Source organism: Schistocerca americana, chromosome 9, assembly GCF_021461395.2.
Source record: "Schistocerca americana isolate TAMUIC-IGC-003095 chromosome 9, iqSchAmer2.1, whole genome shotgun sequence".
NCBI classification, from domain to species: Eukaryota; Metazoa; Arthropoda; class Insecta; order Orthoptera; family Acrididae; genus Schistocerca; species Schistocerca americana.
In genome coordinates, this window is record NC_060127.1 from 161,214,467 (window position 1) to 161,358,645 (window position 144,179).

The 144,179-nt window shown below is 41.1% G+C and overlaps 1 long non-coding RNA gene across 1 annotated transcript; it reads left to right on the top strand.

Annotated features, from left to right (window-relative positions):
- The first annotated feature begins 28,254 nt into the window (after window positions 1–28,254).
- Window positions 28,255–91,115, top strand: LOC124551205. Its single transcript, XR_006967794.1, has 2 exons — window positions 28,255–28,389; window positions 90,610–91,115. It is a non-coding gene; the product is annotated as an uncharacterized LOC124551205 (long non-coding RNA).
- Window positions 91,116–144,179: the final 53,064 nt, after the last annotated feature.

Genomic DNA, 144,179 nt, shown 5'->3' on the forward strand with positions numbered 1-144,179 from the left:
TTATAGAAAGTTTGGAGAAAGCATTCAATACACCAGTTGCTTCAAATTCTATTAATTAATTAAACCAAACAAGCAATAAGCCACCTAATTCAGGCGATAGCAAGGAAAGGTGTTTGTATCATTCTCACTAACCACTTTTTCGCAATAAAGAACAGCAGTAATTATTTCCTATTGTACTTCAACGAAACGTGAGTAATTCATAGTCATACCAACAGTGTTTATCGGTATTTTGCGAGATATTTGAAAGTCCTTGGGGAGATGTATTGATTCACGAGCTGCGATAGCGTAATGGTTAAAGTGTATGGCTGCTAAGTGAAAGGTTCTGAGTTCAAATAGCCGCCATGGTAGCTCAGCGTGTTAATGTCAGCGCAATTGAAATGATCAAACCGCTTTGTTTAAATAACTACATGTATGTTTAACTTAGTATGTATTTGCAATGTGTAACATTGTTTTTTTTAAATAAAGGTTTTATAAAAAAAAAGCGTGTTCGGTCAGGGAGCCGGTTGGCCTCTGTAATAAAAAACTGAGTGGAAGGATCAACCACCGAACTCGAACAGGATGTCTTGCGACGTCCGCAACGACCAAACACAACAAAAAAAAAAAAAAAAAAAAAAAAAAAAAAAAAAAAAAAAAAAAAAAAAACCTTGATCGGTGCTTAATATTTTCTTTATTTAAAAACAATATCGAAGTGTCTTACTTCATGAATTTTATTCGTTTTATTCGTTTTAATGTAATTTTTTGAAATTTTTAGTCGCAACTAAAATTGACCATACGGAAAGTATACACTATGTACTTTACCTCTGCAAACTCTTCAGAATTTCATGCAATGATTTACTACATCTAATGCTCCACAATAACTGCGTTGAACATCGAAACATTTATGGGGGGAAGGTATCAGTCAAGAAGATGTGTAAAAATCAAATTTTTGGGCCAAATAGTTTTTTGTGAAATCGAATGATAAAGTGCGTCAAACCAGTCGAAACACCATGTGTCTGCACAGGCGAGCAGGGCAGTGATGACAAAATCGCGCACAGCGCGGAATGCGGGAAGCACGTCTCTGTAGCAGCGAAAGGGTTAATGCGGCCATGGTGGCTTTACTTCATAAACTGCGCGCTCCCCCCGATTGTGATTTCTGGCTACAGGCAGAAGCTATGAAGACCTGAAATACAGCTGTGCCATTTCATCTCAGCTGCTTGGAAAAATCATCCCCGAAACGTGTTGGGCCATCTTTGACACACTGCAACCAATATATTTAAGAGTAAGTGGATCACATTTTATTCAAATTAAAAATAATGTTTTAAATATTTGCAGCCACTTCCACCAGTTGCTATTTCAGTTGTGCTTCATCATATACATAAGAAAAAACTTATTTCGTTATTGAATGTTTCAATTATGTGTACAAACATGTTTCGCCTATTCACGTTAAGCATTTTCAGTGGTCTTACTGGTCTCCGTCGTTTTTGAGGCCGTTGTTTTATAGGCTGATTCTTAATATTTCATGCACGCTCAAATAAAAAATGTTTTGTTGAGTCAGGTCAGGTTTTATTGCTATTTCATTTTTTAAATAAGGCACTTAAGAAATTTTTCAACATAAATATGCGGATTATGGTTTGAAAACTGTCTTACATTTGGATGAAGTCTAAATCATGTATACGAGATCGTACATTAACATCATTTTATGGAAGAAATGCTCTATTCAAAGACTTTCGTATGTGTTTGGTAACTGGAATGTCTCTCTTGAGGCACCAAGAATAGTCCAGAAGCATGTTCTCATCCTAGCGAACCTGGTAACTTTCCTCCATGACTCTGATACACTTTATGAAGCTCACCCTGCCCCTGTCTATAGTCTCCACAGTTGTGTCAGCGAAGTAATCTAATGTGAGCTGAGAAAGTGCATTTTTATTGACGTATGAACACCATGTATTTTGAAGTTTCGCCGAAATTTCTAGGCTGTTTTGGGCTCATACAGATGCCAAGAAAGATTTTTTATTATAGATTTCAATACCAGACAGGCATCTATCACTGTATCCTCCATACTCTCATCGAATTGTGAGTCTTTCATAAGCTCGCTGATCTGAGGGCATTAAATTTAGCCTCAATGAAACATGGAAATTTGTTTTAACAAAGTAAAAGCCCTAGTTCTTTGTTCACTGCCATCATATAGAACCTCATCAAACCAACTTTAATGTGCAGCAATGAAAGTGGAATTTTCTGAGGATTCAGGAGGGCTTGTGACTTGACGTTGTGCAAACCAGATGAAAGAGAAGGTCTTGCTTATTAGATGCTTTAGCTCCAAAGAATTCAACATACATTTTCGTCACAAAAGGAGTGGTGTTTAACTTCTAGTGTGGCTTAATGACTTATCCAATATGCAGCAAAATCGTCAGGACAATTCTTGCACTTTCGATTCATTTTGTAACAATATTGCTTTCACTCAGGAAACAAGTCATGCTACTTTCCAGCTTACTGCAATATGTCATGGAAATAATTCTGCCTTGTGACAAACTTAAAAATTTCGAACGCTTGAATCGTTTATGTACTTAATAGGCCACTACCTGAAAATTGAGGTAGGGAAGAAACCTGACCTGATTCAGCAAAGTGAGTTACATTTTTTAATTCGGCGTGCACTAAATATGCAAGATCACCTAAAAATAACCGTGACCTCAGAAAAGAAGTTTTGAAATACAAACTAGTGTAATATAAAGAAAATAATTTTCTTTTCAGAATATTTATAATTTTCTAATTTCCCTTTTGTTATTGAGCACTCAGAATGCCTAGCATGAGTAGACGAAACGTGTTTGGTTCACACATATGAAATATTTAGTTAGTAAAGTGAGAATTGACATATAAATTTGACTAAAACGTATAGGGTTGCTTACGGGACCGAGTGGTGCAGTCGTGCAGCAAACACGCTTTCTTCCAACTATCTGATGGCACGCACAACAAGACGTGCGCCGCCCTGTAAATCAGACGGCACCACCGCACGAGGAAGGAAGAAGAGGGCTACAACTCTACAAAACGGAGCAGAGAAAGGAGACGTGTTGCGCCAAGGCAAAACCAGAACCCAAACGCCCACCTAACCGAAACGCCCACCTAACCGTCATGACGACATTTAACGTCGGCCACGAGAGACGTCGCCGATGGGGGCCTGTCGCACCAAGAGACGTGCATCCCACACGCACACCAGACCGCTGTCACCAGACTGTGTCTGTGTCGCTACACTGAGACGACAAACTACGAAGGTACTGTCAACCTCCAACAGCAGTCCATTCTACTGCTACAGAGACAGGAGACACGAGATGCAACCGGCGACTTTTCGGAGGAGAAGACCCGGGCGTGACAACGAACGTTACTCCAAACGCCCACACACGTGTCCCCAAATACAGTGTCGTTTTAGATTAGATTAGATTTACTTTCATTCCAATTGATCCGTAGTGAGGAGGTCCTCCAGGATGTGGAACATGTCAGAAAAACAACAATACAAGACAAATATTTACAACTAGAACAAATAAGCTAATGTACCATTCCGCAGGTACCAAGTGGAATGATCGTCATTTTTTATTCAACACTATATGAAAGAGTCATTTTGCAAATACTAATGCACTGAGTTTAAATTTAAAAAGTTTTTTATTTATTTATAAGGTAAATAGTTTGGACAAGAAGAGAATAGAAGCTTTCGAAATGTGGCGCTACAGAAGAATGCTGAAGATTAGATGGGTAGATCACATAACTAATGAGGAGGTATTGAATAGAATTGGGGAGAAGAGGAGTTTGTGGCACAACTTGACAAGAAGAAGGGACCAGTTGGTAGGACATGTTCTGAGGCATCAAGGGATCACAAATTTAGCATTGGAGGGCAGCGTGGAGGGTAAAAATCGTAGAGGTAGACCAAGAGATGAATACACTAAGCAGATTCAGAAGGATGTAGGTTGCAGTAGGTACTGGGAGATGAAGAACCTTGCACAGGATAGAGTAGCATGGAGAGCTGCATCAAACCAGTCTCAGGACTGAAGACCACAACAACAAGGTAATAAACATGTAATACAACTACTGTAATACTTATTTGCAATGAACACATTACTGCACTGAAATTATGCAGAAGTTATATTGTACTTTATATATATAAAAATCAGTTGGTTTTACTGAGAAATTCATCAATGGAGTAGAAGGAGTTGGCCACCAATAAATCCTTTAGGCTTCTCTTAAAGTGAATTCCATTGGTTGTTAACTTTTTTATGGCTGCTGGCAAGTTATTGAAAGTGTGTGTTCCTGAATAATGCACACCTTTTTGTACAAGACTAAATGACTTTAAAACCATGTGAAGATTATTCTTATTTCTAGTATTGATTCCATGGATTGAGCTGTTGGTTTGAAAAAGTGATATATTTTTAGTGACAAATTTCACTAAGGAATAAATATATTGGGAAGCAGTAGTTAGTATCCCTAGTTCCCTAAACAGGCTTCTGCAGGCTGTTCTTGAGTTAAAACCACATATAACTCTTACTCCACGTTTTTGTATCTGGAAGACTTTAGCTTGGCTTGATGAATTACCCCAAAAAATAATCCCATATGACATTATGGAATGAAAGTAAGCATAGTATGCCAGATTTTTCATTTTTATATCCCCTATGTCTGCCAAAATTCGCATTGCAAACAGCGATTTCTTAAGACGCTTCAGCAGTTCTGTGGTGTGCTCCTCCCAGGTGAATTTATTATCAAGCTGTAATCCCAAGAATTTAACACCGTCCACTTTTTCTATCTTCTTGTCATCATATGTTAGACATATACTTGTGGGACACCCCTTACAAGTTCTGAACTGCATGTAGTGTGTTTTTTCAAAGTTTAGTGACAAGAAATTGACTAGCAACCAGTGATTAATGTCCACAAATATTTTATTAGCTGATCTTTCTAAGACTACACTTGATTTTCTATTTATTGCAATGTTTGTATCATCGGCAAACAAAACGAACTTGGAATCTGGTAATGTTACTGATGAAAGGTCATTGATATACACAAGAAAAAGTAAGGGCCCCAAAATGGAACCTTGTGGGACCCTAGATGTAATTAGTTCCCAGTTGGATGATGCCTGGTAGCTTGATACATGTCTCTTTCCTAATAACACCGTTTGTTTCCTGCCAGAGATATAAGATTTGAACTATTTTGCAGCATTTCCTGTTACACTATAGTATTCTAATTTACTTAAAAGGATATTGTGATTTACACAGTCAAATGCCTTTGACAGATCACAAAATATACCAGTTGCCAGCAATTTTTTGTCTAATGAATTAAGCACATTTTCACTGTAAGTGTAGATAGCCTTCCCAATATCAGAACCTTTTAGAAATCCAAACTGTGGCTTTGACAGTATGTTATCTGAGATAAGATGGTTATAAAGCCGACTGTACATTACTTTTTCTAAAATTTTTGAGAATGCTGGCAACAGTGAAATTGGACAGAAATTTGATGCTATTTCTTTATCTCCCTTCTTAAACAGTGGTCCCCTGGTAGTCAATCCTCCAAGTCGCCTTAAGAAGAAACGTCCACCCCAGCACCCCTGATACACCCAGTGAAAACCACGTGTGACGAAGACTGAAGCAAACAGGACCTCATCAGTGTACATAAAATTGTTTCATTATTTTGATGCGTTTCTGTGTTCAAAGTGTGATGTTTCAAATTTTGTGGTCACAAGCACCATGATGCTGTGACTCAGTAAACAGTTTTAAACTATTATTTACCTTTGTGTTGATGAATTCTATTATATAAAAACTGTGCTTATATGAGCCCTTGCAATAGAAATCACACATTTCAGTGTCAATTGGTGTTTTTCTTCAAAGTTTACCACTAGGTATTTTTAAGTATCTTGTGCAGCGCTAGGGACCATTGATCCCATCTGACCTAAGTTCCTTGCCACATTTCTATTTTATGTGCCCCATAATAAATATCACAAAGTCATAAACAATTATGCTGTGAAGCAGCAGTCCTAGTATAATTATTCCTATCCATAAGGTGATCCATTTTTTACAGAGTTTAATTAATGTGACTAGCTTTAAATATTGAATGTCTTTATTATTAGTGTCTATGTGCTATATCTGAAAACGTTCGCTTAATGACCAGCATCACTGGATAGTGAACATATGATGATTTTATGCCCTCAAATGAGAGGACAAAATGTAATGTATGTCATATGATTTTCTATAACTATGTAAATTTAAATTTTATTTTCATTTTTTGAGGACTCTTAATGTTCAGGAGAAACCTACCTGAAAGGCAAGCAATGTATTTGTGTATTATTATTATTTATGTTTGTACAATACTTCATTTCTCTTTTTCACAATTGTAGTTCGTAAGACTAATTGTAAATGTCAAATATTTTGTTTATTATCATTATTAGTACCATCTGTGACTCATATTAGAAAAGGTTCATTTAATAACCAGCTTCACTGGAAATACAGATTTTAATGTTTGTTTGAAATCTCATCCTGTCATCAATTGTGTAAACTTAAATGTTGTTTAGTTTAAGTGTTTGTCTCCAAAATGTTAGGGAGAAAACCCACCTGTAGTGATATTTGCCATACTGTTAGGCTACAAGACCCCTTCAGGGTGCCTATAGGAAGATAATGTTTCAACTTTGATTGCACTCTCCACTTTATTTTTGTTGTTTGGTTTAACGAAATGGACCGAAACTGTCCTCCCACTGGCAGAACATTCCGGATCATTTCGTTCCATCTACGCATGGAGTAATGAAACGGTACTGTATGTACCGTACCATGATTAAATATGATGTTTTGCAATCGTATCTTCTTAAAAGGACAGCATGAACTTGCCGTTTTTCTCTCTCTCTCGTAACGCGGACCCACCGCGGGCGCCACGAAACTCCCATGATGTAGGATGGAACGTTGATTTATTATGTTGTAGAATATTTATTATGATGTAGACTATTTATTTAATGTTAATATGTTCACGCACGTGAAATATCCTTTACAACCTATTCCCATCCTTCCTGAAGCAATGTCAGCCATTAGTTTGGAAGCAGACAACTCTTGGTAGACTGTAGTAGTGCCAACTTCGTTTCCTTGGGCTTGAGTGGCAGAGATCGACCACAGGCAAAACTTTGTCAAAGAGAATGTGAGAACATTGGGTTTAGCGGGGAGAGGATGGCCAGGCTACCCCCTCCACCGTATACCAGAGCCTCTCAGGAGCTCCGCCATGATAAGTGGCTGTTCTGCAAAGAAAGGGTAAGCGAGTGGACGTGCCTTCAGCATGTCCGTCTCGATTGCTAATGGAAAAAGGTATTGGAACACTAGATATTTGTGACTAACCCACTCTTTTTCAGCCCAGCGTTGAATAGGGAAAGCAATGATTCCGCTCATGGTTATTTTGATTATTTTCTGTTGTATGATTTTTGTGTATTGAGAGTGATATATGTATGTCTTTGTGTTCACGCCACGGGGTAGGCAACATTAGGCTTGGATAGTGAAATTGTCCATCTATACGATAGAGTTAGGTAACAAACTGTGTGACTTTCAGTTTATTTGTGTTAGGAATTTTGGAAGGGTTTATTGATTTTTTAATGTGTGTTTTCTGTGTACAAATAGGGGCCACGTGCTCCACGTGTGTCGAACTAGTAACAAGGCAGCTACGCTCACCTATATAGAAACTCGAGTAGAAGCAATAGATTATTTAAATAAACTGCTACCGCCTCACGGTACAGGCATTTACACAGTTTCAACCGTTTGATTAAAATCTTGTAAGCATGTGGAAAGCCACTTTGAACCCACGTGGTCGTAGCTACCATGCACACATGCAGTATCCTTTGATACTGGTTAAATTCTAACTGAAGTTGCTATTCAGTACAGAATAGGAGTATAGAAAAGAAAGCTTCATCGTCTAATGCTAAGCCGATATCTTTCCTCACCCCATTGCATGCTATATTGAATCTGTGCACTAGGTGCAAGTTTGAGCTCTTGTCTATCCTGTTCTATGTGCTTTAATATTAAAGTAGCGGGAAAATTACTAGTGTCTGATAAGATGCAATCCTGTCTGTTAAGAATTCCACCTTCCCCAGAAATAGCGTGCGTGTTGCTTGCAGTTGTGTAAAGTAATAAGAGGCTTCACCTCCACCCAGCATTATATTAAATTATGAAAGAAATAAAGCTAATTTATTCAGAATAACTTCAGTAAGCTATGCCTGAACGAATCCGATACCCCTTTAACAATTATAAATATTAATGGCACAGACTGCCAATAGTTATGCTGCGTTCTATGACGGAAAACTCCTTCATTGATCCCTACAAAAGAATCCGTTGTGCATTATTCGTGTTCAAAATCCACACCCATAGAGGGCTGTAATACAGATGAAGGAGGTTTCTGAGAACCTATGACATAAGAAAAAGTAAAATATCCCTAAACATACCTATAACTAAGAATAGATAATTTCGCCACAAACAGATAACTTTTAATGAAGGCAACTTCTGCCAGAATCTGTTTCACATAATATACCCCCAGCGACGGCCCCTTTTCATTGCTTAACAGCCTAAAATCAGTTAGCCAGCTAACAGATATTGTAGAATATTACAGCTGTCTGGCGTCTTTCATTGTTATTGTGCTGGTGTAAGCTGTCAGCAGCACACCTGTCAGCAAAGACAAAGTACGAAGATCGATTAGTAGGCACTGGATCAAGAGCACCTATCACAACAGAGGCCAGAGACACCCCCACAAGCAACGTGCCGACAACGCCCTCTCGATAGCATGTATTTAGGCCGCCGCCGCTCACCAGAGAGTCTCACTCACTCATCCAGTTTGACGTCAGTATACTTGCAGAGCAGGTTTAGTTCATCACAGGCTATGACACTACATAGTGACAAGATCAGTGAATATAGTGGACTATTACTGATGAGCTTGTACCACAACACATGGACTCCATTCAAGTTAAGTAAAATTGCCAGTTTGTGTAAATAAAGAACCATACAACCTGTGATCAAAACTACCTGGACACCTGGCTGAGAATGACTTACAAGTTCGTGGCGCCCTCTGTCAGTAATGCTGGAATTCAATATGGTGTTGGCCCACCCTTAGCCTTGGTGACAGATTCCAATCTCGCAGGCATACGTTCAGTCAGGTGCTGGAAAGTTTATTGGGGAATGGCAGTCCATTCTTCACGGAGTGTCGCATTGAGGAGAGTTATCGGTCGGTGAGGCCTGGCATGAAGTCGGCGTTCCAAAACATCTCAAAAGTGTTCCATAGGATTCAGGTCAGGACTCTGTGCAGACCAGTCCATTACAGGGAAGTTATTGTCGTGTAACCACTATGTCACAGGCAGTGCATTATGAACAGGTGCTTGATCATGCTGAAAGATGCAATTGCCATCCCCGAATTGCTCTTCAACTGTGGGAAGCGAGAAGGTGCTAAAAACATCAATGTAGGCCTATGCTGTGATAGTGCCACGCAAAACAACAATTGATGCAAACCCCCTCGATGAAAAACACGACACCATAACACCACCGCCTCCGAATATTACTGCTACACACGCTGACAGATGAGGTTTACCAGGCATTCGCTATACCCACACCCTGCCATCGGATCGCCACATTGTGTACCGTGATTCGTCATTCCACACAACGTTTTTCCACTGTTCGGTTGGCCAATCTTTACGCTCCTTACACCAAGGAGTTGGCGACCCTCTGCTCATAGCTCCAGGCTGCTTTGGCTTCCGTCACACAGCTTGAGGCTGCTGCCAAGGGGTGTCACTGTGGGGGATCGAGTACAGGGATGAGGGGGACATCGAGCACATCCCACGTGTCCTCCAATCGGTCCACTGCTGCGGCCTCCCTGGGTACTGCCTGCACTGAGGTTGACGCCTCACCCGTGGTCGAGTGGGAGATCATTTCAAAGTCTGGCAGGCAGCGAAAAACTTTCTGAGGGGCCGATCATAGGGTCTCCCTGGTTCGTTTGACGAACAGGTTTCGGGCGTTATCCGTGGCTTATGATGTCTCTGAGCCACATGCAGTCGTCCACCCCGTTCCAGAGGAAGCTTCTCGGCCCACAAGGTCTGGGCATTCACAGAGGGTGGGTTTGCTGGTAGTTGGGAGCTCCAATGTTAATCGCATTATGGGGCCCCTTAGGAACATAGCTGCCCAGGAGGGGAAGGAAGCCAGTGTGCACTCTGTGTGCATTCCAGGGGGAGTCATTCCGGATGTGGAAAGGGTGCTTCTGGATGCCATGAAGAGTACAGGGTGTGGCCAACTGCAGGTGGTTGCTCTTGTCGGTACCAATGACGTGTGTCGCTTTAGATCAGAGCAGATTCTGTCTGGCAGCAAGCGGAAATGGTTAAGACTGCCAGTCTTGCTTCCGAGATTAAGGTGCAGCTCACCAGCTGCAGCATCGTCGATAGAACCGATTGTGGTCCTTTGGTGCAGAGCCGAGTGGAGGGTCTGAATCAGAGGCTCAGGCGGTTCTCTGACCATGTAGGCTGCAGATTCCTTGACTTGCGCCGTCGGATGGTGGGTTTCCAGGTTCCACTTAATAGGGCAGGAGTCCACTACACTAGAGGTGTACATGTCCCGCTTCTAACCCGCCCATGCTTGCCCGGTGGCCAGGCGGGCAGGCCGCCGCGCGTTGTCAACAGAACGGGCAGGCTGCTTCACTCCCAGCCAAGCCAAGCAGAACCCAACCCGGGCAGGCTGCGGGAAACTTGCTTGCCTGCCCATATTACTGCTGAGCTGCGCTACGCAGCCGTTTAGTCTGCGCGCGTCATTGTCGTATTATGAACGTTAATTAAAAGTTTTTATTTTACCTGAGCACCAAAAGACAAACCCCAACATTATATATATATATATATATATATATATATATATATATATATATATATATATATATTAATTTCAGGCAAAAAAATATTGCGTTTTATTTGTACATTCTTCCTTTACGCGTATATTTCGGGCTTATTATCTATATAAATAAAAATGAATTGTCAAATATGTAGATAAGCATAAAACTCGAGAACGGCTGGACCAATTCGGCAATTTTTTTTGTTGTGTTCGTAATTCTCAGGACAAGGTTTTTATGAAATAAAATTTTTGGAAAATCGAGCGAAAAATTGAAAAATTTGAGAAAAACTGAAAGTGCGTTTTCATTGTGTCCGTGTGTTTGTATTGCATACAATCTTGATAAAATTTTGCACACTATACCTTGAAACCAAGAGGAAGGTCACAGTCTACATAAAATTTCGTAGGGTACATGGCAGAGGTTACTTTACCTAACGGAATTCGACAAATTGTACGTTTTTATTCCGACCTTGATGAAATTTGGCACACTTGATATTCAAAGCAGGATGAAGGGCGCTGTCTGCTTAAAATTCTCAATGGTGCATGGCGGAGGACACTTTACACACTTCTACACCAACCTACAGTTTTAGTCCGATCTTGAAGAAACTTTGCACACTTGACCATCAAGAGGAACATCACTGTCTACATAGTATTTCGGACAGTCCATGGAATAGAGTACCTTACAAAAGATTTTGACATCGTTTGCGGGTTACCATGAAAGTTGGCTCCATGTTTCCATGGAGAAGGTTTTTGAATTTTTCCATGTACATCTTTATATATATATATATATATATATATATATATATATATATATATATATATGTGTGTGTGTGTGTGTGTGTGTGTGTGTGCATGCGTGTATATATGTGTATATACATACATTTTTTAAACGAAATGTCTATGATCTTTTTGAAATTTGAGAGATGTCTGACATATTCACTGTCATCGTGTTTAACAATTCGCGCACAGCAAATGTTGCTTAACAGTTGCAAACCAGTTTTGGTTGAGCGAATGTGTTATATTGGATGCAAAAAACCTTGATGTTAACGAAATGAATTTTCAGATTCAAAATATGATACCTGGCAAATTGATGACATACAAGTCGGTTTATTCCGTTACTAACCAAGATGATGTACTCAACTATCCTACGGAATTTTTAAATTCGCTGGATCTGCCCGGATTACCGCCTCCCAATCTGCAATTAAGTCGGATCGGCAATCATTATGTTTCGAAAGGTAAACCAGCCACGTCTTTGTAATGGCACCCGACTTGCGGTGAAGAAATTAAAGAACAACGTAATCGAAGCCACAATTTTAAAAGGAAAGTACAAAGGTGAAGACAGGTTGATTCCACGTATCACTATGATTCCGACCGACATGCCATTCGACTTTAAACGGCTATAATTTCCAGTGCAGCTTGCATTTGCCATATCGATAAATAAATCGCCAGGGCAGTCGTTATATGTTTGAGGCATCAATCTTGAGAATCATGTTTTTCACATGGCCAATTGTATGTCGCATATTCCCCTGTCGGGACACCTTCAACATCATTTGTTTACGCACCAGAAAACAAAACTATCAATGCTGCGTATCAAAAGTGTTACAATAAATGCTGCCTAGCAATAAACTTTGACACTGCTTCACTGATCACCACAAAAGTTGACAGATATATATGAGTTTTCATAGATAGGTGAAGAAGAGATGAACTGAAGTGGAGGAGTCCAACAGAGAGAGAACGAGGAGAAGGATAGAGGGTGGGGGGAGATGGGCCAAGGCATGGGGAGGGAGGGCGGGAGGTGAACATAGAGATAGTGGGAGAGGAATAAATGGATAGAGGGAAAATAGCGGAGGGAAGATGGACTACGAGAGTATGGAATAAATAAATGCCCAGGCAACGCCCGGTTTTCAGCTAGTTCTCAGATATAAAAGGATTTCTTCGAGACTTCACAATCTCTCAGTTTTGGAAATTCTCAATTCAAACCACCATCAGATCACATCTCAAACAGGTTTGTGTAGCAAGCGGAACAATCACTGAAAATGGAGCTCCTTTGTACACTAAAAGCTACAATTAACCACCAGGGGCGTAGATAACGGGGAGGGAGGGGGCAGGGGTACCCCCCCCCCCCTGCCGCCCCCCCCCCCCCCAGCCACTGAACATAGTGTTTTTTGTTTTAGTGGAACGCAATGCAGTCTGTGTTGCATGTTTCAACAGTGAAATGGATGGATATTTGTACTAAAGAAGCGAGCCTCCAACCCCCAAAAACATAAAGAACATTGGTCCCCTCCTCAGAAGAATAAATTATCTACGCCCTTGGTAACCACTGTACTGCAATGAGAACCAAATTAAAATTTTGGAAGTCTAGATTCTTGAACTTCAGTATGTTTCAGCCAAGTATGACACCAGTTATACAAATATTTAACTACTTTTCCAGGATGTATTTTACTGGTTCTGTGAATTCATTCAAAGTTGTCAAAATCATTCTAAATTGCCAAAATGCATTTTAACAAAATCGAAGCACTTGTTACGTATCCAGTTCGTCTAAAAACTATAGTACTGGGAATATAATGGCGACTGTAAGCCATTTTTCGCGGCGTCTACGTTTGCGTCATGAGAGTCCACACTTGTTGTCTAGGTCTGCGTCATAGGGACCATAGTTCGGACCCTCATGATGCAGACTTAGACGACGAGTGTTTACTTGCATGATGCGAACCTAAACGACGACTGTAGACCCTCATTAGACAGACCTAAACGACGAGTCTGAATCTTCATGACGCAGACGTAGATGCTGTGGAGAGTGGCTCCGAGTTTCCATTATACTCCTACTACAACACATTCGTGGAAAAAGACGCTCTTCATTTTAAAAGCATTTGTAGTGTCTAGGTCTTCAGCATCTTGACCCTGCTTGTGGTATTCCCCTTAATATAGAAATACAGGAATAAAATTACATTTCGCAATGTGTGTGGAACTCAACAAAATGAATTGTAATTTAAACTCATAATGTGTATTGCCTTAATCCACAGATGAATATTTTATTTTGCAGAACACTTTTCAACATAAAATATTTACAAATTTTCCTTCAGTTCCCCTGAAAGTATTATTTAGACCAAACCAGATACTCCTAAAAATATTTGGCTACTCTTGCAAACACAAGTAACAGAAAATGGTTTACGAACAATAGTAAATGTCACTTGGGAGGATTGAAATCAAAAAGTTTAGTCTAAAATAAAAATGAACTCTATGCATTACAAAATTTCTATCTCAGAAATTGACGCCCAGAAAGCACAATTAGAAAAGTGCACTCTTAATTAGTAAATTTGCACTCAAACTCATAGTTTCCTGTTTAATGTTTTACTGTATTCTTAATGTGTATGCTGATTAGTGTTTGAATTAATTATGACGAGATCGTTAAGTCTATCTGTATTAAGACGTGATCGTTTATAGCTAATTAGGTTTCCAGCGCAACCAAAAATTCTCTCACTAGAGGCACTAGTGGCTGGTAAATTTAATATTTTTCTTGCCACACACGCAAGTCGAGGAAGTCGTTGGGAGTTACTTTTCCACCACTGTAGAATATCTCCCGCGTTCACACAGTGTTCTTGCAAGTATCTGCTGACTTCATCATGTAGGAGAGGAGACTCTTCTGCCCAGTCCTCAAATTTCGCCGTTTTGTACGGTCCTGGATTTGTTTCTTTGGTGCTGTGATTGGGCACTTGTACTGAAACTATACAGGTTCCAGTTAATATTTGCAGAATAATGTGAAGATCGTACTACACATAGTTGACATTATAATAGTTTTTAGATTATGCTATCATTTATCGTCCAGTAAAGTCACCAGAAGATCAAAACTAACTGCAGGACTATTTAAATAATATATATATTTTTGGTGTGAAAATTGGCAGTTGGCAATAAATCCGTGTGTGTACTAAACTAAGTCCATTAAACTTCGTTTACAAGATCAACTAGTCAAATCTAAAGGCTATAGATTCTACTTAATACCTCTGATTACAATTACGACCTACTTAAATAGGAATGGACACACAGAAAATTTTGTAGGCGTTTTAATGACAAAACACTCTTTTGGAGCATTGCTACGCAGTTGGAGAGCCTTTTCTGGTACGATTGATGGAGGAGGTCGAAAGAGTCTAAAGAAGGGCAGCTCGTTTGGTATTATCGTGAAGCAGGGGAAAGAGTGCCGCGGAAATTATACAGCAGTTGGGGTGGGAATCATTACAACAATGGCGTTTTTTGACGTGGCGCGATCTATATTTGAAATATCGATAACCAACTTACACCTCCGAATTCGAAGATATATTGTTGAGTCCCATCTACATTGGAAGAAATGATCATCAGAATAAAATACAAAAAAGCAGCGCTCAGACGGAGAGATGTAGGTGTTTTATCCCGCGCGAAATTCGAGAATAGGAGACAAATAAGTAGAAAGTGGTGCGATGAACCCTCAACCAAGGACTTGCGTGTGACTTGCAGAGTACCCATGTACATGTAGATGAAGAATATATGCATTATCTTAGGAGCTTACCTTCAGCACACATCTGTCGTGCTGCTTGGTAAACATCAATCTTTTCATCCTCGGTTAACTTTCTTAATGTGCGGTAGTTAGGCACCATAAACGTTGCAATTTTATGCACCATACTAACGCACATTTTCTGTTCTAGGAAGGAACCGGCGGATTGTTCAAAGGTTTCATGTCCTGAAAATACATTTTATCAACATACATATTTCACAAGTGGTTCTATAATATTCAGATGGAATAAAATTTCAAACCTCTTCATCGTTATCCCGTACAGTACAGTGAGCTTTTAAGGCATAAAACCACGGTAGAACTAAATGTAGGGTTGGCTCCTTGTCACCCTCTAGATCAACTATGGCGTCTTTGAACGGCTTAAGAAACGCTATAAGCTGGCCAGTTATATGGTGGTCATAACCCAGCATCTTATCAGAGGCACCTTCGTTATGTACGACAGCCTTCACTGAATCAATCTGAGAATGGATTGATACAAGCATGTCAAAATAACTATTCCAACGAGTTGAAACCCACTGCTTTAAAGATGAGTTCAGTCTCACACACAGACTTGAAGTAGGAAACCGTAGCCCGCACTGTATTAAGAATGGCTAATATATTTGGAACATTATCTTTCAAAACCTGTTCGCTCAGAACGTGTTTCAAGACCGTGTTTATACTATGAGTCATGCATGGAAGACGCTGATATATTTCGAGAGCTTTGACACTGTTACTGCCCGTGTTGTGACAAACGTGATTTTGGCAATGTCTTCACGAGAAACACCCATAGTTTCTAAGCGATCTTCCAATTCGTTTCGAATATTCGAGCCAGTTTTTGGGCAGTCAGGAAACGCAGAGCACATCAGTACATAGTTATTCAAACGCCAGTCTGAATTTACGTAATGCATTGTCACGGACATGTAATGCACCCCTTTGTAATTGTCTGTCCATAGATCAATTGTACTGGCGCATATACCAGAAAGAATCGCATGCACTAAATCTGGGAGCATTTTGCTGCGCACTTTATCAGCTAAGGTTTGAACTTTCCTAGCTACTCAGGAAGGCATAATATTTTGTAATATCAACTGAGCCATATTTTTTACATATGTCGATCAGTGTCTGCCCTAAATTAAGAAATCCTTCTCCCTCTATACTACTAAATGGTCTCAGGTCCTTCACACACATTTCGACGCACATTTCGGCCACTAAATCTTTGTCCTCCTTCAAGATATTTACGGAGTGAGGGAACTGCTTGTCAAACTTGCACTCATGTCGTAACATACTCGAGGTTCCCGAATAAGTACTTAAGAGCTTTTTACATAGTTTGCATTGAGACACACCTACCGATTTATTTGAAGCGGCATCATAAACACACGAAAACGTTTCCCATGCGGCACTTGTGCTCTGTTTAGTTACCAGCATGTATTCGCCAGTTGTCAATTTTTTCTCAATCTCACTAAAGTTCGACCTATTCATTGTGCCGCCCCCACCTTTGCGATAAATGAACTGCGGGCTAACTACCTGGCTACCCTACTCACGGTAGCTTGACAGCGCAACCTGTTGTTAGGCGCAGCAAGCTGAGCGGGTCCCGTGTAGCTTGGCAGGCCTGCGGGAACCCAGGTAGCTCGGGCTTGCGGGAGCCCAAGTCGATTGCATTACCCACTATGCCTCAGTACACGCGCACTCTTGTGTTTACGTCGCGGCAGGCTGACCTGCATGAATGGTTGCAAAGGAGCTAGGGGCAAGCAGGCTGCAAGGGGAATTTGTACACCTCTGCACTACACACAGGAGGCGGCTACACGGGTAGCGGGGGCTGTGTGGAAGGGACTAGGTGGCTTTTTAGGTTATAGGGTCTCAGGGAACCACAGAAGGGACGTCCGTCTAATAGTGGGCAGGTAAAAGTAAGGTAGAAACGATTGGTATTGTAGTTGTAAATTGTCGTAGCTGTGTTGGGAAAGAACCAGAGCTCCAAGCCCTAATAGAAAGCACTGAAGCTCAAATAGTTGGAGGTACATAGAGCTGGCTAAGGCCGGAAATAAGTTCAGCCGAAATTTCTTCAAACGATCTAACAGTGTTCAGAGAGGATAGATTAAATACATTTGGTGGTGGAGTATTTATTGCTGTTAAGGGTAATTTGCCTTGTAGCGAAATTCAAGCAGATAGATCGCATGAAATAGTATGGGTAGAGGTTATACCTGACAATCAGACTAAACTACACTCCTGGAAATGGAAAAAAGAACAGATTGACACCGGTGTGTCAGACCCACCATACTTGCTCCGGACACTGCGAGAGGGCTGTACAAGCAATGATCACACGCACGGCACAGCGGACACACCAGGAACCGCGGTGTTGGCCGTCGAATGGCGCTAGCTGCGCAGCATTTGTGCACCGCCGCCGTCAGTGTCAGCCAGTTTGCCATGGCATACGGAGCTCCATCACAGTCTTTAACACTGGTAGCATGCCGCGACAGGGTGGACGTGAACCGTATGTGCAGTTGACGGACTTTGAGCGAGGGCGTATAGTGGGCATGCGGGAGGCCGGGTGGACGTACCGCCGAATTGCTCAACACGTGGGGCGTGAGGTCTCCACAGTACATCGATGTTGTCGCCAGTGGTCGGCGGAAGGTGCACGTGCCCGTCGACCTGGGACCGGACCGCAGCGACGCACGGATGCACGCCAAGACCGTAGGATCCTACGCAGTGCCGTAGGGGACCGCACCGCCACTTCCCAGCAAATTAGGGACACTGTTGCTCCTAGGGTATCGGCGAGGACCATTCGCAACCGTCTCCATGAAGCTGGGCTACGGTCCCGCACACCGTTAGGCCGTCTTCCGCTCACGCCCCAACATCGTGCAGCCCGCCTCCAGTGGTGTCGCGACAGGCGTGAATGGAGGGACGAATGGAGATGTGTCGTCTTCAGCGATGAGAGTCGCTTCTGCCTTGGTGCCAATGATGGTCGTATGCGTGTTTGGCGCCGTGCAGGTGAGCGCCACAATCAGGACTGCATACGACCGAGGCACACAGGGCCAACACCCGGCATCATGGTGTGGGGAGCGATCTCCTACACTGGCCGTACACCACTGGTGATCGTCGAGGGGACACTGAATAGTGCACGGTACATCCAAACCGTCATCGAACCCATCGGTCTACCATTCCTAGACCGGCAAGGGAACTTGCTGTTCCAACAGGACAATGCACGTCCGCATGTATCCCGTGCCACCCAACGTGCTCTAGAAGGTGTAAGTCAACTACCCTGGCCAGCAAGATCTCCGGATCTGTCCCCCATTGAGCATGTTTGGGACTGGATGAAGGATCGTCTCACGCGGTCTGCACGTCCAGCACGAACGCTGGTCCAACTGAGGCGCCAGGTGGAAATGGCATGGCAAGCCGTTCCACAGGACTACATCCAGCATCTCTACGATCGTCTCCATGGGAGAATAGCAGCCTGCATTGCTGCGAAAGATGGATATACACTGTACTAGTGCCGACATTGTGCATGCTCTGTTGCCTGTGTCTATGTGCCTGTGGTTCTGTCAGTGTGATCATGTGATGTATCTGACCCCAGGAATGTGTCAATAAAGTTTCCCCTTCCTGAGACAATGAATTCACGGTGTTCTTATTTCAATTTCCAGGAGTGTATTAATTGGATCGTTTTACCGACCCCCCGACTCAGAAGATATAGTTGCTGAACAGTTCAAAGAAAACTTGAGTCTCATTTCAAATAAGTTCCCTGCTCATACAATTATAGTCAGTGGTGACTTTAGTCTACCCTCGATATGCTAGAAAAATTATACGTTTAAATCCGTCGGCAAGCATAAAACATCATCCGAAATTGTACTGAATGCTTTCTAAGAAAATTATTTCGAACAATTAGTTCATGAGCTCACTCGAAGCGTAAATGGTTGCGAAAGCATACTTGACCTTTTAGTAACAAATAATCCTGGACAAATAGTATTGTGACGAATACAGAGATTAGCGACCACAAGGCAGTTGCTACTAGGCTGAATACCGTAATACCTACAACTATCAAAAAGAAATACAAAATATATCTATTTAAAGAAGCTGATAAAAATGCTCTTAACGACTGATCCCCCATGGTACACAAAACTGGACAGATCGTTGTTGCGGAAGCAACGAAAAAAGCATGCCAGATTTAAAAGAACGCAAAATCCCCAAGATTGGCAAAGTTTTACAGAAGTTCGAATATGGCACGTACTTCAAAGCGAGATGCTTTTAATAATTTCCACAACGAAACTCTGTCTCGAAATCTGGCAGAAAACCCAAAGAGATTCTGGTCATACATAAAGCATACCTGTGGCAAGACGCAATCAGTACCTTCACTGCGCGATAACAACGGTGAAGTCACTGGTGACAGTGCCGCTAAATCAGAGTTATTAAACACGGTTTTCCGAAACTCCTTCACCAAAGAAGACGAAGTAAATATTCCTGAATTCCAATCAAGAACAACTGCCAAGATGAGAAACATTGAAGTAGATATCCTCGGTGTAACGAAGCAGCTTAAATCACTTAATAAAGGCAAGGCCTCCGGTCCAGATTGTATACCAGTCTGGTTTCTCTCAGAGTATGCTGATAAAATAGCTCCATATTTAGCAATTATATACAACCATTCGCTCACAGAAAGATCCGTACCTAAACACTGGAGAATTGCTCAAGTCACACCAATACCCATAAAGGGAAGTAATCAGCTGAATTACAGGCTTATATCACTAACGTCGATTTGCAGTAGGGTTTTGGAACATATACGTATTCGAACATTATTAAGTACCTCGAAAGAGACGATTTATTGACATATAGTCAGCATGGTTTCAGAAAATATCGTTCTTGTGAAACACAACTAGCTCTTTATACTCATGAAGTAATAAGTGCTATCGACAGGGGATGTCAAATTGATTCCCTATTTTTTAATTTCCAGAAGGCTTTCGACACCGTTCCTCACAAGCGTCTTCTAACCAAACTGAGTGCCCACGCAGTATCGCCTCAGTTGTGCGACTAGATTCGTGATATCCCGACAGAAAAGTCACAGTTCGTAGTAACAGACGGAAAGTCATCGAGTATACCAGAAGTAATATCCAACGTTCACCAAGGAAATTTATAGGCCCTCTATTGTTCCTGATCTACACTCCTGGAAATGGAAAAAAGAACAGATTGACACCGGTGTGTCAGACCCACCATACTTGCTCCGGATACTGCGAGAGGCTGTACAAGCAATGATCACACGCACGGCACAGCGGACACACCAGGAACCGCGGTGTTGGCCGTCGAATGGCGCTAGCTGCGCAGCATTTGTGCACCGCCGCCGTCAGTGTCAGCCAGTTTGCCGTGGCATACGGAGCTCCATCGCAGTCTTTAACACTGGTAGCATGCCGCGACAGCGTGGACGTGAACCGTATGTGCAGTTGACGGACTTTGAGCGAGGGCGTGTAGTGGGCATGCGGGAGGCCGGGTGGACGTACCGCCGAATTGCTCAACACGTGGGGCGTGAGGTCTCCACAGTACATCGATGTTGTCGCCAGTGGTCGGCGGAAGGTGCACGTGCCCGTCGACCTGGGACCGGACCGCAGCGACGCACGGATGCACGCCAAGACCGTAGGATCCTACGCAGTGCCGTAGGGGACCGCACCGCCACTTCCCAGCAAATTAGGGACACTGTTGCTCCTGGGGTATCGGCGAGGACCATTCGCAACCCTCTCCATGAAGCTGGGCTACGGTCCCGCACACCGTTAGGCCGTCTTCCGCTCACGCCCCAACATTGTGCAGCCCGCCTCCAGTGGTGTCGCGACAGGCGTGAATGGAGGGACGAATGGAGACGTGTCGTCTTCAGTGATGAGAGTCGCTTCTGCCTTGGTGCCAATGATGGTCGTATGCGTGTTTGGCGCCGTGCAGGTGAGCGCCACAATCAGGACTGCATACGACCGAGGCACACAGGGCCAACACCCGGCATCATGGTGTGGGGAGCGATCTCCTACACTGGCCGTACACCACTGGTGATCGTCGAGGGGACACTGAATAGTGCACGGTACATCCAAACCGTCATCGAACCCATCGGTCTACCATTCCTAGACCGGCAAGGGAACTTGCTGTTCCAACAGGACAATGCACGTCCGCATGTATCCCGTGCCACCCAACGTGCTCTAGAAGGTGTAAGTCAACTACCCTGGCCAGCAAGATCTCCGGATCTGTCCCCCATTGAGCATGTTTGGGACTGGATGAAGCGTCGTCTCACGCGGTCTGCACGTCCAGCACGAACGCTGGTCCAACTGAGGCGCCAGGTGGAAATGGCATGGCAAGCCGTTCCACAGGACTACATCCAGCATCTCTACGATCGTCTCCATGGGAGAATAGCAGCCTGCATTGCTGCGAAAGGTGGATATACACTGTACTAGTGCCGACATTGTGCATGCTCTGTTGCCTGTGTCTATGTGCCTGTGGTTCTGTCAGTGTGATCATGTGATGTATCTGACCCCAGGAATGTGTCAATAAAGTTTCCCCTTCCTGGGACAATGAATTCATGGTGTTCTTATTTCAATTTCCAGGAGTGTATATTAACGACATAGGAGGCAATCTGAGTAGTCGTCTTGGATTGTTTGCAGATGATGCTGTCATTTACCGTCTTGTAAAGTCATCAGACGATCAAAACGACTCGCAAACTGATTTAGATAAGATATCTGTATGAAGCGAAAAGTGGCAATTGACTCTGAATAAGGAAAATTCTGAAGTTATTCACATGAGTACTAAAAGAAATCAGCTACATTTCGATTACGCGGTAAGTCACACAAATCTGATGGCTGTAAATTCAACAAAATACTTAGGGATTACAATTACAAATAGCCTAAATTGTAACGATCACACAGATAATATTGTGGGTGGAGCAAACCAAAGACTGCGATTCATTGGCAGAACAAAGAAGTGCAGCACGTTTTGTACTATCGCGAAACAGGGGAGATGGTGTCACAGACATGATACATGAACTGGAGTGGCAATCATTAAAACAAAGGCGTTCTTGGTTGCGACGGAATCTTCTCATGAAATTTCAATTACCAATTTTCTCCTCCGATTGCGAAAACATTGTTGCCACCCACCTACATAGGGAGAAATGTTCTTCACGTTGAAATAAGAGAAATCAGGGCTCGCACAGAAAAATTGAAGTGTTCGTGAGTGGAACGGCAGAGAGACAGCATGAAGGTAGTTCATTGAACCCTCTGCCAGGCACTTCGTTGTGAATAGCAGAGAAATAACGTAGATGTAGATGTAGAAGCGTCGTTCGACATTTACCGGCGTGATGTGTGGCTTATGAGCAGCCGCTCGACCATGAAAGTCAAGTTCTCTCACACAGACGAGATCGGCCTGTACGGTTTTCTGCTGTACGTGTCCCTACACGTTTCCAGTTCAGTATCACATCGGAAACAGTGGACCTAGTGTAAAGTCCCCTCCCTCTTTCTTCACCCGCCGGGAGGAGACGCGACCCGTAACGATGTCGGTCCCCGTCGGCATGACGTGGAGCAGCACGTGCAACTCTCGTAAGAACACAACACCTCGCGTGGTTTAGAAATATTCTGTTATCTGCCCGCAACATTCTTCTCAGCGTGTGCGAACTGGTAAACTGCAATCGTTTATTTTTATTTGTATGCCCGGTTAGTTCCGTGATGAAATAAAATCTTGATTCTTGATTTGATCATTACCGTTGTTTTTCACATCATACATAGCGAGGACGAAATTTTGCTGTCTACTACTCCGCTGCTACGTCAAGTTATTAACAACGGTCCGACGTAACTCCAGAAATAACTTACGCTGGAGTAATTTTTTTTTATCTGTTGATTCAGATTTTATTGTTCTTTCTGTAATTGATTGTTTGCCCCTACAACACACGCACACCGATATATCATCCAAGATTAACTTCTGTTCAGTTCAGCAATCGTGACGCTGACGACAACTTTCGACAAATCGGCGTACTTGTCTTCCTTCGTGTCTTCGTTTTATTGTGTTTCTCTGCCTCGTGCCCCCCCCCCCCCCCTCCCCAAAGAACCATGGACCTTGCCATTGGTGGGGAGGCGTGCGTGCCTTAGAGATACAGATATGCCGTACCGTAGGTGCAACCACAACGGAGGGGTATCTGTTGAGAGTCCAGACAAACGTGTGGTTCCTGAAGAGGGGCAGCAGCCTTTTCAGTAGTTGCAGGGGCAACAGTCTGGATGATTGACTGATCTGGCCTTGTAACAATAACCAAAACGGCCTTGCTGTGCTGGTACTGCAAACGGCTGAAAGCAAGGGGAAACTACAGCCGTAATTTTTCCCGAGGGCATGCAGCTGTACTGTATGGTTAAATAACGATGGCGTCCTCTTTGGTAAAATATTCCGGAGGTAAAATAGTCCCCCATTCGGATCTCTGGGCGGGGACTACTAAGGGGGACGTCGTTATCAGGAGAAAGAAAACTGGCGTTCTACGGATCGAAGCATGGAATGTCAGATCCATAATCAGAAAATTTAAAAAGGGAAATGGATAGGTTAAAGTTAGATATAGTGGGAATTAGTGAAGTTCAGTGGCAAGAGGAACAAGACTTCTGGTCAGGTGAGTACAGGTTTATAAACACAAAATCAAGTAGAGGTAATGCAGGAGTAGGTTTAATAATGAATAGGAAAATAGGAATGCGGGTAAGCTACTACAAACAGCATAGTGAACGCATTATTGTGGCCAAGATAGATACGAAGCCCACACCTACTACAGTAGCACAAGTTTATATGCCAACTAGCTCTGCAGATGACGAAGAAATTGAAGACATTTATGATGAAATAAAAGAAATTATTCAGATTGTAAAGGGAGACGAAAATTTAATAGTCATGGGTGACTGGAATTCGAGAGTAGGAAAAGGGAGAGAAGCAAATCTAGTAGGTGAATAGGGATTGGGACTAAGAAATGAAAGAGGAAGCTGCCTGATAGAATTTTCCACAGAGCACAACTTAACCATAGCTAACACTTGGTTCAAGAATCATAAAAGAAGGTTGTATACATGGAAGAAGCCTGGAGATACTAAAAGGATTCAGATAGATTATATAATGGTAAGACAGAGATTTAGGAACCAGGTTTTAAATTGTAAGACATTTCCAGGGGCAGATGTGGACCCTGACCACAATCTATTGGTTATGACCTGTAGATTAAAACTGAAGAAACTGCAAAAAGGTGGGAATTTAAGGAGATGGGACCTGGGTAAACTGGAAGAACCAGAGGTTGTACAGAGTTTCAGGGAGAGCATAAGGGAACAATTGACAGGAATGGGGGAAAGAAATACAGTAGAAGAAAAATGGGTAGCTTTGAGGGATGAAGTAGTGAAGGCAGCAGAGGATCAAGTAGGTAAAAAGACGAGGGCTAGTAGAAATCCTTCGGTAACAGAAGATATATTGAATTTAATTGATGAAAGGAGAAAATATAAAAATGCAGTAAGTGAAACAGGCAAAAAGGAATACAAACGTCTCAAAAATGAGATCGACAGGAAGTGCAAAATGGCTAAGCAGGGATGGCTAGAGGACAAATGTAGGGATGTAGAGGCTTATCTCACTAGGGTTAAGATAGATACTGCCTACAGGAAAATTAGAGAGACTTTTGGAGAAAAGAGAACCACTTGTATGAATATCAAGAACTCAGATGGAAACCCAGTTCTAAGCAAAGATGGGAAAGCAGAAAGGTGGAATGAGTATATAGAGGGTCTATACAAGGGCGATGTACTTGAGGACAATATTATGGAAATGGAAGCGGATGTAGATGAAGATGAAATGGGAGATATGATACTGCGTGAAGAGTTTCACAGAGCACTGAAAGACCTGAGTCGAAACAAGGCCCCGGGAGTAGACAACATTCAATTAGAACTACTGACGGCCTTGGGAGAGCCAGTCCTGACAAAACTCTACCATCTGGTGAGCAAGATGTATGAGACAGGCGAAATACCCTCAGAGTTCAAGAAGAATATAATAATTCCAATCCCGAAGAAAGCAGGTGCTGACAGATGTGAAAATTACCGAACTATCAGTTTAATAAGTCACGGCTGCAAAATACTAACTCAAATTCTTTACAGACGAATGGAAAAACTAGTAGAAGCCGAGCTCGGGGAAGATCAGTTTGGATTCCGTAGAAATATTGGAAGACGTGAGGCAATACTGACCCTACGACTTATTTTAGAAGCTAGATTAAGGAAAGGCAAACCTACGATTCTAGCATTTGTAGACTTAGAGAAAGCTTTTGACAATGTTGACTGGAATACTCTCCTTCAAATTCTGAAGGTGGCAGGGGTAGAATGCAGGGAGCGAAAGGCTATTTACAATTTGTACAGAAACCAGATGGCAGTTATAAGAGTCGAGGGGCATGAAAGGGAAGCAGTGGTTGGGAAGGGAGTGAGGCAGTGTTGTAGCCTATCCCCAATGTTATTCAATCTGTATATTGAGCAAGCAGTGAAGGAAACAAAAGAAAAATTCGGAGTAGGTATTAAAATCCATGGAGAAGAAATAAAAATTTTGAGGTTCGCCGGTGACATTGTAATTCTGTCAGCGACAGCAAAGGACTTGGAAGAGCAGTTGAACGGAATGGACAGTGTCTTGAAAGGAGGGTATAAGATGAACATCAACAAAAGCAAAACGAGGATAATGGAATGTAGTCGAATTAAGTCGGGTGATGCTGAAGGAATTAGATTAGGAAATGAGACGCTTAAAGTAGTAAAGGAGTTTTGCTATTTGGGGAGCAAAATAACTGATGATGGTCGACGTAGAGAAGATATAAAATGTAGACTGGCAATGGCAAGGAAATCGTTTCTGAAGAAGAGAAATTTGTTAACATCGAGTATAGATTTAAGTGTCAGGTTGTCGTTTATGAAAGTATTTGTATGGAGTGTATGGAAGTGAAACGTGGACGATAAATAGCTTAGACAAGAAGAGAATAGAAGCTTTCGAAATGTGGTGCTACAGAACAATGCTAAAGATTAGATGGGTTTTATCACATAACTAATGAGGAGGTATTGAACAGAATTGGGAAGAAGAGGAGCTTGTGGCACAACTTGACTAGAAGAAGGGATAGGTTGGTAGGACATGTTCTGAGACATCGAGGGATCACCAATTTAGTATTGGAGGGCAGCGTGGAGGGTAAAAATCGTAGAGGGAGACCAAGAGATGAATACACTAAACAGATTCGGAAGGATGTAGGTTGCAGTAGGTACTGGGAGATGAAGAAGCTTGCACAGGATAGAGTAGCATCGAGAGCTGCATCAAACCAATCTCAGGACTGAAGACCACGACAAGAACAACAACAGTTTGATAAAGAATCTATGATGATCCTTTTCTTTTATCCCCCCTTTTTGTATGCTATTCTCAGTATTTGAACGATATACGTGTTAATCAAAATATTAACAGTGTAGATTTTATCGTCAATAGCTGCTGTGGTGTCAACAGAGCAGCTGATAAGAGCGCTCCACCTACCATCTTCGAAGGTTGCCATGGGTCTGATGATGGCCATGTGATATGACCGAAACCGGTCACATATGTTCTTGAAGCATACGTGGTGTGATCAAGACTGAATTTTTGAAAGAAAAATTTTGTAAAATTTTTGATCACTGTTCCAAAATTGTTTATTAAAATTACTAATTTATAAAATTTGCCAAAAAAAAGGTAACAGGCGATGGTGTTATAAGTGGGCGGGGGAGAGGGGGGGGGGGGAGAGGAGTCCCAGATCATACCACATAAGACTAACAGGGGATACTGAATGTATTAACACAAAATATTTGATCAGGCGTATATCTGAAAAAAAAAAAAAAGGCTCTCAGCACTATGGGACTTAACATCTGAGGTCATCAGTCCCCTAGAACTTAGAACTACTTAAACCTAACTAACCTAAGGACATCTCACACATCCATGCCCGAGACAGGATTCGAACCTGGGACTGTAGCAGCAGCGTAGTTCCGGACTAAAGCGCCTAGAACCTCTCGGCCACAACGGCCGGCAGGCGAAAATCTGCAACTGAGAAAAATATTAACAGAAATGGTGTTGAAAAAGGAACAGCACAAATGGACACAGACTTATTGGACGATAGTGAAGTCATGATGGAAATGCTGAAAAACCAGCCACAGCGGCCGACAGGCGAATATCTGCAACTGAGAAAAATATTAACAGAAATTGTATTGAAAAAAGAACAGAACAAATGGACACAGACCTATTGGACTAAAGTGAAGGCATCACGGAAATGCTGAAAAACCAGAATTGGCAGATGCTTGAAAATAGAAGCAAATATCCTACGAAAGCCTACTTACGAAGTTTCGGGAATCAGTTTCAAGTCATTTTAGCAGTCATTCGTATTGCGGTGCATACGCAATTGTAACAGGAAGAGAGCACTACATGTGGCCCAATTCTAAATATCCTCTGCCATGGGCTTCACGGTGTTTTGGGTATGCATGTAGATGTAGATAACTGTTGCGAATCTCACGAAGTGCGTTCTCGGTAGCTCTAAAGATCTAAATTTAGGAAGAAAAATAAGACAGTGTCGTAATACTGCAGCCTTGAATGTTACGGCTGACGTCGGCGCTTGGACAGGGAAGAACTGAACGCGTGGATCAACAGAACTGATGCCACAGAAGGATGGATACGCTAGGGTCCTCTAGTAGTCGAAGTGAAAAGTAAAGGCGACGACAGCGCGGCACACGGGTCCGGATCAAACTACTACGTCTTGCAAAGAGCTTTATTTATTGGTATGTACTTACAAAGAAAACAACTAATGAATTCCAGCAGAAACAGACATAGGTTATTACTGCTTGTATGCGATACAGTCAGTTCGGGAATTATACAGTTGCCCCTTTGCCACTTAGAAGTGCGCAGAACCGACAGGGGAATCCCCGTTGCTGCGCTCAGCACTTTCAACTGCCTCGCAGCTGCAGCGTTGGGTCTCTTTCTGTGTGCTAAGGGAAACGGTAAGACGTGTTGTAACGGGCACGCAAGAACAGATCTGGCACCGTTTTCAGTCCATCGGTAGAGTGTTGCCGCAGCAGAACGGTCGTAGAGGTAACGCTTCTCTCACGTAGATATAGTATATCGAAAGATACATTTTTTTTGTTTTGTTTTTAGTCGTCCAGTTCTCCAGCTGGTTTCGTGTGGCCTTTCATCTTGCTTTTGTTTGCTATATCCATCATCTCAGAGGAGCACTTCCACCCATCGTCGTGAATTATTAGTTTTGTTTGCTATAAAATAATATTTGCTATTGCCAGCAACGATATTCCTTTATTGGTTTTCTGCATGGCGCATTTCGGGGGTTAATTGTAATTATCAAGTGCGTTTCTTCGTGCATAGGACATTTTAGAAGCGAGGTTTACGACCTGTCAGCTTCTGTATTATTTAGGCTACAACCGTGATGTAAACAGGCGTAATCTTGTAATTACAAATGTATCCTTCTGTACAGATAATGGCGGATTTGTAAATAACCATTGCAAAGTTCCTTCAGAATTCAAGTCTTCATTCTCAAGTTTTAGGAAAATAAAGTGAAATGCGTTGTTCTGATGCTGTGGTTTACTCTTTGTTTAGTTTCGTTGCTATCCAAGCTAGCAGTAAAATAATTACAACCGCCGGTTGTAACTTCGATTGCTTTTTCCTATCCATGGCCGTTATTTTATAGACGAAAGTGTGGGAAATTTACGTGCTTGTTTCTACTGAATATGATGTAATATTCTGGGACAGTTCTGCGAAGAAGCGTAAAATATGCTGTATCCATGCTTTCTGGAAACAATTTTTTATAGCATGTATAAGTACTTGTTTTAGTACGTTATATGTAAGCACTAAACTGCATTTTATTCACAGTATGTAAGTTTCCTATTATTGGGTGAGAAGACCGCCCTTAGTTTAAAAAAAAATGTATCATAATTTACAGATCCGAAAAAAATTCACTTATCTGACTGTTGTAATGTTTTACTGCGCTATCCTCGTTCTTTTTCGTTCACTTCGCAGTGTGTTCTTTCCATTTAGATTTCGCTGGGTTTTTCGCCAGGGTACCGATTTTCCAGCAGTGTTTTATCTACATTGTGCAGAAGTTGGACGCATTATAAATATCGACTAATGTGAAAATTCGGCACATCCATATTATCCGTGTTTTGTTTACGTTTTTAGCTCATTTTTTCCGAATTACCTCTATTTTGTTAATACTCAGCTACGCACTGTGTTACCAAACTATCAGCTGGTTTTCGTGTTTGTTTTATTACTAAAAAGTGTATTTTCAGCATACTGATTTTGATGCCTTTGAAATGTTAGGTTTTTTTGTTTCAATTATCCGAGAATTACGAACCAATTTTACATCTGGATGATTTTTTACTTTCTTTTCACTGAAAATTCTGTTATCATTTCGCTGTGTCTTCTACTCCAGTTACTTCCTATTACCGTTTCCACCCAAGAAAATTTATGCTTTTAACTCATTACGTTTTGAAATGATTCATTTTGTTTCTTCTCTTGTATTGTAGTATACGTGGTGATGTATATTTTCGATTTATATGATCTAGGTTGTCTATTTTTTCAGAGGTACTTAAAGATGCCTTTTATTATCTTATTGTAAACTGTTCTGTTTAAATGCTCGTAAATGATTAATCCATTCATGATTGCCCTTGTTACATTTTCTATATTCCGGTACGTTTCAGAGTTGCTTTTAAATTTACAAATTTCTGTATTTCTTAGAGGTCTCAAATTTTCAAAATGGTTCAAATGGCTCTGAGCACTATAGGACTTAACTTCTGAGGTCATCAGTCCCCTAGAACTTAGAACTACTTAAACCTAACTAACCTAAGGACATCACACACATCCATGCCCGAGGCAGGATTGGAACCTGCGACCGTAGCGGTCACGCGGTTCCAAACTGAAGCGCCTAGAACCGCACGGCCACACCGGCCGGCCTCAAATTTTCCCTTGTACTTCGTGGATTGGAGAGTGCTAGGTCTGTTAAATTTTTTTTATTTTGATCGCCTCCTTTCTTTGAGGGAGAATAATTACAGCATCGTTCCAGTTTTAGGGAAGTGTATCTGTCACAGCTATTCCGTAAAAACTTATTTGAACTGCTCTTATACGTATCAGTCTTCCTGCAGCTTTAATCATTCTTCAGGAATGTTACCTATCTTTACATTTTGAACTGTTTTATACACCTCATTTCGTATTACTTGCGGAATTTCATTTTAGCTGTCAGTGCCTGTGTTTCTTACTCACTCCTTCAACTGCAAATATACTAACATAGAGACCTAGAAGAATAATCATTTGCCATTTGTAGTATAAAGTTAGTGTTTTGTTTTCAAACACTTGTTATTTTCAATTATTTCTCTTAGCATTTGTTTGCTGTACGTTCGCATATCGTATTGAAGAAATTTACAAATTTTGTTGTTTAATGAATCATATTCTCTGAGAGTTCCGTCATTATTTACATGAAATTCTAGCCTTTCTTTTCAATGTTTCCTTGCTGCATTTAAGATTTTTATTTCTTTTGCTTTCATTATAGCAACATCACTTACTGTTTGCCATAGAACCTATGTCAAATATATGCACTTGTCAGTCTCTGCTGTGTAACTTCACTATTTAAAAGGCTGTATAAGTTGCTTAATTTGATCTAATGTACCTCTTCATTCTTAAATGAAATCTCGTGTCTTAGAACTCTGACTTGCTGCCTATTGAACCTCTTCATCTCAGAGTAGCACTTGCAACCTACGTCCTCAATTATTTGCTTGACGTATTCCAATCTCTGTCTTCCTCTACAGTTTTTGCCCTCTACAGCTCCCTCTAGTACCATGGAAGTCATTCCCTCCGGTCTTAACAGATGTCTTATCATCCTGTTCCTTCTCCTTATCAGTGTTTTCCCTCATATTCCTTTCTTTTCCGATTCTGCACAGAACCTCCTTATTCCTTACCTTGTCAGTCCACCTGATTTTCAACATTCGTCTGTAGCACCACATCTCAAATGCTTCGATTGTCTACTGTTTCGATTTTCCCACAGTCCACGTTTGACTACCATACAATGCTGTGCTCCAAATATACATTCGCAGAAATTTGTTCTTAAACACCTATGTTCGATTTATCAAACATAGGCAACTTCCTGGCAGATTAAAACTGTGTGCCAATTCGAAACTCGAAATCGGGACCTTTACCTTTCGGGGGAAAGCTACCAACCCGTCCTAACAGCTTCAATTCCGCCAGTACCTCGTTTCCTGCCTTCCTAACTTCACAGAAGCTCGCCTGCAGACCTTGTAGAACACTCCTAAGAAAGGATATTGCGGAGACATGACCTAGCCACAGGGGGATGTTTACAGAATGAAATTTTCACTCTGCAGCTTAGTGTGCGCGGATATGAAACTTCCTGGCAGATCGAGGCTTGAACTCGGGACCTTTCCAAAGGTTCCGAGTTCAAGTCTCGGTCCGGCATACAGTTTTAATCTGCCAGGAAGTTGACTAGGTTCGATACTAGTAGTCTTCTCTTGGCTAGGAATGCCCCTTTTGCCAGTGCTAGTTTGCTTTTGATGTTCTCCTTGCTCCATCAATCCTGATGTTAATTTTCTCGCTGTTATCATTTCTGCTACTTCTCATTACTTTCGTCTTTATTTCGTTTACTCTCAGACCATATTCTGTACTCATTAGACTGTTCATTCCATTCAGCAGATCACGTAATTCTTCTTCACTTTCACTCAGGATAGCAATATCATCAGCGAATTCCACTCCTGAACTTTTATTTCCATCATTGCTTATTCGATGTACAGATTGAACAGTAGTGGCGAAAGACTACATCCCTGTCTTACATCCTTTTTAATCCGAGCACTTTTTTCTTGGTCGTCCACTCTTATTCTTCCCTCTTGGTTCTTCTACATATTGTATATTACTCGTCTCTTCCTATAGCTTACCCCTATTTTTCTCAGAATTTCGAAAATGTTGCACCATCTTACATTATCGAACCAAAGAGGCAATTCTGACGTTGCGGTTGATAATAGAAGCAAGACTAAAGAAAAGTCAAGACTCGTTCATAGGATTTCTTTCTTTAGTCTTGCTTCCATAATCAACCACAACGCCAGAATTGCCTCTCTGGTGCGTTTACCTTTCCTAAAGCCAAAATGAGCGTCATTTAACATATCCTCAATTTTCTTTCCCATTTTTCTGTATATTATTCTTGTCAGTAACTTGGACGCATGAGCTGTTAAGCTCATTGCACGATAATTCTCGCCCTTGTTAGCTCCTGCAGTCTTCGGAATTATGTGGATGATATTTTTCTGAAAGTCAGATGGTATGTCACCAGACTCATACATTCTCCACACCAACGTGAATAGTTGCTTTGTTGCCGCTTCCCCCAATGATTTTAGAAATTCTGATGGAATGTTGCCTAACACTTCTGCCTTATTTGATCTTAAGTCCTCCAAAGCTCTCTTAAATTTGTTTGTAATACTGGATTCCCTATCTCTCCTAAATCGACTCGTCTTTCTTCTTCTATCATATCAGACAAATCTTTCCCCTAGGCCTTCAATGTACTCTTTCCGCCTATCCGCTCTCTGCATTTAACAGTGGAATTCCCGTTGCACTCTTAATGTTAAAACCCTTTCTTTTAATTTCGCGGAAGGTTATTTTGTTTTTTCCTATATGCTGAGTCAGTCCTTCCAACAATCACGTCTTTTCGATTTCTTTACATTTTTCATGCAAGCATTTCGCCATAGCTTCCCTGCACTTTCTGTTTATTTCATTCCTCAGCGCCTTGTTATTTCTGCATTTCCCTTTAATAAATATGGATTTTAATTCTCTCCTATAGTCACGGAAAAAACTAGAAAGAAAGCCAGATGATGGTGAAAAAAGTCTTTCTTCCTGACGGCAGCTAAGTCACTCATTTGCTAGCAAAATGATATTAAAAAGAAGCCAGAGTTAGCTGTGAAAAAGCTGGTTTAGCAACACTCTCGATAGCACAGCAGTCACATGTCCGAGCTGGTACAATATTGTTTGGCTTTTGTTCGGAAGTTCGGGTCGTACGTACGCGACTTGTTATTGTTTTTTCTGGTGAGTGTTTTGTGTACAGCAATAGAGAAGTTGTGAAACGAGAAGTCTATAACTTTCATAAACGTGACTCATTAATGATCAGGGCGGTGGAACGTACAAGGTAATGTATATAAAGCTCCCACTCAGAAAATTAGGGCTGCCATGCTGTTGCAGATGAAATCGGAAACACTCTTGATTTTTCTTGTGAACTGTATCATGTCTTTCCGTGCGCTGTGAGAATAAAGAAAATATAAACAAAAAATTTATTTCAGACTTAACCGTAATGAAATCGTTGTCCGTCTACCAAAGCTTTGCGCACTTATTGGTACCGAGAGGCTTATTGATGACACTAAACTTATGTACAAACCACCCGCAGCTAAAAACCGAAGGCTGATCGGCAATCGGGTTGTAACTGATATGCAGTCTCTCACTTTTGTACTGGTTTTAGCAGTTCTCGTATCAATTGTAATTTGTGTTTTCACATTCTGGTAAAATTCTGGGAATGATTTGTATTCAGCATCAGTTCACGATTTGCATTTTTTGGCATTCCGCTAACCCAAAAAGCAATGTATTCACTTAGCCCTATTTCTCTTGTTCTTTCTGACTTGATTCCTTTTATGGTGTACGAGAAGTGTTCAATAAGTAACGCAACACAATTTTTTTCTGAAAGCAGGTCGCTTTCATTCAGGATTCCAATACTCCATGTTATTCAGCACACTTTTGGAAATAAAAATCTATTTTTAACGTAATTTCAGTTCAATGCGACAGCTTTACGCTACCATACTGTCATGGCCTGTATGCCCGCATAGTACAACTCTACTGGTTGACGTCGGAGCCAATGTCTTGATGCATCAAGATCCTCCCAATCATCCACGTACTGCTTTCCACAAAGTGCATCCTCAACTAGGGCAAAGAGATGGAGGTTGGAAGGTGCGAGATGAGGGCTGTAGGGTGGATCCCAACGGGCACATACCTTTCAGTACCCCAGCTGGTGGACAGTTGTGTCCGCTCTACCAACAGAGACGTCCAGTTGTGCAGCGAGGTGTTTGGTTGTAATCCGTCTGTCACCTCGAATGAGAGTGTCCACACGTTCCAACATGCCAAGAGTCACGCAGATCGGTCAGATTTGTGTGACCTTGCAGTGATGTCAGATGCCTCGCCCCAACGACTAACCGTGCGTTTGTTCATTGCCAGATCCCTGTAGACGTTCTGCAAGCGCCTAAGTACATCGGCGATGCTCTGGTTTTCCGCCAAAAGCAAGTCAATGATAGCTCTCTGCTTGGAACGAACATCTGTTACAGATGTCACTTTGAAGGCTATACAGGGTGGTCCATTGATAGTGACCGGGCCAAATATCACACGAAATAAGCATCAAGCGAAAAAACTACAAAGAACGAAACTCGTTTAGCTTGAACGGGGAAACCAGATGGCGCTATGGTTGGCCCGCTAGATGACGCTGCCATACGTCAAACGGATATCAACTGCGTTTTTTAAAAGTAGGAACCCCCATTTTTTATTACATATTCGTGTAGTACGTAAAGATACATGAATGTTTTAGTTGGACCACTTTTTTCGCGTTGTGATAGATGGCGCTGTAATAGTCACAAACGTGTAAGTACGTGGTATCACGTAACATTCCACCAGTGCGGACGGTATTTGCTTCGTGATACACTACCCGTGTTAAAATGGACCGTTGGCTAATTGCGGAAAAGGTCGATGTCATGTTGATGTATGGCTATTCTGATCAAAATGCCCAACGGGCGTGTGCTATGTATGCTGCTCGGTATTCTGGACGACATCCGGACCGTTCGCCGGATAGTTACATTTAAGGAAACAGGAAGTGTTCAGCCACATGTGAAACGTCAACCACGACCTGCAACAAATGATGATGCCCAAGAAGGTGTTTTAGCTGCTGTCGCGGCTAATCCGCACATCAATAGCAGACAAACTGCGCGAGAATCGGGAATCTCAAAAACGTCGGTTTTAAGAACGGTACATCAACATCGATTGCACCTGTACCATATTCTATGCACCAGGAATTGCATGTCGACGAATTTGAACGTCGTGTACAGTTCTGCCACTGGGCACAAGAGAAATTACGGGACGATGACAGATTTTTTGCACGCGTTCTATTTAGCGACGAAGCGTCATTCACCAACAGCGGTCACGTAAACCGGCATAATATGCACAATGGGGCAACGGAAAATCGACGATGGCTGCGACAAGTGGAACATCAGCGACCTTGGCGGGTTAGTGTATGGTGCGGCATTATGGGAGGAAGAATAATTGGCCCCCATTTTATCGATGGCAATCTAAATGGTGCAATGTATGCTGATTTCCTACTTAATGTTCTACCGATGTTACTACAAGATGTTTCACTGCATGACAGAATGGCGATGTACTTCCAACATGATGGATGTCCGGCACATAACTCGCGTGCGGTTGAAGCGGTATTGAATAGCATATTTCATGACAGGTCGATTGGTCGTCGAAGCACTATACCATGGCTCGCACGTTCGCCGGATTTGACTTCTCCGGATTTCTTTCTGTGGGGAAAGTTGAAGGATATTTGCTATCGTGATCCACCGACAACGCCTGACAACATGCGTCAGCGCAATGTCAATGCATGTGCGAATATTACGGAAGGCGAACTACTCGCTATTGAGAGGAATGTCGTTACACGTATTGCCACATGCATTGAGGTTGACGTACATAATTTTGAGCATTTATTTCATTAATGTGGTATTTACAGGTAATCACGCTGTAACAGCATGCCTTCTCAGAAATGGTAAGTTCACACAAAGGTACATGTATCACACTGGAACAACCGAAATAAAATGTTCAAACGTACCTACGTTCTGTATTTTAATTTAAAAAACTTACCTGTTACCAACTGTTCGTCTAAAATTGTGAGCCATGTGTTTGTGACTATTACAGCGCCATCTATTACAAAGTGAAAAAAGTGGTCCAACTAAAACATTCACGTTTCTTTACGTACTACACGAAGCTATAGTAAAAAAATTAGGGTTTCTATTGAAAAAAACGCAGTTGATATCCGTTTAACCTATGGCAGCGCCATCTAGCGGGCCAACCATAGCGCCATCTGGTTTCCCCCTTCAAGCTGGACAAGTTTCGTTCTTTGTAGTTTTTTCGTTTGACGCTTATTTCGTGAGATATTAGGCCCGGTCACGATCAATCGACCACTAACCATCGGAACTTCATGAACCTACAGAGACAGAAGCAGGAGTATTTCACGGTATCGCACAACAAGTTCCACATTTTTTCGACCAAGGCCGAGAAACAAAAATTTCTTGCATCAGTTATTGAACGCCTATCGTAAAAGCAGTAGAGCCGCTATCACTCTATGTTGGCGTTCCTTCATTCTGTGGCAGTAGCGTGGTCCCTTTGTAAACACTGCTGGCCCGGAAATGAATTGCTACAAACATTACCGGGCACTAGTCGCCGGTAATGTTACAGTACTTGTGGCTACAATTCGTATGGCCACAATGTTGCTGGACAACTTCATCGGGATGTATTGTCAGCAAAATGCATTTTTGTGCCTCTTGAAAACATGCATTTACGATACCAGCAGTTCGTCTCTGAATTTGTCACATCTCTATTGTCATGATAAGGACTCCAAACACGGGAACATTGGAATCGGTCGCACTGGACTGTTCATTCCATTTAACAGGACCTGCAGTTCTTCTTCAGCTTCACAGATGACAGCGTTGTTTACAGGGTATCTTATCATTGATATTCTTTCATCCTGAATATTAATATATAGCTCTGACCTGAAATGTTGATATCAATTTTTGATAACTTAACAGAAGCTCTCCTGCGAACCTTGCAGAACTAGCAGTCCGCCGCTCGTGGTCTCGCGGTAGCGTTCTCGCTTCCCGAGCACGGGGTCCCGGGTTCGATTCCCGGCGGGGTCAGGGATTTTCACCTGCCTCGAGATGACTGGGTGTTTGTGTTGTCCTCATCATTTCATCATCATCCAGGACAGTGGCGAAATTGGACTGAGCAAAGATTGGATAATTGTACGGGCGCTGATAACCACGCAGTTGAGCGCCCCACAAACCAAACATCATCATCATCAGAACTAGCATTCCTGAAAGAAAGGAGAGCTTCTGTTAAGTTTGGAAGGTAGGAGACGAGGTACTGGCAGAAGTAAAGCTGTGAGGACGGGGCGTGAGTCGTGCTTGGGTAGCTCAGTTGGTAGAGCACTTGCCCGCGAAAGGAAAAGGTCCCGAGTTCGAGTCTCGGTCCGGCACACAGTTTTAATCTGCCAGGAAGTTTCATATCAGCGCTGCAGAGTGAAAATCTCATTGTGTACACAGGGCATGTGTCCACACACCTTTAAAGTGTCACAGTCTGGTACATAACCAAGGTTGATTCAGGTCCTGGAGCCAATGTGCTGACGTGCTCCCGTTTCGATGTTAATCGAACGATCCTCGGAGTAACGAGGGATCGAATCATGGAACTTACGAATCGTACGACGTCATCAGCTGCCCACGAGGATTTGTTTTGCGAGTATTTTATGTTGTTCTCTTGTCCAGGGAAGTGGTCCTGGAGCCTATGTGCTGACGTGCACCCGTTTTGATGTTAATCGAATGATCCTCGTAGCAACGAGGGATCGAATCACGGAATTTACGAATCGTATGACGCCATCAACTGCCCACGAGGTTTTGTTTTGCGAGTATTTTCTGTTATTCTCTTGTCCAGGGAAGTGTACCAAAGCGCCAGAGAACGTGAGAGAACCTCTGCGCGCACCAGCTCGTAAGTAAATCCTGTTGCGTCCTTCTGACAGCCAGCGAGGTGCTTTAAAGCATGATTATTTTGTACACAGAACGTGCGACGCTACATCTCTGCGCTAGTATGCTGTTTATTACCGGAAAATAAGCAATACCACAGCCAGTGGCGCCTCGTGAGTATACATTCCGGCTGTACGGAATTTTGTAGATTCAGATACATTTTGGAGTGTGAAATTAATAGCATCAGCTGTACAACAGTTATGCTTATCAACAGATTTATACAACTACAATGCCAATAATAATAACAGTAATAATAATGATAATATCTGGCAAAAGAAAGAATGGTTTTGCGGAATTTTTTTTATTTCGTACATAATTAAGCACAGTTTAGCGCAATAACGAAATAATGTGTAAGCTTTCACAACTCTCCGTTTCGCATTTTTTTGTAAGTGGGAATTTTCGTGCTTTCCCTTTTTTTTCAGACAAATGTGCAAGATTCCTAACAGATGTATTAGTTCACGAATTCACTTCCGGGTTACAAATCAGATATTCTTACGCTGTACCCATCCAACAACTTGTGCTAACTGTAGATTTCCCTTGTTAAATATTCGCAGTCACTCTTATTCGATTTCGTCACTCTCCCAATCACAGGATGTGTTGTCAGAGGCCCTAGCCCCTTTCTGGCTAACTTCCCCAGATAATTTACTTCCCGAAATGAGATTTTCACTCTGCACCGGAGTGTGCGCCGATATGAAACTTCCTCGCGGATCAAAACTGTGTACCGGACCGGGACTCAAACTGCGGACCTTTGCCTTTCGCAGACAAGTACTCTAGTGACTGAGCTACCCAAGCACGACTCGCGACCCGCCCTCACAGCTTTACTTTTCTGTTAGCATTTAAAATAGATTCAACATAGCTCATGTTTACACTTTTCACGAAAGCCGATTCCCGCACAATAAACAACTAACTTCAAACACAAACTGGCGTTTGTGGAAATGATTAAACTAAAGTAGTAATGTCTACCAACATGATAACTGGAATAGAATACATATGTGGCGCTGAGATCCATAAGGGCCTTACACGCACAGCCGTAGATCTCACATGTAAGTGAATATCTGGGAAATCAGTGGTATAGCTTTTCGTGAATTTTCAGATATATGTTGTGGCCCTATAGCGCAGATAAACATGACTTAAGGTCAACAGATTTCAGAAACATGAATAAATGCAACAGTCTCACAACCGACGGTGATGTGCTTTGATTCACCCCGGCTCAAGTGGATTACTGTGTGATACAATTCACAACTTAATGTTCTATAGTTCATTCAGAAACCCACAAAGCAGGATTACTGTCAGTACAACTTTCAAAAATGTTCAAATGTGTGTGAAATTTTATGGGACTTAACTGCTAAGGTCATCAGTCCCTAAGCTTACACACTATTTAACCTAAATTATCCTAAGGAGAAACACACACATCCATGCCCGAGGGAGGACTCAAACCTCCGCCGGAACCAGCCGCACAGTCCATGACTGCAGCGCCTGAGACCGCTCGGCTAATCCCGCGCGGCAGTACAACTTTAATATATACTGACGTCCGATCTAATTTTATAATACAGTGAGTGAATGATACTCCGTTCGTCATAAGAATAAACCTCAAGGTAACTTCCTAGCAGATTAAAACTGTGTGCCGGACTCAAACTCGGGACCTTTGCCTTTCGCGGCAAGTGCTCTACCATCTGAGCTACCCAAGCACGAATCACGCCCCGTCCTCACAGATTTACTTCTGCCACTACCTCGTCTCCTACCTTCCAAACTTTACAGAAGCTCTCCTGCGAACCTTGCAGAACTAGCACTTCCGAAAGAAAGGATATTGCGGAGATATGGCTTAGCCACAGCCTGGGGGATGTTTCCAGAGTGAGATTTTCACTCTGCAGCGGAGTGTGCGCTGATATGAAACTTCCTCAGATGGTAGAGCGCTTGCCCGCGAAAAGGCAAAGGTCCCGAGTTCGAGTCTCGGTCCGGCACACAGTTTTAATCTGCCAGGAGGTTTCATATCAGCGCACACTCCGCTGCAGAGTGAAAATCTCATTCTGATTATACTGTGTATTCTTTCGTGTTTGCTGGAACCTCATTGGATTTCATTTCACGTGGAGCAGAAGTGAAGGTGTCCCGAGTACAGCCGAATACGATAATGAGGATACGTTTTATGCTGTGCGTTATGCGTACATTGACTCAAGATAATACGGGGCAACAGCTTTACCGGTGCATTTAACTTGAAAGCACTAGCCAGCTGCCTGGTCCAGCTCCAGCTAACCTGCAGTGATGTGAACAGTTGTAATAAAGACGCAGAAAGAGACGAGCAGAGAAGCCTTGAATGTCATTTAATTTTTGAACAGAAGCATATAATTATAAAACTCGGACACTTCTTAGGTGATCTACTGGAAAACATAAGATGCTCTCGATCTTAGCTAACGTAGTACTGTAATTAAAAACGAGAGTGATGAAAGTTCGTGACTTTAACAAGGGTAATTTTTCTGCATGAACTATGTGCGGCGTAAAAGTGCACTGCTGGGATTTCACTCAGTCGTCTGGTAACCTCCGAACTTCTTTCATATCGGACTCCGAGGAATGCGGTACATTTCAGTGCTGCTGTGAGGCGCTCAGCAGTAGAATCTCAAGCCACCAAATAGTCCACGTTTCCTCCTCCCCTTTTATGATGTGCCGTTCTGCAATTCACCATCGCTCGGCAGTGGACGAGTCACAAAGCTTTGTGCATTACTTCCAGTCAGGTTAGCAGCTTAAATGCCTTGTTATTTCTCGTGATATATCCATTAACTTGGTTCCAGATCAATTCTGATCGCAGTGTTAAAGGTGACGACTGTAAAGCTGCAGCATTTGTACCGTGTGCTCGACTGCGGGGAAATTATTGTTTTCCATCTTTTTTTCTCCAAAAAATTTAACTGTGTAATGTTTTCTTAGCTTCAAAATCTTTAACCTTATTTTATGATATATCGATAATTAAGAATGTGTAATTGCAATGAATGTAATATGCAATTAGAAACTACAAGACGTGCATCTTTCTTGATAAATTTCGTATTTAAATGATTTAGGCATTGAAACAAAAGAAATTGTAGATCACAACGGGTTTGGAACCGCCGCCCACCACTTCACTCGGTTATCAACTTACAACGCTACTGATTACGCCACGAAAGGAGTAAAATTCAGTCTCTTGCAATTACAATATTGTATTTCTCGAAAAACGTCCAAGCTGATTTTTCTCTGTAATGTTGTGAAAAACATTAAGAACAACTTGTTTCTAGCCATTAACGGTGTTCCGTGTGCGTGTTTCATTACGAAGCAGTGTCATCCATTTTCGCGGTTCATAAGATGATGATGATGTTTGGTTTGTGGGGCGCTCAATTGAGCGATCCTCTGCGCCCGTACATATTCCCAACCTTTGCTCAGTCCAATCTCGCCACTTTCATGAATGATGATGAAATGATGAGGACAACACAAACAGCCAGTTATCACAAGGCAGGCCGGCCGAAGTGGCCGTGCGGTTAAAGGCGCTGCAGTCTGGAACCGCAAGACCGCTACGGTCGCAGGTTCGAATCCTGCCTCGGGCATGGATGTTTGTGATGTCCTTAGGTTAGTTAGGTTTAACTAGTTCTAAGTTCTAGGGGACTAATGACCTCAGCAGTTGAGTCCCATAGTGCTCAGAACCATTTGAACCATCACAAGGCAGGTGAAAATCCCTGCCCCGCCGGTAATCGAACCCGGGACCCCGTGCTCGGAAAGCGAGAACGCTACCTCGAGATCACGACAGCGGAACAATCAGAGCATAAGTAGCGCTTACAGAGAGTGTGTGGCTGTATACGATTTATAAAAATTTGTAAAATAAAAATTACGTAGCCAAAGTGTGATTAAGATAAACTTTGATGGCTGTTAATACATCAGAATGTCTTAAAGTTTCATTTACAGTTTCGCAGTAATAAGATATCTAATACATAAGCTGGACCCACTTTCAAGATCGGAACAACACCAGTGTACGGAAGTTAGGCTGCTAACCAATAATCGTGTTTGTGTTTGTTTGGATCAGGTTTATCATAAGAATGTTCATCGTGAGAATGAACCTGATGTAAACATTCCGCCATGTATTCTTCCGCGTCTGCTTGAATCTCATTGGATTTCGTTTCACGTGGAGCGGAAGCCAAGCTGTGACCAGTACAGTCAAGTGCGATCATAGGTATACGTTTTATGCTGTGTTACACGCACATAGACTGAGCTATAACGCCGTAGAACAGCATTACAGGCGCATTAACCTTTGAGAGCACTGGGCAGCCAGCGGCCCAGCTAACCTGCAAAGGTGTGAGCAGTTGCATTTCACGAGACGAAGAAAGAAACAATACAGCTTCGAAAGTCATTTAATTTTTAAAAAGAATTAAATAATATCTGGCAAAAGTCCAGCATTACCGCGTGCTTCTTAGGTGACCAGACGGAAAGCATAAAATGGACTCGTTCTCTCCTGGCACAGTATTCTAATTACTAACAAGAGTTCTAATTTAAACATAGGGTAATTTTCCTGAGCGAGCTGTGTGAAATGCAAAAGCATACTGCAGCGATTTGACCGTACTGTTGAATACTGAAGCCACTGAATATATTAATTACAATCTGGTAATTTCTTAGCTCCTTCCGTATCCGAATCTGAGAAATACATTTCAGTTCTGTAAGTATCACCTGCTACGTTGATAACGAGCCTATCAACAACAGAATCCACGAAGTCAACCAAGCGCCGTATTTTCTCTTCATGACGAGCCGTTCTATAGCCCGCCAGCGTCGGCAGTTGACATGTGAAAAAGCTCCGTGCGTTACTTCCAGTACGTCAGGCAGCTCAACAGTCTTTATTTTTCGGACCAAATCCCTTAACTTGGCCCCAGATCAGTTCTGTTGGGTTCATATTGTACAGTGGGAAATGTAAAAAAGTCGCATTTGTATAGTGTACTCAGTCCTGTGAAAAAGATTGTTTTCCATGTTCCTACAACACTCATCTACATCTGTGGTATAAAACAATGGACGTAGTCCAAATAAAGAGTATTTGGTTTTTCATTTTTGCCTTCAAAAATTAAACTGTTATGTTTTCTTTATTTAAGCAACTTTTATCTATTAAGTGTCTTTCATAAAATATCGATAATTACGAATTTATATTTGAAATGAAAACAGGAATTTCGCGTGCAGTATGAAATAAGAAGACGTGCATTATTCATAAAAACATGATGATGAATTTTACAATTACGAGGTGTAGGTGTTTCAAATTGAACGAGAAAAGAAGTCAGGAAAGATTTAAACCACGGAATTATAAATTGCAGTAAATTATCAATCTATCACGCTCACATACAATGTGAGCTGGTGTCTCAACTATATGTAATATAGTCCCTCGAAAATCTTCAAAGGCGGTTATCTCTGTGAATTTATGAGAAACATTTCTCGGCACTTTTTAACCGTGTTACACACGCATGTTTCACTACGGAACACTACGCAGCTTGCTAGGGTGACCAGACGTCCGTAATAATCAGAACATGTCCTCCTTTTTAGCTCTTTGTCCGGGGTCCGGGCAGATTTTTACAGTGTCCGGCGTTTTCGCAAAGTTGAGCCTAATACAGTTATATCTACAATCCGTCCCGTTCTATTGCTCTTTTATTAAATACTTTAACTATTGGCACAGCCATCATGATAAACACGCACGAAGGCGGTGTTAGTAGGCGGCACCAGGATCGTCGATGTTATCGTTGATCGACCTATAAGCTAATGCAAATATCGATTATTTAAAATTTTCGTTTCGTATCTCCGCTTTGTATTGGCGTGGCTTCCTGTAGCGCACGTATGATTTGTGAGTGTAATTTTTAAGCGAGTTACGTAAAATATTTGGGTATGCCTAAACGAAATATCCGGCTTTCAAGAAAGAGAGAAATGAATTTGAAGCGGAATGTAGGATATGTGAAGCTGGAACGTACGTCTCACAAGGGGAGGCCGCCAATTGTGAAATTCAGATTCGATTCATACTGCGCATAATAAAAGCTCATGGCCAGAGGTGTAATGTGGCAAAGCACCAAGATGCACTTCTCAGCCGTTGTCGAGAAAATCGACAGTTAAAAGAAACCGTTGCGGTGAAATACTCTCTACGGTTATTAATGTTCTACAGCGTCGTGGCGCAGCGGTAAGCGCTTGGGTTCGTAATCTGAATGTCGCCGGATCGAATCTCGCGGCATGCAACTTTCTTTTATTATTAGTTTTTTGTAATTCAAATATAAATATATATATATATATATATATATATATATATATATATATATATATATTTGAATTACAAAAAACTAATAATAAAAAAAGTTGCATGCCGCGAATTAATGAATTGCTTATGCATGTTGGTGAAGGCGGATCGCTCTCCAATTGTACCGCCTCCATTTTCCGTTTGTTTAACAAGGTGTACCAAAGCTCTCACGCCCGCACTGATTTTCGACGATGTTATAAGTTTCTATTCTAATTCGAACGTTTGACTTACGCTATACGTATCGTTTCGGAATATCGTTTCTACGTCTTCCGTTAACTATACGTGGTAAACATTATGAAGACAATGAATAACATTTGTGAAATACAACTTTGTTTGCGGAAAACATAATCATGTTCGAAGCCGCCAGTTTTTCCACGACAAACGACTTTCAACAACTTTTTATATGCATAATTATTGCAACTGAATGCCGGGAATTATATATATGTGTGTGTGTGTGTATATATATAAACATTTGAATTACAAAAAACAAATACTAAAAAAAAGAATTGCATGGCGCGAGATTCGATCCGGCCACTTTTCGGATTACAAACCCGAGCGTTTACCGCTGCGCCACAACGCTGTAGAAAATTGTAAATCGTAGAGAGTATTTCACCGCAACGGTTTCTTTTAACTGTCGGTTTTCTCGACAACGGCTGAGAAGTGTATCTTAGTGCTTTGCCACATTACACCTCTGGGCATGAGCTTTTATTATGCGCAGTATGAATCGAATCTGAATTTCACAATTGGCGGCCTCCCCTTGTCAGTGGCCAATACAGTTAAGAAAAACGAGACAGGTTAACTGTCATGGTTTTATTTCATTGTTTCATAGTTATTCAATTTATTTGTATTCGGAAGGTTAAAGTGCAGTTTACATGTCGTCAGCTGCTGCTTGAATTGTAGATGTTGGTAGCGGTGCGTCGAATGAAGGGAGGTGAAGGGCCTTACCGTTTTTCGCCGGTCGGCGTGGCCTTGCGGTTCTAGGCGCTTCAGTCTGGAACCGCGTGACCGCTACGGTCGCAGGTTCGAATCCTGCCTCGGGCATGGATGTGTGTGCTGTCCTTAGGTTAGTTAGGTTTAAGTAGTTTTAAGTTCTGGGGGACATAACCACAGATGACAAGTCCCATAGTGCTCAGAGCCATTTGAACCATTTTCTTACGTTTTTCGCTTTGTAAACAATTCCGTGCTGTTGACATAACAAAACAATTGACGCCACACTGTCACCACAATCAATGTTTTTAATTTTTTTTATATTGCTCAGTTAACCGCCACCTGACCATACGTAACAATTAACTACTAGTTTTACCGGTAATTCCCGGCAGTCACGTGACTTGGCCAAAGCTGACGGGTGGTATCCTCATCTGCTGTTGACCCGTTTGATGTGTCCTCTTTTTTTCTTCCTTTGACCTCCTTTTTGAAGCTGTTTGCTCTCGTTTTTAAACAATTGCATCTGGTCACCCTAGCTTCAGCCATTTTCACACTGCGTATTAACAGCGCGATCGTCAGAGCACAACAGTGTAGAGACTGTGACTGTACATGATTTTTGAAATAAAAGCTACGTAGCTAAAGCGTGATTAAAAAATACGTAATACATTTGAATCCCTTAAAGTTTCATTTAACGTAACTTAGTAGTATTATATCTTATACATAAGTAGGACCTACTTCCAAGAGCGTAACAACACCAGTGTACGTGTGCTATGGCCATCGACCAATCATCGCTTTTGTGTTTCTTATGCATCAGGTTTATTCTTGTCATGAACGGAGTAGAGTAGAACACTACCTATGGCAGTGGTGCTGAGGCTAGGATAGCTCGCGTCATGCGACACTTGCGTGCGTCGGCTTTCGAAATCAGCGGATTCTTCACAGCAGATCGGATTTCAGGGCTCCCGGGCAGCTCGGTGGTTTCTGCGGTATATACAGCAGATGAAGTGAATAAACACTTACGATACAAATACACAGAAGTTGGCGGGTACTCTGACTGGCTTCTGGTGTATATATCAATGTTGCAGCTGACAAGGGAGGCCACGACGCCCCGGATAACGAATTTACTTCGAACTTGTTACACTTTTTAGTGGTTCATTAGGATGGCGGCGACGATGTGATTAGTGTTCAAGTTTTTTAATCGGGCGATCGCTGTTCGAATCTCGATGTATGATCGGGATTCGAGCACTTCAAATATCTACGAGAGATAATCCGACCATCAGGACTGAACTTCATAGCCAATCAAGAAAGGATCTCCGAATTGCAGAAACCATATAAGCTCACTTGGAATCACGACAGTAAAAAATCTTATCTCTGTCAATGCAAAACTAAGGCATTACAACACAGTGGTTGTACCAGAAGTACTGTGCGCTGCAGAAACTACAGGGATTCGCGGTCATACCAAAACCGGAGAGATTGAAAAGCAAGCTAGAAAAATTCCGAGGAAAATATATGGGCCAGTGTTTCGTGAAGGAATTTGGTTCAAAAATAGCTCTGAGCACTATGGGACTTAACATCTGTGGTCATCAGTCCCCTAGAACTTAGAACTACTTAAACCTAACTAACCTAAGGACATCACACACATCCATGCCCGAGACAGGATTCGAACCTGCGACCGTAGCAGTCACGCGGTTCCAAACTGAAGCGCCTAGAACCGCACGGCCACACGGCCGGCTAAAGAATTTGGATAAAGAGGCCAACAGGAGAGGTGTACAAAGAGACAGAAACAATACCGGACACGTTTAGAAAGAGAAGGATGAAATTTTATGGACATACCAGCAAGAAGAACAACAACAGGCTCACGAGGCAAATCTTTGACATAGGAAACACTAACAAGAACAAGACAGCATGGATCACTGAAACAGACGAAGACTTTAAGGAACTGGAAATCACACGAGACAACATAACTAATCGTGAACAGTCCAGGAACATCATAAAGAAACATGCACTTAAACAGAAACATCCTGAGAATAGAACAGGAAGTAAATGGTCTGGAGGGGGCAAGAGAGAGTGCAGCGAGCATGTGAAGAGAATTTGGGAAGAACGAAGGAAGAAGAAGAAATCATGACTACTCAAATGCAATTGTTATCTTAAAAGGGAATAATCGAAAAATAAATAAGTAAACAATACATGCGTTTCATACATATTATATGTGAAAGGTAACATTGAGGGAAAGGCGTATAGTTGCACGAAATTTTATTGTTTGCTAATTTTTATTGTCACCACAAATGTATTTATAGCGATCGACAAGTATACGATCATACACATAAAGTTTTCCTGAAAATATTGGTCTGTCGTGATTTCAGAAACCCCTTATACCTGCAATCAGGTAAGGTACCGAGAATTGCTTTGCAACTGGACGCTTTGATTTGCAGGTACGGGCTTGTAAAGCTCAAGTTCAAAATGGCTCTGAGCACTATGGGACTCAACTGCTGAGGTCGTAAGTCCCCCAGAACTTAGAACTACTTAAACCTAACTAACGTAAGGACATCACACACATCCATGCCCGAGGCAGGATTCGAACGTGCGACCGTAGCGCCTAGAACCGCTCGGTCACTTCGGCCGGCTTAGAGCTCAAGTCAAACATCGATAAGTAAAGGTGGAAATAACTTCATTCAATAATAGAATGAGTTATAATATGGCGGAATATGAGGGTAACGTACGATTATTCGTCGTATTTGCTTTCGACATTAGAAGTTGCAGGATGATAGCGTACATTCATAGACAGAAAACATAAATTAAAACGGCATCTGCTACATCGTATGACTGCAGTTTCCCCGCAAGCACAATGAATCTACAATGGTCCTAAGAAAAAACATAGCTCGACGACATTTCGAAAAATTTCTCGTCCTACCGACAATCTGGATGCAAACCATGCGTAACGAAACATTTCCGTAAAAATCAGTACCGAAAATTGACGATGTACAGTTGACAGTATTTCTGTAGCATCTTCACGGAAAGTTCGTTGTCAGTCAAATATATACCAGTTTGAACATGCTGGATAAAGTTTTTAAATTGTGTATAGGAGTGAAAGTGGCAAAATAGTTGTCGTAGTAATAAAAATTAGTAAACAGTAAAATAACATTGGAAATTCAATAAAAGTTCATGTAAACGCACGTGTCTTTCAAATGTAATATGTAGGAAATAATATGGCTAGTGTTGAAAAAAGTATAAAGTAAAGAAAAATGATGACCAGGACTCACTCCTGCGACCCACCGATTACGGTACTTGAACGCTAACCATACGAAGGAAGGAAGATTGAGTTTAAAGTCCCGTCAACATCGAGGTCATAAGAGACGGAGAAATGCTCAGATTGTGTCAAGGATGCGGAAGGAAGCCATCCTGTCATTTGCCTGGAGCAATTTAGGTTTGAAGCGCCATCCTGCCGAATGCAAGTCCAGGGAGGTAACCACTGCACTCCCTCGCTTGATACTGTCCACACGACCGCCGCTATCTTGAGTTACAGGTCGCAGTCCACCGGTACATCACTGACGTGTGAAACTTCCCTACCGATTCCATCGAAATCGCCTAAGTAGTACGTCTTACTACTCGAACATAATATTTGACTGCTAAAAGTGTACAAAGTTTGAAGTAAATCCGTGATCCGAACATCGTGGCCTCCCCTCGTGAGTTAGCCCCTCGTTTAATCTAGTACTCTATGGACTCAGTCGTCAGGCGACGAGTGGCCTACCGGGACCATCCGACCGCCGTGTCATCCTCAAAGAGGATGCGGATAGGAGGGGCATGCGGTCAGCACACCGCTCTCCCGGTCGTTATGATGGTATTCTTGACTGAAGCCGCTGCTATTCGGTCGAGTATCTCCTCAATTGGCATCACGAGTCTAAGTGCACCCCGAAAAATGGTAACAGCGCATGGCGGCCTGGATGGTCACCCATCCAAGTGCCGACCACGCCCGACAGCGCTTAACTTCGGTGATCTCACGGGAACCGGTGTAATCATTGCGGAAAGGCCGTTGCCCAATCTAGTACTCTATACTGTCAAAAATATCTGGACATCGATTAATAGACATTAACTTGTGGTGTGCCCTCTTTTTGCCTTTGCCTTTATGATGGCTTGATTCCATCTCGGGGCAATGTCAGTGATGCATCTAAATATCTGTGGACAAATGTCACCTAACTCTTCCCCAAGAGCTGAAGCCAAAAAATGTAGTGTTGTTGCGCAGGTGATCCCGATAGCACGCAGAACCAAAAGTGTACCCGCTCTTGGAGTGGTCATCTACACACGTGGACACATTTCGAAATAGGTAAACTGTGCGTGGTGGTCAGTTTTTGAATCAAGTTAACTCTGCACGAACAGAAGTTGGCACCACAGCATTTTTCTTCCCATTTTTAGAGGCTTTGCATTCCCTATGACTGCTAAGCAGGACCAGTAGTACGTATGGTTAAAAACGCTTCATAAAATACTCATACCCATAATGCAGCACTTGTCAGAGTACAGTGCTCAAAATAAATGTTGCATATTGCCATATTGAATCTTGTGATCCAGAAATACATTCATGTTCATAAATTAAGGATAATGCGGATACATGGTGAAACAATGCTTTGGTGGGCTGTTTGCGGGTTTAAATCACCTCGGTGCATTTGACCTGCGGTCGTTACACGGTGGCACTGGCAGCAGTCCACATACGAAGAGGTGTGTTGGTGCATGTCAGAGTACGGTGCAGTGAGTAAAATGTGCAGACGTTTTCAGACGTGCTAATGGTGACAGTGTGTGGAAAATGGCTCAAAGAACACTTATTGATGACGTTACGAGGGGTAGAATACTAGAGCGATTGGAGGCTGGTCAAACACAGCATGGGCTCTCCGTGTGCCACAAAGTGTGATCTCAAGATTATGGCAACGATTCTAGCAGACAGGAAACGCGTTCAGGCGCTACAGTACAGGATGTCCACAGTGTACAACACCACAAGAAGATCGATATCTCACCATCAGTGCCCACAGATGGCCACACAGTACTGCAGGTAGCCTTGTTCGGGATCTTACCGCAGCCACTTGAACAGTTGTCTCCAGACACACAGTCTACAGACGACTGAACAGACATGGTTTATTCGCCTGGAAACCTGCAAGGTGCATTCCACTGACCCCTGGTCACAGGAGAGCCCGTAAAGACTGGTGTCACCAACACAGTACATAGTCATTGGAACAGTGGTCCAGGTTATGCCCATGGACGAGTCCAGGTATAGTCTGAACAGTGATTCTTGCCGGGTTTTCATCTGGCATGAACCAGGAATCACATACCAACCCCTTAATGTCCTTGAAAGGGACCTGTATGGAGGTTTTGGTTTGATCGTGTGGGATGGGATTATGATTGGTGCACGTACACCCGTGCATGTCTTTCACAGAGGAACTGTAAAGGTCAGGTCTATTGGGACGTCATTTTGCACCAGTATGTCCGCCTTTTCAGGGGTGCAGTGGGTCCCACCTTCCTCCTGATGGATGATAACGCATGGCCCCAGCGAGCTGCCATTTTGGAGGAGTACTTTGAAACAAAAGATATCAGGTGAATGGAGTGGTCTGCCTGTTCTCCTGACCTAAACCGCATTGAGCACGTCTGGGATGCTCTCGGTCGACATATCGCTGCGTGTCTTCGTACCCCTAGGACACTTCAGGAGTTCCTACAGGCACTGGTGGAAAAATGGGAGGCTGTACCCCAGCAGCTGCTCGACCACCTGATTCAGAGTGTGCCAACCTGTTGCACGGCCTGTGTACGTGTGCATGGTGATCATATCCCATACTGATGTCGTGGTATATGTGCAGGAAACAGTGGCGTTGTAGCACATGTGTTTCGGGACAGTTTTGTCAACTTATCACAAATACCGTAGACTTACAGATTTGTGTCATGAGTGTTCCCTATGTGCCTATGCTATTAGTACCAGTTTTGTGTAGTGCCACATTGTGTGGCACCATATTCTGCAATTATCCTTAATTTATGAGCATGAGTGTACATTATGATATCAATACATTGGCATGTTAGTAATGTAATTGTAGCAGAAACAGTCCATGTGAATGCAGTCAGTGGCAATCATATCAACTGGAAATATTGCAGAACTTGTGCTGCCTGTCATTATGAGTGTTGTGTTGCTACAGGATGGTTTCTGACAACATACGATCAGAAGCTCCGTGTAGTCACTCTAATGGAGCAGGGAATGAGACAGGTGGACCTCACAGCAAATTTTGCTGTGAGACAAAGTGATGTCATTAGAATCTGGAAAAAATTTCTAGTGACAGGAGGAAAAGGTTTCTAGCGATATGATTACTTGGGCATTGTCACATAAGCGGCCGTGGAAGGAAAACAATGGCTGTGCAGGTCTGATATCTGCATATAACAGCAGGCAGGAACCCTTAACACAATGTTATAAGTCTACGGGCTCTGTTCCAAACAGCTACAAAAGTGGAAGTGCCAACACGATAAAGGATGACAGCCAAAAACAGTTGCAGGATAAAAATTTATTAAAATTCTTGACCAAGGTTTCGGTACATATGAATGTACCTTCATCAGAAGTAAAAAATCTAAAATTACATCATGCAATGGAGATTAATAAAACAATTGTGCCAAGGGCATCCTTTATCGTGAAGAATTTCAACAGTTGCTGTTGCAGCCATGTTTAAAATCTTGGAAGTGTCAACACAAACCATGCAAAATATGCTTCCATGAGCAGAGGTTACGTGCCAAAAGGCATCTCGAGTCTCCTCCACTAAATTGTCTGTGTAGTCTTCGTGGACTACACAGCAGTGGGACCCAAACCTCCTTTCTGATGAGACCCATATTAGTCTCCATCCTGACAATACTGATATTCGTGTTTGGAAGCAATGAGGGCAACATTTAGACCCCAACTGTATCGTAGACCACCACTCTTGTCAAGGTGGTTGAGTCATGTTTTGGGGTGGAATCATGTATGGCCGCAGGGGGATGACTCGTGTGAAGTATCGGGACGACACCTGTGTACACATTGTGGCTCCATTTGATAACATATTGGAGCAGAGTTCATGCTGACAGGACATAATCAGTTTTGTTTCCTATTTTGTACGTCCAGTATTACAGTAAGCCTACTTGCAACTGTATGTAAACAGACACATTTTTCCTTTTGATGATATAAAGAAAAGCTTTTAAAAAATTCAAATGTGTCATGGTTACATTTCTGTACTTTAAAATCAAACCCTGTGTATACTGCACATATTTTTCACGTTTATTACTGGATCTGTGAGGCTTGTCTGTGATGTTCATTTTAATGTTAGCGACTGCCTAAAATTTATGGCCAAAAACCCTTTGAAATGCCTCACAAGCATTGTCTGTTCTTTCAGAACTTGTAGTATACAAGGCCCAAATTTTGGGTGGAAACCCACATTCAGTGAAGTTCATTATCAAGTATATGCAGAACATGTAATATTTTCACTTTTCCAGTCAACCTATTTCCTGAAGAAAGGATGAAATTGCTTGCCCACATTTATGCAAAAAGTGAAACCCACATTCAGTGAAGTTCATTATCAAGTATATGCAGAACATGTAACATTTTCACTTTTCCAGTCAACCTATTTCCTGAAGAAAGGATGAAATTGCTTGCCCACATTTATGCAAAAAGTGAAACCCACATTCAGTGAAGTTCATTATCAAGTATATGCAGAACATGTAACATTTTCACTTTTCCAGTCAACCAATTTCCTGAAGAAAGGATGAAATTGCTTGCCCACATTTGTGCAAAAAGTGAAACCCACATTCAGTGAAGTTCATTATCAAGTATATGCAGAACATGTAACATTTTCACTTTTCCAGTCAACCTATTTCCTGAAGAAAGGATGAAATTGCTTGCCCACATTTATGCAAAAAGTGAAACCCACATTCAGTGAAGTTCATTATCAAGTATATGCAGAACATGTAACATTTTCACTTTTCCAGTCAACCTATTTCCTGAAGAAAGGATGAAATTGCTTGCCCACATTTATGCAAAAAGTGAAACTATGCACACAGAATCGGTACCAACCTATGTTGCATGCCGGTGTCTCGAATGAAGTTTACATTCAGACTCACCCCAAAGGCATTCCATTAGAGCAGTTCGGACTCCGAGCATGTGAGTCAATTTCAGGAATGTTATTATCCACTTAGATTTTGTTTAACGACATGGTCCGCTCTCATGCTGATACAATCATCATCTCCAAACTGCTGTAACATGTATTCATGTTGTTCCACATGTAGCATTTTCTTAAGAGGAATAAGGGGACCACCACCCAACCACAAAAACACCCTTATACCGTACACCACCTCCTTTGTTCTTTCATGTTGGCACTACACATGAGGGCCGGTAATGTTCTTCAGCATTTGCCAAACACAAACCCTTCATTCTAATTGCCACAGAGTATAGCTTTATTAGTCACTCTTCGGCAGGACGACGGTTCAATCCCATATCCAGCCGTCCTGATTTAGGTTTTCCGTGATTTCCCTAAATCATTTCAGGCAAATGCCGTGATGGTTCCTTTGAAAGGGCACGGCCGATTTTCTTCCCCATCCTTCCCTAACTCGAGCACGCGCTCCGTCTCTAATGATCTCGTTGTCGACGGGACGTTAAACAACACTAACCTAACCTAACCAATTAGTCACTCATGTACAGTAGTCCATTGAGGACTGGCATCACTCTTTGCACCACCTCTGTCATCAGTTTTCATTGATTACAGAGATTTGTGACTTATGAAGAACTGCTCAACCATTCTGCACCATTCTTTCTAACCCCCTACACACAGTCATTGTGTTAGCTGCACTGCTGACAGCGCATTGGAACTCACGAGTGATTCTTTCCACTGATTTCATGCTACTTTTTACAACCACCCTCCGCAACACTCAGTGGTCCCATGTCCGTTAGTACGTGAGTTCTACCTGTTGTTCGTTTAGTTGTGGCTGTTCTTTGTTTTGTACACGTCACAGTTATGTAATCAACAGTCAACTTGAGCAGCTTTAGAAGTGTTGCGATGTCCCTGATGAATTTGTTACTCTGGTAACATCCAATGACTAGTCTCCATGTTTGAAGTCGCAGAGCTCTCCTGGCCCATATATTGTGCTGCTACTGCTCTCTACTAACAACACAGTACTCTCCACCTCTTCTTATACTAGCGGGTCCACATGTCAGTAATGTCTAATTGTCAATTCCCATTTTTAAGGATGTCTATATACTTCTGATCTCATAGAGTATACTGGAGATCTCTTCTCTCTCTCTCTCTCTCTCTCTCTCTCTCTCAAAAAAAAATCTTTTCCAGTAGTCGTAGGCGTAGGTCATACCAGTCCACAGGAAGGGTGGTAGATGTTGTTGTTGTGGTCTTCAGTCCAGAGACTGGTTTGATGCAGGTCTCCATGCCATAAAGTAGAGCTGCATGCCCTTGGGAAAAATTATGGCTGTAGTTTCCCCTTGCTTTTAGCCATTCCCAGTACCAGCACAGCAAGGCTGTTTTGGTTAATGTTACAAGGCCACATCAGTCAATCATCCAAACTGTTGTCGCTGCAACTACTGAAACGGCTGCTGCCCCTCTTCAGGAGCCACACGTTTGTCTGGCCTCTCAACAGACACCTCTCCATTGTGGTTGCATCTATGGTATGGCCACCTGTATCGCCAAGGCACGCAAGCTTCCCCACTAATGGCAAGGTCCATGGTTCATTGGGGTGGGGGTGGGGGGGGGGGGGGGTAGTAGATATGACCATATGATCCTCAAAACTACCATCCAGTGTCCGTGACATACATTTGTTATAGAAGCTTAAAATATACTCTGAGTGCCTACATAATGAGATATCTGGAACAGGGTGACCTCCATGCCAACCAGGAGTAGTCCATAAATTCGACTGTGTAAAACTCGACTCATGCATTTTTCACATGACATTTGAAAGCCATGGAATGAGGCAGTCAAGTAGGAAAGCTTCTGGCTCAGTATCACACATCTGCTTATTATTGAAAGTATAATTGTATAGGGTGACAAGCAAAATTTTTGACTGGACTAGAGATTTCATACTGGGGAGGACACAGCATTTCATCTTCAATGGAATCTCTTTGGCATATGTAGATGTTTGTTTCTGCCATGTAAAGGCCAGTGTCATTTGTAACAAGTTTATGCTCTGACTTGTTGGTACCTATATGAAATTTCCAGTACTGCAGCAATGATGACTATTTTATAGTTGAAATCTAGATCTGCAGCAAATTACAGATTTTTTTGACTGACTGTTGCTGTTCTTTAAATTTAGATGTAAAAATATCTTATATGTTAAACTTCCTGGCAGATTATAATTGTACGCTGGACGGAGACTCGAACTCGGGACCTCTGCCACACATGGACAAGAGCTCTACCAACCGAGCTACTCAGGAGTGATTTGCCAGGAAGTTTCATATCAGTGAACACTCCACTGCAGAGTGAAAATTTCATTCTGGAACGTAAGACATGTTCCCAGGAATTATGTTAACATTAACATTGCAGGCAATATTAATTGTAACCTCAGACGTTTTGCGTATCATATAGTTATCTATTGCAAAGTACTGTCTCACAAAATGTGCACAAATATTCAATCAGATATTCATCGTTTTTGTTGTCCTTGCAATGGCTGTATTGGCAGATATGGTTAGTTGATATAAGGTCTGCCTGTTACACAAACATTTTTTTCCTGTAAGTTAAATTCGTATGTGATGAAAGGTTTAAAGGAAACTTGAGCCTCATTTCAAATTGTTACTCCACTCATAAAATTATAGTTGATGGTGACTTCCAAAGTAACTAAATAAGTGTAGACCAGATGTCAGTTACATTCAAAGAAATAGTATTAACAGCAGTTGAGAGATTTGTAAAGAATAAATTAATGAGAGATGGAGATGATCTGCCATCGTACACAAAACAAATCACAACATATTGAAGAAACAACAAAAAAACATTCCAAATTTAAAAGAACACAAAATCTCCAAGACTGGCTGTGTTTTACAGAAGCTTTAAATTTAGTGCAGACATTGATACAAGATGCTAATATTAGCTTCCAAAACATCACTCACTCACAAAAACTGACATAAAATGCAAAGAGACTCTGTTTGTATGAAATGTGCAGCAGCAGCAACAAGATACAATCAATACCTTCACTGTACAATAGTGATGGCATTGTTACTGAAGACAATGCGTCTAAGGTGGAATTACTAGACTCGAGGAAAACGAAGTACATATTCCAGAATTTGAACCAACTGTAGTTGCCAACAAGTATAAATTAAAAGTAGATATCTTCAGTGTAGTGATGATTCAAATGGCTCTAAGAACTATGGGACTTTACATCTGAGGTCATCAGTCCCCTAGACTTAGAACTACTTAAACCTAACTAACATAGGGACATCACACACATCCATGCCGGAGGTAGGATTCAAACCTGTGGCCGTAGTAGCAGTGCGGTTCCAGACTGAAGCACCTAGAACCACTCGGCTACAGTGGCCAGAAAGTCTAGTGAAGCTTTAATAAAGGCAAGTTTTCCAGTCCAGATTGTATACCAATTAGATTCCTTTCAGAGTAAGCTGATATAAAAGCTCCATACTTAACAATCATATGCGATTATTTGCCCAACAAAAGATCCATATCTTAGAACTGGAAAGTTGCACATGTCACACCAGTACTCAGGAAAGGAAATAGGAGTTATCCTCTTAATTAGAGACCTTTATCACTGGCAAGTATTTGCAGTAGGATTTTGAAACATATGCTGCAGTCAAAGATTACGAGTTACATCGAAGAAAATGATCTATTGACACATAGCACAGATACAGAAAATTTTTGTTCCTTTAAAACACAACTGGTCCTTTATTCACATGAAGTAATGAATGCTATCAGCAGGGGATCTCATATTGATTCCAGATTTCCAGAAGGCTTTTGACACCATCCCTCGAAAGTGAGTTCTAATCAAATTGCGTGCCTGTCGCGTATTGTCTCAGTTGGCTGACTGGATTCATGACTCCCTGTCAGAAAGGTCACATGATGGAAAACAGAAGTAATATCTGGTATTTCTCTAGGAAGTGTTGTAAGCCCTCTGCTGTTCTTGATCTTTGTAAACAACTTACGAGAAAATCTGAGCTGCATGTTAGATTGTTTGCAAATGATGCTGTCATTTACCATCTAGTAAACTCATCAGAAGATCAAAACCAATTGCAGAATGGTATCTGTATTGTGCAAAAAATTGCAATTCACTGTATGTCATGAAAAGTATTAGGTCATCCATATGAGGAGCAAAAGAAATCCATTAGATTTTGGCTACACGAAAAATCATACAAATCTGAAGGCTGTCAATTCAACTAAATACCTAGTGTTTATAATTATGAACAATTTGAATTGGAATGATCACATAGATAATGTTGTAGGAAAGGCAAACCAAATACTGTGTTTTACTGGCAGAACATTTACAAGATATAGCAGGTCTACTAAAGAAACACACTTCACTTGCCCATCCGTCTTGTGTTGGGATTCTTACCACATGGGATTGACAGAGGACATAAAAAAAGTTCAAAGACAGACAGCTCATTTTGTATTATCAAGAACTAGGAAGAGTGTCTCATTAAGAGAAATCAGAAATTCCACTGAAAAATTAAAGGTTAGTTTTTTCAGAATAGTCTGAAGGTGGTTTTACGAACTCTCCCAAGACACTTAATGTGTGAACTGCGTAGTAATCATGTAGCTGTAGATGTAGATGTTTCATCATCTTTGTGCCACCATTAGTGTGTATTCTTTGTTCATGTCTGTAAAATGTGAACATGTTTTAAGTGATAATCATTCTACAAACATGATGCCTAAAAACCGGTCTTTTTCTGTTGTTCTCATTACCTGAATTTTTCTACATTATTGTGTAGTGTGCTTGTCGTCTGAAGTTAGATGGTGGGAAAGGGAGTTTAGTTTGCAAGAGAACATATCTCTTTATATCTAAACATAATTTTTTGTGTGAAAATATTTTGAGACTAGTTCTTACATTTAGCTTTCAAAAATCCTGTTTTACCTGCATTCCCATAAGTTGCTGAGAACCACACACAAACATTACACATATTGCAATGACATTATTCAGCTTTACCAAATCTTAGTGTTAGTGTTGCTGTTGTGAGTTTTATCCCAGTTTGCATTCACTTGTTTCTCAAGTCAATATGGTGCCAAATTTGGGTTTCGTTGACTTTTTTCCTCCGTGTGTGTATGTGTGTGTTTTTTTAGCTACTTATGTCATCTTTTCTATAAAGATCTTTTAATGTGTTAAAATATTGTGCCATCACGTAGTGTAGTGTTGTCGTTTGTAACTTATTTTCCTTCTGGTAATGCCTTATGAATGTGAAAGTTTTCTTCTTTTGTAAATTTATGATAGAAGGTAGAGGTTGTTGCTGGATATTAATGTTTTCAAACCTGTCTGTAATTTAATTTGGTATTGATTGTGGGCTGTTAGGTGGTCAGCAAATTTGCTATGGGAACTGTTACTCTGCGGAACTCAGGGGTGTTCTGGATGTCTCGTGTTAAAGTTCTTGCATATTTTCACTGTGTATTTTAGTGACAAGTGTTGGCTGATCTGTTGAATTTATTTGTGTGTGTGTCCTGTGTTCTAAGTTTTTACTGTGTTATATTGTCTATTCTGTTTCATATGTGAAGCTCTTGTTTCTTTAAAATATTGTCTCTTCTATGTTAACATTAAATTTTTTGGATCTCACTGTATAAAGAATAAACAGCACTCATGGTTTATAGTATTGTGGAAACGTACAATCAGTTAAACCGCTCATTGACACAGAAACAAGCAAGCTTCAGATTCGTGCTCCACAGATTAAACAGAACAGAAGCAAAACACTATAAATCAAATAGTAATGGAAAATGGCTATGATACCTGTAAGATACATAAAGTAAGTCAAAATCTATGTAGACAGAAAGGGAATGAACTGGCTACATGTACACAAGACCTTGCATAACAACACAGATGAACGGGACATACAAACAATGGCCACATGCAAGACACGATGATGCAAGTACTCGCACCCAAAAGAAAGTGGCTCATACTCACCCAAAACTTAAAGTAGTTCAAAGAATAGTAAACATTTTAAAGGAACAGGGACTACGAATAGGATACAAATAGACAACACAACACAGAAAAAGCACAGAACATAGGGAACACCCACAGATAAGTTCAACAGATCAGTCATATACGATTATCATGCAACTCTTGTCAGTCAGTATACATAGGACTAAAATGCAGGAACTTCAAAACTAAGATATTCAGGACACCTCAGAGCATTTGCTGGCCACCTAATAGCTCACAACCATCCCCCAACTAAAATAAAATCAGATTTAAAAATAAAAAGTCTATAAAATAGACTTAACAATCAAAGAAACACTTCCACATATAGAAGGCATTAGCTGAAAGAATACAGATTGTAATGACTACACGACACCAATCACTGGCACACTATTTAACACATAAAAGGAAATTTATGAAATGTATCACAAACAGCTATCACACAAGCATGCACACATAGGTGGAGGCAATAAGCAAAGAAAATTCAGATTGGCATCAAACTGACTTGAGAATAAGAGAATGCTAATTGGGACTGCACATGCAACAACTACATTAACACTGTGGTTTGGTAACATTGAAAAGTGTTAATCCTATTTACAAATGAAGTTCCCAAAAAATACGTGTAGTGTTTGTGTACATTTCTCAACAACTTTTGAGAATGCAGATGAAGAAAGATTTTCGAAAGCTAAATGTAAGTAATCCCATATATATATCTAAAAACGAAGATGTATCTAAAAACACAGATGATGTGACTTACCGAACGAAAGTGCTGGCAGGTCGATAGACACACAAACAAACATAAACTCACACATGAAATTCAAGCTTTCGCAACAAACTGTTGCCTCATCAGGAAAGAGGGAAGAAGAGGGAAAGACGAAAGGATGTGGGTTTTAAGGGAGAGGGTAAGGAGTCATTCCAATCCCGGGAGCGGAAAGACTTACCTCGGGGAAAAAAGGACAGGTATACACTCGCACACACACCCATATCCAACCGCACATACACAGACACAAGCAGACATTTGTAAAGGCAAAGCGTTTCGGCAGAGATGTCAGTCGAGGCAGAAGTACAGAGGCAAAGATGTTGTTGAAAGACAGGTGAGGTATGAGCGGTGGCAATTTGAAATTAGCGGAGGTTGAGGGCTGGCAGATAACCAGAAGAGAGGATATACTGAAGGGCAAGTTCCCATCTCCGGAGTTCTGACAGGTTGGTGTTAGTGGGAAGTATCCAGATAACCCGGACAGTGTAACACTGTGCCAAGATGTGCTGGCCGTGCACCAAGGCATGTTTAGCCACAGGGTGATCCTCATTACCAACAAACACTGTCTGCCTGTGTCCATTCATCCGAATGGACAGTTTGTTGCTGGTCATTCCCACATAGAAAGCTTCACAGTGTAGGCAGGTCAGTTGGTAAATCACGTGGGTGCTTTCACACGTGGCTCTGCCTTTGATCGTGTACACCTTGCGGGTTACAGGACTGGAGTAGGTGGTGGTGGGAGGGTGCATGGGACAGGTTTTACACCGGGCGCGGTTACAAGGGTAGGAGCCAGAGGGTAGGGAAGGTGCACTTCTGCCTCGACTGACATCTCTGCCCAAACTCTTTGTCTTTAAATATGTCTGCTTGTGTCTGTATATGTGTGGATGGATATGTGTGTGTGTGCGAGTGTATACCCGTCCTTTTTTCCCCCTAAGGTAAGTCTTTCCGCTCTCGGGATTGGAATGACTCCTTACCCTCTCCCTTAAAACCCACATCCTTTCGTCTTTCCCTCTCCTTCCCTCTTTCCTGATGAGGCAACAGTTTGTTGTGAAAGCTTGAATTTTGTGTGTATGTTTGTGTTCGTTTGTGTGTCTGTCGACCTGCCAGCACTTTCATTTGGTAAGTCACATCATCTTTGTTTTTCGAACAAAAGCGCTGGCAGGTCGATAGACACCCACTTCCTTTCGTCTTCCCCTCTCCTTCCCTCTTTCCTGATGAGGCAACAGTTTGTTGCGAAAGCTTGAATTTTGTGTGTATGTTTGTGTTTGTTTGTGTGTCTATCGACCTGCCAGCGCTTTTGTTCGGTAAGTCACCTCATCTTTGTTTTTATATATAATTTTTCCCACGTGGAATGTTTCCTTCCATAACATGATTTAGTTGCAGATGACGAGCTATATGTGTCTGATAATAGTGGAGATCAGGGGCAATTCTGACTTGTCAGGCAACGCCGACACCATTTATTTATCAGCTGAGTATCTCTGTTGTCTACGAGAGATAAGTGCTGCAGCATAGCGGATGATGCCAGATGTAGGTGTAGAGGGGATGAGTTGTTGTGAAAGACAGTCTTATTGTGTTGCTAAAAACTGATTTTATTGAATTTTGATGATCTTCACGGTCTTTCAGTCCGGAAGTTTCAAGTGAAGACAATACCGGTCGTGAAAGCCTAGATTGTATGAATTTTGATGATGATTTTGGTCTATGTTTAAACTGAGGTAAACATTTAAATACTTCTTTAATGGCAACAGCTACACAGTATGTCTTCTTGTGCATCTTTTAGCTTGGATTTTATAACATTTCCAGCATTAACAAAGGCATTAAAGTGTGGTCTCTGCATGTTGTTTGAGTGGGATAATATCAATAGATGAATATAGGGCAATGTCAGCAGTGTGTCGATATTTTGCCCTGCTATAAACTTCAGGAAGAACATTGTTTATACTTAAGTAATGTCTTATAACAAATTTCAAGTAAAAATGACAAGAAAAAGGAAATCAGAGATAACTAAATGGTCTGAAAAAACCCCTCTTGTTTTTATTTTTGCTGTCAGCATTTTATAGTAAGAAAACATACCAAACGGACAAGGTTTTGTATGTCCTTTAATAAGACTTTATCTCGAAACAACATGTTGTCATAGCATAACAGTTCTAATATTTCTCTTTTTAAATCTCAGCTGGAATTCAGTCAGTTTGGGCTGTAACGATAAACTAAACAGCCCTCAGTCAAAGAGTGTCGTCTGTCAGTCGGTGTCCATTCAACCCGAGGGCAGTCCAGCTACAGAGTAGCTAACACCAGTTCAAAGCAGCAGCACAGGAACTAGGGCCAGGGTCGGACTCTCCGAAGATAAGCAGCATTGAGGGCAACTAACCAGTGACCTCGAGGAATCACATAGAGGTAGCGCGGACGCATCTGCAAGGTGATCGTGAGCCCGTGGTCGTAGCTGGCTACATATATCCTCTGTATCCCTAGACTACCAACATTTTTCTCAACAAATTTCCGTTTTTTAAAACCAATTTTTCAATAATTTTATAAATTATTGTACATATTAATATTTCAAAAGGAATTAACATTTAGAATTATAATACAACATTTCTTTGTCCTGTATATGAGGTACCTTTTGTCATATGAATGAAAAGTCACTACTTTATAACATTTCACTGTTAATGGATAATTGTTTAAGCCACGTGAAATTATTATTGTTGTTGCAGCTTATTTTTCCTTCTTCTTCTTCTTCTTCTTCTTTTTTTTACTTATTCTCTTAGTTATGGTGGTGCAGTCCTTGTGTACAGCCAAATGACAAATACTTCTGTGTAGTACTTTTAAAATCTTATTATTTGATGTTCTATTTCTGTGTATAAATAATAATTGTTGGAACTAGCTGGTCATTTGAGAATTACGCAAGTAACCATGAGTCCTGGGATCCACACTGCGTGGGCACACGGCTACCTATAAAATTCAGAATCGACCAGCTAAATCGACAAAATATTTATAATGATGTAACTCATGTCAGAGAACAGAACAATCTCCTCCATGACAACCGACATGGATTTGGAAAGCACAGGTCATGTGAAACTCAACTCGCCCTCCTCTTGTATGATATCTTGAAAGCCGTGGATCAAGGCAGTAAGGTAGATGCAGTATTTCTCAGCTTATGAAAAAAGCATTTGACTCAGTACCACACCTACACGTGTTGCCAAAGCTACGATCGATCGGATTGAGTATTGACGTCAGGAAGAATTCCGCTTAAGCTGGTAAAGTTGTTGTTTATTAAAATACGACCAGTTTCATGGCTTTAAGCCACATCATCAGGTGAACCTACGTGCTAAAAAGCAAAGTACAGTGTCAACACCTAGTACAGTGTCAACCTAGTCAAAAGTTACTACTCACAGAATGTCATCAATGTCATGGCGAGTGAAAGGTAAAGAAGATGAGCCCCATTCATTAAAATTTGCCTGCATCTAAAACAAGAAAATATACTTTGTATTGAGCGGTGTCACTGCTAACATGATTATTGGCGGCACGTGCAAATTACTATGTGGAAAGTATCAGGTGGCAGTGTCTTACCGGTGTGACAGCAGGGCAGCGCAGTGCAAGGCAAGGCAAAAGCGGCCTGCATGAATGACAAAGAGAGACCAGCTGGCTGACAGAACGGAAGCTATCCGTGTGGACAGTGTGACGTCATATACTTACGTCTAGGAGTGCTGGGTCACAACCTTTACAAGCGAGAATACTACAGAATTTTATTACCTACTAGCACCTAATCATGCAACAAAGTTATCCAGGATGCTGTGGTGCTATGATTTCAACTGGTTATTCAAAGTGAACTGTGTGTTTTCTTTTGTATTTCTACATATTTTCACTTCCTCTGATGTATTCAAAATATGGCTGTTATCTTTCTTTTTTTTTCTTTTTTTTTTTTTTTTTTTTTTTTTTTTTTTTTTTTTTTTTTTTTTTGGGGGGGGGGGTATTTTTAAATTTTCGGAAGGCTTTGTGATGCTGTGCCCCTCTTCATATTAATGCAGTTGATAGAAGTATACTGAAAAAGGGAAACTCTTTCCCATGGTGCATTAGAGGCAGATTTTATAATGCTTAGACCAGCCGAGCAGACAAGGGAATGGTCTATTTTTTGTTGAATACCATATCTGGGTGCAGTATCCAAAAAAAATTGGCAGACGTATGAGATCCAAAGGCATTATTGCAGCGTATTTTACATTTTCAGTTTCAGGCAGAAAACTCAGGCACAAGGAAAAAGCTGTGGTGAATAAATATAATTGAGCAGGAGTATACTGCATTATATGCAATGAGTGCCCTAAAAAATAGGGCAAACTGGTAGGTCATTTTGAATAAGATTTCAGAAGCACTTTAACCTAAATAATCCTCGCTCCGCATTAACAGTGCACTTAATGTGAAGAGGGGCACAGCGTCACAAGCCCTTCAAAAAATTTAAAAATACCTCATAAAAAAGAAAACAGCTATATTTTGAATTTAGCAGAGGAAGTGAAAATATTTAGACATAAAAAAGAAAATGCATAGTTCATGTTGAATAGCCAGTTGGAATTAAAGTACCATAGCATCCTGGATAACTTTACTTGTTTGTATGATTAGGTGCTAATAGGTAATAACATACTGTACTATTCTTGCTTGTAAAGGTAGTGACCAAGCACTCCTAGTCATAAGTTTACTACGTCACACCGTCCACATGGATAGCTTCTGTTCCGCCAGCCAGCTAGTCTCTCTTTGTCAATTATGTGGGCTGCTTTTGCCTTGACCTGCACTGAGCTGTCATACTGGTAAGACTCTGCCACCTGATTCTCTATTGTAGTTTACGTGTGCTGCGACTAACCATTTAGCAGTGACAATTCTTTCTCACCAATCTAACATGTTTTTTTTTTTTTTTAAATTATCATCTGCTCACTATAAAATATATTTTCTCTTTTAGATGCAGGCAAATTTTAATGAATGGGGCACATCTTCTTTACCTTTCGCTCGCCATAACATTGACGACATTCTCTGAATAGTAGCCTTTGCCTAGGAGTGATGGGCGTGCCTATGATCTTTTAATGCTGTGGGTAAGGTTTAGACATTCTATTTTTTCTAATCTTAATATCTGTAAAAAGTGGTGACACTGTGCTTTGTTTTTACAATGTAAGTGCACCAATGATGTGCCTTAAAGCCATGAAACCGGTCATGTTTCAATAAACGACAATTTTACCAGCTGCAACTGGAATTCATCTACATCTACATTTATACTCCACAAGCCACCCAGCTGTGTGTGGCGGAGGGCACTTTACGTGCCACTGTCATTACCTCCCTTTTCTGTTCCAGTCGCATATGGTTCGCGGGAAGAATGACTGTCTGAAAGCCTCCGTCCGCGCTCGAATCTCTCTAATTTTACATTCGTGATCTCCTCGGGAGGTATAAGTAGGGGGAAGCAGTATACTCGATACCTCATCCAGAAATGCACCCTCTCGAAACCTGGCGAGCAAGCTACACCGCGATGCAGAGCGCCTCTCTTGCAGAGTCTGCCACTTGAGTTTGCTAAACATCTCCGTAACGCTATCACAGTTACGAAATAACCCTGTGACGAAATGCACCGCTCTTCTTTGGATCTTCTCTATCTCCTCCGTCAACCCGATCTGGTACAGATCCCACACTGATGAGCAATACTCAAGTATAGGTCGAACGAGTGTTTTGTAAGCCACCTCCTTTGTTGATGGACTACATTTTCTAAGGATTCTCCCAATGAATCTCAACCTGGTACATGCCTTACCAACAATTAATTTTATATGATCATTCCACTTCAAATCGTTCCGCACGCATACTCCCAGATATTTTACAGAAGTAACCGCTACCAGTGTTTGTTCCGCTATCATATAATCATACGATAAAGGATCCTTTTTTCTATGTATTCGCAATACATTACATTTGTCTATGTTAAGGGTCAGTTGCCACTCGCTGCACCAAGTGCCTATCCACTGCAGGTCTTCCTGTATTTCACTACAATTTTCTAATGCTGCAACTTCTCTGTATACTACAGCATCACCCGCGAAAGCCGCATGGAACTTCCGACACTATCTACTAGGTCATTTATATATATTGTGAAAAGCAATGGTCCCATAACATTCCCCTGTGGCACGCCAGAGGTTACCTTAATGTCTGTAGACGTCTCTCCATTGATAACAACATGCTGTGTTCTGTTTGCTAAAAAGTCTTCAATCCAGCCAAACAGCTGGTCTGATATTCCGTAGGCTCTTACTTTGTTTATCAGGCAACAGTGCGGAGCTGTATCGAACGCCTTCCGAAAGTCAAGGAAAATAGCATCTACCTGGGAGCCTGTATCTAACTTTTTCTGGGTCTCATGAACAAATAAAGCGAGTTGGGTCTCACACGATCGCTGTTTCTGGAATCCATGTTGATTCCTACAGAGTAGATTCTGGGTTTCCAAAAACGACATGATACTCGAGCAAAAAACATGTTCTAATATTCTACAACAGATCAACGTCAGAGATATAGGTCTATAGTTTTGCGCATCTGCTCAACGACCCTTCTTGAAGACTGGGACTACCTGTGCTCTTTTCCAATCATTTGGAACCTTACGTTCCTCTAGAGACTTGAGGTACACGGCTGTTAGAAGGGGGGCAAGTTCTTTCGCGTACTCTGTGTAGAATCGAATTGATATTCCATCAGGTCCAGTGGACTTTCCTCTGTTGAGCGATTTCAGTTGCTTTTCTATTCCTTGGACACTTATTTCGATGTCAGCCATTTTTTTGTTGGTGCGAGGATTTAGAGAAGGAACTGCAGTGCGGTCTTCCTCTGTGAAACAGCTTTGGAAAAAGGTGTTCAGTATTTCAGCTTTACGGGTGTCATCCTCTGTTTCAATGCCATCATCATCCCGAAGTGTCTGCATATACTGTTTCGAGCCACTTACTGATTTAACGTAAGACCAGGACTTCCTAGGATTTTCTGTCAAGTCGGTACATAGAATTTTACTTTCGAATTCACTGAACGCTTCACGCATAGCCCTCCTTACACTGACATCGTTTAGCTTCTATTTGTCTGAGAGGTTTTGGCTGCGTTTAAACTTGGAGTGAAGCTCTCTTTGCTTTTGCAGTAGTTTCCTAACTTTTTTGTTGAACCACAGTGGGTTTTTCCCATCCCTCACAGTTTTACTTGGCACGTACCTGTCTAAAATGCATTTTACAATTGCCTTAATCTTTTTCCATAAACACTCAACATTGTCAGTGTCGGAACAGAAATTTTCGTTTTGATCTGTTAGGTAGTCTGAAATCTGCCTTCTATTACTCTTGCTAAACAGATAAACTTTCCTCCCTTTTTTTATATTCCTGACTTCACGCCTTTCAACAGCTGCGGTTGCCCAGAGTGTAAAATTGTTTGGGATTGAGGATTTTTTGGTAGTATATTAATGATCTTGCAGTCAATATTAATAGTAAACTGAGACTTTTGTAGAGGACACATTCAGCTACTACAAAGTACAGTCTGAACAAAGTGATACAAATATTCTGCAGGCCTTCATATAAGATTTCAAAGTAGTGCAGTGATTGGCAGGTTCCAATAAATGTTCAAAAATGTAAAATTGTGCACTTTACAAAACAAAAAAATATACAAATGAGACTGTTACAAATCACTCATGTGACCCAGTCTAGAATAATGCTCAAGTGTCTGGGAACCATACCAGATAGGATTAGCAGAGGATATCGAACATACACAGAAAAGGGCAGCACGAATAGTAATACATTTGTTTCACCCACGGGAGAGTGTCATTGACGATGAGATGTGGAAAGAACTGAACTGGCTGAGTCTTGAAGACAAACAGGAACTATCCTGAGAAAGTTTAGTGACCAAGTTTCAAGAACCTGCTTTAAATGATGACTCTTGGAATATTCTACAACCCTATGGTTCACTCACATAGGGATTGTGAGGAAAAGATTAGATTGATTACAGCTCACACAGTGGCATTTAAAGAATCATTTTTCCCGTGGTTCGTATGTGAACGGAATGGGAAAAAGCCCTAATAACTGGTACAGTGGGATGTAGCCTTTGACATGCACTTTACAATGGTTCACAGAGTATATATGAAGATGTGCCAGTCACTTGTATGGAATCAGCACGGTAAGATGGGTGGAGATGAAGACATACCAAATTGGCAGAAGGGAGCTACGGTGTTTGGACGTGCCCGTGATCACTCATTGAAAAATTTGCCATATTTGATGGTGTATCAGCACCAACTGTTGAACACTTGTACAAAGAATGGTGTATCACTTGCAGCCATGTACACAGTACAAGGAGAGTGGTCATGAAAAGATCCTAACTGACAGGGATGGGAGACAAATATCATGTCTTTTCATTGTCAGTTTGTGTCAAACCCAACAGGTATTCCTTCTGTTAGTGAATGCAGAGACACCTGGACCAGTTCACTAGTGAACATTGTGAAGGGGACCACACACGATGAGCATTTGTAATTTTTTAAATGGTGCAAGGTTCTAACTGTACTGAGAACTGAATGAAGTGTATAACCTCTACTACATGCTGGATGTATTTCAATGTGGAGGTAGTTCTACGATGTTTTAGGGTTGGGTTGGGTTGTTTGGGGAAGGAGACCAGACAACAAGGTCATCAGTCTCATCGGACTAGGGAAGGATGGAGAAGGAAGTTGGCCATGCCCTTTAATAGGAAGCATCCCGGAATTTGCTGGGAGTGATTTAGGGAAATCATGGAAAACCTAAATCAGGATGGCCGGATGCAGGATTGAACCGTCATCCTCCCGAATGTGAGTGCAGTGTGCTAACCCCTGCGCCACCTCGCTCGGTCGATGTTTTAGGGATAACCTTCATACCACAACTTGAGCTCAATCATTTTGGTCACCACAATAATGACCAGGGTGGTTATTAGATTGGTATATAAGTTTGTGGCATTTTTGTTTACTCATTGGTATTCCAGCAGCTGTGGGTTTATTCATTAATTGTTATTTTTAATTTGTGATTCACGATTGCTGTTTGAGCTTATGTAATGTCGTTTGGCATTCGGAGATGAGCTGTGGACACAACAAAATGGAGTGACAAATGGAGAAATCAGGACATTTCTCAAATATTCTTGTGATTGAGTTCAGTAGAGAGGTAACAGCAATGGAGGCAGCCATTTTTGTGCCCTGTATGGTGAGACGTCATTGGACAGACCATACCATAGCAAGAAATTGGTTTTCTCATTTTAAGGAGGATCATTTTGACATTAGTGACTCCACATTCAGGAAGATCTTTGGAGTTTGATGAAGATCATTTAAACACATTAATCCTTGTCAGTCTACCTCAGTGTGCTCAAGAACCAGCAAATGTGATGAACTGCGTGAACCATCATGCGACATTTGCATTGCAGTGAGGAAAGTTCAAAAATTGGATGTGTGGGTACCGCACGCTCTAAGCCAAAATCACAAAAATCGGCAGGTGCCCGTATGCGGATCTCTGCTTACTTGTCATCAATTGGCTCGTGAACAACACCGACCATTTCCATCCTGTATCGTGTCTTTATACCTTGACAATGTTGACTGGAATACTCTCTTTCAAGTTCTAAAGGTGACAGGGGTAAAATTCAATGAGCGAAAGGCCATTTACAATTTGTACAGAAACCAGATGGCAGTTATAAGAGTCGAGGGGCATGAAAGGGAAGCAGTGGTTGGGAAGGGAGTGAGACATGGTTTGTAGTCTCTCCCCGATGTTATTCAATCTGTATATTGAGCAAGCAGTAAAGGAAACAAAAGAAAATTTTGGAGTAGGTATGAAAATTCATGGGGAAGAAATAAAAACTTTGAGGTTCGCCGATGACATTGTAATTCTGTCAGAGGCAGCAAAGGACCTGGAAGAGCAGTTGAAAGGAATGGACAGTGTCTTGAAAGGACGATGTAAGATGAACATCAACAAAAGCAAAACGAGGATAATGGAATGTAATTGAATTAAGTCGGGTAATGCTGAAGGAATTAGATTGGGAAATAAGACTCTTAAAGTAGTAAAGGAGTTTTGCTATTTGGGGAGAAAAATAACTGATGATAGTCGAAGTAGAGAGGATATAAAATGTAGACTGGCAGTGGCAAGGAAAGCATTTCTGAAGAAGAGAAATTTGTTAACACCGAGTATAGATTTAAGTGTCAGGAAGTCATTTCTAAAAGTATTTGTATGGAGTGTAGCCATGTATGGAAGTGAAACATGGACGATAAATAGCTTAGACAAGAAGAGAATAGAAGCTTTTGAAATGTGGTGCTACAGAAGAATGCTGAAGATTAGATGGGTAGATCACATAACTAATGAAAAGGCATTCAATATAATTGACCAGAAGAAGGGATTGGTTGGTAGGACATGTTCTGAGGCATCAAGGGATCACAAATTTAGCATTGGAGGGCAGCGTGGAGGGTTAAAATCGTAGAGGGAGACCAAGAGATGAATACACTAAGCAGATTCAGAAGGATGTAGGTTGCAGCAAGTACTGGAGATGAAGAAGCTTGCACAGGATAGAGTAGCATAGAGAGCTGCATGAAACCAGTCTCAGGACTGAAGACAACAACAACAACAACAACAAGAAAAAGAAATGAATGGTTGAGCTAAGACAAAGTAGTAACTACTGTACAATGATTTGTGTACATCCACAAAAGGTAATGTTTTGCACCTGGTGGAACAGAAACAGTGTTATAGTCTTACCCTCCCACACATCAAAATTAAATTTTCCACCCTCTTCATTAGTTTCAAAAACTTTGAGAGGTGTAAGATATACAAAAAAAACCTTTTTTACTCATCTTCATTTTCTCACTGTTGGCTGCAGTCACATCTAGGGGTAGATTCTTGAGGCTGACATAATAATGTTTGAAGATTTGCCTGTCTTACTCTTGAACTTTATTTTTGTCACATTCTTACAATATCACATGGTCTTTACAATTTCCATTTTTCTATAACACCACAAATTATATTGTTATTGCAAGATATAAAAACATGTCCATTTGCCTCAGAGGCATGTCCACTACTACTTACATTCTGCGGTACTAACAATATTCCAAAGAATTTACCAAACAAAAGAGATTACAAACTTTCTTGACAGAAGAATAATCTCCACCAAGCTATATCATTATTTTGTAAATGAATCCAGAAATAAATTTAATAATTAGGTCGGATTGCATAAATAATAGGAATTTTAAGTATGCCAGATATTTCATAATTTCAAATATTTCTATATGAAGAGTAATTTTAGCTGTACCGTACATATCACTAGTAACAAATTAATTTCTTTTCTTACATTTTAGCCTGAAATATAATACATTATACACTCCTGGAAATTGAAATAAGAACACCGTGAATTCATTGTCCCAGGAAGGGGAAACTTTATTGACACATTCCTGGGGTCAGGTACATCACATGATCACACTGACAGAACCACAGGCACATAGACACAGGCAACAGAGCATGCACAATGTCGGCACTAGTACAGTGTATATCCACCTTTCGCAGCAATGCAGGCTGCTATTCTCTCATGGAGACGATCATAGAGATGCTGGATGTAGTCCTGTGGAACGGCTTGCCATGCCATTTCTACCTGGCACCTCAGTTGGACCAGCGTTCGTGCTGGACGTGCAGACCGCGTGAGACGACGCTTCATCCAGTCCCAAACATGCTCAATGGGGGATAGATCCGGAGATCTTGCTGGCCAGGGTAGTTGACTTACACCTTCTAGAGCACGTTGGGTGGCACGGGATACATGCGGACGTGCATTGTCCTGTTGGAACAGCAAGTTCCCTTGCCAGTCTAGGAATGGTAGAACGATGGGTTCGATGACGGTTTGGATGTACCGTGCACTATTCAGTGTCCCCTCGACGATCACCAGTGGTGTACGGCCAGTGTAGGAGATCGCTCCCCACACCATGATGCCGGGTGTTGGCCCTGTGTGCCTCGGTCGTATGCAGTCCTGATTGTGGCGCTCACCTGCACGGCGCCAAACACGCATACGACCATCATTGGCACCAAGGCAGAAGCGACTCTCATCGCTGAAGACGACACGTCTCCATTCGTCTCTCCATTCACGCTTGTCGCGACACCACTGGAGACGGGCTGCACGATGTTGGGGCGGGAGCGGAAGACGGCCTAACGGTGTGCGGGACCGTAGCCCAGCTTCATGGAGACGGTTGCGAATGGTCCTCGCCGATACCCCAGGAGCAACAGTGTCCCTAATTTGCTGGGAAGTGGCGGTGCGGTCCCCTACGGCACTGCGTAGGATCCTACGGTCTTGGCGTGCATCCGTCAGTCGCTGAGGTCCAGTCCCAGGTCGACGGGCACGTGCACCTTCCGCCGACCACTGGCGACAACATCGATGTACTGTGGAGACCTCACGCCCCACGTGTTGAGCAATTCGGCGGTACGTCCACCCGGCCTCCCGCATGCCCGCTATACGCCCTCGCTCAAAGTCCGTCAACTGCACATATGGTTCACGTCCACGCTGTCGCGGCATGCTACCAGTGTTAAAGACTGCGATGGAGCTCCGTATGCCACGGCAAACTGGCTGACACTGACGGCGGCGGTGCACAAATGCTGCGCAGCTAGCGCCATTCGACGGCCAACACCGCGGTTCCTGGTGTGTCCGCTGTGCCGTGCGTGTGATCATTGCTTGTACAGCCCTCTCGCAGTGTCCGGAGCAAGTATGGTGGGTCTGACACACCGGTGTCAGTGTGTTCTTTTTTCCATTTCCAGGAGTGTATATAAAATCATATGAAATTCTTTTAATGAAACAGGTGAGAATATTCTCGGTATTCTTGCCACGTCAGTTCTGGATAACTGACGTGGCAAGAATACCGAGAATATTTTATACATAAGTGCCGCCGCGAAAAACTTCGTTCTCATGAAACAGGTGAGAGATATACAAAAATCATATGAAATTCTTTTAGTGAAACAGCTGAGATAATTTTAGCCTTTACAAGATTCGAAAGTACTTTTTGGTATTCACTAAGGGTGTCCCATTACAATATCCCCCTTACAAAATTTGGAAACAGAATGTTAACAATATTTTGTGACAGACTGTAAGGTATGCCAATCGGTGTACAAAACGATGCCAAAAGATAGAATACAAACAAATAGAAGTATCTGATACATAACATATTACAGAAAACATAAGAAAAAATCTACTGTTCAAGACATAATCTATTCATATATCAGTATATGGCATTAAGATTGTCAGGTCTGTGGAACATTCTGTCACAAGACAATTAATACAAGGTTGAAACTGCAACATTGTAACACTAAACTATAGAAATAGATACAGAGATAATGTAAATTACCAGAATTACAATTTTTAAGTTTACATTCATAAAATCACTCGTTTAAAACCTTCGAAAGAGAAGAGAAAAATTTCAAAGCCTAAGTGTACAATGAGTGAGCCGACTCGAAAAACTCACAATGACAGGTACAGACCAGAAGAATATACTCAATCATGAATAGGAAAATAGTATAAAATCAATCAGCCACATAAACCAAAGTATTTAAGGATATGTTGGCTCATGAAAGTTCAAAATAATGGAAAAATATTAGGGCCTAAGTTTACATTGTGGGTACCGACCCCTGAATTCAGACCACACCATGTACAAACCAGCCAAAAATGTTTCGACACAGCAAAATGAATAAAGCTCATACTCATATCAGTAAGTCCAATTATTTGCAAAGAGTAGTTGTAAGAAGCATCTAGCCTGAATCAGTGGTTGTATGCTCTCCTTGAGTGCACGTGCACGCACACGCACGCACGCACGCACGCACACACACACACACACACACACACACACAGTTGCAATGACCAGGGGTACCCAAAATAGAGCTAAGCGTGAGTCTGTCCACAATGCAAGTTCCAATCAGATACAATATTGCAATATTTAGGATAAATACAGGTAAACAGAGGCGTAGTTAGACATAATCAGAGTATGAAAACAGATATGTGTACATCTTGTTATATTGTCTATACTTGTAAATATCTTCCACACTATTTGCTACTTGTTGATACAAACTAACCCATGTACATAAAGACCTAGAATATTCATTTACAATTGATAAAAAATATGTACTGGTGTAAAGTTACATAATGTGATGGAAAGTCAAACCCTCTACTTGAACAAACATGCATTTATGTAGAATAACACTGTCTTTAGGTGTCTTGGCTAACAATTCACAAATATCACTCCCAACACTGGTGTAGTTGACAAATGCTTGAGTACATTAACCAGCACCTATGATCTCTTGTGAGTTGACTGGTCCAGCAGGGTACAGCCATACAGCAGTGTAGGGATGAATCCTCACACATCTCTCATTTTCCTCCCTTGGGTTCACATCATGCACTCCAATGGATAAGTAACTTCCATGTAGCATTCACATCAAAACCTGAAACATTGTTTTATGTACTAAATATGCTGTTCAATACCTTCTTCACATCACACAAGATACGCTGTCCGTATTCATTTTTCAAAGTCAACTATATGGAATTTATGTCTGGTGCGATTAAAAGGTATTCTCAGACGAAATATTAACAAACAGAGTTAAATACAATGAAACAAAAATTGAACAAAGTAAGTGATAAGCACAGATATACTAAGATACTATTCCTAATCTTTGCTGTACAAATTATGAATATTATCCTATTTCAGAATTGCGAAAGGATCTACTCATTTAGTCTCATGACATATATGTATCAAATTCTAAAACACAAATCTATCACAAAACATAATTAAGTAGAGTATCATACAGCTTAACTCAGCCAATAGATAAGACAGAACTTCAAAAATCACATCTTCAATACTAAATTCCACACAATTATATAGTTTTATGAATCTACAAATAAATTTAAACTCAGTCAATAGATAAGATACACTATGTGATGAAAAGTACCAGGACACCTGCTTGAAAATGACTTACAACTTTGTGGCACCCTCCATTGGTAATGCTGGAATTGGGTGCGGTGTTGGCCCACCCTTAGCCTCGACGACAACTTCCACTCTTGCAGGTATACGTTCAATCAGGTGCTGGAAGGTTTCTTAGGGAATGGCAGCTCATTCTTTATGGGGTGCTGCTCTAAGGAGAGGTATCAATGTCTGTCAGTGAAGCCTGGCACGAAGTTGGCATTCCAAGACATGCCAAAGGTGTTGTATAGTATTCAGGCCAGGACTCTGTGCAGGTCAGTCCATTACAGGGATGTTATTGTTGTGTAACCATTCCGCTACAGGCCGTGCATTATGAACATGTGCTCGATCGTGTTGAAAGATGCAGTCGCCATCCCCGAATTGCTCTTCAACAGTGGGAAACCAGCAGGTGCTTAAAACATCAATGTAGGCCTGTGATGTGATAGTGACACACAAAACAACAAGGGGTGCAAGCCCCCCCCCCATGAAAGACACGACCATACCATAACACCACCACCTCCAAATTTTACTGTTGGCACTACACACGATGGCAGATGATGTTCACCAGGCATTCACCACACCCACACCCTGCCATTGTATCACCACATTGTGTATCATGATTCATCACTCCACACAATGTTTTTCCGCTGTTCAGTTGTCCAGTGCTTAAACTCCTTACACCAAGCGAGGCATCATTTGGCATTTACCGGTGTGATGTGTGGCTTATGAGCAGTCGCTTGACCATGAAATCCAAGTTTTCTCACCTCCCGCCTAACTGTCATAATACTTGCAGTGGATCCTGATGCAGTTTGGAATTCCTGTGTGATGGTCTGCATAGATGTCTGCCTTTTCAACAGACAAAGTCGGCTTGTACACTTTTGAGCTGTACATGCCCTTCATGTTTCCACTTCACTATCACATCGGAAACAGTAGACCTAGAGATGTTTAGGAGTGTGGAAAACTTGCGTACAGATGTATGACACAAGTGACACCCAATCACCTGACCACGTTCGAAATCCGTGAGTTCTGCGGAGTGCCCCATGCTGTGCTCTCTCACGATGTCTAATGACTATCAAGGTCGCTGATATGGAGCACCTGGCAGTAGATGGCAGCACAATGCACCTAATGAAAAACAAATGTTTTTGGGGTGTCCAGATACTTTTGATCACATAGTGTAGAACATGGCAAACAAAACGCAGTCTATGGACATAGTGTATATTTTCTTCTACACTAGGTATCATTACGCATTCATGTTCAAAGGTGTTGTCCTCTATACTAAATGTTAGCAGTTCTTGATATTTTACATATTTCCTTTGATTATCAGTAGCTTTTCTTATCTTTACACATGCTGCCATATTTCCACAAAATTCTTACTGTACTGGATTTTGTCTGTAAATTGTTCAGATATGCCACAAATTGGGCTACCGGGGTATCAATCAAACAGTTCCCTTGGCACTGATCAATCTTGATATAAGAACATCAAAATCTGAATCATTATCTCTCTTATTAGTCACTTCATGTAAAAGATCACGTTCATTTCATCAAATGCTGCATCCACACTGTCCTTAAAGGGTTTTATCAACTTTATTGGTATCATAGCATTACTTTGGTTACTCATGTTGTCAGGTAAAGATTGAACAAACTGAAAGGGTTCCACAGCACAACTAACATCACTTATTACAGAAGGAACATAAAATATATTACTGTCAAAGTTACACTTCCTGCTTAGATCTTCTTTCACTTCATTCCACTAATTTGGATACAAATTTTGACTAACCACAGGTAACTTATTCCAGAATGCACATTTATCATCAATCTGGTCCCAAACAAACTTCGAAAAGTTTTCACCTTTATTCTCTAGGCTTACAGATAACTCATGTTTGCTGTTTGGATCATTACTCTGCATGACATTAATGAAAAACTACTTTGACTGGACTGGTATTCCATGACTCTCACTTACATCAACACAAACATCACTTACCTTATCTGTATTCACAAATAACTCTGAAACTTCATTATTCTTAAACTCCACAAATACATGGTACTCATCATTATCATCGTCATATTCTTCCAAAATTACTTAATCAACAACATCATTAACCACACAAGTCTTTATCACCATCAAAGTCACACACCTCACCTACATTCATTTGAAATAAGCTACCAGTCTCATTCTTACCAACCTCAGTTATTTCACAGCTCTCATTCACATCTACATAAAATATAGCACCTAATTCAGATTCAATATAGTCATTATCCATTTTACATACATCAATAACACTGTTTTCTGACCAAGAGAAGAAATCATTACTACACACTACATCAAAATGCTCATTACTTTCACATTCTGGTTTGTGATTAGTACATATATTACTATAATTAAACATCATATTCCAAAACCTTTGATCAAAATATAAATGAGAAAGCTGATGTTCCTTCTGTTCAACTTCAGGTACCTGTGTCACATTATTAACTCTATCATTATTGTCTGATTGCGAGTGTAAATTGGGGGTCGTGTACTTGTTGTGTATTCTCACAAACTGAGGATCTTCATTGAGGCAGACTGCCATTTCCCAAATAGTTACCTCTATGATTATTTCTTCTATTAAATTTACCATGATTATCCCCATTATTCCTATTCTGGTGATGTTCAAAATTTCTGTCTCTATTATCATTTTGACCCTGATAGAAGTTATCACTATCTTACTGCACACAGATCGCCCAATGTGGCATCTAATGTAATAAGACCTGCACCAAGACGGCCGGACCTGCCCTGTAAGGGGCCTCCTGGCGAATGATGCCAAACGCTCATTTCCATTTTCCATTAACATTGTGATCTCAGTCATTTCGATTATTATAGTACATGCTTCTTTCAACTGCCCTATCCAGCTTGTCAACATATCGTAAGAATTGTTCAAGGCAATCATCAGGTCTGTGCACTAAATCCCACAGCAACCTTTCTGGTAATCTCCTTTTGAGTGCACCAATCAATGTCATTTCATTTCATCAAATGGCTTGTCAAGATGTGTTAAAATCTTAAGTTCATCCTTACAAAACTCTTTCAGAGCACCGTCCTTATTCCTATAATGAAAACCATTCAAGAATTCACTTGTAATTCTCCCCTGTTCAGCCTCTGGCCAAAATTTATTTAAAAAACTTTTTTCGAAACTGTGATATTTCACCCACTGACTTAAATTTGGGTTTACCCAAGGCATCTTTTAACAAATTTAATTTTTTGATTGTCACTCATGCTTGACACAAAACTGTCTCTACAGTGGTGCAGGAAATCTACTGCATGTAAATTGTCTGATGGAACCAGAATGAGATTTTCACTCTGCAGCGGAGTGTGCGCTGATGTGAAACTTTCTGGCAGATTAAAACTGTGTGCCTGACCGAGACTCGAACTCGGGACCTTTGCCTTTCGCGGGCAAGTGCTCTACCAACTGAGCTACCCAAGCACGACTCACGCCCCGTCCTCACAGCTTCTGGCAGAAGCAAAGCTGTGAGGACGGGGCGTGAGTCGTGCTTGGGTAGCTCAGTTGGTAGAGGACTTGCCCGCGAAAGGCAAAGGTCCCGAGTTCGAGTCTCAGTCTGGCACACAGTTTTAATCTGCCAGAAATGTCTAATGGAAATCTATTGATTGGAATGTCAGACCATGCAATACCATTGTTGTGAATGCAATTTTCCTGAACCACTGAAATTTTTTGATCTAAAACATTTACATTAATTAGCATACTGTTTTCAACATTTAAAATTTTTTGACCTAAACAACTGAAGTTCTGTTCCATATTTTCCTCTACGGCCTTCTTGAACTCTGAGATCATTATCATTCTTCATCTGTTGTGGAGATTGATTTACTAGCTCATTTTCCAAAACAATAAATTTACTTTCTGAGACACCAACTTTTCATTCACACTTTTTAACCCATCTGACAACCCATTTTTTAGCTCTGAAACCTGATTACTAAGTTGGTCTGTTTGGTATTGTACCCTCTCCATTTTACTATTGTTCACAGTTTTCAGGTCATTTAATTGTCCTTGTAATGAAGTGAATTTTTTGGTTAACTAAACATTAACCACACCAAATTTGCTATTGTTATTCGTCTTCATTTTCTCTAATTTTGCCAAAATCAACTGCAAAATATCAGTTTTAACTGTTTCTTTGCTGACTACACTTTTACTTGGCTGGGTCCTACAGCTTTCACTTCATCACTACTATTCCTATCTCTATTCATTTTCCTAGCAATCGTGAGTCCACAAAAAAATTGATTTCACAAATAGTTTGTACTTATCTTTCCTCTTATTGATGTCCTTCGTCGTAGTTGTAAATTGCTCTTTTAATTCATCTGGTCCATCAGTGTTGATAGTATCTTGTCACTGTTGAAACAACTTTATTGGGCAGATCTTGGTCTTCTTTCTTCAAGTGATTGGGAATCCGTATATAAAGTGCAAATTATACTTCTACAACATACAAAACTTCATTATCAGTCAACTGATCCTGGATGATGCCCACAATTGTAATCTTACCCTCCCACATGTCTACATTAAATTTTCTGGTCTCTTCATTAGTTTTGGAAGTATTGAGTGATGTATGATGTAAAAAACCTTTTTTTACTTACCTTCATTTTCTTGTTGTTGGCTGCAGTCATGTCTAGGTGTAGATTCTTGAGGCTGACATTTCTTTAACTTTGTGGGTTCCAATTGACAAAATATTGTTTGAAGATTTGCCTGTCTTACTCGTGAATTTTATTTTTTGCCACAGTCCTACAATATCGCACCATCTTTACAATTTCCACTTCTATAACACCACAACTCCCCCCTTCCCCCCCCCCACCCCCCCACCCCCACCCCACCCCCCTACAGGAAAATTAAAGAGACCTTTGGAGAAAGGAGAACCACTTGCAGGAATATCAAGAGCTTTGACGGAAACCCAGTTCTAAGCAAAGAAGGGAAAGCAGAAAGGTGGAAGGAGTATATAGAGGATCTATAAAAGGGTGACGTACTTGAGGAGAATATTATGGAAATGGAAGAGGATGTAGATGAAGATGAAATGCGAGATATGATACTGCGTAAAGAGTTTGACAGAGCACTGAAAGACCTGAGTCGGAACAAGGCACGAGGAATAGACAACATTCCATTAGAACTACTGACGGGCTTTGGAGAGCCAGTCCTGACAAAACTCTACCATCTGGTGAGCAAGATGTATGAGACAGGCGAAATGCCCTCAGACTTCAAGAAGACTATAATAATTCCAATCCCAAAGAAAGCAGGTGCTGACAGATGTGAAAATTACCGAACTATCAGTTTAATAAGTCCCGGATGCAAAATACTAACGCAAATTCTTTACAGACGAATGGAAAAACTGGTAGAAGCCGACCTCGGGGAGGATCAGTTTGGATTCTGTAGAAATATTGGAACCCGTGAGGCAATACTGACCCTACGACTTATATTAGAAGAAAGATTAAGGAAAGGCAAACCTACATTTCTAGCAATTGTAAACTTAGAGAAAGCGTTTGACAATGGTGACTGGAATACTCTCTTTCAAATTCTGAAGGTGGCAGGAGTAAAATAGAGGAAACGAAGGGCTATTTACAACTTGTACAGAAACCAGGTGGCAGTTATAAAAGTCGAGGGACATGAAAGGGAAGCAGTGGTTGGGAAGGCAATGGGACAGGGTGGTAGCCTCTCCCCAATGTTATTCAATCTGTATATTGAGCAAGCAGTGAATGAAACAAAAGAAAAATTCGGAGTAGGTATTAAAATCCATGGGGAAGAAATAAAAACTTTGAGGTTCGCCGATGACAATGTAATTCTGTCAGAGACAACAAAGGACTTGGAAGAGCAGTTGAATGGAATGGATAGTGTCTTGAAAGGAGGATATAAGATGAACATCAACAAAAGCAAAAGTTGCTGCTGACCATATAGCGGAGATGCTGAGTTGCATTTATGTGAGTATGTGTGTGTGCATGTTTGTATGTGTGTCTACTGCTGACAAAGGCCTTAATGGCTGAAAGCATTAAATGAGTGAATCTTTATATTGTGCCTATCGCAACTCACCATTTCCGCTATATGGTGAGTAGCAACTTTCCTTCTCTGGTATTGTTAGATTCCATCCTGGATTTTCCACTGTTTAATTTATACTGAAGTTTGATATCATCAAGGTCTATTAACTGTGAAATTTTCAGATTTTTATCTGGTCCCCCAACAAAGATATTGCAGGCCACAAAATGGAAAATTTAAAAAAAATTCATTTTTTTAAATAGTGTATTTTTTAATTGTAACCTGCTCACCATTGATACTCTATAAAAAGTAGCTATACTATACAATGTAATAGCAGAAAAAAATATTAAAGCTGAGAAATTAATCTTTCTTTAGATAACTACTGTTCATAAATTAAGTTTTTTTAATTTGCGGCTGATAAATTTGAACTATTAAAAATACATTAAAGAATACAGTCAGCTAAGTTATAATGATGTTAATCTGTAGTCCAGAGAGTGTTGAACTAAATGCATTTTATCTGAAAGGCTTGGAACAAGCCACTACTGAATAATTGTAAAAAATGTAGATGCTTGCAAATATGAAAAAACGAATGTGGTTAAAAAAAAACCACCACCATTTCAAAATAATAAACAATAAATATTTTAAAAAATATTTTTGTGACTACTAAATATTGGGGAATTTACCCAGTAAATATAAAATTTTTCTGAGATGGTCAAGCAATACCACTTGGTATGGATTGACCCTTAAGTCAGGGGAGTGCCGTAGGTGGTATAGCACTTAGCAGCCCCATGAGTCAAACAAGTCAGTAACAGCTTGCACTGTATGTGCTTAAGCATTGTCCTGCAAAATGATGGTCAGGTCCTGCAGAAAGTGTCATCATTTCTGTCTCTATGCTGTTCATTTTTGGAACTCAACCTATGACCAGTTAGAGACAGAAGTGATGACATTTTCTGCAGGACCTGACCATCATTTTACAGGACAATGCCCAAGCACATACAGTGCAAGCTGTTTGACTGATGGAGCTATACCACCTTCTACACTACCCTGACTTAAGCCCTCGTGAGTTCAACTCAATTTCTAAACTGCAGGAAAAACTTCACGGCATTCGCTTCAGAACTGTTACAAATTTGTCAGGCAATAGACGGTCCCACTCGAACTGGCACTACTAAGAGTATCCTATGACTTCCACATCACTGGCAATGAACCCGTGCAAAGTGACTACTTTGAAGGTCAGTAAAACTTTGAAATATGTATTATTTTGTATGAGTTGTAAATAAATAGTTGCCAGTATTAAAGTTACAACCATTGTATACAAAGAAGGACAACACAAATTGCACAGTTTTGTTTGACTTAGAGGAGAGTGCTACAAAAGTGATGAAAAATGCTGACTTGGTAGACTCGTGAAGATATGCTCCAAAAGGCACTTGCAAAATTTCAGGAACCGGTATTATGTGAAGAAGCTGTAGATATGTATCATTACAATAGGAATGGTGAATACAAGATTAGACCAAGGGGGAATTAAGCAGTCTCTCTCCCTCATTCCGTGCACGACAGTAATGGGAAAAAACTCAACATGTGGTACCACGATAAGTACCCTCTGCCATGCTCTCCATAGTGGTTTGGAGAGTATGTTTGAAAATGCGGATGACTCCTTGACCATGACAACATGCCTGTCTAATGAGTTTTATCGATTCATTTTACAGTACCTTCCCGTAGTGCTGTCCGCTCTTGCTAAAATGGGCACCCACTTCCAAGCTTCCAGTCCTGAATGTGTCCCAGATACCACCCTCATCTTGTATTTGAAGGTGTCATTGACCTTGGCCTTTCTATTAGTTACCGTGATACTAATCAAGCTATTAACAGAAATTAAGGACAGGCATGACAGCACTAAAAGTGAGCAGTAAAGTGGGCTCAGTTTGTTGAATTTGCACAGGTTATTGGACCAACAGTCGTGGCTGCATGAATATGAGAAAATTACACACAAAAAATATTGCAATACATGACAAAATGATGACCAGAGGAGGAGTGATTCTGTCAAATGATGCTACAACGGTAGTAGAAGTTTTGGGATTACCTGAGTAGCTAGACGGATGGTTCCGGAGGTGCGGTTGTAGTTGTACTTTCCAGCGACAACTGTATCATTTAGTAATCAACTAGTCATGATGAATGGGCAATAAGATGCTTACACAATTTTCTGGTTGAAAACTGGCAGCCTTCTGTGAACGTCTGAGGTTTCAGCACTAAGGTATACTGTGACAACATGACACCTAAACTGTTGTACCTCTAGTGACTTCTTTACAGTGGTCTACATAGAAAGCAGGTAAAAGCTGTTCAAAACTTCAGCTCCATAGTGGTTTTGCTTTTTATGGCTAACTCAATGGCAATTGGTTTCAGACCAAACAGAAATTGATTCTGTCTGTCTCAACCAAATTTCTAGGTGAACACTGTCAAGAGACCTGCTTGAAATGGGCATTTGCTCACAGGTATCTCACAAAAGGCCACTGTGCACAGTGGCACATTATTGTACAGGTCTTCAAGGGACCAAAAAGTATAGAAAGCTGACTGGAAGCCAGTAACGTGTTTAGGCTGAGGAATGGTGATTTTATCTCTCTTAAAATTATGTACATTGAGTGCAATGTAGGGATGGTAAAAACTGACTGGTTAAAACCAATAAAGGTATTTCAGTTCTGAATATCTGGTATTTTTTGGTATTTGGTTGATCCTTCTCATAACGGATTTTTTAAATTTTTTTTTTTTTTTTTTTTTTTTTTTTTTTTTTTTTTGCTAATAACAAGGTAAGGAACTGGCATACCTATATGCCACAGCAGCAGAACAAAGTTTTTGGTTTTCAAATAAAACTTTTCTCACATGCAAATAATGTTTATTTGTAAACATCCATTGCATTGAAATATTGTGCTGTAATGGAAAATTTGAAAAGAGACCAATGCTATTTTCAAACAATGCCAGCCACAAACATGAATACGAATCGGTCAGCACTGCTGAGGGAATAATGTACCTGTTGCAATGTGACGTGGCCTATTAAATGGTAGGTGTGTACAAGCAGCAGCAAAGCTTGCTCCTACCTGGCCTATAGGGTAGTTTCTAGCTGTTGTGGTTGGATAGCAAATTTACTGGCACCATCCCTAGTTTGGAAGTATGGTACAAATTGCAGTAGCAATGAAATAAGATGCTCCAATTGTTTCAAAAGATTAAAAATGGGTAGAGGCGCAACAAAATTGTGACATTATATAAGGACGGAACATCCATAATGTCCCTTGCAAGAGAAGGTAAATTTTATTGATACTCATATAATTTTACTATAAACTTTGGACACAGTTGAATCCTTAATTTGGCGACTGTTCCAGGATGAGAAACTGAAATCATCCAAAAGTGACACTGCAGGAAAGTCATCAACTTGTGACCTTTTTGATCCTGCTATTACCACACCTGTCTCCTTTGTCATTGCCATCTTTATTGGAGACCAATTTCTGTCACAGCCTCAACCTCATCTCAATCGGTGTCTCCTACTTCCTCAATATCACTAGAATTTTTTTTATTTTTTTCTGAAGTCTACATTTATTGCTGGAAATAACAACAATAAAAAACAAACATTGTTTATTTCAGAAATTTGTTATTCTGAGGGTTTTAAGCAGTCAGGTTAAAATGGAGTTGGAGAAAATGGTATAACTGCAAAAAACGTTGTCACACCTATAACCGCCACGCCTAATTTAATGGCAGCTCATTGTTGTATACCAGCTCTACTGCAACCATTGGACAGCTTTTTAATTTTTTATGATTACCAACCAGCTGTCCAGCAGGTTGAACAGCCACTGCCAAACTGTGGCCGAGAGCAAAGTGGACCAACCTGAGGCACAACATGCAGTTGAACATTACAAGCTTGATTTCAATGACTGCTTCACAACCTGGGCCATCTGGATCCTACCCTCCACCACCAACTTTTCTGAACTGGACAGACAGGAGTTATCCTTACACTATATTCTCTGCTCCTGAAATTGTCCTGCCCTCAAACTACAGTAACTTACTCTTCTCTTACCCTTCACCCAACAGTTCCTGCTCCTGCGTCCTGTCACCTCCTACCTTTTGACATCCCCTCATTCTTGTGTGCTGCTCTTTGCCAGTGTACTAACTTGTCCTTTTCACTTTTCTGTTGCTCTCCTTTTCCACTACCTGATTTTTTCCCCACACCTCACCTGCTGACACTGTTCCTGGTGGGCCCTAGTCCCTGCATGCCCCACCAAACAGTGCTCCTCTCTCTCCTCACCCATACCCTGCCATCCCTCCCTCTTGCCTGTCCCACTCCAGATTGCTGTTCACATGCCAGTTGCATTCCAGTCAGAGATGCTGGTGGTAGCCGGTCATGTGTGCACGAGATGTGCTTGCTTGTGTGAATGTGTGTTTGTGTGTATCCTTTGCTGAAGAGAGCTTTTGCCAGAAGCTGTAATGTGGAACAGTCATTTCTTTGTGCCTGTCTGCAACTCATTGGGTCATCTTTATGGTGAATAGCGATCTGTCCTTTTCCTAACACTGTTGGTATTCCAGCCTGGAGTTTCCACTGTCTGACGCCCCAATGGGGCATTTAACCAATGTATTTGAAGGGTGTACATAAGCCAGATGTGGTTGTACGATATACTGAGGGTCTTCCTCATAGAATGAGTTTGGATCACTAATTCAGGTTACCATGAACATGAACCAAAATTTTTATTTCAATATTTTTGGTGATGTTGGCCTTTCTTCTACATCATCCAAGATGATAAAACCTGTGTACACACAGCTGCAGGAATACATTGCTGGTTTCATGACCCTATTGTACCGTGAGTAAATCAGCCAAACTGAGTACAGTAGTATGTCTCTGGGATAAGAAATCAGGCTCACACTGAGGCATACAGACAGTCGTTTTTCCGTTGTTTTGTTTGTGAATGGAACGGGAAAGGAAATGAGTAGTAGTGGTGCGGGGTACCCTCTGCCACGCACTGTATGCACACTTATGAAGTATGCATGTCGACTATTAAGAAGAGTGTATGAAATATAGCAGTCAACATTGCCGCAATTTGGTAGCTATATGAGATCTAACTATCAATGGCTGGGTATGAAATACCTGAGAGACATGTGGACTGTCTTCTTCACTGAGACCAGTATCAAGGTTCTTGGTGGCAGTATAAAATATTACTTGTATGTCTCTGGGTGCTGACTAAATTTTGATAGGATGTGCTTATCAGCTTACATTTGCAATATGTTTCCGTTTCCATAGGCACAGTCTGCTTGCCAGCTACTCTCTGGTCTCTTTGTCCACACAGTTTTGCCTTTCCATGCAAGCCAGACTGCCCGTGGTCAGTCTTCCAGCTACAGCTACAACACCTGAGTGTAGGTAGACATGAGATTAATATGTGGAAATCACACAACTCCTGTTCCTGTCCTTTTTGAAAAGTGGAATGCATGGATAAAAAAGTGACACACTGGTGCTGCTGTTCACAGTATGGTCTCAGCTCTCTCTGAGACTGCAGATGTGTATGTAAGTTGCGTTTATGTGAGTGTGTGTGTTTGTGCGTGTTTCTATGTGTGTCTACTGCTGACAAAGGCTGTAATGGCCGAAAGCTTTAGTTGTGTGAATCTTTTTATTGTGCCTATCGCGACTCAGCATCTCCGCTATATGGTGAGTAGCAACTTTCCTTCTCTGCTATTGTTAGATTCCATCCTGGATTTTCCATTGTTAAATTTATACTGAAGTTTGATATCATAAAGGTCTATTAATGATGAAATTTTCATATTTCTATCTGGTCCCCCAAAAAAGATATTGCAGGCCACAAAATGAAAAAATTTAAAAAATCTATTTTTTGGAATAGTATATTTTTTAAGTGTACACTGCTCACCATTGATACTCTATTATAAAGTAACTATACTATTCAGTATAATAGCAGAAAAAATGCTTAAGCTGAGAAATTAATCAAAACAACTGTTCAAAAATTGAGTTTTTTTTAATTTGTGGCTGATAACTTTGAACTATTAAAAATATATTAAAAAGTACATTCAGCTAAGTGATAATGATGTTAATTTGTAGCCCAGAGTATGTTGAAGTAAGTGCATTTCATCTGAAAAGCTTTCGACAATCTACTACTGAATAATTGTAAAAAATGTAGATGCTTGCAAATACAAAAAAACACATGCAGCCTGGAACAAGTATGGCTGCCATTTCAAAATAATAAACAATAATTTTAAAAAAAAATATTTTGACTACTAAAGTTTGTGGAATTCACTCAGCAAAGATGAAATTTTTCTGAAATAATCAAGCAACCTATAACTGTTTTCTTAGACCACTTGGTATGGATTGACCCTTAAGCCCTTGTGAGTTCAACTCGATTTCTAAACTGAAGGAAACACTTCACGGCATTAGCGTCAGAACTGCTACAAATTTGTCAGGCAATAGACCCATCGCTCGAAGTTGTCAACACAACTGGCACTGCTAAGAGTATCCTACAACTTCCATATCATTTGCAACAGGTTATACACAATTCTGGTGACTACTTTGAAGGTGAGTAAAACTTTGAAACCCATATCTATTTTGTATGAGCTGTAAATAAATACCTGTCACCCTCGTACATTCAACAACCTCTGTTAGTAATTTTTTACGTAAGTACCACTCTTTTCAGCAACATTCTAAGATAGGATACACAAATGTTTTATATGCAGTCTCCTTTGTAGGCTGACTACATTTTCCCAGTATCCTTCCAATGAAGCAGTCTGCCACCTGCCTTACGTATGACTAAGCCTATGTGATTGTTACATTTCATATACCTACAAATTGGTACACTCACGTAACTGGTCCAGTTGACTGTTTCTAATTGTGAATCATCGATATTGTAGTCACAGGATATCACACTTTTTGATATTGTTATGTGCATAACTATACAGGTCTGCACATCTTAAGCAAGTTGCCAGTCTTTGCACCCCTTTGAGGTGTTATCTTATCTGATTGGATATCTGTGCACCTTTTTTCAGGGAATGTTTCATAATAGATAACTACATCATCTGTGAAAAGTCTGAGGTTAGTTTAATATTTTCTGTCAGGTCACCAATGTGCAGCTTTCCACAGTTAAATTTCCAGTTTCAAAATGCTGTAGAAAGAGAACCACTGCTCAGAATGACATCAAATTTGAACTGAATATTATTGAGGCAGGGGAAAAGGTCACGGATCAAGAGAAAAGTTTATCAAAAATTAGACCAACCAATAGACAGTGCTGTAAGTGTCAGAATATGCACATCAATAGACATGTTGTTTGCGGTTGTTTCTCAGTTTGCGTTCGAGACCCTCAACATGACTGTCTCCATGAAAGATCACACGCTGCTGTCGAAGCTCTTTCGCAAGGACAGTGACAGTGTGCAAGCAGTGCTACAGAAGTTCTGGACACTCAAGGGTATGAAAAAATGCACTGGTCCGATGTCTGCTAAGTGTCTGGAGAAAATGATCACAAAATTCAAGAAGACATGTTCTCTTCATGTGCACTGTGTCAGAGGGAACAAAACAGTTGATCCAATGGCTGTCAAAGATGTGGCCACAGCATTGTAGAAGGGGTGGAGTGGTAATGTGCAAACATGCACTGCATGGGAAATTGGACATGCTGGTGAGCACGGTGCATTCAATTCTTTGGAATATCCTGCATTGCTGTCCGTACCAAATCACCCATGCTCAGAAGTTGCTTCCTGCTAACCTTCCAGCAAGACAAACGTCCACTCTGGAATTTCTTGCTCACATGGAAGTGGATAGTGAATGGCCATGAAACATTCTGTGGTCAGATGAATCCCGTTTCCATTGCCAAGAACATGTCAATATGCAGAACTACAGAATATGGGCAAGAGAAAATCTACACGCTTATCAGCCAGTACCAATTCATTCTGCAAAGGTGGCTGTGTGGTGCAGATTGACAGCACCGTTTATACTAGGCCATATTTTTTTGAGGAGATGAGTCCTATGGTCCTGTTACCTGTACCATCACTGGTACTGAGAGTCTTTTGCACACCAACGTCATTCCAACCCTGCAACAGTGTGGGTGTGTGAATAGGATCATTTTTATGCAAGATGGCACTCCTCTGCAAATTCCATAGCCAGTGAAGCAGCTGCTATAGAGGCATTTTGGATGTGCTAGAATTATCAGCCTTCATTTCGCTACACTCTGACCACCTGTGACTTCTAGTTGTGGGATTACCTAAAAGATGTGTTCAGTGCTCCAATCACAAACATAGCCAGATGGAAGATATGCGTGGGGCAATGCATTCTGAGCCTGATCCCTGAGACACTTCAATGTGTTGTGGAACATGCTATTTCTCAATTTCAACCTGTGGCAGAAAACGGTGGACAGTATATTGACCAGGTCTTGTGCCAGTCCCACAAAAATTAGAAAAAAAATGTCATTTTGCTTTTTATGTGGTTTTTTGCTTCAGGAGGAGTGTAATATAAAATCTGAAACCACTGCTGCCATATTGTGGTTCATCTGTCATTTGTAGCCAACCTCATTTACATTAAGGCACTTAACAGTGTCATCTGTTGATAAAAGTTTCATTTTTTGTTGTTGTATGACATTTCCCCCTGTGTCAATAATGTGCTATTCAGATTTGACCAATTCTGAACAGTGTTTCTCTTTCCACAGCATTTTGAGACTGACACTTAACTATGGATATCTTGTACAATATGAACAACAAGAGTTCCAAAACTACCTGGGGGCAGTAGCCACCAGAAAGATCGCGGGAGGCGCACACCGGCACGGTGCATCATGGACGGTAGTTGCCGCAAATAGAGTCCCGTCCACCAGAGGGCACGCGAGAATTCGGCCGCGACCTCTGCCAGCGGAACATCAACAACAACAACAACAACAACTCAGGCCGCAGGGGCCGTGCCCAGTGAGTTCACATCGGGCATGCCTATGAGACAGTTCCCGGTCTACTCTGAAGTGCGATGGAAAACGTGAACCATGTTACTACATGGGGCATGCCTGAAGTTACTACTGCTTATATTGATGACCGTCCAAAGTAGCATTCTGTATCCTCACTTCTAAGAAATTGTCAGCCCAATCACACATTTTGTTTGATATCCACATATTAATCATACTTATGTTTATAAAAGTTTATGTGGTACCAAGCCAGATGCTTTTAGAATGCTTGATCCATGGCTTTAAAGATGTCATGTAATAAAAATGGATACTGAGTTTGTGCAATTGTTGCTGTCTCTGTAGAATCAGAAAGGAATGCTGTTCTTCCAAGGAACCTTGTTTCAGTTTAGCGATTTTTACTGTTTATCAGTGCCAGAGCAGCCTCTTTGTGAGTGTGATCTCTTTCGTAGCAGTACTTAAGATAGTAGTATCTTGTGGATGGGGGAACCTTTAATTACTGTGCACCACTGGATTTTCAGAAATGCAGTATTTGCTGTTGAACTGCTCCTAATGTCTGTCATCATCTTCTTCTTCTTCCTCTTCTTGCAGGTAAAACCTTCCAACTTGAATGATGGCAGGATTCTGGAAGACGGTTGGGCAGCTGTTCCTGGAAGAGATGATGAACCAAATGGCAGAAAGTGTGTTCGAGAGCATGGACCCCGAACAGGCCAGAGTTTGCCGACTGCTCTGGAGATTGAGAGCTGCAATTGCCAAGATAAGTCTTACCGGGAGGCAAATCGAGTGCTTCATGCAGCAATTGGCCCTTTTCTTAAATAGTGACAAGGCCAACTTGGGCCAAGGTCTGCAGATGATTGTTGAATCTGTGATGGTGGCAAGGAACCTATTTGAAGGGTATGGAGAGGTTCTGGACCTGATTGATGAAATTAAGAGAGAGTGGGATCATTACCAAGCTAGAAATGGACTTCAGTGTGTTGAAATCTGAAGGGTCTGTACTCATTTAATAAGAAACTTGATTCATTCCATAGTCTACCAATTCATTTTTGTATCCATGAATCCTGTTTGTAAATTAAAAAATCAGAATCAGTCTTTCTTTATTGTTTGTTTCTTTTATTCCATGTGTGCACAGAGTCTGCACATCAATCCTGGATTCAGCAATGTTAGTTGTAGAGAGTGGCCAGATGCCAGCCCTTCCCCTCCTCTGAGACAGTATTTGTTAACTCATTGGTTTGTATCTAGTGTTATCTATGTGAATGTGTGAGAGTGTTTTTGAACTGTTCCTGAATATTGTAAGTGAGGTAGCATATGTTACGAGTCTGGCATTACTTAGATGTGGGAAACTGCATAAAAGCCACATCCAGGCTGGCTGGCACTGTGACTGTCACGATTAATTTGCCAGGCAGATTCAATCCAGAATTAGTGCACCTCCCTGAAACCCTAAAGTGGCACTCTAATACATGTGGCTATTTGGGCAGGTGGAGATCGAAATCAGTGCAGATAGTATGTAAATGAAATGGGAAAAAAGGTCAGCTTTTGAAATATGGGTGTCATGTTTGCAATAATGTCTAGAGAGCAACATACTTTTATAACTTATTTGACTCTACTGAACTGGGTACTATTAAATTAATAATACTTTTATACAAATTTTTTTGGTCAAATTGAAACAGGTGACAGTGGGTCTACAACTGATTATTTTGAGATTGGGAACCAATGGTCAGAAATGCATATCTATTGTGTTACGGACATCCGTAGCATACACTGCATAACAACAGCACAGCTCATAGTAACTGCTCAAAGTGATGAGTGCCAGTCTCAATGCATGCAAAACAATGGTGCATAAGGTTCTGCCACCCTCTCTCAAAGATGTGTGGTGTTTGTTGTAGCAAGAGACAAGCAGCTAGGACCATAGTGAGCAGGTCTTCATCCATTTCTATGGCAGTTTCATAGATCAGTGTCTTAATGTAACGCCAGAGGAAAAAATACAGAGATGTGAGACGTGGCAGTCATGCTGGCCTTGGGTGAGGATCTCCCCTTCCAATCCAGCAATGAGGGTGCATGTTACGCAGGTGCTCGTGGACATTAACACCAAAGTGGGTTTGTGCACCACCATGTTCAAACCACATCTTGTCACATACAACAAGAGGTCCAGACTCCAAGAACTGTGGTAGCACATCTCACAGGAATAGCACGTAACCTGGACCAGCGAAATGGGGAGGCAGCAAATAAGTTCCTTATTACATTATCTTGGACAGTGCCTGCCCATATGTTGACAGAGAATCATTGGGGGTGGCCACCTATGTGGATGATGTGGTAATTGTCCTCAGTATGGATATTTCTGTTGAAAACACCATTACAGATGAAAGAGGCCTAACCTGTGAACAATACAAACTGTATGAAGTTCAACACTATAGGACTGCAATGCATATACCATTGATAGAAGTGAACAAGGGTTCAAATCTGCTGGTCCGAAGAGAACAAGGGTTCAAAATCTATTGGTCCCAGTACTTGCACACAATCTTTATGATAGGGCTGTAATACCTGTTCCACCTGTACTCTCTATACAGTATCTTTCAAAGCATGCATTTCACGGGCAAGTTGACAGATGCTTATCACTTGGTGGCTGACTCCACAATCCAACACCGTCTCTTCAAAGTCCGGTTCTTGGACACGTCTTTGGCGGGACCCTTTCCAGCTCTCTGTGGGTGAACAACTGTGTCTGTTGTAAGTTGGTACCCATGGAGATAAACTTCCTCTAATTAGGATGACATCTATTGGGAAAGCATTCCCTGCATATCTGTGCTGCTTTACGAGCACTACCTCCTGCCGCATCTTACATTAGAAGCATGTCTGCGAACTCTTGTGATGAGTAACATTACATCTTTGACTGTGCGTTATGCCCTGTACACTGTAACATACCTCACCATGGACTCGTCACAAGCTGTCTGAAGCAATGGACAGATGACACCAGGGATAGTGATGTGTATGCAGCACAGGTTAATGGACCATTACAATGCATACAGTCATCATATGATACACATGCTACGAGCTAAGCTGTGTAAAGTATGTCTATTTGGTCATCAGGGATATATGCTATTTATCACTTGCTAGCTGTTCTAGTACATGAGAAATTTTTGAGAGAATGCGGCAGAACTTCACGCTTTGTTGCCATGCATGTACTGAGTTGTTCACGTGATATTCATTAGGCTGTTGCCTGTAAACACGTGTCATGTCAGTGCTCTTGGAAGAGAGCTGTGGCGGGGACATGGCTCTGTTGTTGTTCTGCGTAGTGATTTGCGAAGATGGAAAAAAATCAAAATTCGAGCAGTGATTAAGTACTTAATAAAGAAAGGTATGAAAGCAAAGGACAGTCATGCCAATTTACAGAATCTACTGGAGGACTCTGCTCCTTCATATGCGACTGTTGCCAAGTGGGCAAATGAATTTAAATTTTGTCGGGAGAGCTTAGATGATCATCCACACAGTGATCTGCCAAGATCTGTCACTACTCCAGAAATCATTGCAAAAGAGCACAAAATGGTCATGGAGGATCACCAGTTGAAAGTGTGTGGAATTGTTCATGCTTGCCAGATGTCATCTGAAAGGGTATATCACATTTTAACTGAAGAATTAGGAATGAAAGAATTATCTTCAAGATGGGTGCCACGACTCTTGACACTGGATCAAAAATGCAAGAGAATGGACATATCGGAACACTGTTTGGCCACTTTTAGGAGAAACAAACAAGATTTTTTGCACTGGTTTGTGACCACAGATGAAACTTTGGTGCACTACTATACCCCAGACACAAAACAACAGTCAAAGCAGTGGAAACATGCTGATTCTGTGCCACCAAAGAAAGCAAAGACAATTCCTTTGACAGGATAGATCATGACATACGTGTTCTGGGATGCGAAGGGGATTCTATTTGTGGATTATCTCCTCACTGGGCAAATAGTTACTAGAGAATACTATGCTAACCTCCTGGAAAGTTGCAACAGAAGATACACGAAATAAAGGCCAGGTTTAACAAGAAATAAAGTCATCTTCTATCAAGACAATGCACTCCCGCTCATATATACCATTACCATGGCAAAATTACGTGAACTAAGGTATGAATTGTTGCCATACCCGCCTTATTTGCCTGATATGGCTCCGTCAGACTTCCATCTCTTCCCAAAACTGAAAATTTTCTTGGTGGTCGAAGATTCACTCTAAACGAAAAATTGATAGCCGGAGTTGACAACTATTTTGCAGGCCTGGAGGAAACTCATTTTTGAGATGGGATCAAGGCACTGGAACATCGTTGGACCAAGTGCATTAATCTACAGGGAGAATACATTGAAAAATAAAAAAAAAGTTTCAGTGGTGTAATGATGTACTCTATAAAAAGTTCTTGAGAGCTCCAGAAATACTCCTGCTGCTTGGGATTTTTCATTTATGTTTTCAAGTACATCATGGACAAATTGTACTGCTGCTGACATGATACTTTGACCTCTTCTGAAACCATGCTGGAAGTCACCTAATATGTCATATGTAATGTTCCAGGATTCTTTTAAATGTTATTTTCCCTATCAGTCTGCTGAACGTTGAGATTAGTGCAATGAGTTCTATAGTTCTGTACATGCTTCATTGCCCCCTTTTTGTGTATTTGTTTAATTAAAGCCAGTATCAGCTTGTCAGGGAACACACCATCTTCAAGAACACAGTTTATTGGATTAACTAGTGGTTTCATTAGTTCATTTCTGCAATAGATATGCAGAAATTTCATCTAATTCTGCTGATTTTTGCTTCTGAGCTGCATAATGTCATATGTGCTTACAGCAGGTAGTATACTGCAGTTCTGTTTATTACTGGACTCAAATGTGTGCTGTGTATTCTATTTCGTAAAGACATGATTTTTGACAGTAGAGGTGGCAAAAAATAACGTAACTGATAGAAATAACCGGTTACTGAGAAGTAACGGTTACTGTGATAACCATTCCTCTGATACAGGTACTTATTTCAATAACTGTCTAGTGTCAACAGTGCCTCGCGCCATCTGTTGACCGAAGATGGTACTACGCTTTCCCATCAACTCATCAGAGATCTGGCTACGAACGAAGGAGAGGGATAGACCATTTGGAAGGCATTCTTTAGGCCATGGGAATAACTGTGAGACTGTGCACCATCTGTTGATAAGAACTGTGTACTATATGGTGCGCCTTCGTTGCTTTTAGCACAAACAATTAAATAAAGTTAATGCCCGTGCGGTGGCTGATAGGAGCTGCAGTGCAGGCATTAACAAGTATGATCGTTCCCTTAAGCCACTGTCTCATATGTCAATTTAGCTTGGACAGGTAGTATAAAGAGAGGTACAATAAGGAATTGGAGCGACTATGGAAATAACTGTCAGAGATCGGTACTTTCCTCTGGCAGTTATCGTTATTGGCTCACAGTTCTCGTTCTCTGGCAGTTATCGGGCTACCATTACAGGTAACTTGGAAGTTGGTAACGGAATAACTGTGCGTCTGTGTTCCTGACACAGTGACTCCAGTCTTAGACCCCAGTGATATTTCAGAGACGATAGTTACTGGAGCGAACAAATATTTACGTACTTCTTCGGAAGTAGCTGCTGGCCATCACGAATGACAAATAACATGTCAGAAAGTATAACATAATACAGTTCAATATAATAATTATTATCCTCATCATTTGTCAGGAGATTGTCAAAATATGTGAATATATTACAGTAACTGCTAATATTTACAGATTGATACACTGTCAGAATAAAACACAGTTACGCACTTTTAATAAATTTATCATACACAGAATACCCTATCTTGACTGTTGCAACGAAGTGCTGTCAAAACTGAAATATAGCAGAATTTTTACCTAAGCTGGTCTATCAGTTTCTGTTACGATATTCATCTACAAAGTAGAAGGAGGAGTCAATGGAAGTGTCCGATTCCACCCGTCTGCTTCGACGTAAAGGTGGTGGTGTGTGTGTGAATGTCATTACGGCACGGTGTTTATGAGTTGGTGTTTTTGTGTGTGTGTGTGTGTGTGTGTGTGTGTGTGTGTGTGTGTGTGTGTGTGTGTGCTTTGTGGTTTTATTTTTCACATTTGTAGGTGTTGGTTTTTTGACATCAGTAGTTGTGGTGGACCTATATGGGTCACCGGAAATGCAGATTTTTGTGGGTGTAGCAGAATGCTGTATTTTTTTTCTTTTTGTTCTTCATTTTGTGATTTGGGATCATGGTGTGTTTTTTTTTACTAGCTTGTTCTCACCCTAAAACCCCAACTTCACGCAGTTGTCCCATTGGTTTGATTGTATTTTTGGTGGGAGATGTTATTGTATTATTTATATATATCTTCGTGTTTCTTGCCATGTGTATGTAGTGACGTGATAGACACACTTAAAATAGCCATTTCCGGCATATTGATGACGTCCTGGGTCAAAGCAGGCGGGTGGAATCAGACACTTCTGTATCAAAAAATCTTTCAGACACACTGTTTTAATGGTTGCTGACTTGCTGGCAGTTTATTGAAAATGCATGTTCCTGAATATTGGACCACTTTTGGACCAAGGTAAGTGATTTTAGGTCTTTATGTAGATTGCTGTTCCTATTTCTAGTACTGATATGTATTGAGCTATTGGTTGGAAATAATTGTAACAAATTTCATTAAGTAATAATTATACTAGGAAGCAGTGCTTAGAATACGAAGTTCCTTGAACAGGTTCCTACATGATGTTCTTGAATTTATACCACAAACGATATTTATTACACGATTTTACATGCGAAAAACTTTTGCTACGTTTGATGAGTTACCACATAATATGCTCCCTTATGAAATAATAGAGTGAAAAATGTGGTATTCCCTTCCCAACTGAATTTATTATCGAGTTGTAGTCTCAGAAATGTAACACTGTCAACCTTTTCGATCTGCATGTCTTCATATGTTATAAACATGTTGTAGCTGGAGAAATCTAGCAGTTTCCAAATCTCACATAAAACTTTGATTAGCGTACTCACACCTTCCCCAATAGGACTATCTTTTACAGGACAGGAGTAAATGAATCTGTCACATTACGTATATCTTTTTTTTGTATTACATGGGTGTACACTTATTCTATTAAGTGAGCAGCACAAGAAATTAAGCTTCCAATTTAACCTACAGTATTCAGTTTACATATTACTTCGTACTTAAAAATGCACGGTGCTAACATTTTACTTAAACAGTGCTGTGGCGAAGTTCCGCGTACTTTCTGTTGCAGCTGCGAAGACAATATTTCTAATAGCGACCAATAACCTGCAAACATATAATATGAAACACTAATAATCGTTCTAATATCAACTAAAATGTACCCAGAGTTAATAAGCTAAGGTTATGACATAATTCATACGACATTCCTGCCATTTCACACTACTCGCAGTTATACTGATAACTAAACTGAAGGATTCCAACTATGTCGTTATTTAACCGTAGCCCCTTGGAGTATTCGGTATTCGCTAGTGAAAAATAACTTGACAGTTATTGATAACCGTTAAAAATAATGATTATCAAAGAATAACTGGAACTGTGATAATGGTTACTCCAGAATAACCGTTTGGCCCACCTCTATTTGACAGTATCTGTGGACTAGAGAACATGAATCAGAAAACTACATTCATTCCCTATTGCAGTAAGTTATTTGCCTGTACCTACCCCAGATACTGTTAAAATGACAGAATAAATAATTAGTTAAATAATATGAAATAACTGTCGCAAAGACAACATAACAGTTTATTATTTAAAAACAATCAGAATTGGAAGAGATAATCAAGATACAGTGAATGAAATACAGGGGGAACTGAATAAATACAGTGCTCATATGCTCACATGGGAGTATTATGAAGTAACTGGACTGATTTAAGAGAAAAACATTGTTTATTGGCTAGTCTATTGTTTCATTTACCATCTGAACAAAAGCAGTGTCTTCCTCCACTCTTCAGTTAGAAAAATTAAAAATGAATGCAGAATGGTATCAATATGTACACTCTGTTGGCCATTATGTAGACCCCCCTGGCTATTATTAAATATTTACGTGATTTGAGTATGTGCAGTGGGTGAAATTTAGTTCTCAGAGCTCTTATGTGTCGTGGGAGAGTCAGTGGCTCCAGACCGGCTTGGGAGCAAGCTGAACTGAGCTTGGGTGGTGGAAAAGGGTACATCATTCTATGCTGTTTCAACTCTACACCAGTCACTAATTATAGTGGTTGCAACTAGTGGTGTTCCTGTCTCTCAAGAACACATCACCTGACATTTTCAGTGAGTGAGAGACCTGGAGAACGTACACACCATGGAAACAGTAACGAGTAGAACTGCATCTGTAGAAATGTGTACTGCCCACAAAACGAGTCATGTCACCTATCATTCAAGAAATTAAAAATACTAACAATTACTTAAGTGTACGTTTTTGAAATTTTGATTTTTGTATCAATAATCAACATAATCTTGAAAAGTTCCATTGTAAGCCTAGCTGTGGTACTCGTCATAAGGAAAACTTCAAATTTCCTTCACACCACTTAAAGCTTTATGCTCAGACACCACTGTACATGGGGCTAAAATATATAACAAATTAAAAGGAAGAAACATATTAACAATGGACCTTGGTTTACTGAAAAGTTTACTCCAAAATATTTTAAAAGAGAAATGTTACTACACCACTGAAGAATTCATGGAAGATAGTCTTGACACTTTGAGCAATAAAAATCTATAGCTAATATTGCTGTATTTTCTGTGTACAACATAGGAAACTGGTAAACTGTTAATTTATAGTAAATATTGTAGTGTTGTATTTATTGGCATTACTCATAAAACAGTGTAAAAAGAATTTCTGTAAATCATTATACATTATATTTTTGCTAAACTTGATGTGTCTCCTGTACAACAGATCATATGATCTGTACAATGTATGTAATAAGACTAAGAATCACATTTTACATTTGTATCAAGGTAGATCAGGACAGCATGGGCAACATTTGCAGTCTTGCAGGGGCACAGGCACTGTCTTTAAAATATCAGAAGTGGAGTCGCTACTGTCAAAATTACAAGATACATGAACTGTGGCTGATGCTGTCATGCACACAATGGACGCCACACCACCATATGATATGCCAGTCTGAGGTGGCCATGACGAATGTTATCTAGTGTCAACTGCACTCTTCAGATTTCTAAACACGTATACATCCATTGCTGATGCTGTATGAGGGGCATTTGGAAAGTCCGTGCAAAGTTCGAGAGATGGCACCACTGATGCGTATCGAGGTCATGTTTAGTCAGTAGCATCTTTGGAAAGAACGCACACCAAGTTTCAGCCATATTGGTCTATTTCTTTGTCTTTGGCATTTGTGTGAATCAAGGAAGTCGAGTGATTGTCAAAAAATGGACGAATAAGAATTTCGTGTGGTGATTAAACATTAGTTTATGAGAGGCAAAATGCCTCAGGAGACTAAAGAGAAGCTTGATAAACATTACGGTGACTCTGCCTCTTCAATTAGATCAGTTTATAAGTGGTTTCAAAATTTTCGGAGTGGCCATATGGGCACAAGTGATGCTGAACCTTCTGGGCGCCCTGCGGAGGTTACGACTCCGGAAATCATTGATAAGATCCAAGATATGGTGATGGATGACAGAAGAGTTAGGGTATGTGAGATTGCTAGTGCTGTGGGCATCTCGAATGAATGGGTACGTAATATTTTGCATTAACATTTGGAGATGAGAAAGCTATCCGCAAGATGGGTTCCGCAATTGCTCACACTTGACCAAAAATGGAAACGTGTGAAGTGTTGCAAGAATGGTTTGCAGCTGTTCAGGAAGAATCCGCAGGACTTAAAGCATCGTTTCGTCAGTGTGGATGAAACATGGATACATTACTATACTCCTGAGACCAAACAAAAATCTAAATGGGTTACCAATGGAGAATCTGCACCAAAAAAAGGTGAAGACCATTCCTTCAGCTGGAAAGGTTATGGCAACTGTCTTTTGGGATTCGCAAGGGGTAATCCTCATCTACTATCTGGAAAGGGTAAAACTATTACAGGTGTATATTATTCATCGTTCTTGGACTGTTTGAAAACTGAGCTGCCAGAAAAACGCTGGCGATTGGATCCCAAAAAAGTCCTTTCCCTTCACGACAATGCACCAGCACACACAGCAGTTGTGGTCATAAAATTATTGGAAATAGCATTCCAACTCATTTCATGTCCCCCCCTATTCTCCAGACTTGGCTCCCTTGGACTACTATTTGTCTCCGATTTGAAGAAATTGCTGGCGGGATAAAGATTATTCAAATGCGGAGGTGATAGCAGCAACTAATAGCTATTTTGCAGACTTAGACAATTCCTATTATTCGGAATGGATCAACAAATTAGAACAGCATTGGCTGAAGTGTATAAGTCTAAAAGGAGAAAAATAAAAAAGGTTTACCCCAAACATGTAAGTAGTTTTTATTTTTGCACGTACTTTTCAAATGCCCCTCGTATGTAGAATCAGGGCTCATCTCGGTGTTCAGTTTTGTCACTGGGTGCACCTTTGTCGATGCACTTCTCTATGCTGCCACATCAAAAGAAGCTGCAACAATTGTCACTGTGTTGTTCGCTGTGCTGCTCCAGATATTGTTGCACTGTCTATGTGGATAGTTCTCTTGCTGCAAACAAGTCCATTTTCTGCCTGTAGGCATGCGGTGTGGCCATACAGTCCTGCATGTTCAAGCGAACGGTATGTCTGTGATCTCAGGTGCTAATTCTGTGGTGTCACTGAGATTCTGCACGGTGTTGAATATGACCCTCTTGTCAGTTCCATATTTCTACGATGGTTGTGGGATCTCAACCAACATGACCAGCAGTATCACATAATGGTAAACCATAGCCTCAGTACACCATGATCCTGCCAGTGTCGAATTAAGATTTTATTTTATTTTATTTATTTCATCCTTTAACATACAATATTGAGTCCATGTGACTGGAGACACATCAGTATATAATTTTAGGGATTTAGTGTACAGGCTTAAAAATAATAAGAAGTATTGTATTGTACATTAACCAAGAACCTAGAAACGATGGAGAGGCTCCGTCCCGCCCTGTCGCAGCTGCAGTGGTCCACAACTCCACGGCGACTACTGCAGTCCACTTCACCCCTCCACTGCTCCACACCGAACACAGGGTTATTGTGCAGTTTGGCCCCCGGTGGACCCCACAGGGAACATCTCACACCAGACTACTGTAACCCCTATGTTTGCATGGTAAAGTAATGGTGGTGTATGCGTACGTGGAGAACTTGTTTGCGCAGCAATCGCCGACAGTGTAGGTGAGGTGGAATAAGGGGAGCCAGTCCGCATTCGCCGAGGCAGATGCAAAACCGCCTAATAACCATCCACAGACTGGCCGGTTCATTGGAACTCGACGTAAATCCGGCAGGCGGATTAGTGCCAGGGGCCAGGCACTCCTTCCCGCCTGGAAAGCCGTGCGTTTGACTGCACGGCCAACCGGGCGGGCGTAACAAGTATAGTTATCAAACAATTTTCTAGCAGTACAATACTTTTATAATTTTGTACTTTTTTTTGTTTTATTTTACAGAGATGTTAGTTGCCCTGTTTAAATTATCACCTCTTCAGTCATAAACTCCTCCACTGAATAATAACATTTTTCCACTAAGACTTCATGTAATTTTTTCTTTAGATGACTAATTTTCATGCTCAGAATATCACAGCCCTTTATTTTATTGTATATTTTCATGCTCATGTATTGAGGAGTCATAGAATATAGCTTTAATCGGTGTGGAGGGAGCATAAAATTTTGTTTTTGCCTAGTTGTGTAAGTGTGTTTGAAGTGATTTTCTTTGAAAAGTTCAGGTGTACTGCGCAGGAAAATTAGAATGTCAAAAATGTATAGTGATGGGACAGATAAAATATTTGGTTTTTTAAACAATGGGTGACATGAGGTTCTTGGATGTATGGCACTCATTTTCCTAATGATTCTTTTTTAAAGTTCTAATATCCGTACCATATAACTTCAATTAGCCCAAAAAATTATGCCATATCTGATGACAGATTCGAAGAACTATGGTACACAATTTTTCTATCTATGTCTATTACATCATGTAACATTTCCACTGCAAAACGAAGGCTATTTAGTTTGTTAACTAAATATTCTGAGTGTGCCTGCCAGATTAAGTTTTCGTCCAAGTTTAGTCCTAAGAGTTTCACTGTGCTTGCTGGCTTTATCTTCTAATTTTTATGTAGGACATAGATCTCACTTGGTTTAGGTTGTTTTGTTTTGCACTGTGTGAGTTGTGTTTTTGTAGTGTAATTTCAGACCATTTAATTGAAACCAGGCTTTCAGAGAATCCAAAGTGTTTAGAACACAGTTGGAAATTTCTGCAGAGCTGTTTTTTTTTTCAGTCAGCACTGAAGTGTCATCTGCAAATAGGACTGACTTTACATTGATGTTCAAGGGTAAAACATTTATACAGGGTGTTATAAAAAGATACGGCCAAACTTTCAGGAAACATTCCTCACACACAAAGAAAGAAAATATGTTATGTGGACATGTGTCCGGAAACGCTTACTTTCCATGTTAGAGCTCATTTTGTTACTTCTCTTCAAATCACATTAATCATGGAATGGAAACACACAGCAACAGAACGTACCAGCGTGACTTCAAACACTTTGTTACAGGAAATGTTCAAAATGTCCTCCGTTAGGGAGGATACATGCATCCACCATCCGTCGCATGGAATCCCTGATGCGCTGATGCAGCCCTGGAGAATGGCGTATTGTATCACAGCCGTCCACAATACAAGCACGAAGAGTTCTACATTTGGTACCGGGGTTGTGTAGACAAGAGCTTTCAAATGCCCCCATAAATGAAAGTCAAGATGGTTGAGGTCAGGAGAGCGTGGAGGCCATGGAATTGGTCCACCTCTACCAATCCATCAGTCACCGAATCTATTGTTGAGAAGCGTACAAACACTTCAACTGAAATGTGCAGGAGCTCCATCATGCATGAACCACATGTGTCGTACTTGTAAAGGCACATGTTCTAGCAGCACAGGTAGAGTATCCCGTATGAAATCATGATAACATGCTCCATTGAGCATAGGTGGAAGAACATGGGGCCCAATCAAGACATCACCAACAATGCCTGCCCAAACGTTCACAGAAAATCTGTGTTGACGTGATTGCACAACTGCGTGCGGATTCTTGTCAGCCCACACATGTTGATTGGGAAAATTTACAATTTGATCACGGAATGAAGCCTCATCTGTAAAGAGAACATTTGCCCTGAAATGAGGATTGACACATTGTTGGATGAACCATTCGCAGAAGTGTACCCGTGGAGGCCAATCAGCTGCTGATAGTGCCTGCACACGCTGTACATGGTACGGAAACAACTGGTTCTCCCGTAGCACTCTCCATACAGTGACGTGGTCAACATTACCGTGTACAGCAGCAACTACTCTGACACTGACATTAGGGTTATCGTCAACTGCACGAAGAATTGCCTCGTCCATTGCAGGTCTTCCGCAGTCTCGAGTCATAGGCTGGAATGTTCCGTGCTCCCTAAGACGCCGATCAATTGCTTCGAACGTCTTCCTGTCGGGACACCTTCGTTCTGGAAATCTGTCTCGATACAAATGTACCGCGCCATGGCTATTGCCCCGTGCTAATCCATACATCAAATGGGCATCTGCAAACTCCACATTTATAAACATTGCACTGACTGCAAAACCACGTTCATGATGAACACTAACCTGTTGATGCTACGTATTGATGTGCTTGATGCTAGTACTGTAGAGCAATGAGTCGCATGTCAACACAAGCACTGAAGTCAACATTACCTTCCTTCAATTGGGCCAACTGGAGGTGAATCGAGGAAGTACAGTACATAGTGATGAAACTAAAATGAGCTCTAACGTGGAAATTAAGCGTTTCCGGACACATGTCCACATAACATCTTTTCTTTATTTGCATTGAGGAATGCTTCCTGAAAGTTTGTCTGTACCTTTTTGTAACACCCTTTATAAAACAGAAAGATAATTGTTCCCAAAACCAAGACCTGGGGAATATCTAGTGAGAGAGTTTCACATTTCGATGAGTAATTTGTAGAGTTAGATGTTATTATAACTCTTTGCTTCCTGTTTGTCAAATATGAGGTCAGCCACTGGAGGGTGCTCCTGCTGATTCCTTATCTCTCTAATTTATAGAGCAGCATAGAGTGATTCACTGAATCCAATGCTTTGCTTAGGTTGGAGAAGATACCTGCAACTTTGCTGCTGTTATGCAATGAGGAGCTAATTTTTTCAATAAATGTGTTTATTGCATCTAAGTACTTTTTCCTTTTTGGAAGCCAAATTGATTTTTATCAGTGATGATAAATTTTGAGACAAAATTTAGTATCTGTGTTGCAGCAAGCTTTTCGAATAACTTAGAGAAAGCTTATGGGATAGAAACAGGTCTGTAATTTCCCATTTCTTCTTTTGGGCCTTTTTGTGTACTGGTCTTACTTCGGCATACTTCAGTAACTCTGGGAAGCTCAAACGATTAATTATTTCTGTCAGAGGACGTGATATTATTTTAAACACAATTTTAATTACTTTGATTGCTATACCACCCCATCCTGCAGAATTTTTGTTTTTCAGGGATAATATAACATCATCTACATCTTTCAATGTAACATTTGCAAATGCAGAAAGCTGTTCACAATTTTGATTTGAGTAAGATCAAAGAACTGCACATTATCCTTATAAGCAGACACATTTACATTAGATTTAGTTATAGAAAATTTTCGAGGGATATTAAGATGGTTTGCAACAACTGTGGTCCCGAAAATTCGCACAAGCCTGAGGGTATGAACTTCAGGTCTCTGATGTCATTTTAGAGGAACTTTATTCATTACAAATTTTAGTAACTCATGTGACTTCAAAATCCTTGAAACCTGAATGTCAATATTTAAAAAAAAATATTGGATATCACACCTTTTCAGTGGATGAGTATTATACTTACAGTAAAGTGGCAAAGGTAATATAAATTCTTGAAACCACAAAACACACTTATCTTTGAAAGATTTTTATTTTTCTAGTGTGTGAACTGGCTAGAAATATTTCTGAGAGATACAAAGTGAAATGAAATGTGATTGCTGAAATTTGAATCAATTGAATGTGAATATAAGTAAGGAACTATAAGTCACCAACTATTATTTTTGTATCACATGATCACAATAGTGTAAGGAAAACAATGCTTTATACTGCAAAATAAGCTTCATACTGGAAAATACTGCAGATCATTTTAAACTTAATATTTTCAAAATTTGTAAGGAAAGTTTTGAAAGACATTTATAGTTTATGCTATTTGATGAAGTTATGGAGCAATAAAACAATGCTAATCCTATGAATGATTAAGCAGGAGTATTGAAAATGGATTCCACAAACTTGTTTCACTGAAAACATGATTCATTCCACAGTCCGGTGTGCCACTTCTACATCTACATACATACTCCGCAATCCACCATACGTTACGTGGTGGAGGGTACCTTTCACCACAGCTAGCATCTTCTTTCCCTATTCTACTCCCAAACAGAATAAGGGAAAAATGACTGCCTATATGCTTCTGTACGAGCCCAAATCTCTCTTATCTTTGTGATCTTTCCACAAAATGTAAGTCGGCGGCAGTAAAATTGTGCTGCAGTCAGCCTCAAATGCTGGTTCTCTAAATTTCCTCAGTAGCAATTCACGAAAAGAATGCCTCCTTTCCTCTAGAGACTCCCACCCGAGTTCCTGAAGCATTTCCGTAACACTCGCATGATGATCAATTCTACCAGTAACAAATCTAACAGCCTGCCTCTGAATTGCTTCTATGTCCTCCCTCAATCCGACCTGATAGGGATCCCAAACGCTCGAGCAGTACACAACAATAGATCGCACCAGCATTCTATAAGCGGTATCCTTTACAGATAAACCACATTTTCCCAAAATTCTACCAATGAACCGAAGATGACTATCTGCCTTCCCCACAACTGCCATTACATGCTTGTCCCACTTCATATCGCTCTGCAATGTTACACCCAAATATTTAATCGACGTGACTGTGTCAAGCGCTACACTACTAATGGAATATTCAAACATTACAGGATTCATTTTCCTATTTATCTGCATTAATTTACATTTATCTATATTTAGAGTTAGCTGCCATTCTTTACACCAATCACAAATCCTGTCCAAGTCATCTTGTATCCTGCTACAGTCACTCAACGATGACACCTTCCCGTACACCACAGCATCATCAGGAAACAGCCGCACATTTCTATCCACCCTATCCAAAAGATCATTTATGTAGATAGAAAACCGCAGCAGACCTACCACACTTCCCTGGGGCACTCCAGATGATACCCTCACTTTTGATGAGCTCTCACCATCGAGGACAACATACTGGATTCTATTACTTAAGAAGTCTTCGAGCTACTCACATACTTGGGAACCAATCCCATATGCTCGTACCTTAGTTGGGAGTCTGCAGTGGGCCACCGAGTCAAACGCTTTCTGGAAGTCAAGGAATATGGCATCTGTCTGATACCCTTCATCCACGGTTCACAAGATATCATGTGAAAAAGGGCGAGTTGTGTTTCACAGGAGCGATGCTTTCTAAAGTCGTGGTCTCAAGGAAATTCATTATATTCTAACTGAGAATATGTTCGAAAATCCTGCAACAAACCGATGTTAAGGATATTGGTCTGTAATTTTGAGGATCCGTCCGTCCTACCCTTCTTATATACAGGTGTCACCTGCACTTTTTTCCAGTCGCTCGGGACTTTACATTGGGCAAGAGATTCACGATAAATGCAGGCTAAGTAAGGAGCCAATGCAGTGGAGTACTCTCTGTAAAACCGAATTGTCATCCAAATCATCAGAAGGCTTATATTGATTTGAACAAATTAAAAGAAACATACATTACAATATGTTTGTATGTTTCTGTAATGTTTCGACTAATGGCACAAAAGCTATGTACATTTTACCTTACGAAACAGTTCAGGAAGCCTCGCTGATCTGTTTCAACTTTATTTATTATTCATCATACTCAAACATCTTTTAATTCTACAAAATAGTAAAGTTTGAATCTAATAACAGTTCTGTTAGCAAGTGTGATATGTTTGTGTCTGATGTGGCTCTATGTGGTTTTGAATATCATCCACAATTTTTGGAGCTAATTTTCGGTGACTTGCACTTTATTAATACGTTACACTTAAAGTCATAAAGGGAAACCTATTGGCTTCAGTCCCAGGTTCTTTGGCTGACATTTGTTTTATAATTTTTCTTATGTTTTGCCAGCACAAGTGGTTAGCACTGTCAAAGTTTCACCCTCAATTGTTGAAGGACTGGAGTTGAGCTCACTGCTGCTATTATATGTACCTGGTGTGCCAGTGTCAGAGGGCTTTTTTGTGGTCATTACCACTGCAGGTCTCCTCTTGCTACCTGCAATGGTCTTTCACTGCAGCAAGGAAAGACAGGAGGCATTCGCCCTGGTGTTTTCCTCTTTCTTTTTGAATGTTTTGTTGTGTTTGGATTTCTATAGCTTGCTTGCACAAAGGGGTGCCGAAGCTCTTCTCTACGGCAAGATCTTCCATGTTGGTGAATTTTACTGTGTGTTCATTCTCAAATGGTGTGTGCTCCATCATGGCCGAATTGTCCCCCTGCCCCAACCTGGAATGCCGCATATGTTCAGTGATCCTGATGTAGGTTGATCAGTCAGTCATACCAACATAGATTTTTCCACATGTACATAGTATGCAATATATTCCCAGCATTGCAAGTGGGTCCCTTTGCCAATCTGAGACACTTTTCAGTCTTATTTGTCAGTTTTTATGCCACATTTATGCACTATATGGCTTATTTTGTCCATCTCTCTAGGAATGGATGGCGGGCAGGCCAAACCCAATGTTTCTTTCCCAGATGTGTTACTACGTCAAGTGTTTGATTCTGTGACCCTTCTGAACTCACCAATGCTTTTCTACTGATATCCATTTTTCCAACCTTCCATACTTCTCTTTCATGTTTTCTAATTTCATATGCCCACCTTCAGTTAGAGAAATTTGGAAAAGTAAAGGTACAACAATGAAACTTACTGACAGCGTGAGCCCTATAGATATTCACCCTTCAGTGTGAAACATTTTCACCACAATGGATGATTTGGCAAAGACCTTGGATGTTAAAATCTGCATTGTGGCTATTCGGGAAATGTCCCAACTCAAAAATCATCATGTCATACTTCTGTAAATGCTTTCCATGCAATGGTTTCTTCAGAAAGACAATGATCTCACTGGGTTCCAAGTCAGGATGTTATGGGGGTAAGGCATGTGTGACTCTTCCCCTGGGCAACGTTTGCCACACTGTCTTGCTAGCCTCCTGTAACCTACATAGGATATTATGCCGCTATGAACTATTGATAGACTTGGGAGAGGCAGCCGTGCCAATAACTTTTTCATCTAATGTTTAAGAAGTATGAGACAGGCAGAATACTCTCACACTTTAAAAAGACTATAATAATTCCAATTCCAAAGAAAGCAGATGCTGACAGATGTGAATATTACCGAACTACCTGTTTAATAACTCATGGTTTTGAAATACTAATTCATTACAGAAGAATGGAAAAACTGATAGAAGCTAATCTCTAAAAAGATTAGTTTGGAATCTTGAGAGCAATACTGACACTACAACTTTAATATTAGACAGTAGGTGAAAGAAAGGCAAACATACATTTGTGGTATTTGTAGACTTGGAGAAAGCTTTTGGCAGTGCTGAATGGAGTACATTGTGAAATTCTGGAGGTAGCAGGAGTAGCAACAAGCAGTTTACAATTTGTACAGAAACTAGACAGCTGTTATAAGAGTCGAGGGGCATGAACGAGAAGTAGTGGTTGGGGAGGAAGTGAGGTATGGTTGTAGCCTATCTCAGATTTTATTCAGTTTGTACATTGAGCAAACAGTAAAAGAAATCAAAGAACATTTTGGAGTAGGAATTAAAAGTTCATGGAGAAGAAATAAAAATCTTGAGATTTGTTGATGACATTGCAATTCTTACACAGACAGCAAAGGACTTGGAAGAGCAGTTGAACAGAATGGACAGTGCCCTGAAAGAAGGATATAAGATGAACATCAACAAAAGGAAGGGACGATAATGGAATGTACTCTAATTGAATTAGGTGATGCTGAGGAAATGAGATTAGGAAATGAGAAACTTGAAGTAGTAAATGAGTTTTGTTATTTGGGCGGCAAAATAACTGATGACAACCAATGAAGAGAGGATATAAAACGTAGACTGGAAACAGCAAGAAAAGCTTTTCTGAAGAAGATAAACTTGTTAACATCAAATATAAATTTTAAGTCTTAGGAAGTCTTTTCTGAAAGTAATTATGTGGAGTATAGCCATGTAAGGAAGTGAGAGGTGAATGATAAATAGTTTGTACAAGAAGAGAATAGAAGATTGAGATGTGCTACAAGAATGCTGAAGATTAGATGGGTAGATGATGTAACTAACGTCAAGGGATTACCAATTTAGTACAGGAGGGAAGAGCGTGTGTGTGTGTGTGGGGGGGGGGGGGGGGGGGAGGCGGGGGGGCAGGCATGTCAAAAGGCACAGGCACTGCAGCAACTACAGCCGTTATGAAATTCATTGGATGTATTTGCATTTACAATGCTTGCATGTCCAAAGGAATTCTGCATTGTAATTGGAATTGGAATAACACTGTCACTGCAATGCTGTATTTCTCTGTTGATACTAGGCAGGTGACTTTAAAAGCACAACATCTGACCTGTACAGGAATATTCATAATGGATGCACATGTCCAGGAAGTAAACGCACAGTTTACGACATATGTAAGTTTGGGTCTGGCCACGAGTTGTGCATAGATAACCAAATGGTTAGGTGACCCGTCGTGATAAGGCCAGTATTACACTATCATATTTCTTTGTCAAAGCTGATTGTCAAAAATGTGTGTCAAAGAAATTTGATGGTTACGGAACTTTGTCAAATCTCACCTGTTGTCAAATAAATATGATCAGATCTAGGGCCGCGCCATATATTTGATCATAAAAATCGTTCTTCTTTTCATTACTATGTGAAATGTAACCGCTTGGAGCGCTGGCTTCGCTAAGGTCTCTGTAGTGTGTCTGTAAACATGGCTTCAAAGTTGGTAGTGTTACTTCGACATTTTTTTATATGAACTTGCTTCGACTAGGGTGGGGGATGAGCAACGAGCACACTGAACGCTATTAATTGTGCGTTAATGGGCAGGTGCAATATGCTGCAGGCAACTTCATGTCCACAATCACCGCTACAGCCATCCACTCTACATCTGGAAACATTCAGGCAGCTTTTTAGCAAGCTGGAATAGATGATGTGGTCACACTCTAAAATAAAAAATCTTTCTTAGCTTTCCATTCTACTTTGTCTATTTTTTAACTCTGGATGCCACAAGTTAAAAAAGCGCTTCATGTTTTTCATACTTTTTATTAATTTTTTGGTTGTTGGAACACTAATTCCATTAATTAAGTTATTCAAAAATAAAAATTGCTCTTATTGCCCATATAGTGTACGAAACATTTATTTACCTTCACATATTCCCTCTACAGTGCTTTACAAATTGCTTCACATGTTTCTGGAATTACTTAGGTCATCATGCAATGTCGTATTCGAGTGCTGTATTTTAAACTAAAGTAGCTCTCTCCTGTATCAAGAAATCACACTGTCACACATATCACATATACCATTTTTCAAGAGAGTATTCTGTTCTGCAGTATGAGAAGGCAATTTTCTGAGCAAATACTCTCATCCTAATTTATATATAATACTTTTATGTTCTCCACATGGAGCTTTTGTAACAAATTTTGCTGAATTCTTTTATTATCTCGACGTAATACCTATGGCTTCATCCAAATATGTTTCCTTTTTTCCCGCCGCTTTTCTTCCAAATACACACACAGCAATTGTACTGCCAACTGCAGCACATATAACAAGTTGTTGTCCGCCGTCTTGAAATTTGACGAAAAATATGACTACAGTGTAATACCCCATTTACATGACAAAGATTTTTGTCAAAGAAATTTGACGAATATGTGATCATATTTCTTTGTCGAAAAAGTATGATAGTGCAATACCGGCCTAAGCGGGAAATTCGGATTCGTAACCCGGCCCGATACAAATTTTCATTGTCATTCCATTCTACAAATGATGGTTATTCATATTCGCAGTTCCGAAGGCATTTAATGTATCCAAACTACTGTGTCTTACTATTCTAGAATTAGAACTCAGTAATACGATGTTACTAGTAAAAGTAAAGAACGTTTTGATTTGACGACGCTTGCCTAATCGTCGGCTCCAGTATGGCCAGCAGGAACGGTTGTTTACCGTTCATCTGTGTGATTTGAAAATGATTGACAACGTTAATGATCCTGCTAAGTGAGATCATCCTATATAAATTTACATACAGATAACCAAAGTTTTTGGAAATCTGGTGATGAAGCTTCAGATCTAATGGCGGATGAAGGAATATTCACGAGGAAGAACAGTCGAATCGACTTTCACTTGTGAATGACGAATTCAAACCAAATATTGAGAAAAATCGGAGAGCATAATCGTTTCACTACTGATGGAACGAGCTTGTGCTTTTCTGAAATTTCACGATCAGTACTTTATCAAATGGCTTGTGTTGATTTGGGCTATAGAAAACAGTGTGCCAGGTGGTTCCTCGACGTTTAACAGATAAACACAAAAAGCAACAAACGATAGCTACACTGACTTTTCTCATTCGATACTAGGATGGAGAGGGTATTTTACTGGCGGTGAGATGCGGGCTTCGCATAAAAGTCCTGAAACAAAGCAAACATTTTTTTTTCACTGATTTGTAACGGTGTAGACATACTTGGAAAATTCATGACACAATTCTGTCTTATAAAATTATTTCCTTACGACAGGTTTCTGTCACCGACTATCCTCAAGGGACTGTACAAAGACAAAAAATAAAAAAATTCAAGGAAGCACCAAAACAGAATATAAGAACCAATAAAATTATGCTTTCAGTCTTCAGATACTTACGATAAAAGTTTTTTATAATGACAGCATCACATGACATACATGTCTTCATATGTGAAGGATAGCATCGTCATAGTCAAAATACGAAAACATTTAACACAGGTTTCCAGTACCAAAGCAATGGTTTGCTCAACAGCAAGAAAAATAGTAGCAATTCAACATATTTGTACGAGCCAAGAGGACACCAAGATAAGCCAAAGGTCAGACTGACAGAATGCAATACACTGATAAGCCAAAACATGACAATTGCACACCGTGACGCGCCTGTTGGAATTGCGGGCAAGTGACGCAATAGCAAAAGTGTGTAAGCGGAACAGACACGAATGAGGGATCCACTAATGAATCTGTACGCTACAAATGGAGAAATTCCTTAAGATAAGCGACTTGACGAAGGGCAGATTATTATTACGCATAGCCTGCGAACGAGTATCTCGAAAATTGTGAAACTGGTCGAATGTCCACGAGCTACTGTCATGAGTATCTACAGAAAGAGCTAGGACGACAGCTAAACTACCACTAGGCGCTAAATGGTTGGATGTCCACGACTCTTCACTGAACGTGTGGTTCAGAGGTTTGTCTGCTCTGTAAGGTAGGATAGATGGCGGCCTGTGGCATCTCTGTTGAAAGAGAACATTGTTGGTGTATGCACAAGTGTTTTGGAGCACACCATTCATCACACGTTGTTGAACATGGAGCTCCACAGCAGACCACCTCTACATGTTCACCTACTGACCCAGCGACATCGTCAATTACATTTGCAGTGGGCGTGGGACCATCAGGATTTGACACACACAGTGGTTACGGTTACTACAAGCCACACCACAAGTTGGGAAACGGGGCCAAATTTCTGGTAGTTTAGTGTCGAGTTGAGATTTCCACACACAAATGTTTTATTCACATCTTACAGAAACTAGCAGTACGGCAATAAACAGCCTTTTAAAAGACGCCGCTAACGGCAATCAAGTAATTTACATCAATACAACCGTTTAAAAAAATTTAAAGAACGTTAGTAAACAGGCGTAAATACAGAACATTGTTAATAAAGTACGGTGAGGTAGTGAAGCTACCAACACCGCCATTAAAAAAAAAATATATCAACGGTCCTAGCAAACACATGATTAATGGCAATAAAGGAATGGAGGAATTTAAAAAGTTTTTAAACGAAAGTGTCCTGGAATATCATTAGAACATAACATATGATGGACCCGTGTAAGGCGGCCACAAATCACCCACTCAGGGATGTTCAGGCTAGGCAGAATACTGACCAATTTAAATACGCCCGTAAACACAATTGGCACTCTCAGGCTGGTCACTGCACTGACTTTTAGCCAGCGAAAACTTGTAGTAAGATGGCTTAACTTGCTAACAGAATTAGAGCTAACCTCGTGCAAGGAAACATTACACCACACAGTCCCGAATGAGCAACCACATGATCAACCAACAAGAAGCATGAATTTACTCATAACACACGACAGAATAGCGAAACAATTGAATTGCCAAAACTACACCTTCCATCGGACAGTAACGAGAGGAGGAGGAAAGATCACTGTCTTCAATTACACCGGTGCCGGGGACAGGAAACCCGGTCGCCGGAGGCCACATGGCAGAAGAGACTCTGGTTACACAAAATTATTACTTAATGATTAAACCTTCCACTAACTGAACTTGCAGTTATGCTCGAACAGGCAGTACACGACCTCCGATGGCAAGGATCCACACATCCGACCGCGCACACGTCGCCAGCGTACCCAACACGCCACGGTCACGCGACAACACGCTCTGTCACCGGAGTTCACGTCTTCTCTGCAACGTTGACGGGTAGTGACTGCTCCTTCATGTTAGGTGTCTCCTTTTTAAACTCCATCGTTCAAACAGAGGCCTTAAAGAAGCTTGTTAATGTCCCACCAAGGTGAAATGAACAGAAACTACTCGTGGGGTGATTCTGTATACAACCAACCCGCGGGGAGCTCTTCCGTCTGCTCGACCCACTCACTAAAAACAACCGACATACATCACATGGCGACTTGGTACAACCGACCACACCTCGTCCGCGCTGGCGAGCCACACTGCCCTCCCGTGTCCACCACACTCTCTCTGCACTCCACGCCCCTACTTCCGCACCATCACACAAAGTTACAACCGGTCAAAGATCTCACGTCCTCCATAGCAGTTTCCCAGAAGCAAACGCAGATATCGATAGCAGAGGGAAAAGACAACCAAGCAGCCACTTAATGACAGACAACATGTCAAACAAACATGTTAGGGGAAGAAAAGGAAAACCAATGCAATTTAAATGCAAGGTGTAGCACGAGTCGATACACGGCTCAGGATTCAACAATCGATCAATGGAAACGTGTTGGCTCTTCGGATGAATCACATTTTTGCTACACTAGGTCTCTTGGTTGTCTCCACAAATGCCACCATCGAGGTGAACGGCGGCTCGAAATGTGCAGTGCGCCATATACGCCGGCTGTTGAGAGCAGTGTTATGCTATAGGAGACATTCCCCTGTGCTTGCGTGGGACCTACAGTAATAAACGAAAACACGCTGACAGATGCGAACTAAATGCATCCCTTCATGCTTGACGTCTTCCTCGATGGTAATGTCATCCTTTAGCAGTATAGCTGTCTGTGTCTCGGAGACAGAACCGTTCCCCTCTGCGTACACCCCTGTGGTGTGTGACCTGCCCTTGCCTTCAGCTTGAATTGGCACAGGGCCCGAAGGACTCAGTCCCTCCGGAGGCCTTCCGCCACCACTTTTATTCCATCATAGCCACATATCAGGGCTCTGGCGTGTTTTACACTGATGGTTCGATGGTTGCTGGTTGTGTCGGTTATGCTCTCACTCTAGGGGACACTACGAACAACATTCATTGCCAGCTGTCTGCAGCGTTTTCACTGCTGAGCTGGTCGCCATCTTTCGTGCCCTAGAGTATATCCGTTCCTGCTCAGGTGAGTCCTTCGTTATCTGTAGCGACTCCCTGAGCAGTTCATGAGCTATTGACCAGTGTTTCCCTCGCTCTCGTCTGGTGATGGTTGTCCAGGAGTCCCTCCATGCTCTTGCCCATTGCGGCCGCTCTGTGGTCTTCGTGTGGACCCCAGGCCATGTTGGGATATCCGGCAATGAAAATGTTGACCGCCTAGCGAAAGAGGCCACCAGTAAACCATCTCTGGACGTTGGCCTGCCAGAGACTGATTTGCAAGCCTTCTTACGCCGCAAAGTTTTTGCGCTATTGGAGGCTGAATGGTGCAATCTGACCACACCCAACAAACTCCGTGCTATCAAGGAGACGACGACTGTGTGGCAGTCATCCATGCGAGCCATTCGCAGAGACTCAGTTGTCCTTTGTCAGCTCCGCATTGGCCACACCTGACTTACGCACAGTTATTTACTGTGTCAGGAGGACCCTCCTCTATGTCGCTGTGGGGTGCCTTTGACAGCAAACGTTAAAACCTGCAAAGATCCCAGGGAGGATCCCCCCCACTCTACCTCCCTGCGACACTCACCCCGCACTCAGCTTGCCCACGACGGGTCCTCACCCCACCCCCATACCTCGCTCACGAACGGGACCTCACCCCACCCCCTATAGTTCCCTCACAACGGAAGAGCGGAAACAGTAGCTGCATTTGCGATTTGGAGCCTGGGTGGTGTTGCTGCAGTAGCTGTTTTTGTTAGTGCGGAGTGCACGTGCTATTTTGGCTTTGTGCGTCGCTTTGTGAGTGTGGAGTGCGCGTGATATTTTCGTGTGTCTTAAAATCATTGTGAGTGTGGAGTGTGCATGGTATTTTTTTTGTGCGTCTTTTTTTAGTCATTGTGATTACACTGTAGCGTTTGTGTTACTAAAATGAGTGCTTTTAAATGCAAAGTGTATGGGCAAGTGTATAATTACAGAAAGAATCTCAGTCAGCATGTTTGCAAAAACCATCAACAAGAGCTGCCTGTTGCCACTAAAACTACTGTAGCTTCTTATCAGTGCTATGTGTGTGACAAAATTTTTTCTCTTAAAAATAATTTGTATCGCCACCAACAAAATATTCACGGTTTGCAGGAAGGGGGGTTGATCTTCAGGTGTACATTGTGCCCACTTCAAAGTAGTTCAAAATGGGGTTGGAAAGATCATTTACAAACTGCTCATCAAATTCAACTTAATTCTGAAGATCTGCAGTTCTCAAATGAAGATGAGTTTTTACGGTGGAAAGAAGACACTGAACTCAAAACACATTCAAAGTTTATTAAAACGCATGGGTCTACTAGCTCAACACATTATTATGGCTGCCATAGGTCAGGTAACTTTATCTCCAAAGGTAAAGGCACAAGACATCTTAAATTGACAGGCAGCAACAAAATGAATGGAAAGTGCCCTGCAGAGATGAAAGTAACTGTACACAAAGGTGGAACATACCAAGTACATTTTGTGTCGACCCACATTGGTCACAAACAAGATTTAACGCACCTGCCCCTGAGTCAAAAAGACCAGGAAACCATAGCAACAGATATTGCAATGGGACTTCCGTATGACAAAGTTCTAGATAACGTACGGACAAGTTTCCAGGATTTGGACTTGCAGAGAATCCATTTGACTACCAAGCAAGACTTATATAACATTGCAGCAAGCTATAACCTCTCCTCCAAGTCGGTCAGACATAAAAATGATGCAATCAGTGTTGAAGCTTGGGTAAAAGAAATGAACAAAAGTGAGAATCCGTCTGTGTCATTCTATAAACGACAAGACTCGACTAGTGAACATCAAGAACTGAGGAGTGTAGATTTTATATTAGTGATAATGAACAGAGCACAACGCGAAATGTTATCAAAATATGGAGAAGACTGTATCTGTATTGATGGAACCCATGGGCTTAACGGGTATGATTTCGAAGTGACCACTCTCTTAGTACTGGATGATCTCAGGCAAGGATTCCCATGTGCTTTTCTAATTTCAAACAGGAAGGACCCCGATGTTTAAAGTATATTTTTGCAGTTCGTAAAATCACAGGTTGGACCAATTTGCCCCAATGTATTCATGTCTGATTTGGCAGAGTCATACAGTATTGCATGGAACAGGACAATGGGTGCTCCTAAGATGAGACTCTATTGTACCTGGCATGTGGATAGAGCATGGAAAACTAATATCAAGCGGAAAATTGCAGATCTGGATAACAGAAATGAGGTGTATCGGCTCATTAAATCAGTGTCAATGCTGAGAAATGTAAGTATGTTTCAGGAATCACTCCAAAAAGCACTGCAGAAGCTCAGTAGTGACCCTGAGACATCAGAATTTGCTCCATACTTCAAGACACACTATGAGGGAAATGTGGAGTGTTGGGCCTACTGTCACAGAATGTATGCCGGTCTCAATACCAACATGCATGTGGAGAGTATGCATAGGATGTTAAAGGAAATACATGGTAATGCAAGACAGATAAAACGACTGGACAAAGGCATATCTACACTAATGTCCCTAGTTACAGCCAAGATTATTTGACTGGCTTATAGAAAATGGAAAAGGGAAGGTTACAAGCAAAGTTCAAGACATTCGTAATAAACACAAAACTAGTTTGTTAATGGACAAGGACCTCATCACTGAGGTAGATGGTGGTTGGGAAGTGCCATCCACATCATCTTCAGAGGTGTACATTGTTAAAGATAACAGAGTCAACTGTGAGTGCAAATTAAAATGTAGTGATTGCAATGTGTGCATACATAGGTATTACTGTACATGTATGGATTACAGTATTAGATTCAATATGTGTAAGCACATTCACACTGTTTGCCGAGATGACAGTGTCGGTGAAAATCCCCTGCAAAGTCCAGAGGTACTGGGTACTGATGTTGATGTTGAAGCCACCAGTGAGAGAGCAGCAATATTAGCTTAAGTAAGCACAAAATCTGTTTCAAAAACACCAAAATCATTGTTAGACGGGAGACAGAATCTTATTTCAGTGTTTTCCAATATTTTCAGTGGGATGACTGAGACTGAACTTCAGTTGGCCAAAAAAACTGTGTTATCCTTAAAGGCAAATGTAGGAGCTGTTCGAGCCTGAAACAGTTATTTCAAACAAACAGATAAGGGCCAGAAAAGAAAGCTAATGCCACAGAGGAGGCTGTTTTCTACCAAGAAGAAAACAGCACGTAATATTTCTCTGGCTGTTCCAAATGCTGAAGAAAGATGTGAAGTAGTAAAATCACTTCTGAATGAGGGTATGTATCAATTTTCAAGTTATTGAGTAGACGCGTTTATGTGTTGAACCTTGGCAGAGTAAAATGTAATTCATGGTTAATATACAAATTTGCGTTCAGTACCTGTCAACTTTGTGTGAATTATAATTTTAAATTTATATGCAGAGCTCGACATGAGTCATGATGTTCCTGCGGAGCATAGTCGTGCCGTGCCAGATGTACAGCACAGCAAAACAGGTAAAACTTGATGGGATCCATCATTCCAAATATGTGTGGTACTACTATAATGTCCTCACACCAAATAAACATGTCACATTAAGTAAAATTTAGAATTTTGCTGTTCAGTAGCAGTGCAGTGTGTTTGGAATCTGATGTAATAGTTACTTGCAGTACAGTATATGTATATACTATCTTTCAGTACCTATCAATTTTGCCTCAATTGTGATATGAAATTTATTTGCAGGGCTTGACACCAAAAATCACTTGCATGTTGTAGAACAATCACACAGTATGTTATGGCAGTCAGGTATTCATCATGGTGCATCAGGTGTGTGTAAAGTAAATCTAATGGAGATAACATATCTGAGTATGATAATAATCTGAATTCATATTAATGTATATTGATATCTTTAAATTCTATTTTACTGTGTCTGCATTATAATATAAACAGGTCTGGACATGAACCACATTGTTGCTGTGCAGCATGGTTATGCCATACCAATTGTGCAGCACAGCACAACAGGTAACACTTAATCGGACCCATTATTCCGAATGTATCTCGTACTGCTCTAATGTCCTCATAGCAGCTAAGGGTGTCAGATTAAGTAATATTCACAATGTTGCTGTTCAGTAGCAATGTAGTGTGTTTGGATTCTGATTTAAAGTTACTTGCTGTGAAGTATATGTCACCTTTTAGACCTATCAATTTTGTCTGTATAATAGCACAAGAATTATTTGCAGTGCTTGACACCCACAATCAGGTCCATGTTGAACAACCACACAGTATGCCATGGCAGCCAGTCGTTCATCATTGTGTGTCATGTGTGTGTAAAGTAAATCCAATGGAGATAATTCTGAATTTATATATGTATAACTGAACTGTAGTTAGCCAAAAAAACTACATTATCCTTAAAGGCAAATGTAGAAGCTGTTTGACCCCAAAATGGTTACTTCAGACAAACAGATAAGGGCCATAAAATAAAGTCTATGCCTCAGAGGAATCTGTTTTCTACCAAAAAGAAAAGAGCACGTAGTATTTCTCTGGCTGTAGTTGATGCTGTAGAAATCCAGTTCTTGATGACTGGACCTGCAAATAAAAATCACGTCAGATCGCATTAGATATTAAATTAATATTTGTTTCACAGATCATGAATATGACACTTTATAATTATGTGGAATGTATCAGTTTAACAAATGTTTACTTGTCATGACTTTTTGTGTTTTATAGAGGAAATTATAGGAATTTGATAAAAGCGGTGTTATCTGGTGTATTACTACATGAATTATTGTTACTTACTTCAAGCATTACCATGGTGACCCAGCCATGCCAACAGCATTTCAGTCCCTAATTCTACTTATTATAGATGCATGACCTCCACACACTCGAGTCATCCTGAAGATGCTGAGTGGTCTTTAGTTCTGGGATCAGATATTGCAGTTCCTCTCAAATCTGATCCTGATGCAGCTGTAGAGGACAGGGTGGAATGCTATCCTGAACTCCAAATGGTGGAGACATCTCAGGTCCTTCCCATCTGCTTTCAATGCATCACTCTCTGGACTGTAAATAAAGATTTAATTAGAATTCAGCCATGCCATATTGCTATCAAATAACGAAAGTGTGAATAATAATTAATATTATACTTAGTTGAAAACCAGTATAAAAAAATACTTATATTGTGCCGAATTAACTGAAATACCATTACACATCTGACTTGCCTTTCACTAGGCCTGATGAGGCTGAGTGAATCACAATCCTGACCTCTGAAGTGCTGATATTTCATGGACATTTCCACTCTCCTTCTGGCAGCCAGGTAAGGCAGAGTGCATCCCAGTCCTGACCTCCTGAAGTCCAGATGTTGGGGATATAAGGTCCTCCACTCTTGATACAGTCTATGGGGCCTGACTCGACATCAGTGCCAAGCTCCAAATGTTTGGGACTTCCCTCTAGTCCTCAAGATGGCATAGTCAGGACTGCAAGTAAGCATTTAATCAGAATTCAGATATGTCACATTGCTCCCAAGTAATAACAATTTACATAATGGTTAATGATATACTTGACTGAAAACCAGTATCAAATCATTCTTATATTGTGCCCTATTAACTGCAATACCATTACATACCTGACTTACCATTCACTAAGCCTGATGATGCTGAAAGGATCCGGATCGCGACCTCTGAAGTGATGGAATTCCAAGGTCCTTTCAAAATGGTTGAAATGACTCTGAGCACTATGGGACTTAACATCAGAGGTCACTAGTCCCCTGGAACTAACCAACCAAAGGACATCACACACATCCATGCCCGAGGCAGGATTCGAACCTGTGACCGTAGCAGTCGTGCGGTTCCAGACTGAAGCGCCTAGATCCGCTCAGCCACAGCGGCCAGTTCAAGTTCCTTTCCACTCTCCTTCTGGCAGCCAGGCAAAGGTGAGTGGATCCTAGTCCTGGCCTTCTGAAGTCCAGATGTTGTGGATATAAGGTCCTTCACTCTTGAGGCAACCTGAGGGGCCTGACTCAACATCAGTGCCAAGCTCGAAATGTTTGGGACTTCCTTCATTAGTCCTCAAGATGGCATAATGGCATAGTCCGGACTGCAAGTAAGCATATAATCAGAATTCAGATATATCACATTGCTCCCAAATAATAACAATTTACATGGTGGATAATGACGTACTGGACTAAAAACCAGCATCAAAACATCCTTATATTGTGCCCTATTAACTGTAATACCATTATGTACCTGTCTTGCCATTAACTAAGCTTGATGAAGCTGAATGGATCCAGATTGCCTCCTCTGAAGTGATGGAATTCCAAGGTTCTTTCCACTCTCCTTCTGGTGGCCAGATAAGGCTGAGTGGATCCCAGTCCTTGTCATCAACTCTTGTGGCAGCCTAAGGTGCCTGACTTGACATCAGTGCCAAGATCCAAATGTTTGGGACCTCCCTCACTGCTCCTTGACATGGCATACTCCAGACTGCAAGTAAACATTGCATTGAAGTTCTACTGTTCAGAGAGAATATAGTTACAACTACTACTCTGTCTTCTCCACAACTACCACTTTAGAAACTGTATAGGCCTAATGCGAGTAAAGTAGAAAGTTTGCATTATGGTATCTTCATATATTAGACAGACAGTCATCAGATGAAACACTATTACTTTAATAAATAGGATTACTTAACTAAAAAAACAATGTTACGTACCTGATGTGCTGCTCATATATAATTTGCCATGGTTAAAGAATATAAGGTCATTGGAGCAGTACCATAGACATTTGATATGATAGGTTGCATCAGGTGTTACCTGTGCTGTGCAGCACATTTGATGTGGTGTAACAATGCTGCACAGCAACAATGTGGTTCATGTCCAGCCCTGTAAAATAATTTTATATAATATTGCAGACAGTAAAACAGAATACAAAAGTATCAATATACAGATATAAAATCAGAACTTCATTATCCTCAAATAACGTTATCTCCATTACATTTACTTTACACACACCTGACGCACCATGATGATAACCTTATTGCCATTACATAGTGGGTGGTTGTTCCACAACATGAACCAGATTGTGGGTATCAAGCCCTGCAAATAATTTTTGTGTTATTATTCAGACAAAATTGATAGTTCTACAAGGTGGCTTATACTCCACTGCAAGTAACTTTTAAATCCAGAATCCAAACACACTACATTGCTACTGAATGGCAACATTGTAAATATTACTTAATCTGCCATCTTCAGTTGATATGAGGACATTAGAGCAGCATGAGATACATCGGGAATAATGGGTCCATTAATGTGTTATCTGTTGTGCTGTGTTGCACGTTTGGTATGGCATAACCATGCTGCACAGCAACAAACTGGTTCATGTCCATTCCTGTAAATTAATTTTATATTATACTGCAGACAGTAAAATAGAATATAAAAGTATCAATATATATTTAAAAACAAAGATGATGTGACTTACCATACGAAAGTGCTGGCAGGTCGATAGAAACACAAACACACACATACATACACACAAAATTAAGCTTTCGCAACAAACTGTTGCCTCATCAGGAAAGAGGGAAGGAGAGGGATAGACGAAAGGAAGTGGGTTTTAAGGGAGAGGGTAAGGAGTCATTCCAATCCTGGGAGCGGAAAGACTTACCTTAGGGGGAAAAAAGGACGGGTATACACTCGCACACACACACATATCCATCCACAAATATACAGACACAAGCAGACATATTTAAAGACATGTATGTATCAATATACATATATAACTTCAGATTTCATTATACTCAAATAATGTTATCTCCATTAAATTTACTTTACACACACCTGATGCACCATGATGAACAACTGGCTGCCATGGCATAGTGTATGGTTGTTCAACATGGATCTGATTGTGGGTGTCAACCCCTGCAAATAATTTTTGTACTATTATACAGACAAAATTGATAGGTCTAAAAGGTGGCATATACTCCACTGCAAGCAACTTTTAAATCAGAATCCAAACACACTACATTGCTACTGAACAGCAACATTGTGAATATTACTTAATCTGACACCCTTAGCTGCTATGAGGACATTAGAGCAGTACGAGATACATTCGGAATAATGGGTCCGATTAAGTGTTACCTGTTGTGCTGTGCTGCACAATTGGTATGGCATAACCATGCTGCACAGCAACAATGTGGTTCATGTCCAGACCTGTTTATATTATAATGCAGACACAGTAAAATAGAATTTAAAGATATCAATATACATTAATATGAATTCAGATTATTATCATACTCAGATATGTTATCTCCATTAGATTTACTTTACACACACCTGATGCACCATGATGAATACCTGACTGCCATAACATACTGTGTGATTGTTCTACAACATGCAAGTGATTTTTGGTGACAAGCCCTGCAAATAAATTTCATATCACAATTGAGGCAAAATTGATAGGTACTGAAGGATAGTATATACGTATACTGTACTGCAAGTAACTATTACATCAGATTCCAAACACACTGCACTGCTACTGAACAGCAAAATTCTAAATTTTACTTAATGCGACATGTTTATTTGGTGTGAGGACATTATAGTAGTAACACACATATTTGGAATGATGTGCTGTACATCTGGTACGGCACGACTATGCTCCGCAGGAACATCATGATTCATGTTGAGCTCTGCATATAAATTTAAAATTATAATTCACACAAAGTTGACAGGTACTGAACACAAATTCGTGTATTAACCATGAATTACATTTTACTCTACCAAGGTTCAACACATAAACGCGTCTACTCAATAACTTGAAAATTGATACATACCCTCATTCAGAAGTGATTTTACTACTTCACATCTTTCTTCAGCATTTGGAACAGCCAGAGAAATATTACATGCTGTTTTCTTCTTGGTAGAAAACAGCCTCCTCTGTGGCATTAGCTTTCTTTTCTGGCCCTTATCTGTTTGTTTGAAATAACTGTTTCAGGCTCGAACAACTCCTACATTTGCCTTGAAGGATAACACAGTTTTTTTGGCCAACTGCAGTTCAGTCTCAGTCATCCCACTGACAATATTGGAAAACACTGAAATAAGCTTCTGTCTCCCATCTAACAATGATTTTGGTGTTTTTGAAACAGATTTTGTGCTTACTTAAGCTAATATTGCTGCTCTCTCACTGGTGGCTTCAACATCAACATCAGTACCCGGTACCTCTGGACTTTGCAGGGGATTTTCACCGACACCGTCATCTCGACAAACAGTGTGAATGTGCTTACACATATTGAATCTAATACTGTAATCCATACATGTACAGTAATACCTATGTTTGCACACATTGCAATCACTACATTTTAATTTGCACTCACAGTTGACTCTGTTATCTTTAACAATGTACACCTCTGAAGATGATGAGGATGGCACTTCCCAACCACCATCTACCTCAGTGATGAGGTCCTTGTCCATTAACAAACTAGTTTTGTGTTTATTACGAATGTCTTGAACTTTGCTTGTAACCTTCCCTTTTACATTTGCTGTAAGCCAGTCAAACATCTTGGCTGTAACTAGGGACATTAGTGTAGATATGCCTTTGTCCAGTCATTTTATCTGTCTTGCATTACCATGTATTTCCTTTAACATCCTATGCATACTCTCCACATGCATGTTGGTATTGAGACCGGCATACATTCTGTGACAGTAGGCCCAACACTCCACATTTCCCTCATAGTGTGTCTTGAAGCATGAAGCAAATTCTGTTGTGTCAGGGTCACTACTGAGCTTCTGCAGCGCTTTTTGCAGTGATTCCTGAAACATACTTACATTTCTCAGCATTGAAACTGATTTAATGAGCTGATACACCTCATTTCTTTTATCCAGATCTGCAATTTTCTGCTTGATATTAGCTTTCCATGCTCTGTCCACATGCCAGGTACAATAGAGTCTCATCTTAGGAGCACCCATTGTCCTGTTCCATGCAATACTGTATGACTGCCAAATCAGACATTAATACATTGGGACAAATTGGTCCAACCTGTGATTTTACGTACGGAAAAATATACTTAAAACATCGGGGTCCTTCCTGTTTGAAATTAGAAAAGCACATGGGAATCCTTGCCTGAGATCATCCAGTACTAAGAGAGTACTTCGAAATCATACCTGTTAAGCCCATGGTTCCATCAATACAGATACAGTCTTCTCCATATTTTGATAACATTTCGCGTTGTGCTCTGTTCATTATCAGTAATACAAAATCCTCACCCCTCAGTTCTTGATGTTCACTAGTCGAGTCGTGTGGTTTATAGAATAACACAGACGGATTCTCAGTTTCGTTCATTTCTTTTACCCAAGCTTCGACACTGATTGCATCATTTTTATGTCTGACCGACTTGGAGGAGAGGTTATAGCTTGCTGCAATGTTATATAAGTCTTGCTTGGTAGTCAAATGGATTCTCTGTAAGACCGAATCCTGCAAACTTGTCCGTACATTATCTAGAACTTTGTCATACAGAAGTCCCATTGCAATATCTGTTGCTATGGTTTCCCGGTCTTTTTGACTCAGGGGCAGGTGCGTTAAATCTTGTTTGTGACCAATGTGGGCCGACACAAAATGTACTTGGTATGTTCCACCTTCGTGTACAGTTACTTTCATCTCTGCAGGGCACTTTCCATTCATTTTGTTGCTGCCTGTCAATTTAAGATGTCTTGTGCCTTTACCTTTGGAGATAAAGTTACCTGATCTATGGCAGCCATAATAATGTGTTGAGCTAGTAGACCCATGCGTTTTAATAAACTTTGAATGTGTTGTGCATTCAGTGTCTTCTTTCCACTGTAAAAACTCATCTTCATTTGAGAACTGCAGATCTTTGGAATTAAGTTGAATTTGATGAGCAGTTTGTAAATGATCTTTCCAACCCCGTTTTGAACTACTTTGAAATGGGCACAATGTACACTTGAAGAACCACACCCCTTCCTGCAAACCATGAATATTTCATTGGTGGCGATACAAATTATTTTTATGAGAAAAAATTTTGTCTCACACATAGCACTGATAAGAAGCTACAGTAGTTTTAGTGGCAACAGGCAGCTCTTGTTGATGGTTTTTGCAAACATGCTGACTGAGATTCTTTCTGTAATTATACACTTGCCCACAGCCCACACACTTCGCATTTAAAAGCACTCATTTGACTTACTACCATTAATTGCTGGTTTAATTCAAATACATGGAGCAAATATTGAAGACATGGGGGCCGGCCAGAGTGGCCGAGCGGTTGTAGGTGCTTCAGTCTGGAACTACGCGACAGCTATGGTCGCAGGTTCGAATCCTGCCTCGGGCATGGATATGTGTGATGTCCTTAGGTTAGTTAGGTTTAAGTAGTTCTAAGTTCTAGGGGACTGATGACCTCAGATGTTAAGTCCCATAATGCTCAGAGCCATTTGAACCATTTTTGAAGACATGGGTGTAAGTGCTACTCTGAGGTGAACAGACGGGAATTTGTGTCTGTCTTTCTGACAATTTCAATACAAATGATGGATACATCATAATTGCGCAAGATTTCTTGTAGCATAACTCACACAATGTAAGTGTCCTCTGAAACATTATGATGTAATATAACACAGCTGGAAATGTTATTAATTTTAGCTTTTTGAAATAGTTAGGTATTTCCCATATTACTGCAGAAGTTGCGTTCTAATGCATGACGATTGGCATAAACATAAGAATGTCCCAATTGGACACTGGTGATAGATACTTGTGAAGTTTTCCATGTCCTTACTACTGCACTTGTGACCTACACAAGCATGTTTTTAAAGGTTTGAAAACAACATCAAAACTGCTGGAGGTAAAGACAAATAGGTACTTTCAACTCTTAAGATTTATGTCTGTCATTTATAGTAATGTAAGATTGATTGTTCACTGTCATCATGGTACAAGCAGTATTTCTCCTTAAGTGCCCAATGTAATTATGTTTTTTGTATGTCTACTTGTAATCTGTTTCTGTAATACTTTATTATTCATGACACTTCATTTTGTACTAATGTATCTGCAATTAAATGATTGGTTGTATATTGTCAGCGTACTCAGTAAACTTTTATTTTGTACGAGGTACAATGTATGTATCATGTTGTAATTTCATTGTACTGTTGGTACTGTATGTATGGAATTACTTCATAATGTTCTAAATTGTACAACTTTTAAATGTTAATATGGTGTACTATCCAAAGAAACAATTGAAATTGTGGCATGTAGTATAACACAGATTGTGTTTTCAAATATAGTTATCTGAAAAATCGAATATAGTTTGCTACATAATTTTTATGACCAGTGAGAGAATTTAACCATCTATGATTGAGACTGTAGTTTGCAAAGTGAAAGGAATTCATTTGTGACATTTGCGATTTTTTTAATGATTAACTGTTGACATTACTACACTCCCAAAGATAATGGTATCCACTTGGAACATCAGATATTGAGTCCCAGGCTAAATGCACCTTGGTCCCCACATTTGGTTTACTCTATTGTGTTAGTAATTTATAGAAAGTTAATGATTCAATGAAATTATATCACTGAAGAATTTTCATTTTCATTATTGCATTGCCTGTCCTACATAATTAAATGCCAATCTCTGTGCTGCGGTGTCAAGAAAATAGTCATCCTGAATGTGTTATGTAACATGAATGTACTGATGGCATAAACAAATTGAGCCTCTGAAGCAAATCTCATAGGTGGTTCACGATTTTATCCCCAGCACCTCCCTCCATATCTTTCTACATTCCATATCTTTCTACATTTAACAGAAAATCAGCCCCTAGACTGAGAGTAAGAATTCTTCTCTATCATTTCAGTCAATAAAGGTGTTCCTGGAAGGTCTTGGAGAGAGCCACTGGTTTGTTTGGAAAGACATGGAAAGAGGTAGTAGATTATCAAAGTTTGATGACTGGCTCAATTGGCAAGAGAGCTACTCTACAAAAACCAGTGTGGTATCTGGATTCAGATTCAGGCTGGTTCACAAATTTCATGTTTCATTAATGTTTCAAAAACAGTACACTCCACTGCACTGTAAAAGATTTCATTTTTGCGGTGTATACATCACAAATGGTTCTAATTGGTACATCACTTCCCATGAAGCTAGGTTATTGTTCATGTCTAATAGTGGAAAAACTGGGATGTGACAAACAAATGAAGGAATTAAGTCACCATTAATCTCATTATCTTGCAGTTGCTTGGAAAATATTTCTGACCAGTTTCTTGCTTTTTTTTTTTATCACCTAATATCATGACAATACACATGATGTATTGAACAATTAGTCAGGATATTTTAATAACACGGGACATTGAGCCAGAATGGAGTCTGGTCCCTTTTTTTCTCGCCAGGGTATATCACCTGTGCAAGAATCTTTTCTATGTTCTGTGTGTTTACACATAATCCCTGGGGTTCTTGTTATGCATCCAATAGCCAAGATGGTGACTGCATAAAGATGCAATTAAAAAAACTTGTACTTCTGTGCAGAAAACTTTTAAAATAAAAATATTAGGTCTCACACTATAGATAATTGATAATATTTGAAGTCTTGTGGTGATATGCAAAACTTTTCAGAGGATAATAGAATAGCTACATTTTCAGTTGTGATCAGTAACTTCATACCAAGAATGATCTCAAGAAAGAAATGTAAGGTAACTACTGAGAAATTAACTGTCAAGAGTCATGAAATATACTGGATCTAGTGTTATAATGAGACTGATGAATTATTTTCATGGGAGGAAATTTGCATTACTGTGATAAATGTCAATTTCACAGCAAATTCAATTATATAATCACTTTAACTACCTCCAGAATTTCTATGTCGACCTAATCTTATTATGATCTGAGGTATGTTGGTAGTTGTCTTTGTAGGATTTTGTTGTGAAATGATGTTTGATAAAATGTAGGATGCATAACACTTACACAAGTATACTGCAGCTAAATATATTATGAACTGATATAAATAACATTCTGATTTACAGTGTTATGCATTTTTATGTTTTCAGTGTGTGTTGTATCTGATGTACAACTATATTATGAGTAGTAATATAAATCAGAAATGAAATCAGACATTTTAACTTTAGAGTGAGGGTTTTCAAAATAATACTCAAGAAAAAATAATTATGTATAAAGGAAACTTACGTTAACGTGACATGTTCCACATCATAACGAAATATCGTATTCATAATCTATGGAACAAGTATTTATGTATGTATGTATAATGGAGATGGTACAATAATACTATTATACAAAATAAAACAGTAATATGTAATACTTATGTATGGTTAGTTTTCACCCATCCCAATATGCGGTTGGGGGACTTGGATTAAAAAAAAATTCAGAGAAACAAAATTTAAACAACAATATTGAGTCATTAGATAAACTCTTGTCAAGAAGGGGAAAATAATTAAAAATATAACAGAATAATTTTGCTGCTTAGTAAATGTGGAACATATTTGGCCAACGCCATCCACCCTCTGAACACACTAAAATCTCCCATGAAAAAAAAAACACGGCAGAGGGTCTTTAAGACAAACTTAATGAGATAATCAGACACAAACAAGAGTAGTGTCACTGAGTAATCACCAGACTGATGTGAATTATCCATCATCTTTAGAAAAACAATTCTGTTAATCATTTTAAAATAACAATCAAAATTTAGTAACAAATATTTGCAAAAGTTGACCTGTTGAAGGAACTCAAAAATTCTACTTAATCTCTAATTATTTTCCTTCAAGTCAGCAGATGTTTCTTTGCTAATCAAAGTTCATGAGGATGAATGTGTGCGTAGCTTGGTGGAACATGGAAGTAATGAAATGCTTTCATAATGCTTAAAGACAGCCAACTGGCTGGCTACTGCCCAGTTAGCCATTTTGGGCACTCCCTCTGTCAGGTCTACTTTATCTGGTGCGTGGGTTCAGATGGGGAACAAGTCACATATACATAGGTTGACAGCCACGTCCCAATGTGCAGTTTCTGTCAAGATGAGCAAGCAGGGTGAGAATAGATCTATGGTAGTAGGTGACCCTGTAGCAGTGCTGAAGCAGGTAGCATACATTGCATAGCATATAATGATATCTTCAGTCTGTGTGAGACCCTCAGTATCTCAAACAGGTGCCACTCCCCTCATACTACACTGTATGCAGGAGAATTATCAGTGAAAACTGAGCAATAACCTCTTAGAGGGTCTCACCGTCAAGGATCATGTGGTGGAAGACACTGTGACATTAAATAGGCATGTACCATCACAGCAACTGCCTATGCTGATGTGATTAATGGTGCTGTAAAGGCTGATATATCTCATTGACAAAAACAGCCAGCCCGCATTTTGCTCTGTGATTGGTACTGTCTTCTCTTCAGTGGAGGCTATTGTCTACCATCACAGGAGTGTCAATAGGTTCAAAAATGTTCCTTGCAAACAGAGACACAATGGTCTTTCCAGCACTATGAGCTTCATTTCCTGTATGTGAATTCTATAACCCATTACATGCGTGCAATTTTATCTACTTTGTTTCTTCTACCCTTCTATTGTGACAGTGGGGCCACACAGGATTAGCCAAGTGGTCTAAGGCACTGTAGTCATGGACTGTGTGGCTGATCCCAGTGGAGGTTCGAGTCCTCCCTCGGGCATGAGTGTGTGTGTTTGTCCTTAGGATAATTTAGGTTAAGTGGTGTGTAAGCTTAGGGACTGATGACCTTAGCAGTTAAGTCCCACCATAAGATTTCACACACATTGGAACCTTTTTTTTATTTTTTTGTTGTTTGTTTTGACAGTGGGCAACTGATCTGTGGGGTAGGAAAAGCAGGACTTACAGACGCGAATGTGGTAGCATCCGTGTTGTGTGGGTTGGGGAGCATTTGGCTTTTGCGTAGCAAGCCTACCACTAGAGTTTGACATTGAAACATTTTCTTCCATAATCTTCCAGTTGCCATGACCACTACTCTTATTTCCTTATGACAAAATCACCTGAAAGTGGAGGATTTTGATTGTTTTTTGAGAGTTGGCTCGTGCATATGTTTCTGTTGCAGGCAGTGAGGAGCTGGTAATTATGATGATAAATAATCACTCAGCACTTTCTACAAATACTTTTATTCTTGAGGCATATACACAATGGATGTAGCATAGAGCACGAACTAAAGAGAATTGATCGGCAAAGAGACAGTTCTTCTTGCTGCCGTATAGGGCAGCAATATTATTGGGGGTTAGAGCCAGCAGTTTGACATCCCCACACTGTCTTCACCACTGTAACAGCATAGGCCAGAAATGCTGTGATTTGGTGACCTACAATTAGTCTCAGAGTCCACTGAATGTGATTCCTTTCATTATTTTTACTTATTACAATCTTTCTCTGCTTGGAAAATAGGTAATCACTTCTAAAATCTGAGAGGTATCTGAAGTAGTCAGTGTGCACCAATGAGGTCCATGCTGCCTGCTTCATGTGTGCCTCAACGTATATGCTGTAAGATGTCTTACCCTTGCCACTAGTGAAATTTAAAACATCACATGGTGCTGACGATGAATACCCTAACCACTGCACCCATTACTACCTGTGTTTACATACTGTAGTAAGTAGGAATGCTAAATCATAATAAATGTAACAGTTTTTCCAGGTCTTTATTGTTCCAACTAGTGACTTGTACTGCATCCATGATCCATTGATAAGCTGCTTCATATTTTAAAATCATGTCCTTGAGGTCTCTACATATTACCCTTTCTACTACACTCCTGGAAATTGAAATAAGAACACCGTGAATTCATTGTCCCAGGAAGGGGAAACTTTATTGACACATTCCTGGGGTCACATACATCACATGATCACACTGACAGAACCACAGGCACATAGACACAGGCAACAGAGCATGCACAATGTCGGCACTAGTACAGTGTATATCCACCTTTCGCAGCAATACAGGCTGCTATTCTCCCATGGAGACGATCGTAGAGATGCTGGATGTAGTCCTGTGGAACGGCTTGCCATGCCATTTCCACCTGGTGCCTCAGTTGGACCAGCGTTCGTGCTGGACGTGCAGACCGCGTGAGACGACGCTTCATCCAGTCCCAAACATGCTCAATGGGGGACAGATCCGGAGATCTTGCTGGCCAGGGTAGTTGACTTACACCTTCTAGACGTGCATTGTTCTGTTGGAACAGCAAGTTCCCTTGCCGGTCTAGGAATGGCAGAACGATGGGTTCGATGACGGTTTGGATGTACCGTGCACTATTCAGTGTCCCCTCGACGATCACCAGTGGTGTACGGCCAGTGTAGGAGATCGCTCCCCACACCATGATGCCGGGTGTTGGCCCTGTGTGCCTCGGTCGTATGCAGTCCTGATTGTGGCGGTCACCTGCACGGCGCCAAACACGCATACCACCATCATTGGCACCAAGGCAGAAGCGACTCTCATCGCTGAAGACGACACGTCTCCATTCGTCCCTCCATTCACGCCTGTCGCGACACCACTGGAGGCGGGCTGCACAATGTTGGGGCGTGAGCGGAAGACGGCCTAACAGTGTGCGGGACCGTAGCCCAGCTTCATGGAGACGGTTGCGAATGGTCCTCGCCGATACCCCAGGAGCAACAGTGTCCCTAATTTGCTGGGAAGTGGCGGTGCGGTCCCCTACGGCACTGCGTAGGATCCTACGGTCTTGGCGTGCATCTGTGCGTCGCTGCGGTCCGGTCCCACGTCGACGGGCACGTGCACCTTCCGCCGACCACTGGCGACAACATCGATGTACTGTGGAGACCTCACGCCCCACGTGTTGAGCAATTCGGCGGTACGTCCACCCGGCCTTCCGCATGCCCACTATACGCCCTCGCTCAAAGTCCGTCAACTGCACATACGGTTCACGTCCACGCTGTCGCGGCATGCTACCAGTGTTAAAGACTGCGATGGAGCTCCGTATGCCACGGCAAACTGGCTGACACTGACGGCGGCGGTGCACAAATGCTGCGCAGCTAGCGCCATTCGACGGCCAACACCGCGGTTGCTGGTGTGTCCGCTGTGCCGTGCGTGTGATCATTGCTTGTACAGCCCTCTCGCAGTGTCCGGAGCAAGTATGGTGGGTCTGACACACCGGTGTCAATGTGTTCTTTTTTCCATTTCCAGGAGTGTATTTGGAGCATAGAAGCAAGCCTCACTGTTTCCTTTTCTATAAGTAGTATGCCATTTAACAGGCCCGTTATTAAAGTATATTGTCAAAATTCAAACAACGGAAACTCCAGAGAAGGATATCAACAGTGTAGGAAAAGACACATTGCTGCTTACCATAAAGTTTATATGTTAAGTTGCAGACAGACACAATTAAAACACACTTAAACACAAGCTTTTGGCCACAGCCTTCATCAGATAAAGAGAAACACATCGCTATTCACACAAGCAAGCACATCTCACGCACACATGACTGCCACCTACAGCAGCTCAGCCAAAATGGGGGAGTTGGGGAAACCTTCTCAGAAGATCCCTCCCTTCTCCCATCATCAAAACCATATCCCTAGATACTGGAGCCCTCATAGTTTTATCACAGCTTTCAAATAATTCTTTAAGAACTCTGAATCATTATAACTGTTTTTCATGGAACTGAGCTATTTAATGGCTCACGAGGACTTTTTAATATCTGCCGTTATCCACTTGTTTTGTGAGACATTGATATGATGTAGGTACCACTGGAAATGTCTTTTCAAAATTCAATTTAAAAATGTTGAGAATTTAGAGATTTTCACATTTACATCAGTTTCTCCATATAATTCATCTCAACTTTGGTTTGCTTGTTATTTTGAAATATCTTCTATTTTTATTTCTGATAGATGTCTTTCACAAACTTGCAGTTTCGGGGATTTTCCGATGCAAGATTTTACTGTTGTTATTTGCCAGAAATGGTCTGACAGCCAAAGATATTTTTCAGCTACATCACACTTTTCCCTGTCCGTGTTTGTGGCCACAGTGTCAATCACCAATGGAGTCATTGCAGTAATATTTATTACACCATTGACCAACACGGACATGCAAAAACTCTGAAGAATATTGATGAGGGTTCTACTTGTTTTGTTTTGATATTTGTGTTTATGTCTCCACAGAGAGGTTTGTTTACTTTAGTGTCTGAGGCTTTTAGAACTTCTGTTAATTTACTGAAAAAAATTCCCACGCTACTACTAGGAATTTGATACACACACAATATGATTAATTTTCTGGTTGTATCAAGCCCTGTTAATTCAGTAGCTGATATTTCAAAGTGTTTGTCTTCACTTATTGTAGTAAGGACACACCTTGATTTGAGCCACATTTCTTTTCTTGTATAAATTCACAATCCTCAACCCTCTCGAAGTAGCCCTGCGGTAAGGGTCTGTCCTTACATACAATGCTAATAATACATGGTTGATTTCTGTGTCTTTACACCAGTGCTCAGTGACAGAAACTACTGTGCAGTGCAAGGACTGGATCTCACCTTCAGACTGTTGTATTTTATGTTTTATTGATTGTATGATTTGATGAAGAGTTGTGAAGTCTCTGGAATGTCCCATGATACTTCTTCCGATGGGTTCTTGTTTTCTTATGATATGTAAAAATATCCATATTGTAAACTATTGTGTCAGATTTTTTTATCTGCTGCAGATACTCTTTAGTTGGGGAAATCTGTTATCTGGATTTATTATAAAAAGGATCTGCTTCTCCTGTGTATGACAGCAAATATTTCATCATGCTTGTCCCGAGGTACACCCCATATACTATGGTGAATCTACTGTACCAATCTTCTCTTCCTCTTCCTGCTTAGGACTAGGCCATGTCTAGTGACACACCATGATGGTATTGACTGGCATGACAGCAACATGTGTGAACCTGGCTGCCATCAGTGCCTTCTGTAACCCCACATTAATCTGCCTCAGAGTTCCATATAGGTGTGGCTGATCATGGCACTGGGACAACTCATCAAAGTGTGCATTTGTGCCATGTGTCAGGGAAACTGTCTTCTCCAGGTCACTACCTATGTCTTATGCCCCATTCCTGTCCAAACTGTTTCCGACCCCTACCCACCATCACCACATGGTCATCTTTTGTGAAATCCGTTACTAAAGACCTTAAGTCCTCCATCATTTGACAAAGCCCTGAATTTCCTTTGAATATACTCGTGACCTTGTATGCTACCCTAATTTTTTCTGTAACTGAGGTCTACATCTTGCCCATGACTACTAACTAGCAGCACCCCATTTTTTCTTCCCAACTCGTTGTATACTCCTAGGTTTCCTGACATTGGTTGAAATGTATTGTACATTTCCTGTTGCTAGTCCTACCCGGGGCTCTTCTCCACTGAACTCTGGCAGTAGTAAATACCTGTTTTTGGCGTTGATAATAAAACTATCAGATCACATTCTCTTTCTTCCTCCCCACTGCCAGTTCTCAACCACTGTCCTCCCCTTTATCTCTCTTGATCCTGATCAATTCCTACTTGCTTCCTTTTCTGTTCTTCAGACAAAATGTTCCTACTGCATACTCTGCATTTCCCAGGGGTGAGCCTCTTTTGTTTTCCCAGTGTTCTCCCCACTGCATCTCCCCCCCCCCCCCCCCCCCCCGGCCCCTCCAATCCACAGTGCACAGTGAGAATATTTTCTACAAGTCTGGCAACAAATCACCCTACTCACTATTCTATAACAGCTCCTGTATTTCTCACTCATGATTGAATTCCATAGAAGAATTAAGTTCAAATTTGTCAAGGACGTGAGATTGGCTGTAAGCACACACACACACGACGATAAATTGTTTTGTGTTGTTGCCGCTGTTTACGTTCTGAGCCGGCCTGTGGGGCCGAGAGGTTCTAGGCGCTTCAGTCTGGAACCACGCGACCGCTACGGTCGCAGGTTCGAATCCTGCTTCAGGCATGGATGTGTGTGATGTCTTTAGGTTGGTTAGGTTTAAGTAGTTCTAAGTTCTAGGGAACTGATGACCTCAGATGTTAAGTCCCATAGTGCTCAGAGCCATTTACGTTCTGATTTAGAGGTACAGTGGCAGAAAAATTAATTACTAATTGCTTTGGTTTTGGAGAATCACGTTATAAAGAATGTTTAGATATGTTTTTAAACGTTAGCAACTCAGAAATTGTATGCCTACATCACGTCTGTCTAACCAGTAACAAATACGAACTGTGTTGATAAAAATGAATTAAAACGTTTAATTACTCTTTTCTGGTAAGAACAGACAGAATAGACACTACTGGAACTAACTGCTGCCTTGTTTTAACGAAATTTAAATTATTAAGAAAACATTTTAATGTTTATGTAACAAAATTTCGGCCTACGTCGCGAGTATTGGGATTTCTATTAAACGAATTGCTTTTAAGAAAAAGTATTACTGAAAACACTAAATATTCATTTTCGTAACAAGAACGGGCAGTACAGCAAGTATACAAAATAAGAGCTCCTACTTCTCAAGGCACTCCTGCACCCATACAACATTTAAGTCACTGCAGATAAACTGAAAGTAGATCAATAAATAGTACGTAATTTTGAAGCGAATTAGTCGTTCCATTGAAGTATTTGGTAATTATAACAATAATTCATAGGTTGCAATATACTTACTTCTAACTTTACATACAGACGCAAATACTATATTACTGAAATACCTCGTGTGTCATGTATGGAAAATACGACTGTCTTCATAACGTTTTTGTTATCAGTATGATTTTTATATTCTTCATTTCTTTAGGTCTAATGACTCAAGCTACATTTTATAAACATAAAAATATTGAGTCAAGTGAGGACATTGTAAACAAGTAGGCCTGTCTATTCTTATTAGATTATTGCTTCTATTCCGTAGCAGAATATTTTGGATCTTTGAGATACAGAGACTAGAAACAATACAGTGAAGTGAAGCTAATGCAAATAGTGCAAGCTGTTTGTGGATAAAGCTTACATTTAAGTCTCTAATGACATAATACAGTATTTTTACTGTGCTGTCTTGGTTTGTGTTTGTTCTGTGTCTTATAATCTAGAAAGATTTTTTTGGATGAATAAAAGAAATAAACTCTGTTGCCATCTGCGGCATCGTAAGCTTTTATTACCGACATACGTAACATTTCCAACCAGATTATTTGCGAAGTGTAGTTTTCCCGAAAGATCACTTTATATTAAGCGATTAATTTGATGATAATTGGCTCACATTATAATTAACAGACAGAACGTCTGTACTTCGCTTTCATTTATTATTTTAAATTATTCGTGATTTTTTTGTTCCACTTGTTGTAAATACCATTAGGTACCGGATATCCATTTTAAGTTATAGACACTCCTACTTCATCAATAACACACAGTTATAATCGTAGTCGTGTCTGTAAACGTTTACATTAATACCTGAAACTTAAAGTCTTTGCATTATACGTTGGAAATTGTTCATTTTCTAGTTCTCGTTCTAGGAGTAACATATCTGCGACGATGTGTATCGTTTTGGTCCGGTTGGGCGGAACATCTTGCTGATCAGGGGTGGAGCTTAAGTGGGGTGGGCGGGAACTATGTGTCGGGATCTTCGCAGGTTTTAAGCTCATGTGGGTTCGACAGTGGCCCACATTTTGTTGGCCTGTCCCCTTTTAGCTGTGGTCAGGCAGACATTTGCGCTGCCTGATGCGCTCCCTGCCCTTTTAACAGATGACACTGCCATGACAGGCTTAGTGGTGGTGGTGGTGTGTTGGGGCTTATGGGCGCTCAACATCGAGGTCAACAGCGCCCTGACACACATTAAAAGGAACGAATGTGGACAGACCTAAGAAAACTAAAGCACACACTCAAAGAAAGCAGGAAAAGAAGGAAAATGCTACATAAGAAAGTAAAACCTAAGGAAAGGGGAAACATAGCAACAAGAATGTCACAGGAAATTGTTATTGGCTGGCCACTTACATAAAATATGGGCGAGCTTGTCACACAGTGAGCAAATTAAAATCCTCTCCCTAAAATCTTTGTAAAAACATTTGACAGGCACAGAACTTTAAAACTTTAGCCACATTCGTCCGAGTGTTGCCTGAAAGAGATGGCAGGTGCGCTGACAAGTCAGCCGTGACCCGCTTGTCAGAAAATAAAACGCAATCCAATAAAACGTGGCGCACAGTGACCTGGACGCCGCAAGCACCACACATTGGAGGGTCCTCTCGCCGGAGCAGGAAGCCGTGCGTCATAGGGCTGTGGCCTATTCGAAGCCGAGTGAGGAGAACCTCGTCCCGTCGATGGAGCTGAAAGGAAGTACACCACACATGCGTTGTGGGCTTGACTATACGGAGCTTATTGTCAGTCTCTTCCAACCACTCATCCTCCCACCGACGCATGACCCGTGAGCTCAACAGCGAGGTGAGTGCGTGCAAGGGGATAGCACACTGACAAGGGAACCTCCCCATCGCACCCCCCTCAGATTCAGTTATAAGTTGGCACAGTCGATAGGCCTTGAAAAACTGAACACAGATCATTCGAGAAAACAGGAAGAAATTGTGTGGAACTATGAAAAAATAAGCAAAATGAGCAATAGAGCGCCGTGGTCCTGTGGTTAGCGTCAGCAGCTGCGGAATGACAGGTCCTTGGTTCAAGTCTTCCCTCAGGTGAAAATTTTTTATTTTCAGACAATTATCAGAGTTCAGGCACTCACACATAATCAACTTCGCTGTGCAAAATTCCAGGACATGTTCAGATTTGCTTGGACATATGCAGGGTTTGACGGTCTACACACGGAAAAATTTGAAAACCTTAAAAACATGTGTTTTGACAGAGCACAGAGAAAACTGTGCGACTGCGAAACTGTTGCATTCATTTGTTGAAGTTTATGTGACACACTCTTATGTTTTCATCACTTTTTTGGAAGTGATTATCACATCCACAAGAAAACCTAAATTAGGCAAGGTAGAAGAATCTTTTTACCCATTCGCCAAGTTAGGTGGGTCGACAACATATTCCTGTCATGTGACGCACATGCTGTCACCAGTGTCGTGTAGAATATATCAGACGTGTTTTCCTGTGGAGGAATCGGTTGACCTATGACCTTGGGATCAAATGTTTTCGGTTCCCATTGGAGAGGCACGTCCTTTCGTCTACTAATCGCACGGTTTTGCGGTGCGGTCGCAAAACACAGACACTGAACTTACTACAGTGAATAGAGACGTCAATGAACGAACAGACAGATCATAATTTGCGAAAGTAAAGAAAGTAAAATCTTCAGTCGAGGGAAGACTTGAACCAAGGACCTCTCACTCCGCAGTTGTTCACGCTAACCACAGGACCACGGCGCGCTTGTGCTCCAATCATTCTTGATGTTGCCTATGTTGCACATGGACTACTCAGTTAGTATATTTTGCTTATTTTTTCATAGTTCCACACAACTTCTTCCTGTTTTCTCGATTGATCTGTGTTCAGTTTTTCAAGGCCTATCCACTATGCCAAATTATAACTAAATCTGAGGGGGGTGCGATGGGGAGGTTCCCTTGTGAGATACTTGTGGGGCGAGACATGCCTCCTTGGCTGCAAGATCTGCCCTTTCATTCCCAGCTATGCCGACATGCCCCGGAACCCAGCAGAAAGCTACAACCTTCCCCAGTCGCTGTAGTCGGAGGAGGGCATCCTGGATGGTCTGGACTATTTTGTCTGCCGGATACAAACGTTGCAATGAGTGAAGGGCGCAGTTTTTCGTTTATCACTTAATTTAAGTGTTGAGTCCGGCATTTAGCCTACGGTTTTAGACTGAGTTTTTAATGTGTTTCTCGGTAGTTGGCTTTTCCTTTTTTTGTCTCTATGGTCGGCCAACCACTGTCACACTCTGTGTGACTTTTACTTCCTTTTGTCTGGTCTCTGTCGTTGTCGTTTTGTCCTATGTCGTTTGTCGTCTCTGTCATTGTTCCTTTTTATTCTGTGTGGATGTTTGAAATTTTGGAACAAGGGACCGATGACCGTAGCAGTCTGGTCCCTTTAATCACCCAAACCAACCAACCAAATAACTGTGCTACAGAAGCTCGAGGAGCACCATAGTGAACTCACTTTGATATCTCGGTGACCAAATTCGCCTGATGTAAATCCTATGGAACTCACCTGTGTCGCTATCGGGCGCCATCATCACGTACTCAGATCAGCTGCCCGTTATTTACGCGAATTACATGACTTGTGCACAGACATCTAATACTACGTACCTCCAAAAACCTGCCAACAAACTGTCGGATCCCTGATACTCAGAATCGGTTATGCATTTCGTTCCAAAGACGGACAAACAAGCTATTAAGCAGGTGGTCATAATGTTTTGCTCATCAGTGTAAAGCGCCAGATGTTGGTATGGCAGCATTCACGACCACCAACAAAATAAAAAAAAAAAAATCCTAACAAATTCTGAACACCAAAAATGTTTATGATTTTATGCCAAAAGGAGAGACTACGAATGGAGGAGCATCCTGCATTCTGCAGCTACGCAGCGCCATTCGAAACAAACAACAAATGGCGTATATTGCTGTCTAGTGGCATTGGGTTTCTACACCCGTCCGCATTATGCTACACTGACGCATGATTTCCCTTGGCAATTTAAGTGTTTTTTTAGGTCCACCTTATAGGCCGGACTTGGCCATGAATAATTAACATCTTTATCTTACACTGAAGGAATTTTTTGGGAGAAAGCAACGAACTGAAAGAGGATGTTTAGTGGCAACTTGGCGGCAGCTGAGTATGGGGAAAGCATAGGAAAGCATGGGGAATGGTGTGACAAGTGTTCATTGTCAATACGTCCCAGAGATGGCAGCACCGTACGGCAGATGGAATTTTACCGCCAGCGGCGAGAATGAGAACTGTTTTAAATACTTAAAATGGCGACGTTTTCCTTACTTGAACAGCTTCCAATCATTCGTTTTCTGAATTTGCGTGGTGTGAAACCAATTGAAATTCATCATCAGTTGAAGGTGACATGTGGTGATGGAGTTATGGATGTGTCGAAAGTGCATTCGTGGGTGCGACAGTTTAATGAAGGCAGAACATCGTGTGACAACAAACCGAAACAACCTCGGGCTCGCACAAGCCGGTCTGACGACATGATCGAGAAAGTGGAGAGAATTGTTTTGGGGGATCGCCGAACGACTGTTGAACAGATTGCCTCCAGAGTTGGCATTTCTGTGGGCTCTGTGCACACAATCCTGCATGACGACCTGAAAATGCGAAAAGTGTCATCCAGGTGGGTGCCACGAATGCTGACGGACGACCACACGACTGCCCGTGTGGCATGTTGCCAAGCAATGTTGACGCGCAACAACAGCATGAATGGGACTTTCTTTTCGTCGGTTGTGACAATGGATGAGACGTGGATGCCATTTTTCAATCCAGAAACAAAGCGCCAGTCAGCTCAATGGAAGCACACAGATTCACCGCCACCAAAAAAATTTCGGGTAACCGCCAGTGCTGAAAAAATGATGGTGTCCATGTTCTGGGACAGCGAGGGCGTAATCCTTACCCATTGCGTTCCAAAGGGCACTACGGTAACAGGTGGATCCTACGAAAATATTTTGAAGAACAAATTCCTTCCTGCACTGCAACAAAAACGCCCGGAAGGGCTGCGCGTGTGCTGTTTCACCGAGACAACGCACCCATACATCGAGCTAACGTTATGCAACAGTTTCTTCGTGATAACAACTTTGAAGTGATTCCTCATGCTCCCTACTCATCTGACCTGGCTCCTAGTGACTTTTGGCTTTTTCCAACAATGAAAGACACTCTCTGTGGCCGCACATTCACCTGCCGTGCTGCTATTGCCTCAGCGATTTTCCAGTGGTCAAAACAGACTCCTAAAGAAGCCTTCACCGCTGCCATGGAATCATGGCGTCAGCGTTGTGAAAAATGTGTACGTCTGCAGGGCGATTACGTCGAATAGTAACGCCAGTTTCATCGATTTCGGGTGAGTAGTTAATTAGGAAAAAAATCCGAGGCCATAGAACTTGAATGCACCTCGTATCACCCGTTTCCACCAAGCCTGATCGTATTCGGTGTATTTCCCTCGCAAACTGCATACGTTTCTTCTGGTTCACTGCATTTGTGAATGGCTTTCGCCGTGCCACTCGACCATGGTACTCAGGTACTGCGATCGTCGTAGCACTCTCCGCACGGTTTTGGGATGAACTTTTATACCAAGGTCTCCCTCCACCTCGCTTGCAATTCGTGTGGCAGATATTTTCGGATTCTGTTGTACCTTTCGCACACTCACACGTTCATCTCTCTGTGAAAATGTCCGTGGCCGTCCTGTACTGCAACGGAATTCCAATCGGTCTTCTTTCTCTAGCTGTTTAATAAATAATGTCGTGAACTGTACTTTTCTTCATGTTCACTATTGCGGCAATTTCCCTGCAGGTTTTCCCCTTTGCGTGATTACAAACGCCAAGTTGCCTTTGCTCGAACGTAGAACACTTCCCTCTGCGTCCCATAGTCGACCTGCACCGGCTCGCGATACGTGTTTACTAATCATCGCTATCGTCTCGGGGAAATGCCGGACACACTGCAGTCGCTTCACCCTCTGTGCGTCTCGGAATGAACTATTCTCTCACGTTGTCCGCCTTTGTCCGAATACTTTTGTTGCACCTTCCCATGCCGTTTTCAGGAAATATTGCGTAACAGACACATGGCCAACAACAATTCTTCGTATTTGACGCGTGTTTCACGTTACGACATCGTACCCAGAGTCCCAAATACATTGCAAAGTGCAATTTCTATATTTGTTCATGCGGCAAACTGCAAAATTACTGTCCGAATACTTTTCAGACTGAGTGTATATAAAAATGCCCGTCATATGCACGACCCACTGAAGTTGGTATAAACACGCCGGGTACACGGCTTTTCCTCCTTGCGCGTCTGCAACGTTCGCCATGACTGTTTCAATGCAGGATCGCGCTCTGCTTGTAAGAGTGTATTGCAAGAATGGTGACCATGCACATGTCACTCTGCAGAAGTTCCGGACACTGAAGGGTTTTAAAAGAAGGCGTCGGACCGATGCCTGCTGTGGGTCTGGAGAAAATGATTCGGAAATTCGAAAAGACGCGTTCTTTTGGTGTGCAACCTGGTAGAGGGAGGAAATGAATTGATTCGACATCAGTGGAAACAGTGGCCACAGCAGTGCCAGAGGAGATGAGTGGTGGTGTGCAAACGTGTAGTGCACGGAGAATGGCACGAACATTGGACGTACCCGTCAGCACGGTGAGTAAAATGCTACGAAATATCCTTCTTTGCTATCCATTCAAAATTACCCATGTGCACGAGTTGCTTCCTGTTGACCTCCAGCAAGAGAGACCTCTGCTTTAGAATTTCTTGCTCGCATGGAAGTGGACAATGATGGACAGTGGAAGATTTCGCGGACAGACAAAGTCCACTTCCATCTGACAGGATATGTCAACATGAATATGTCGAATAAACGGACACGGACACTGAAAAGGTCACCATGTGGTGTGGGTATACGGCATCATTTATCATAGGGCCATATTTTTTTCGAAGAGACAGGTGCTTCCGGACTTGCTATCGGTACCGTTACTGGTAAGCGCTATGAGTGTCTTTTGCGCACCCACATCATTCCACATCTCCAACAGCGTGGATGTGATCATTTTTTATGCAAGATGGCGCACCTCCACATGTTGCAAATCCAGTTAAACAGCTGCTGAAATGCCATTTCGGAAATTCTAGAATTATCAGCCACCATTTCGCTACAGCCTGGCAGTCCCGATCAGCTGACTTTAATCCGTGTGACTTCTGACTGTGGGGCTATCTGAAAGATGTTGTGTTCAGTGTTCTGATTGCAAACTTAGCTGCATTGAAGGCACACATTGCGCAACACATTCTGAACGTGACCCAGGACACACTTTGATCAGTTGTGGAACATGCTGTTTCTCGGTTTCAACTTGTTGCAGAAAATGGTGGACAGCATATTGAACATGTTTTGCGCCAGCGACACGGAATTTAATAATCCGATTTGATTTTGATTGACAGTTTTTGGCCTCAGGACTGTTAAAAATTGATGCTTTTTATGCGTTTTTGGCCTCTGGACAATTAGCAACTGATTTTTCCCATTCAGTGTGAGATGACCTTGCCATGGTGTTTGGGCTTAGGTAGCTAACAGTATTACACCTGTACACCCATGCACGCTGAGTAGTGCAGTTTGTTTAACGTCAAACGTACACCTTAGGCATTGTTGTATG